At 40.8% G+C, this 144,179-nt stretch overlaps 4 protein-coding genes across 4 annotated transcripts; 3 read left to right on the forward strand and 1 right to left on the reverse strand.

Annotated features, from left to right (window-relative positions):
* Positions 1-517: 517 nt before the first annotated feature.
* On the forward strand, positions 518-45,840 carry SYTL2 (synaptotagmin like 2). The gene is made up of 19 exons (XM_059835790.1): positions 518-618; positions 13,183-13,331; positions 16,073-16,211; positions 22,489-22,561; positions 23,112-23,211; positions 24,259-25,137; positions 25,896-27,606; positions 28,068-28,069; positions 31,645-31,746; positions 32,709-32,762; positions 35,222-35,316; positions 38,950-39,069; positions 40,062-40,231; positions 40,833-40,935; positions 41,349-41,519; positions 42,618-42,696; positions 43,613-43,712; positions 44,473-44,678; positions 45,695-45,840. Exons 1-19 carry the CDS (start codon positions 518-520, stop codon positions 45,838-45,840), a joined length of 4,500 nt encoding a protein of 1,499 aa, XP_059691773.1.
* A 4,029-nt stretch (positions 45,841-49,869) lies between these two features.
* On the forward strand, positions 49,870-52,149 carry CCDC89 (coiled-coil domain containing 89). The gene is given in 5 exon segments (XM_059824425.1): positions 49,870-49,968; positions 50,039-50,099; positions 51,075-51,180; positions 51,182-51,625; positions 51,627-52,149. Coding segments are annotated over 5 exon segments (1,233 nt in total).
* A 2,550-nt stretch (positions 52,150-54,699) lies between these two features.
* Positions 54,700-58,763, forward strand: CREBZF (CREB/ATF bZIP transcription factor). Its single transcript, XM_059821896.1, has 3 exons — positions 54,700-55,625; positions 56,289-56,366; positions 57,730-58,763. Exons 1-2 carry the CDS (start codon positions 54,700-54,702, stop codon positions 56,335-56,337), a joined length of 975 nt encoding a protein of 324 aa, XP_059677879.1. The 3' UTR covers positions 56,338-56,366; positions 57,730-58,763.
* Positions 58,764-64,055: 5,292 nt separating this feature from the next.
* Positions 64,056-71,445, reverse strand: TMEM126A (transmembrane protein 126A). Its single transcript, XM_059823501.1, has 6 exons — positions 71,412-71,445; positions 70,918-71,115; positions 68,953-69,077; positions 65,629-65,822; positions 64,950-65,064; positions 64,056-64,310 (listed from the first exon to the last, which is right to left on the reverse strand). The coding sequence occupies exons 3-6, from the start codon at positions 69,066-69,068 to the stop codon at positions 64,112-64,114; spliced, it is 624 nt and encodes a 207-aa protein (XP_059679484.1). The 5' UTR covers positions 69,069-69,077; positions 70,918-71,115; positions 71,412-71,445; the 3' UTR covers positions 64,056-64,111.
* Between the last annotated feature and the right edge of the window lie 72,734 nt (positions 71,446-144,179).

Here is a 144,179-nt window from a genome sequence, read left to right on the forward strand (position 1 = left end):
GGCCACCTTGTTCAAGAGGCCTGTAAAACAGGTTTGACTTGAAGTGACCATTTGAACTTCACAAAGTAGTTTAATCACACTGAAAAACTTGTTTCTTTAATTAAAAATGCATACATAATCTACTTCCCTGATCCCTGATATTACAGATTGTTCTTCCTTGTCTCTTTTTTAGGGGATGTTTTGTTTGTTCTTAAACACTGGATATGCTGGGTCAATGAACTGTTACTCCAGGAAGCAGAGCTGAGAGGGCAAGCTGAGAAGACATCATTCCGATGGCAAGCAGGAATGCAACACTTTCCCAAAAGTATCTCTAGGGGAAGCATACACATATTCTACTGCAAGAAAGCAACATTTGGGGCTCTTTAAACCACTGACTGTAACCTGGTCCAGCTTTCCCAGCGCCTGCTGAAAAAGTCTTCTCTTCTTCTATAACTTTAAAGTGGACTACAAGACTATCCTCCTCAGCAGGATTTAAGATCCTCCTGGACACTTTACCAGCCCCTACACACACAACAAGATGATTGACCTAAGCTTCCTAACAGAGGAGGAACAAGAGGCAATAATGAAGGTGCTGCAACGGGATGCAGAGCTTAAAAGAGCTGAAGAAGAGAGAGTCAGGTAAGGGATCTAGCACCCTGGGTTGTCCTGGGAAGACCTACACAGTTCATATACTGAGTTACTCAGAGAATCGGAGTAGATAAAACCAGTTGTTGCTTAGGGCCCCGTATTCCACAGTGTATGTGGTTTGGAGATTTCTACTCTGGACTAGATTTAGCATAGTCTCTGGATGAAATGCCTCTACCACACAAATGATTCATTACTGGCCAAAAGACTAACTGTTAATTTGGACCCTTAACAATTCCCTAAGGGGTGAATCACACATGGCATGCATCTGGCTTGATATGCATCTGGCTTGGTTTCCTCAGAAAAGGATTCAGTTTGCTAGTATCGAAACCTCTGCAAACTGAACTAATGCATAAGTGAGGGGATTTGATTCAAAAAGAGCACTAGCAACCCAAACAAACAAAAAAGTCATATGGATACAGTCAGCGATATATCTGAGTGATGAAGTTATACCTCAAATATGTGGAGCATTGGAGCTGCAGTCCAGTACCAACACTATGCTCCGTTGTCAAGAGAAGTCCTTGCAATCTGTGGCTAAAGCAGAAAATTGCTCCCTGTTTTCTTTCTGGTATCACAGACAGAGCAATGTGTTGTTATTCTGGAGTGTTCTGTGTGCTGGGAGGTTTTCCTAGAGCTACTATTAGGGTAACTGCCACGAATAGAGATGTATGCATGGAAAGCAGCATTGCCCAGATGACTTGACTTTGAGAAAGCCATCCGCACAGGTACAAATAGCAGTCAAATAGTGGTTTCAGCTAATACAGATAGCTACCTGCTCAAGAATGAGGATTTTAGCAGTCAGGCTTTTTTTCAGTGTCAAGGAAAGTATCCATTACAGGTACACAAAATGACAGGTGGCCAAATAAGGAAAAACAGAGCCTCAGATGTGGAAAGGTCAAAGTGCTGGAAACATCTATTTGTGTTACAGGTCTCTGCTGAGGCAGGGTTTTCTCTCATTGATTCAGTAATCTTCTCTAGGACTCTTTCTCATTGTGATCTTCCCCATGAAGACATATATTTCTTATTTAAATGCCTTTAAATTATTCCAACCATGATGAATTTAGGATGCTTTTCTTCTGCTGAGAAATATTTTTTTTTTCACAAATGCCCTCTGTGTAGGCATACTCTACACTCCAAATGAAACAGCAGCCTGCCACTTGCCCCAAGAGCAGTGTTCATTTTGCTGAGCATGCTTGTGCAGCCTTGAGGTCGTTTGGTCAGCATGTTGTTGAGTAATTCCTCTTGCGCCTTTCGAAGTAAGAGCAATAAAGGGAAAACTAGTAGCTTCTCCTGGTTAAAAAGGCTTCTCCTCTCAAGGCATTTGCATCACTGAAGACTGAATGCAACCTGAGGAGGAGATGTTTTCACCACATAGTTTTGTTTCCTGCTTCAAAAAGCAGAAAATTGACTTTGCTGTATCAGAATGGGCATTTTCTTTTCTTTACTGTAGGTAGAAAAATACTGGTTTTAGTTTTGGAATGGTACAACAGTGCCAGGTCTGAAAGTGCTCAGGGAAAGTAATTGTAGATGTGAGTTTGAAAACAGTATCTGGGGAAAGGAACCCTTCCTGGAACAGAAAATCAAAAAAAAAAGCCACTCTCAGTAGTGGTCTGAAAGGGCTGTCGACAAGTATTTTTGTCTGTATAACTTTGCTTTTGCCATTTGTAATTCTAGTTCGAGAGGGTGTGGTGGAAAACACAAGGGACTGTAGGTTGTAGCAGCCTGTAATCAGCATGTCTGTTTCTACAATAAAATGTCTCTTTTGGTTTCTGAGTATTATAACTTCTGAGAAACTGGAAGCTTACATCTGAAACTGATTTTTCTGCATAGATGTGGCACATGGGGCTTGCTTTTTATATATTATATATGAAAACACTACCTGAATTATTATACCTCCTTGGCTGGAGATACAATATTATTAGTTTGAATTCTAAAGCCTTGCACACCTGGAAGATTCTGAGAGCTGCGATCGAATGTCATCATACAAACATCACACCCTGACAAAGTGTTGTTTGTATGTGTATATAATGAAAGTCTTTTAATGTGACCTTTTTCCCTTTATAAGAAATTCTGAGGTTTGAAGGGTGTTCTAATAATCCATGCCATGTTCCTGGAGCGTGGACAAACTGGTAGCATGACAGAATCCTCTTTGAGCAACTTGCTAGTGGAATTTTACAAATCACCTGATGAAGTACCTTCGCTGCTAATAGCTCCTAATAATGCTTATCTGTAGTACAACTGTGCTGATTAGACTGGCCCATACAGCCTCCTTAGGCAGTCTGCTTTAATTCTTGGTTTGTTGGGTGCTATAATAAGTGTTTGCCCCATCCTGCAGCTCCTCTTGCATTGGTCTGAATTGGCTGATAGTTTTAGGAACAGCATCATTTTGGGAACAGCATGCCGGCTTTCTCTTTGACCTCTGCTGAGGTCTGTCCCAAAGGAAAGGGGATATCAATATTTTCTCAAAGGCAAAAGGATGATGAAGAAATCTCTGACAAGAGCGTGTGATGTAAGGAAATCAAAAGACATTGCATCCTTTTTTTATTCCTAGGGCAAGAAGATGCCTTTGCTTCATTACCCCAGGAGCTGCTGCCAGCCCCTGAATGGCAGTGTTGCTGAGGAGGGGAAAAATAGCATAAAATGGAAGAGCTGAATGACAGCTTGTCAAGACTAGAAGCTGTTTTTCATCATATTGCTGACTTATTTATTTTTTGTTGTTGTCCTTATTCCTGTCCAGGAAACTCTCATAACCTGGTCCAGCTGGGTTTCAGGTATTGAACAAACAAGTGGGCTAAGCACATAACTGAATTTCCTTGCAGTAGCTTCAGCATAGCCCCAATCTTTACAGTTGTATAGTTCAGAATTAACACATTTTTGGGCCCTTTCTGGAGACAGTAATGTGGAACAGAACTATATCTGAAGTCCTGCACTGCGGCTGGGGTGACTCTTCTGTGGTGGAGTGGCTAGCCCCCGGCACCAGCATGTCTGAGGCAGAAAGCTGTTGCGGTTGCCTTTGGGACAAGGTTCCCTGCTGTGGCTATCAGCCCTTCCCAGCGGAACCTCCTGGCAATGCGGTTGTGGGCTGTGCTTGGGATTGTTTGCTCGCTGTGTAAGCTGAAGGAGGCTAGTGATAGGGGAATTCTGATGTGGAGTTGTTTGTGTGGCGGGTGGTAACCGCTGGGTGCCTAGCCCCTTCAATACATATATTGGTGTGGCATTGCAAAAAAAAGTGTCAGGGTCTGATTCTGCTGCGTGCTACGTACGTTCAACCTTCCTCATAGTGTTCAGCGGGCGTGCATGGCTATTGAAACCCTAGTGTAAATGGTGTTTTGATTCTGGTCAGCTCTAACAAATATGCTCTTCGGTCACTTTTCAAGGCAGTTTTCCTTGTATTGCAGACTGTCAGAAGGAAGGCTTTTTTGTGTAGTTTTTTTGTTTCTTAGCATGGGATATTTTTAAGGTATTGGGGTGAGCTGAATATTGGCATTGGGGGAACCGGACTTACCAGTGTGAAAATGACATTCAATGTCTGTCACCAGAATGCATTCTTAAAATCTAACAGAAAAGTATTTTATGAAGATGTAACAGTTTTGAGGGTGCACTTAACAGAGGCAAGGTTCTTAGTGGAAATGGTTTTGAACATGGGTGCCAGTTCAAGTTTAAAGGGCTGATGGAAGATAGAAGAGTTTAGAGATGCTGTCTCAGAGGTGCTGTGAAAGCTAACCTTCTTGCTTCTGAAAAGAATTATCCATTTTTCCTACTCTGCCTTAAGGGTATTTCTTCCAGAAATATCTCAGTGTCCACTGAAATGATCATGGCAGCTTGGTAGTGTCTGCATAGTTAGGTAACTAAGCACCAATTATAGCTTCATAATCACTCTTTCTCATTGCCATACAATACCTAGGGACTCGTTTTAAAACTAAATCTCTACAAAAATGTTCATTTTACTAGTTATCCACCCCTTTTTTTTAGAAACCCCTTTAATATATATTATTTGCACTACTTCATGGTAAAAGTTTGGGCATCTGTAAATGAATGGAAAAATAATACATAGAAGGGGTGTGGCTTACAGTCGAGGCAAGAGCACAGTATGTTTTTATGTGCTCTGCATTCTGTCCTGACTAGTAAACAGAATGGCACCTTATGTGTCTAATGAGGTCTCTTAGGCTGGCCATCATCCCTTCTGATCCACACTGAATTTTTTTGAAAGCTTGCTTGGGCTGTGGATTGGGGCTGCCACAAATAATAATAACTTTCTCTAGATTCAGAGCTAAGGTTATGTTAAGATCCTGTCAGAGCATCTCCTCTAGCAACATGATCCTCAGGATCTTCTCAGGGTACTGATGTTATCCTTAAGCCTCGTTGGATTCAAATTAGTCCAGTAATAAGCAAGTGCAACTAATAAGAAAATAAAGCCTACAGTTCTTGTGGAGCTGACTTTAAAAATGCATTAAAAAAACCAAACTCACTTTGCAGCATATTTAATTCTTGTATTTTTAGGTCATACATTTGTGTCAACAAGGAGCTTGCTTACAATGTGAGCAAAGCTCTTTAATCTGCAATTAATTCTACCCTTAGTGATAAAAAACTCTGTGTAGGTTGATTTATTGTAAGAGACTAAATTAGGTAGCTTGAACTCTTTTGCTGAAAATTCAAACTGAGAGATCATGGTATCTCCTCTTGACAAACAGAGAATCTGCTTTCACACACTGCTCAGACATATTATAGGAGAAATAGAAATTCATTATTATTGAAACTCATGTTATCTTTATAACTAGTCTAGTGGCTGTACCGAGGGCTTCTGATTAACTTTTAATGGGTTTACTTGTTAGTAAGTATAATGTGCTGATGGTCAAAGTGTATACATGAGTGTGTGCTTGGAGATTGCCTTCAGACAAATCAGGGACATCCTGTAAGCTCTTTCCTCATGCCCTTAATTGACTGATTTCTTTCTAGCTGGGCAGATCTGCTGAAGGAGAAAGAGCTCCATCACAATGTGAACAACCTGGAGTACTCCCCAAAAGGAGCTTGAGGCCAGGACAATGCTTGCCTGCTGCCCATGCCTGCCTTCCTGGGCTTGGCTTTGTGTAGTGGTTGCATGAGATGAAAGCAGCTCAGAGGCATTTCCCGTTGCCAAGACAGAGGGGATCCAGCATGTCAATTCAGCAACAACCTTTTTTCAAATAAATGAAACTTGGTCTATATTTTTTCCCTTTTTTAGGTTTAGCAGTTTAAAAATGGCTTTTTTTAAAATGCTTGATTCAATGTGGTAATGGGGCAGGTTTTCTGAGACATTTTGCAATAATGAAAGTATCAAGTGGCACTCAGTTCTCTGGTATTTAAGTACCTAAATACACCCAGATGAGAACGTTCCTTTTTGGGCTGTAACGTGCACCTGTCCAGGCAGAAAAGTGTAGGCTCGTGTCTTCTGGATTAATTTGCCCTTATGGACATTGCTTAGCACAAAATGTAACTTTCCAAATACCGTGACTATTCAGAAAATAGAGCAATTCTATTCCTTAGCAAAATGTGCATGCCATTATTTATCCTTTTTAAACAAAGCCAACTGACCTAAGAATGACCGTGGGTTTGGTGGGGAGGTTGGTTGTTGCTCTCCAGAGATATATTTAAAAAAAAAACCCATAAAACAAACCCAGCCTATTCTGAGCGAGTTTTTTTTTTTTTGCCTAAGTGTCCATTTGTCACTGGACAGACAAAAAATTAAGGGGGTATATATCCTCCAGAAAGCTTTTCTGCATCTTCTATGATTTCTGCCAAGTTCATCAGATCAAAGTAACAGTGAACTACCTTGGTCTCAGCCCACCTTGTGAAGAGTCAGTAAGAAAAGCAGGACTGTTTTAATCTTAATCTGGTGAGACAACTGGGGTTAAGGAAGAGACTCTGCTTAACTGGTCATGGTAACAGACACGGCATTGGACTATACTGGGTACTGGGCTGATACCTTTTCTTCCCAGTATCAATCACTACCTTGTCTACTAGTAGCAGATGGATTATTTGACTGGATGATGCTTGTTTGGAACAGCTAGTGAAGCAGGGTGGATGGAGCTTATTTTGTATGGTAGAAGAGTGTGTTTAAGTGAAAAAGTGGATGCTAATAAGGCTTTTTAACCTCTAAACTGAGTACTCCCTCAATAAGTATGGTTTTCCCTATGGTACAGAAACTGTCTTGGTAAGATCTCTCTATCACATGTTTGTGCCCAGGATGGTGTTGCATTGAGTGCCAAACTGAAGCCTTTGTCTTCAGAGTAGATTAGTCTTGACTTGTAGCTCACCCGAAATTCTAAAATGCAACCTATTCCTTAGCACAACATCAATTTCTTGGAGGTGCCCTTGCTGGTAGTGTGAAAAAAGCTACGATCCAGGCTCTTTTGCTCACTTACAGTTGCTTGTATGTGTGCTGTGGGTGGTCATTTGATCAGGGCTGTTTTTATGCTTTATACGCCTACTTTTAAAGCCTGTAAAGTACTGGGAACGCTGCATTTGAGCAGAACCTGTAAGCAAATACACATACTTTCTAGCAACCTCTCCTCCCCAAATTCAAGTTGTCTTGTGCTGCTGTCTAGGCCGACTCTAATACCAAAGGTGTATTGTCAGAGGATAGCTGTTCCTTTGTTATGAAGGATTTGTTGTTTGTTTGTTTTTTTCCATGGCATGTTTACTTGGGTTGTGTATGAAGAGGGAGGGGAGGCCATTGGGAAGCCTCTATGCAAATCCTTTAAAACAAGCAGACAAACTAAACAGTAGAAGGCTGTTACAGAAATGAAACAAGTGGAAGCTAATAGAAACTGTGAAGGCTGACAGACCTTGAAAGACTCCTGCCTCCTGTACTCTGTAACCTCAACAGTCTCGCTACAGATTTTCTGAATCGAATAAAGTTAAGCTGCCATATAGTAAGAAATGCCCAAACAAATTTACATATTCTGTGTGTCTGCCTAGGGAGTATCTAATTACATGATTCATAACATTTTACTTGTAAAATGAAGCTTACTTCAAACTTGACAGTGCAACTACTAATAGGAGAGTAAGTCTGAGTGCTAACTGCAGGTGACATAGTAGAAAAGTGTATAAAAATGAAGGACTCCATCTTCAGTGCAGAATGTATATGTGGTTTAAATGAAATATGGGGACAACATGCCAGTCTGATGCCCCACATGTGGCCATCTTCTCGGAGAGAAATGATGTATAGCAGGGTTAATCTGGTTTTTCACAGACTCTTGCTCAGCACAGAAATTGGGATCATAGTTTTTGGTTCTACATTCTGGTGGAGACCATATTTCAATGGGCAACAGAGCTGCCTGTTTTCACTTCTTCCTCTCCAAAATAAATTGACTTGTCTCATGCCTACAAGCATGCAACTCATTCATTCTAATGCTCCAGGCCTGGATATGTCTGTCTTCCCTTCTGACTTCGGGGTGAATGTCAGTTTGTCGTCTTAGTCATCAAGACTTGTGCTGACTACGACCTAGTTAGTTCTCCAAGGATCCAAAAGCAAGATGCTAGCTGAGATTAATTCATCAGCATATTGTTAGTAGGCCTAACATATCCAGACTTCTGAATAGGCATAAAATGGAAGAAAATGCATGACTACAAATAGAACTAGACTGCCTTTTTCTCATGTCTCCACCTACTTCTACCTACCCAAAACCTCACTCTCCAAAGAGACCCCAAAGGCAAGAATTAAAGAGGTGTTGCTGATGACAAGGATGGGGGAAGGTTGCATAACCCCACTGGTTTGCTTTATTCTTCCTAGTATAGCCCTCAATTAGTTTAAAATTCTTTTGTTTAATGCTTAAACCAATCAAATGGTAACTGATTTTTTTCTGAAAGTCATGTGTGCAGCTACCATGCAAAAATCAATAATCACAGAATCACTACGGTTGGAAAAGACCTGTAAGATCATCAAGTCCAACCATTTTTTGAACTCAGGACTGCCCATTATAAATGTTTTGGGTGTTGTTCTCTAACAAATGCCAGACAGACTTTTTTCCTACACCTTATCTAGATATGTGCAGACTAAAGAGGCACGCTCATGTGAAGTGAAATGTTTAAACAGTTACTCCTTTTGCCTTGTAAACCTTTTATGGCTGTTTCCCACTCTCAAAGAAGAAGAAAAAAATCTAATCAGCAAGTCTGACACTTAATGCTTGGTCTAATATCCTTTTAGTCCTGTTCTTGCATGAGTGATACTACAAGAAGTTTATCTTGTCTGTGTTTGGAAGGTGACCCAGAACCTAAATCCTTTGTTGTCTTTCGGTTGTTTTGGGGATTGTTGTTATGCTTGCAGCAAATAGAAGTGAGGATAAATTCCTCAAAAGTCTTTCTCCTTCCACCTTCTCCACTCATTTGGTATTTCATTTGCAGGAGGGAGGTTTTGGAAGTGAATTTGTAGATAAGGTGGTGGTATCGGGCTTTAAAAAGCCTTTATTTTGCCACCAGTCACTGGGGTGTTTTTTTATGTTCAGAATAGGGGCTGTGAGATGCTAATGACTCTGTCTGTTTGAGCCAACCATAGATACTGATTTAAAAGCTTCTTAATTTGTCACAAGAAGTCCCAGAACGTGCTGGCACCACCCAGACTCTCCTATCTGAAAAACTCAACTTAAGCTGTCGATTGAGGAATAAGGCAATAAAAGAGGTTATTAAGATGTCAGTTGTCACATCTTGCACATTCTGTGGTGGTTTGTAATATGGACTGTGAATAAGGGGAGTACAGGGGAAGGAATTAAGAGACACTGAGGAGGTATAGCTGAACAGTTTTAGATATAGGTATGTATTGCTAGATACTGTTGTTTCAAAAAAAAATCAAACCAGAAGTCATTATCACTTCACCCTAACATGCGATGAGCTATTACACTAGCCTACAAAGCATAAGATAAACCATTTTGGATTTGCTGGTAGGAAGGTTGACAGGGACTGATTATATCAGAGCAGATTTCCTGCCTTACAGTGGCACCATGTGATTTAGCCTACTATCAGATGTTCCGGAGATGGGCAGAAACAGGCCAATTAATACATGTGTGGATTTTCTGTTTGCCTGTGGAGTGCCTGACAGTTGCTTTGTATGCCCATTTAATGTAATTCTGCATGTACTTAATGCCCTAGTGGGTTGAAAAATTTGTGACCTTGCCATCAAAAATGTTTCACCTAGGCATAGTGGAAAAGTCGTATTAAGCAATGGGGGAACTCAGTCTTATTTTTAAAAGCAGATTTTAAGGTGAATTCCTTTTAACTATATACCTTCATTTTGTTGAGTTTAATCTTCCTGTAGAAGAAACAGGCACCAGCTTTATTATAACTTGAGGCTGTTTCACTCTGAAAACTGCAACATAGGCTAACTGGCATTTTAACAGACCACTGAGGGACTCAAGAATACATGCTTACATCATACGTAAAGCTGTTATTGCGTTTTCTCCTAATTGCAAACTTAGCAACTGAGCCTGCAATCTGAATCTTAATCTGGATACCTACTAGTTCTTTGGTCACTAAGTGCAAAATAACATAATGACAACTTGGTTAGCCTTTCTGTTGACTGGGGAGCGGGTATAGAATTAACTGTTGGCTTCTAATCCTGTTGTGGTGTGCTGGGAGGCATATGTAGCATTGGAAAACCATGGCTGCATTCTGATTTCTCTACAATTCCTTTCAAGGTAAACCACAATCTAAATCTAATGCCTAGCAGTCAAACAGGCCCACACAGTGCAAGCAGTTTGATATTTACTGTTAAGGCCTGCACATAGCAGAGCTTGAGAATTCAAGTAGCAATGTAAAAATTCCCATTTGTAACCTCAGCAGCTGTTTTTGCAACAAGTCTGTGATGTGTTGGTGAACGCAGGCTTCTAAAAGCTTTTTTTCCCTGCCTAGACTTAGAACTAATTGTCTTTCTGATAATGGAAATCTGCTTCTTCATTTGTGGCTGGGGAATGCCTGGGAATAGCTCTAATATTTATGTTGCTCATAGTTCCTCAAAAGGTGGGACAGAGAGGCTGAATACTTCCCTTGAAGAGACGAGTAAGCCAAGCTAACAATGGTCAAGTGCTGAGGTTCTGTCACTTCTTACCATACAAGCCCTATCAGCCAGACGAGTCATTAGTAAATGTAGTACTGGGTAAATTGAGAGCACATTTATACCTTTGTTAGCAAGCATAATTATCTCCCAAAGTCTGGAAGGCCTGTTGAGCTGGTGGAGTTAAGGTACACTAACTTCCACAGGTAGCAAGCCAGGGGTGGGAGCAAGGTACCTGACATTAGCTTCCAGCCAAAATGACAGCTGCATTGGCCATAGGTGACATTTAATGAGAGTCTAAAGCCATGACAGATCCATGCCTCTGTCTGTCCTGCTTATGTTATGTTAATCGTCTGCAGCTCTGAGAGTCCAACAAGCAGGTGAGTAGGCTGACATAGCTGAGAGGCCTGGGGTCCTGTCCACTTCTACAGTGATGTATCTGTCTGAGCTGACTGGTAAAGGTCTCCTACCACACCCTAGTTTCAGTGTTTGAATACAAAGGCGAAAGGAGTGAGCAGTGTCTGGGGTAAACGGGTTGAATCAAACAGGGTGAGCGCATTGAATACTTGTCCTGTGACTCAGTATCTTCCCCCTAGAGAACCTCCCTTGGCATGTGTTGTCATACTGCCCTGAAGCACTAGCTGGGGTCAGAGCTCTGCTGCCCTGCAGGCTGTACAAATAGCTGAAAAGCCAGTCCCTAGCCCTAAGGAGCATCCGTTCTGAGAAGACAAATAACACATGGGAAAGAAGGTGAAAGGGAGAAGCAATCATCTGTGTAAAGAAGTTCTTGCATGCCATATTTCCACTATTCATAAACTGGCTGAGCAATGAGGAGTTGGCTCATACCTGAGCAATATATTTGCTTGAGGACAGAGGCAAGCTACTGCTGTGTTCCTGCTCCAACTTGGAAGACCTGCAGCATATGAGAAGTGTATATTTTGGCTCTTAGAGAAGCACAGAGTTAAAGCAAGAGGGAGAGCCAAATTTTAAATGGCCCAGTAATGCTATGGACCGTTGAATCTTGACATTAAAAATGCCAGTGGTGACCTCAACTCCTGGCAGCCTCCACAGCTGATTCGAGACAGAGAAGTTGTTTACACACCTAGGAGGGACTGACTGTTGACAGTACTTTCAAAAATAAGTTTAGGTATTCAAACTGTAATATTAGCTGATGCATTCAAATAAGCCTTTTCATTTCTGGCCACACAAGGATGAAGGAGAGGTTGAGTGATAGGTGAGAATGGCCTATCTTAGTGTGAGGGTTGGGACTGGTTCAGTGTCCTTTCTCTGCTGTGAATGGTTGTCTGTACTTGACAGTCAAATCTGCAACCTATAATAAAAAGACTGTCATCATAGCTGGTTGATTGCACTAGAAGATGACCTTTAAAGGTCCCTTCCAACCCAAACCATTGTATACTGACTGTCAGGCCTGTGGAAGATAGCACCATCCCACTGCAATGTGGACTGTGTTTAGCCATAAAGCCTTTGAGTAACTTCATTTGTTTTGATTTCTCCCTTGGGCTCTGTTATTATTTTGTTTGCTGAAGGAAAGGACATAAATGGAGAAGGCAAATGAAGCCTGACTTAACTTTTTTTTTTTTTAATTAAGTACTCTCTAAATCTGTGTAGTAAATTTCCTGGTCTGCAGGTTAGTCTTCAGGCCATGTGTAAGTGTATGTTTAATGTGTTATATGCCTAACAAGGAAAGAAAACAACCTCTCAAATTGCATGCAGCAACTCTTTATTCTGTTAAAGTATGCTTCATAAAAGCACGGTGACCCTGAAGCCTGAAATAAATTTATTAAAAATTTGCTTCACAGTATTTAAAATGGCTGCAGCTCATGTGAGAGATACATGTAGATTAATAAACTGCACAAACTTATTTTGTTGTTTCTTCCATGTGACGATGTGTTTCTTCCTTTGTAACTCATTGTATTCATATAAGTATTTTTGTGTAACCTATGGAAAAAATGGCACCATCTTTCCAGTGAGCTTTTGGAATGTGTGTGTAAAAGTAGTGCCACATGAACAGCTTGAAAAGGCATATTCTGAGCCCCAAAACAGCCATGGACTTAATTTTGTCACAGATTTCTTATGTTGCCCTGCTAGATTTTTTCAGTTTTAACTTCAGAAAAATAGCCTTTGGAGGCAAGAAGTCAAGATCTGCAGGTACTGGAGACTTCTCCAGGGCTGATTCTGCTTGAGAGTTTATCATAGCAAAGCGTATTTCTTCTGAAGAGTTATTTCAACTGATGCTCTGAGGGTGGCAGGGCTGAGGCTCTTCCCTCTCCAGCTCATTGTCATCCTTCATAATTAAGTAAGGAGAGTGACAGGTCAGAAGGTGGAAATAGCATTCTGAGACAGTGTTAAAAAAAAAAAAAACAAAAACCCACACACAATCTACTTACCTGCATGAACAGAATAAAAGTCAATTTTTTTTGTTTTGGGAGGGGTGTTGTGTTTTGAGGTGGGGGGCGGGGTGTTGTGTTTTGTAGTGTATCTCATTTATTCAATTTTTTTTTCCCCCTCCACAGGCATTTACCAGAAAAAGTCAAAGATGATGTTCAGCTAAAGAATATGAGTGGGCAGTGGTTTTATGAAGCAAAGTCGAAGAGGCACAGAGATAAGATACATGGAGCAGATATTATTAGAGCTTCCATGCGACGGAAGCCTTCCACTCTTGGTAAGCATTTTGTTTATATTTTATTTTGGAAGGGCTGACTCCTACTTAGCAAACCTCAAACACTGTTGTCTGTGAAATACAAGAATAATATTGGTGTTTCTACAAGCAGAAAATTATGCAAAAGAGAGATCCCCCATGTAGTTTACAGTGTAAGCTTTCCTCTCCCCAAATGCTATGTATTAAAGACAGAATTCTGTGTGATGACTGCTAACAGGAAGGCCTGGCTTGTGTTTATATATAGGACTAAAAGCCCTCTGCACTCCTGGACTGCATTCTCATTTCCATTTTTGAGGTCCTGTGAGCTACCCTGGAATGCGCAAAGAATCGGAGTGAAGAAATTGCTTTTTAGTATGGATTTCCAAGCTTTCGGGTACTCAGTTTGAGACCTCTGAGGCTTAATTTATTTTTTTATTTTTAAGGGGACCAAAGGTACTGTAAGTTGATTTGAGATGGTAGGCACCATGAGCTAGAGCTGGTGGTTATAACTACTGAAATATATGTGCCGGGAGCTCTGGCAGCTAGAACTGGCATCCTGTGTCCACACTACCTTTAAATGCACCCACCGTTCCCCACATCATGGTGGGTGCCCTCAAATGATCTATTAGAAATGTTTGTTAAAGCCAACTGTGTTCATGTGCCAGATAACAGTTGCAGACATTAATTTAGTAGTACAGATATGTAGTAGTATATTGTGTGTAAATTAAGTAATGTTGACAAGCTTGGTGCTCACTTGATAATAAATATTATATTCTGAAACCTTATTTAAAAAAAAACCATATCAGAATGTGGGAAGATAATGCATCGTATTTAACATCAGAAGTAAATACGGTGTTTTGTTTGGAGAGAAACAAAAGCGAACATAAGAGCTGCTCTGCTGGACTAGACCAAAAGCTCGCCTCCCCAGCACCCTACCTCTGAGAGTGCCCGGCAGCATGTGTAGGCTCCACGGCCAGGACCAGCCTGCAGCCAATTGCACCTCAGACTTTTTTTTGAAATAGAGTTGGTATTTCTGGATTATTTTTTCCCCATTAATTTGTTCCAGAAGTTCTTTAAAGCCATGCCTCTTCATTCACCATGTCCTGTCTCAAGGCATTTTAAAATGAAGGTTTTCCACATAAGAAGTAACCATTTCTTTTCTGGTTTTGAATTGATCACCATTAACATTATCCCTGGGAGAGGAAGTGAACAATTGATCTATATTCACAAAAACATACATAATGTAGTATACATGATTTTATAGTCTTCTATGATAAATCTCTTAGCATCTGACTTTCTAATCTGAAGAGTCCTGGTCTATTTTGCCATTCTTTGTACAGAAAGTGATTTTTTTTTTTTTTTTCTTAGAGAAACTGACCCCCATCCCCTCTTAACCTCCTCTATTTCTACTAAATCCTTTTTACTTAAAGGGCAAGACTCTTATTATTCTCACCAGATTGCACCGAAATTTGCAATATTTTTTTTTAAAAATTCTATTAAGGGATTTTGCTGTGTGCTAGTGAAGCAAGTAAGGTACTTCTGTCAATACTGTGGATGTACTACAGCTTGCTACTTTCTATAGGTTTTGTAACTACAACTTAGCCTTGTTTTCCTGTGTCTAATCCTCCAATGTTACACCTTCTCAATTCCTATATTCCTAGAGATTAGTTTGTACAATGGCAGTTTAGTCAGTTTGAGATTACTGTGTGATGGTTTGGGGTTTTTAAGTTAACAACAAAAGGCCTGAAACAGAAAAGAATGCAAAAAAATCACAGGTGGTTAGTGCAGCGTGTTTGTGGTTTTGGCTGGTTTTGGACTTGAAGGTTATGAAAATCAGCTGTAAAATTCTAGCTAAATTTTACAGCAATTTATAGCTTAAAGGAAGGTACTTAAAGCCATATTATGTTAAAGGAAAGTTAATTACTCCCAATCTTATTAATTGAACAAAGGTGCATACTGGTACATTCAGAACTATGTGCAATTGTGTGGTTTCAGTGACTCATTAGATGTCAAGATATTTTTGCTTGCAGTTATGGATAGCAAAAGTGAGAATAAAAATCTTGCTTATTTTTGCACACTAAGAAATTCTTCATTTCTAAACTGTTGGAGAAGTGCAAAAAGCAGTAAATGAAATAACATAAACTAAGGTTTTGACTCTGAAAGGGTTTATCAGAATAGGATTCTTTCCCACCCCAAAAGGAAATGCAAATGTATTTGCATTTGCTGAATGTGGTGGGGCTTTTTGTTTGGTTGGGATTTTATACTTAACGTTCTTAACTTCTTGTGGTAATTTTATCCATAAAGGATTAGCCACCTGCTTAAACTTCCAGTTTACTGCTGTAGGAAGGGAATAATTGACTTGATTAACTGAACTGGAACATATTTTCAGTTTCCTATGGTTTAATTGTTTTTGTTTCCTCAGGACAATGAGGTTGAATTTTCAATGTTTATCTAGCTGCAAGAACTACAGGATCAATCTTTACCAGGGTTGTTGTGGAAAACTTCTCCTTTTAGGATCACTTCATGGTCTAAAGCAGATGTACCTGGAGTAGTAGAGTGAAATATTCAGAGCAGTATGTGACATTTCTAGTAGCATTAAAAAAAAAAAAATTCTTTAGAAGGCACCAGATCTGCTTCTGTACACAATTCAAGTGCAGTAGACTTTTGAAATAGCTGTAGGACTGAATGCAAATACTTGCATTTGCTTCTTAAGAAATCCTGTAAGAACATATGGGAGACAACAATATTGTTGTTTCATGTTTTAGCTGAAGTGAGTCAGAGCAAATCAAACAAAGTAAAGAACAGCTGGGTGAGCAATGTTAATAAAGAAGTCTTTGTGCCACCAGAACTACATGGCATTGTGGAGCATCAAGAAGAACAACAACAACTGAAATCTAGTTCAAGGTAAGCTGTTTAATGACACTTAATATTTATATATCGGGACTGGTGAAACTTTTGAGCTGTAAGTTCCATCCAAAATATTGTACTTTCCTCTTATTTCAAAGATCATCAAATGTTTCCTCAGAATCGCCCAAGGAATCCGTGCATGTGAAAGGTTGACAAATCATAGTCATGCAGTGTTAATTGTTCTGCATTCAAATGCAGAACAATCTTTGGCTTACCTCTTCAAGGAAAAAGTTGTCAATGGTGTATAGAATGGTCCCACACACATTCTTAGTCACAATTTAGTCTAGCTCCCAGAATCAAGACCAGGATTCTCTGGTTAGAATGGCTGGCCATGATCAGGCCTCTCCAGTTAGTAACAGGGGGACAATAACCTCTGCATCCCTTCATTCAGTCACTTAATGAGACCAGACTATTGATTCAGCCTGAATTTTAAGCTTGGATCACACAAAGAATCAGAGACTGACAAACAGCTCTTTAGAATTTAACAGATTTTTGGGTGCACAGTTTAAGACCTCTGAGACTTTTTAAGATGACCAAATGTATTTCAGGTGGAAAGACCCAGAATCTTTGGATACTTGTGGAAAATAAGTTAGATTCTACAAAGAAAAATAAATGTCTTTCTGGAAGGGAGAGGCTTCCATTCAGAGTAAGGCAAGACGGTCTGCTTGGATATGCCTGAATGGCTATAGTTGTTGCAGGAAAGCTGGATGATAAGTAGTTTCTGAACTACAGAGTGATTTAATACAAAATCTATCTCAAGTCTGTAAACATCTGAAACAGCTCCATTTTCCTTTGAAATATCCTGAGTTGATTTCTGAGAGACATGTTTTCTCTTTAAAATACCTACGTGTAGTGATTCATTGGCTATGTGAAAAGCTTTCAGAAAGCCTACATCTGGAAAGCAGAGTGCTGATCTCTTAGCTAGGGTGACAGCAGGTGGAAATGAAATGTCTTTTAAACGGCCAGATTTCTCAACACTGTTGAGGAAACAAGAACCAGGGTGTAACACGTATAGCTATTGTTTGTGCTTTCAGTGAACAGAGTGAGGTAAGTGCCAGAGTTACTTCTTAGGATGACTGTTTTACTTCTGGTTGTGCCATTGATCAGCTTTATAACCTTTCACTTTCTTGTCTGTCTTCTAAGTCCTTCTCTGTACGTCATCTGTTTTTTCTTTGCAGCAAGGCTTGTCTCCTACTATGCATTTGTACAGTATCTAGTAGCAGTTGAATCTTTCACTTTCGTGGTCTGCAAACTGGGCGTGCACGTTCACCATGAATGGCACCAAAGGTTGGTGTAAGTCTTAACAACTCCAGCTTGCGTTACTGGTCTTTCTTATCCTAAATGTATCGTTATCAGTGAACTCAAAGGGGTATTAGTCTTACCCACACCTGAAATTGTGCTCAAAAAGGTCAAATAAGCCGCTTTGTTATAGACTTCCCAAAAAATGAAATTGTACCATAAGGTTGCTTATCACAAGAAAGAGCTTAGCTTCCCCCCCACTCCACGCTGGCTGATAATGCTGACGGGTAGTTGTTGCTGAATGTAGTTTTTTTACAGGTGGCTTTTACCTACAGGAGATTGCTATGGAGTTATTTCTTTATGGACAACACAAGACATGTTGCTGTTTAATATATATCTTTTAGAATATTTTGCATGTCACCTGGCACATCAGGAAAAAATGATGATACTTTAAAAGAAGTACAGCCTTATAGTATTACTCTTACCATTACAACTCTACAAATTGTTTGTGACTGATAAAGAGTAATACATTTCATAAACTGCCAGGGCAGCCTCTTCAAAAATATGACGTATAATGAGGTCTAAGAACATGTAGACAATTGTTTGGAGTGTGACCAAGTTGACAGTGGTCTTTAACTTGAGGTGGTTTGGTGACTTATTTCAGGCTACAGCCATGTGAAGCTCGATAATTTTTGCCCAGGACCCTCTCCTGCACTTTGCTCCAAATTGTGCCAGAAATTAATCAGCCTGTATGCCTTGTTCATGTATGCTCATATTCTCACCAATAGCTCAAGATCTTCCCTCTAAAGCAAGCTTACACACAGTCCAGGATTTATGAGACAGTTGGAAGTGGACCTTAGGAAGTGATCTATAATATATAGGCTGGATGCTTACTTGCATTTGCTTTGCATAAATACTTGATTAAATGTCTCAGATTATTTGGTTCTAAAATGTCAAAAGCTGAAGCAAGCAAACGTGGCAGGGCTATGTGCAATTCATTGCTTATGACTTCAGTATGGGCATATTTCACTCTGACTGAGATTAGTCTGCACAACATTGCATGCAGGAAATTGCAGGAGGCACCGTATGTTTTTAAAATACTCCTCCTTTCTGTTCTCTTGATACTGGACTTTGAAAGAAACTGGGCTGACATAGCTGTATGCCTGTCTCTAATGGCAGCAGCTGACCAGGAATTCAGGGGAAACACAATGCTGGGAAAGAAATAACACCACCAGTTGGGGTGGGAAGGGAAAGCCTAGACACTACAAACACTTAATTTGGCTGTTAGGATAGCAGAGCTGCAAGGAATTAATTCACTCTTCCTCTTGCAATGCTATAGTCTCAACATGGCTACAACTAAGAGAGTGAAACAGAGTATCATTCTGGAGCTTGGGATTGCGTAAAGTGAGTTCACAGCTTCTAGCGTCCAAATGCTACACGTGGTTCAAGTGCTTGGACTTCTAAAACATTTTAAAGTGCTGCTTTAAGGGTAGGTTTGTGGGTTTTAGGGTTTGGGGTTTTTTTTTCCCCTTCTTCCTCTAAGAGCAGGCTTCAGGGCAGCCCTGGCTTGCAGGCTTTGCATAAACTGAACAACTGCTAACTGGAGGATTGGGACCAGAAGATACATGATAACAAATTACCCAGACTTTTTTTTGTTCTGCATCCTATTCTTAAACCAAAACAATTCTTACTCAATGTGAAGAAAGTTCAGGTCTGGTAGATCTGTTTGTAAACCGCTGAGGATCAAATCCAGCCCTGGGGCCAGTTCAACTGCTGTTGAGTCAGGGTGCTGCTATATTAGGTGAAACAGAAATTAGCCCACAACTATATTCTTAAAACTAGCATAGTGATCTTCATCCCCAAACCCAAATATCTAAATTCAGTAATGAAACTAGGAATTATTTTGTTTTGGTCATTCTAACACTGTGATACTTTCTTGCATACTGGAGCTTTTGGAGACCAGGAGTGTGAAGTGTCTTTGAAGTTGTAGCCTTGCGCAGAACGAGTTATTATAGGGTGACTCAGACTGTCAACATTACCTCTGTTCAGTGATACCATCTGTCTATATGCTGAATCTCAAAACTGGGCAGTGTTAAAAGGGTTTTATCTTTCAAATCATGATTTGTAGGTTGTTTTCTTCCCTAGCCTAGAAAATATTCTTAGCCTACACTGAACAGGTGACAAGCGTGTGTCCTAGAGTTCTGTAAGGTGAAAATTTGCACAAAAGCCCTAATTCTTAAAATCCACGTAACTTTTCTGGAATAATAGGGGTGCTGGGATACCTAGATAAGGACACTTTTATGGACTACCATTAAATTGCACTAGCTTTACTCACACCAGATTCTCTACCCTTCAGGATGAGCCCAGGAAAGCTTATTTGTTTGAATAGGAGGCTATTTCTGAGTAGACTGTATGGACAACGTCTGCAAATTTATAACCCCTTTCTCCAGCTTTGCTCCTGCCTTGGCCTTGTTGCCTCTTGGTTCCTGTCCAGTCTGTGTGGAGTTTGGGCCTTCAGTGTGGTTCTCAGCACTTTGTTTTGCTGAATTGAAGTGCAGGAATTTTTTAATCTGGGTGTATTTATCAGCTTGGCTTCATACACTCTCTTAGATTAGCCTTGTGAATGCAGCATATCTGGGAACTGTTTGTTCACTTTTCCCATCTGTAGGCATTTAGGGTAAACTCATATTTTCAGACCCTTTGTTGTGAAACTTAGTTACAGGATCCTGAGTGTGTGGGTTTTTTGTCTACCTTACGTTTTCTTTAGAGCAGGATTTTCAGTATGTAATGCCAAATTAACAACTCTTTAATTATTCTATGGTAAGTCTGAAGTAGCATTGCATTAAAATATTGTGGGATTGTGGGTGTTCAATGAGATTTAGTTACCTCCTCTCCTGTAAAAACTGCAGATTGAAGAATGTCTTATCAGTTTCTTGCAGCCCAGGGTACATAACAGTATTTTCCTTGTTTAAAATGAGGGAAGGGTTGAAGCATTCATGACCTAGACCTTTAAAAAAAAAAAAAGGTTGTCCTGTTGGGTAGTAGATGTTGTAGATAAGACACAAAGTGCAGGAGCACACAGGTGCTCATAAAAACAAAACCACAGATTCAAGTGCTTATAAAAGCAAGAACACAAACTCCAGTTCAGCAGAATAAAGTTTCTTTAAATATAGGTATCTTCAGACTTTTTTAAAAAAAAAAAAGTATTAGAACTAAGCTTAAAAGCTGTAATGTGGAATGATATTTTTTGAAAAGAAATTAAAAGTCGCAATATTTAGCTCTTTGAGAACTAGATTTTTTTTTCTTATTTAGGATCAGAGAAGAACAAAAAGAACAATAATATTCTGTTATACCTGGTGTGTGCATGCAAGAGGCTGTTGCAGTTAGTGTTGAAATATAAGAACAGTTTACTTTTTCACCCATGAGACAGTTTTCGTTACAAGATCAGCTCATACCTTAAGTTTGTATCACTATGCATAATGGCATATTTCTTAAAGGTAGTGTTGAACCAAAAGAGCAAGGAAGGGATATAGAAGTTTATAGCTCGGATTACAACTGTTTTAGTTTTTTTCCTAGCCTTATGTTGAGGCTGCTCATTACTGTGTCATCTTTTCTTCTCCATAATGATGATGTTCCATTTGTAAAATGGGAGTGATGTCACTTCTCAAACACACTTAGCAGTCCAGAGGCCAGTAGCCTTTCAAGGGTGGCCACCAGACTTTTTCCTAAACTTTGACGTTAACTGTACTGCAGCCTGGAGAAGATGGGAAAGATGTTCTCCCCTCAGCAGGGCAGACTGTTGCCAGTTACCTGACTGGAGAGATCTTTGTCCAGGTGAGGAGGCAGCTCCTGTTTGAACCCGGAACTTGATGAGAGCTGGGAGCTGTTTTCTTGTCCTGAGATACTGCATCTGCCCTCCAAAGCATTGTTTCGTGGCTCTGCTACTTACCACTCAATATCTGAAAGTCTTTTCACCCATGCCAAAAATCGTTGACCAAAGAAATACTCGGTATTGGAATCTCCTTTTACATCTATATTGGAAAAAACTGTAGGAGTTGCTTTCCTTCCTAGCCTGAGGTCATTTCCTACCTGGAGAATGTTCTTTTTTCCTGCCTTGTACTGTTTCCCCCATCCCCAAAATCATAAGCATGTAAGTTGGTTAATGCCAGAATTTTCTATATAAAGTTAAGATACTGAATGTTGTTGTTATATGAAGACCATATTTAAATCCACATCTAACTTCCATCTTCAGAAACAAATGTTTTTTCATATCGGAGATGTTGAGATTAACTCAGACTATAAATATCTGATTGGTTTGGAAAAAAACCCCTTGCATCATTCTGCAAGTAGATGAAATATTTCTTGATACAACATAGGTGCTGTCTCTTCTAGCTGTTTTAATTTCTCCTTATTTGGGCTATACTTAGTCAGGATCACAAGTAGTAACTTAATTCACTTATGGTATCAAACCACAGGTTTTATAGATCTTAATTCAAAGAATAGCTTATAAGCTGTACCTCTGAGGGAATGTGGTGTCATCTGTGGCATGTCACATCTTTGCTATAGGGGTGATGGGGTCCCTCTGATTTTTCTGACTTGGACATTTTATAGAACTCTATTTTTATCAGATTTTGGTACTTTCCTCCACTTTGATTTCTGTCCTAGAAGTATAAATGTAGGACAAGGATGGAGACAGCAACACTGATATTGTTTGGAGAGTGGCTATATTTACATAAAGCTTGCTAAAAAATATAAAAGACATCACAAATATGGTTTCTGTCATGCCAAATAGAAGTTGTATTGAATTCTTCAACAAGCAAAGAAATTTTTGCAAAAACAAAGCAGCAAGAATATCCCCTTGCTATGGAAGGAGAAGGTTTGCTTCTAAATCTGATAAGAACAGGCTAAATAATAGAAAACTTTAGGTGCTGAGAGGTTATATTCGAGTATGTATAAATGCATCTGTTTTGCTTTTTGAAAAAGGCTTAAAGTAATGTCCTGTTTGCTGAAGCTGTTATATGCTTTTTCTTTGCAGTTCTAAACCAATAACCTCTGTGTTAGAAAAAACAGAGGAAAGACCTATGAAGGCAGCAGTCTCACCAGTAAAGGTATGATTGGTAATGAATATAGCAAAAGTTAGTTATCTTTTACATTTTGTGTGTTTCTTTGTTTCTGTAGTAAAGATAATTAAGGATTTGAGGCAGAAAGATGATAAGTTGAAAAAAAAATGAGTATTTTTTGGTTTGGAGGGAGACCATGGAAACCACTAAAAGTTCAGTGCTAAAGTGCTGTTACAGCTATAATCAGAGGCGGTCTGTGCTTGACATTGTTTCCAATCTCTTCAGCCTCTGAAAAGAATGGTCTTGCTGTGTTCCAATACCTCTGAAGTCACAGAAGTGACTGGTTTAAGTGGTGGCTTATCTCTGCAGTTGGTGACTTCAAAAAGAACAGGATGAGGCTATCACTAGCACTTCTGATAGTTCCCTGGTTTGTATTTTTTAGGTTTTTTGTCATGTATCCAATTTAAGAGGCATGCTTTCAGATTCTTTGCTGACAGGGTAGTGAGGCAGAGGAAATCGCTGCACTTTCATGTATTTTGTCAAGACTGTACTGATATAACAGTTTGACTGCAATTATAATGTTCATTCCTTTTTTTAGCAAAGGAGAAATCCATTTAATTCCACTGCATCAGGTGATAACTTGAACAGTGGGGGATCAGAAAACAGACCAGCCATTCTACCTCAGCTATCAAATAAGGGTAAGTATATTTATTTAGCATATGACTGTGAATTTCTTGGTGGTCTATGTGGAAATTATTTTTACTTTCATTGCTTCTTTTTGGAAGATATCAAACCTGTTTTATCTCAACTACTTGGAGTTACCAACAAGTTTGTTTCAAACCCCATGTAAAACATGTGAATATACTCAGGAAATGGCTGTTTATGTGAGTAAATGGATTTTGCTTCCTTTCTTTTACTCACAGTTCTAGTCAGTATTAACCACTCCATCTGAGAGGGATGCTTGTCCTGAATTGCTGTTAAGAGAACAGAGACATTTCCTTGAATTTGGCATAGCTGTCTTTATGACCTTCCAGTCCTTGCTGCTATTGGCTCAACAGAAGCAGCCTAACTCCCTTTGATCTTTATTTTTTCCTTTGTTTTCTCAGTCCTGTTTATTTTCAAATACTCCCTTTCCTGTAGTGTTCTCTGGAAGCAAGCAGCTGAGTGATGATATATCACAATACAGGTATTTGAAGTTGTAATTTACAGGCTTATATGTGGAAATTACTCTCCTGTCTCTGTTACTAAGCTTGCCAAAAGGAAAAGGGAAGACTTGCACATTAGGAATAAAAAACAATGTCATCTCCCTACTGGGAGATCACTTCTGTATTTTACCTTGTTCCACATGAATGTGGAAATCGCCTGTTTCCATTTCTGTAGGTTGCTGCTTATATTCTGAATCTGAAGAGGTGTATGCATATTCAATAGCTACCCTTCCTTGCAAAGTTCGTCCCTTGCAGGAATGACACTGATCAAAAATTTGATGTGCTTCTTATTTTTGGAATGATCTAATAGTTAATATTTCTAGAATAAGAAATAACTGCAGGATTGAATCTGTTAAAATTCCCTGTTACATACAAATGAAATCAACACCTATGTTGAATTTCCTCCTGTGTTTTACTGCAGGTGTTTTTATTAAACCAATATAATCACTGCATTCTAGATCTGCAGGGTGTCATACCCCTCTGTTTATGCAGATGAATGTCATGTAAACTCATGATTTCTTCTCTATATATGTCTTACAGAAATGTTGTCACTCTCAGAAGAGAGCCAACCTAAACCAAACTTGCAAAATGATGAAACAGAGAAACGTAAGAAGCCTTCTGTAGAACCTACTGATGAATCACAGAAAGGACTAGTTAAGCGCCCTGTCCCAAAAGCTAGGAAATTAATTCAGAAAGCAACAGATCCTGTGTCACAAAGAGAAGACTTTGTTCCAAAACCAGCCAAACGGACCGAGAGGATTAATGGCATTGGTACACAGCCCAGGGGCATTCTGAAGCGCAGTTCAAGTTCAAGTTCCACTGACTCAGAAGTTCGTGTTAGTCAGATGTTAGATGTTCAGAAAAAGAACGCTCTTCCTGCTGCAACTATTTTTGAAGGAGAAATTGAGAAGAACTCTCTTACAGAAGAAATGGAAGACTCCACGCAAATTTCACTGGAAAAACTAAAACAAGTGAGGTTCTCATCTAGCACAGGTAAAGGAGAACCTCTGCAAAGCCCACAGCTACACCATGGTAGAGAAAAAGGAGAGTTTGATTTGTTAGAAACGGACGAAATGAAGAGTAGTGGAAATGATGCGATTAGATCAGATTCATTTGGGAATAAGCAAATTCCTACTGTAAAGCCTTTGGGAACCTATTCAGCTTTACAAGTAAAAACAACAGATGACTTACAAGATGATACATCGGCATCCGGTCCTTGTGACCCTAATAGGTCAGTCTTCCTGGTTAATGAAGCCTTGCAGACAAAGACAGTTACTCCTAAGACGCCTGAAACTCCACAGAAGACCTCCAGCAATATGCTGCCAAATAGCAATAATGAAGTGAGTGTTGATGAAACACGTGAAAATAAAGCCAACCAGTTCTTGAGCCATGAATCAAAGTCACACAAAAACTTTACTGGTAAGAGACTAATAGGAGTGAAGAACAGAATGCAATAGCATAAAGCACATATTCAATAATGTTTTAAATTGCTTGTATCTAAGAATTAACAACTAGGAAACAGAAATAGTAGGAAAGTGCTACATACTGCAGAATTAAATTCTAAATCACTTTTTTGTATTTTAACGCTGTAACATAGTCAGTCGTTTTTAGACGTTATTCTATTGGTATTCTTAAGAATTAACAATCAGATCAGAGCCTGGATAGGCACCTTTATTGTGGATGATGAAGGTGAAGTGATGGCATTTGGATAAAATTCCTGTCATAAGACCTGGTAGATCTGTCTGCACGGGAACTGAAGAATTGTTGGTGTACTGCTGTCAGCTGTCCTTGGTAGCAATCCAGTTGTGACTTGGGGATTTGCTCATGGGACTAAACACAGATATGCTGGGTTGTGTGTCCGTCCCCCCCCCCCCGCCCCATCCAGCCCCCCTTCAATGTAGCCGTTTCCTTTAGAAAGGGCATAACCAATCTTATCTGCTCGCACCCTCAAAAGTAATATGATTAATCTTCCAGTAGGATATCTCTGCAGGAATTTATTTTTCACTCTATTACCTGCAGTATGGTTCTTTCAAAAACCACAAGGACAGAGAACTCTTTTTAAACTGTTAGCAGAGAAGAAAAAAAAAAAGAAATCTGAGAGATTTTTCAAGATAGGTTGAACATTTGTAGTGTCGTGTGTCTGTTTCCTAACTCTGATAAGTTTGTTTACATTGTAGATGAACATCAGCTTTCTGCTAAGACAGAAGTACATGAGGTGTCAAATACCAATTCTACAAGTCTTCCACAAGGTAAGCCTGATCTTGTTGAGGAGCAAGATGCTAAAACCACTTTCAAGCCTGACAAACATGCTGATGAACTCATGAAAGTGGCCGATGAATCTGTATCAAAAGTTTTAGATTGGTTTAAAAGAAGTTCTGGTATTGAAGATACGAAGCATGTATCAGCTAGATCCCAAGGCAGGGAACCCAAAGAGGAAGTGGACTTCTCAACCAGAGCAGCAGTTCTTCCTACAGAACACAGTGGGCCTAGCATGGATGGGAAAACAGAAGCTACAGAAGAGTTACCATTTAGAAAGATTAAACTACAGAACAGTATTTCACCTACATCATTTATTTCAGAAGATATACAGCTGATAAAAGAGAGTATGAAACCTAAGAAAGGGGAAAAGAATGAGAAGCAAAATGACAGATCACTAACTGAATTTGACTGTACAAGAGTTGAAGAAAAAGAACATGGTCAAGATATCAAGCAACAAAATCAAAAATCAAATCTCTTGGAACATCAAGAACACAAGATACCAGCTCAGAAATGTGAATCGGAGAAGGCAATAGAAGAAAAAAGAAGAGAGATCAGAGCATTCTGGGAAAGGGATAAAACTATCCCCAGTCACAGAGAGCAAGAATTTAGTATCAATACTAATGCATCTGGTGGCGGTGCATTGAAAGGTCTCCGAGAAAGTGATAAAATAAAACCAGCTGCAGTATACCTACCTAATGGATTGGACGATCAAAGCAAGAATATGTTAAGAAGTGCTGCACTCAGTTGTGCAAGCCAGGCTTCAAGGAATGAACATCAAAACTCTGAGTTTGGACCAGGCCATGCAGTTGAAAAGCCAGAAAGAACACTTCCGTCTGATGGTGAAGTTCATGAATATACAGAATTACCAAAAGCCAGTAACTTGCAACGAAGTGTTGATACCGCTTCAGCTTCCCCAGAAAGCAAAGACAAAGATGAGAAAGAAACACTTAAAGGAAAAGTTGCTGCTTGTTCCCAACAGAAGCCCAGCTTCCAGGTTTTGTCTTTAAAAGAAAAAATGAATCAAAAGTCCGAGAATCAAATTTCAGATCCTTCACGGTTCCAGAGTTTGAGAAACTTCTGGGATACCGGAGTTAAATTACAGAGTAGCATTGATAGGGGAGATGTTTCTTTGCCAAATAATAGTAGTCCAATAACCTATGAAAGAAAATCAGGGGAATATAAAGGCAGAAATAATGTGAGCAAGCATGAGTTAATTCAACAACAAACCCAAACATCTGAGAGAGGAAAAACACAGAAACTAGATTCTGTGTTATGTGAACTGCCTTTAGGATTTCCTACCCTGAAAGGTCTGAATGTGACACACACAAAAAATACAGACTCTGCCCAGCTGGACAGAAAACCAGTTATCTCAAAACCCCAGGAAAAGATGGGACTTCCAGAGCAAGAAGTTAAAGAACGTGTAGAAAAAAGTGTTGTTTCATCAAAAGAACATCATGTTTCCTTACAGTTGCTCCAATCACCTGGTGATAAAGATGCTTTAAAGGAGACAGCAGTAGATGACTGGCTATGTTTACCTATAGAAAAAGTGGAGAATAAGACTACTCCATCAGATATCAGTCTTCCTAAAGAGGAAGCTAAGCTTGATGTATTTAAACTAGGCCTAAAGAAGTTAGAAAAGGAAGACTCTGAGATGTCATCTAGTTGGAACCTACAAGAAAACATTTTTAATGGGACAACTTTTCACTTGAGTCGCTGCAAGGTCTTTGAAAGAACAGTAGAACAGAGCCACGATATTTTTCCTGCTGATCAAAAAGAAGAAATAGGCAAAAGCACAGGAAAAGTGAATGTGCCATCAACAGATGAGCATGAAAACAAAAAAAGCCTTAGGAAATTGTTTAGGGAATTTGAACCTTTCTGTCTACGACATCAGGCAGCAGACAAGGATGATACCCTTGAGGGCTCTCAGAGGCCTCAAGCTGGTTTGAAGAACCTGCTCAGAGAAACCTTTGCATTTCAACCTTCTGAATATAGAAAGGTGGGAATGAAAACATCCGATAATGCAAATAGTATATCACAAAATAACTGTAGTGTAGATTCAACATGCCAAGAAAATGCTGGTCAGCCTGAAGAGGTCAATGAGACCACAGAAAAGTCTGTTGCCCCATCCAAGGTCAGTGGCTTGAGTTCTGCCTTAGAGAAGCTGCTGAAGGAGGCCTCCGAAATGCCGCCTCCTAAACCAAAACGAGCCGAGAGCACAATACGGAGCACTGCTGAGGTAGAAGCTAAAAGCACGACCCACGAGCACGATGGAGCGTTGCTGCAGGAAATTGGTGAGACCATAGAAAAGTCTGTCGCCCCATCCAAGGTCAGTGGCTTGAGTTCTGCCTTAGAGAAGCTGCTGAAGGAGGCCTCTGAAATGCCACCTCCTAAACCAAAACGTGCCGACAGCACAATACGGAGCACTGTTGAGGTGGAAGTTAAAAGCTCGACCCGTGAGCACGATGGAGCGTTGCTGCAGGAAATTGGTGAGACCATAGAAAAGTCTGTTGCCCCATCCAAGGTCAGTGGCTTGAGTTCTGCTTTAGAGAAGCTGCTGAAGGAGGCCTCCGAAATGCCACCTCCTAAACCAAAACGTGCCGACAGCACAATACGGAGCACTGTTGAGGTGGAAGTTAAAAGCTCGACCCGTGAGCATGATGGAGCGTTGCTGCAGGAAATTGGTGAGACCATAGAAAAGTCTGTTGCCCCATCCAAGGTCAGTGGCTTGAGTTCTGCCTTAGAGAAGCTGCTGAAGGAGGCCTCCGAAACGCCACCTCCTAAACCAAAACGTGCCGACAGCACAGTACGGAGCACTGCTGAGGTAGAAGTTAAAAGCACGACCCGTGAGCACGATGGAGCGTTGCTGCAGGAAATTGGTGAGACCATAGAAAAGTCTGTTGCCCCATCCAAGGTCAGTGGCTTGAGTTCTGCCTTAGAGAAGCTGCTGAAGGAGGCCTCCGAAACGCCGCCTCCTAAACCAAAACGTGCCGACAGCACAGTACGGAGCACTGCTGAGGTAGAAGTTAAAAGCACGACCCGTGAGCACGATGGAGCGTTGCTGCAGGAAATTGGTGAGACCATAGAAAAGTCTGTTGCCCCATCCAAGGTCAGTGGCTTGAGTTCTGCTTTAGAGAAGCTGCTGAAGGAGGCCTCCAAAACGCCACCTCCTAAACCAAAACGTGCCGACAGCACAGTACGGAGCACTGCTGAGGTAGAAGTTAAAAGCACGACCCGTGAGCACGATGGAGCGTTGCTGCAGGAAATTGGTGAGACCATAGGAAGACCTGCACTGTCCAAGGCTGAATATGGAGTATCTGATGTTAATTTGCAGAAGCTACCAAAAGAAGTTTCTGAAACACCAACTTCTTCACAGGAATATCTGGGTAAGAAAATGCAAAGTAAAACACAATCTAGTCTAAGTGTGCATGCTCCATGTCAACGAGAGAGGGATCATTCTCAAGAAATACAAGAAACAATAGAAAAAACTTCTGCTTCAAATATTGCAAAATTCAGTGAATTCAGTTGCTCTTTAGAAAAACTTCTTCAAGAAGCATCTGAAGTTTCATGTCCAATATCCAAAGAGTTACATAACCAAGAAAAGTTTGGGGATCATATGTTTCCATCACAAAAAGAGACTCTATTCATGACAATGTCACAGCCAAATAATGCTTTAAGTAGCTATCATACACAGATGAAGATAGCTATCAAAGGGGGAGCTCCAGAACAAAACACCAAAGCTTCAGAAAATGATCTTGCAGTAAGTGAAATTGAAGCTTCTGATTTTCCTAAAAGAAATGGAGCTATTAATAAAATAGAAAAGAGAAACAAGGCTCCAGCTGATCTTCCTCCCTTGGAAGGAGAAACCAATATGACTGCAATCAAGCCATTCAAAATAAACAAAAAAGGAAGGACAGATGAAAGCACATCGTTGGTTTCCTCTGAAAAGAATTCAGAATTTAAAGCACTGTTGAAATTCAGAAGAGCAAGCACACCACTTAAAGATGAGAGCAACTCCACCCAGCCAGAAGGAGCTCAACTCTGCCTAATGTCTCAGCATGAGGATGATGATGAAGAGGAAGGGGACGGCTCAAATTTGGGATCCCAGTTTTCAGATGAAAATTCTGATTCCCCCTCTGGAACTGGAAGTTCAGCTCGTGAGCCATTTGATTTCTAAAATTCATAGTGCTGGGTTGTTAAACGTGGCTACAATTTTTTTTGGTGGCCAACTTGAAATATGTTAACTGAAAGTATGTGTGATTCTTATTTCTTAATTGAATGCTTTGGATATTTTTTGGGAAGGATGGGAAGAGCTAATTAAGTCCTTTAATTGGAAAGCATTTGACAAATGGGTACTACATTCGGGTAAGACTTTTTGTTAAGGGGAGTTTAGCAGCATGAATCAATTGCATCAGTCTTCATGATTTACCCTCTTCTTCCTCCCCTGTGACATCGCCTTCAAATTAATAACATTGTAACACTCAATCTGGTATTTCTTTTAAATATACTAGATTAAAAGAGGAAAAAAACCATCAGTGGCTGACTGAGTTCATTCCTTAGTTTGACCAGTTAGTCTTCAAATGTAAATACTTAGCAGTGGAATGGCTGGATATAAAGATGATAACAATACTCTGGGCTATTTCGTTTAGCATTGCTGCTGTTGCACTAGAAAATGGCCTTATAAATGAAGTGGTCTGTTTACTAGGATTCTCATTATTTGATTGAATGGCAGCTCTAGTTGATGTATGGTGTGTGATAGTTTTCAAAGAGCTTAAAGTAGAGGAAGTAATTTAACCTTTTTAATCTGCTGCTGAGAGACTGGGAATGTTTTCTTCATCTGGAGAATCTGAGAAATATGTGAAGTTTCCAGGGCCTGCCAACTTACTCTTGAGCCCGTTTTGAAAGTGAGATTCCAATGGACGTCAGTGAAAACTCAAATCAGGAAAACAGGAAAACAAATCAGGAAAAATGAAACATAATTTGTTTTTACCCATAATTAGACAGCAACACTGTAAGGTCTGATTGGTTGGCTGATGTGGGGAGGGAAGTAAGGTAGGGAGGACAGAGGGTCTGTCTAAAAGGTTTCTGAAGGAGCTAGGTCTGTCTTGGTTCTGCCCTTGGAGACAATTGCATAATTTCAGGGATCAAAATACCTCCACAGCTGTGGGGTTTTTTTTTTTTTTGTGGTTGTTACTCAAGTATTGAAACAAAATTACTTTCACCAGGGAGAAAATATAACAGACAAACTTACACGGAGGGAAAAACTAAAGCTATTAACTTTTTTGTGCTGTTTCATAACAAGATGTTTACAAGATGGTTACAAAATGGCTAATGTCTGAGTTTATCCTATATTGTTATTAGACAATTAAGTGCCATAATTGTCTGAAACCCCCTTATTAGTCAGTACAGACAGAGATACTTACACAGGGCAAATCAGCTGACCTCCCGCTCTCTACTGATGACTGAGAGAATTTAGAGACCAAATGGACACTTAAAATTAGACATTTATTTTGTTTATTTTGTATTTATTTTGTATTTTCACTGAACGTTCACTGTCTTTGCTAACAGTCAAAATAGATTCTCAGGAGAAAATCATGGTTGTTTTTTTAGTGACTTGCTTAAAATGGCATGTCTATGTGTGCAGTGTTCATGTGTTTTGTCTCGTAACAGGTTCAGAAGAAGAATTAAACCCTGTTTTGATGGCTTTGAAAAGGAGTGCAGATAGGAAAATGCCTTCCAAAAGTCTAGAGGACATTCCATCAGCCACCTCAAGTGAGCACAAAGCTTGTGTGTGTCTCCCATGACCCCCACTTTGGCTTAAACATGTTCATGCTGGTTTTCCATACAGCTTTGCCAAGTAGTGGTTTTGTCTTTGTTTCTCAATAAGCCATATGGAGCTTGTACTGGAGAACTGAATTCTTTTCTCATACAGTTTAGTTTTCAGTTCTTTGTGTTAATTTGGAAACAACACTGGTCAATGAAGCAGACATCTTCCAAAAATGCACTGTGTTAATCAGTGATGAACTGTTTCTTGGATAGTTTTTCAATAGTGAAAATATTGGCAACTACCCAAATCAGTAATGAGCAACAACTGCCATTGTCTCCTGGCTGCTTGCTTGGGTCAAATAGGTAGACAGCGGAAGCATGAAAAAAATCATCTTAGTTTAGTAGTGTTTCACCTGTGTATTCTAGCAGTTAATATACCAAACTCACTTTAAGAGAATACAGTGAGATAAGATTGTACTTAAATTTTATTCCTGACTTCCCTCTGTAGCCTCCTAGGATTTTTTTTAAATTATTATTCCTGTCTCCGTTCACCCTGCCCCGAGTGTTTTCTCATGTCTAGTGGAAAAGACATAAACTGAACTCACATTTGTGAACTGAAATGTGGAGGTGTAGATTTTGAAAGATGTTGGCTATTGTTGGCACATTACTCTTCTAATACTACTTATGCTATTGCTTGCTTCTAACTAGTTTCTAGGTTTTAGGTATGCACTAACATTGTTGAACAGCACACTGACAGAAACTGTGTCAACATGAGACTGCTGCTTGGATGTAGGCTTGAACTAGTGTATGAAGTAGAAAGCGCCTCTTGAATTTAACCATTCCCATGACTCTGCTGGTTTGTTTGGTTTTTTTGTCCTCATTACTCTTAATTCTGCAATTACCACTGCCATCCATTTTATCATACTGAGCAGCAAAATTTCTAACTGTGTTACTTTTTTCCTGCACAGATAAAGGAAAAATAAATAATCCAAAGGAAGAACTAGCTCTTAGTGCTGAAGATGGTAAATATCTTTTGTGTCTGCATGGAAGTTTGTTTTTTTTTCAATGGCCTCTGTTTGCTAGTGAAGTATTTTTTTTTTTTTTTAAACCTGTAATAGTATTGTGCTTTTAGATTTGATTAACTTCAGCATGACTGAAATGCTTTTGTAGAATTTTGTTGTGTTGTTACATCCTGCTAAATCTGTGGAAACTCTGTGCCACCTATCAGTGTAATATTTTGGCCGTTGGTCATTCAGCCTATGAAACAGTTACTCAAATCATTGAGAGCTTTGAATATTAGCTCAGTTGAAAGACTTGGCCTAAGTAAATATTGCATTTGCCTGTTCATCTGTTGCATTATAAGATGCAAGATTACTTTTCCTAGTGCAAAACACTCTTCAGAATACATCAGTTGAAAAAGGAACCTCTCTTACAATCCCTGTCTCAGTCCAGCAAAGTAGAATTACTCTAAGCAATGGATGAACTACTAGACCAGTTTCTGTTGATATCATCAGTCCATTAGTGCATTACAGATGCCTTACTGTTAAATTTTTCTATATACCTTTAGGAATTCTAAATCTAAGCGAAATAAAAGCAAACCTGTTCCAAGAACGTTTCAAGATGAACACAATAGAAAACCACCAAATAACATTGAATATGGTGGAATATAACACACAATTCTTTTATTTACTGCATTCAAACACTACAGTCTTAAAAACTAGTTGTGCACAGTTGCATTTGCTGTCATGTTTTAGATCCTTTAAAGCATTTTGTATGTTAGTGACCTGTAGTGTAAACAGGATGATCGTAGTGTAACAGGGTGCATGCAATGTCCAGTAAATTAACAAGACTTAAGTACCGTACTGCACTTTGCTTTCAAATGGAGACCCCTACTGAAAGCATGTTTTACATTCAATATGGAATATGTAGACACCTACCTGAAAAGGGTGGGGGTTTTCTGAGTTAAATTTATTAAGAGTGAAGTTTTGAAAAAATGACAAACACAGCCAAACTAATAGCTGTACAGACAGAATAAAGCAAGTTCTATCCATAGGCAAAATACCATTCATCTTTTTGCTTTGCTTAGCTTGTACACTCATGTTACCTTTGTTATGATCCAGCTCCTCAAAGGAGGACAGTGATGCAAAACGCAGAAACATATGGGGTCTGGGGAAGTCAAAAACTTCCCACGTGTAAAATATATTGATGCTATTTATAACGTTGCAAAGCTGTTTGTGCTACTGAATGACTGTTGTCAATACTGCACTGAGCAGGTCCGAAACCTGATCAGCATCAAGAGAGGAATGAAAATGCAGCAGGAAGTGAGTAATAGGATTCTTCCAGCAGACCATGGAGAGACTTATCCACTGATATTTAAACTAATACATTATAAATCCTTTTTTATTTAACAACTAACAAGTTATACATCTGGACTAGATACTTGCTCAATGGGGAAACTGCATCTAACTGCATACTGACAATAACTGATACGTTGAGCACTATTTGAGCTTCAACAGCAAAAGCTTTGCAAAAGCTTAACTCACGCCTTGCAAACAATCCTGTCATGTGTGCAGTGTTTCATTTTATGCAATAGATACATACCCCTGTAGCTGGCTGTTTGTGGCCAAATAATTCTCTGTCATACGATATTCAGTATTGCTGCATTTCACAATGTGTATCCAGTCCAAAGATGTAAATGTTTAGTGCATTATTAAATATAAGTGGAGTTAGAGCATGGAAAATTCTGAGTATCGTGGGCTTACTACAAACTGGATTTTTGCAAAGCTAGCTTGTACAATTAAGCTTTGTACAGTGAAAGAGCATAGTAGTGAACTTCAGTAGAGGTATACAAAAGTTGAAGAGATGGGCTGCAAAAAAGTGCATCATTAATGAGATATGCATCTTATAATTAACGAGGAATACTTGAAACTTCCTTGTTCAGGTCTAAAAATTGCTTGACTTACACAAATGTTCCTATTGCAATTAATTAGACTGAGTAAGTAAAAGAAGAGTTTGGCTTGTACACTAACTTCTTACCAAGAACCTTCTGATGACTCCAATGTCAATCAATGATGGTATGGTTAGTTATCCTTGTTCTAGGAAGAAAATCTAGAAGGTAAACTGAAAATGTTTTCTTTATCACATTTGATCAGAATTTGCTTGCAGCACCCAGGCTTGTACATCATGTCAAGCAATGTAAACATCTCTGCTCCTGCCAGACAAAGTTCTTTGGTCAGTGTTACAGGAGATGTCAAAGTAGATTGTCCTTTCTAATAATAGTTTCTCTGAGTCATGGGGGCCGGGGTGGGGCGGGGTGGGGTGGGGGTGGGGGAGTGGAATCTTGCATCTAATTTGTAACCTGATTGTGCACATGCATGTATTTCATCTGAAGTTGTTTGTTTCTAACCGTGTCCTGTTATGGAATCTCACTGTTTTGATGTACAAATGTATTTTTGAAGCCTTTTGAATTGCTGCTCTTCAGTTTCCACAGTGCCTTCACAGCCTGAGAAGCTGTTTTCCAATCCTGAAAAACTCAAAGGACTGAGCAAGTCAGTACCATCATTCCTACAGGAAGAGGTAAGTTCCATCTCTGAAATATTGTAACAAACTTTTGATTACTGTGGCATTTTGCTTTTGTTAAGTAGTGCTTTCCAGGGTCTGCCAAGTCAGTTTACTATTGGACCATGGCATAGAGTTGAGCTTGCAGTGTAACAGTCAGGTGATGATCCCAAACAACCTGTGGCTAATTAACCTTTCAGAAGCTCTAGTCCAGTAACTAGAGGTTTATTCTTACTGTACGGCTCCACACACAGAGCATGTTTTATGTAGGAGACTGAAGCATAGTGAATGCTTGTCGTTATTCCCAAAGGCAATATCTGTACTTAAACTAACAGGTCTTTTTTCTCTTCAGAACATACATGTGTGCCTACATTTATTTTCTTCAGAGCCTAAAATCTAAAATAAGCGTGTAAGACCATAAGAAAGTCATCATCTGGTAACCCTTCTCAGAGGGGTATTACCTTGGTGTTCTGCTTAGGGATGTAGGCTCAAGTACCAGGCTGTTAACCAGTGTAAGTGAAATCTCAGAATTTCCAAGAACATACTGTGCCTGCAATAATAATAGACTGTAAGTCTATTGTTATTATTGTTATTATTATCATCATCATGATATGGGCCTCGGAATAAGCTCTGAGGCCACAGTCAAATCTCTTAAAATGACACTGAAGTTTGAAAGTGATAAGCAATTTGAACTGTCTGGTCTATGACTCCCCAAGCAGTCAGTAAAGAGGGGAGTGGAGACTGTGTTTAGACCAAGCACGAACCTCCTACCATAAATGCCTAAAAGAGGTAGCTGCATTGGTCACAGGGAACAGGAAGCTCTGGAGAATAGGAAATAGCTCATCATTGTTGAACTTGGATAACACCATAGATTCTTTTTTTTCCTTTTTTTTTTTCCTTGAGTGCCATAGTACAAATGTGAATTTGTATGGCAAACATGCATGCAAGACTCCTCCTCCCCTAAGCTGTTAGCAAATGGTTATACAACCACCTGAGTCCTGTCAATGAGGGATGTGTATTAGTGGACACAGGCTTAAATGGGACACAGGAATTTGGGGCGTAGATATCACAAATACCTGTGTCTGTGCTAAAAAATGAGGAATTGCTGCTTACCCCAGCCCTTAGCATTGTAACTGCAGCATAAGCATCAATATTTTGGATTATTTTTCTAAAAACCTGTGTCTAAAAGGACTGAAGGGTCAGAATCAGAAATATACTGTGCCCTGTCTTTCTCTACTCCCTCCTAAAGTCTGAAATAACCAAAATGTGGTGATACAGGTTTGATTAATCTTACCTTAAGTGCAGAACTTAAAACCATTCAGTGTCTATGAATTACACCTTTTCAGTTAAAGATTCTCTAAAATTATACCATCCTAATGCCCCTTCTGCTGAGAAGAACACACAGGAAACTTTTCTAAGGCTGTTAACATTGCACCATGGATGGATCAAAAGATTAGCATTTCGAAGCATTAGAGGTGAGATAGCAAACAAGTCTGAAATGAGTATCTGGGCATCTAAAACCAACCAGTTAGAGCCTCTGTAAGAAGGCAATTAAAAAGCTTACTCATGTGGGTTTTGAATGAAACAGTCTGACAAATACTTGAAAGCCAAAGGACTATATGTAATCAATCTGGTCACAGTAGAAAGGGTTTGGGGATGGTTCATACTGATATTCTAAAAAATTGTCAGCACCCAAATCTGTTTATTCGGCCCCCCAAATTTATTTTTAAAGTTGTGATTAGTCCCAAGACTGTCTTCAGTTGTCAAGCTCACAGCACAGGATGTATTACAAGACGTACTCATGCATGCACACACGCACATATATATGTGTGTGTATGTATCTATTAAAAAAAAAACAGAGTGTATATCTATAAAAATAGCATGTATGTATACCATGTGCTGGTTCTACCTTGGAATTTATCTTCACTGAAGTTCCATCTGGCCAATATGAAGTACGAAACTAATGAATGGATAACATAAATCTGATAGAAATAACAGCTTAGAAATAGGCGTTGTAGACACCATGTAGTCAGATAGTATTAATACTCATTTCTATGTGCTAATTCAGTTCTGGAATTATTTTAAAAATAATGAATTCTGATAATAACATACTTTCTAATTAAAGAAGAAATACAAAGAAATCTATCTCTTAGAGGATCAGTGTCTTTTCCTTCTGCTTAAAAGAGATAACAGCCTAAAAAATTAAGGGTTCTCTACTTGTGAATAGCCAATATCCTTATTTAACATTTGGAATTAGCTTTAAAAAAAAAAAAACCACGTGTAGTGCATTCTGGAGGCATGCAGTCACCCCAGTGCTTAATAATTCCTTGTCTCTGAAGTTCTAGACATTCCACAAACCTCCACAAGAAGAGCTTTCACTGCTCTATCCAGAGAGCAGGCTTTGAGTAAGTTAAGGACAGGGTTGAAAGTAAGCAGAACTAGGTTCAGTCCTAGATTTCTTCTGCTGACCTGCTGTGTGGACAGCAGCTAAAATGGCCTTAGGGAAGCTGTATATCCTTCCTCTGTAAGAGGGCTTAGGATTTTCCTGCCTTTCAACAAGTCCATGTAACAGGACTGATTATCCACACTGCTTAACTGTTACTTCACTCCCTGGGTTTATTTTGGACAGTTCTTCTCTCAAGGACCCTTGCCCTAGGTAGGAGGGACATTAGTCAGTCCTTACCTTTGGCCTCTGAACTGGGGAACAATCCTGGTCTGCTTTTACTAAGCAGTATAGATATAGCCAGAGAAGCTACAATCAAAAGATCTTTATAAAATTATCTTTAAAAAATGCTTATATGCTAGATATTTATTTCTATAAATATTCGTTTTCTTAACATGTGTAGAAATTGTTGTTTACTAATCTTGCATCTGTTAGATCTATGACAGAAGTTCAAAGCTGTATAAAGGAGGGGGGAAGCTTTGTAAATTGTTCATGGGTGGAATACAACAGGGAGATGATCGTTTCTGTAACAGCTTGCATAGGAAGATGCCAAAGCACACGTGTGAAGTAAAGCATTGATTCTTTAGTACAGTGATAGCATGGAGACAGAATGGGATTGCAGGCACAACCTGATAATGACCAAGTAACCCAAAACTGCAGTTCCCTGATGCCAAAGCAAGGCCCTGCTTGCTCTCTTGCAAGAAAGGCTTTTTGCAAAAGCCAGCTGTATCCAGTGCTGTTCTACTGTGCATGTTACCTTCCAGCTAACTGCCTTAGAGGGTACAGAATTGATGGTATTTGCTGTATAACAGAAAGTGACGGGTAAAAGACCTGAGCGTTATCACTTGCATAAGTTTATGCATGAGATAGTGAAGTACAGAAGTTGAGTTTAATTGTTCCAATAAAGTTAACTTTGTACTTTTCCATTGCTATTTGAGATTTAAAACCAAAAACAAGCAGTAATACAACCAGGTTGTAAAAAATTTTCAGTGTAGGCTTTCCATCAGAAAAATTCCCTTTCAAACTTCTTTTTTAAATGCATGACCTAACTTAAGAAATATTAATTATTTGTGTTGGCACTACAAGGGAATTTAAATTCACGTTTTCACTGAGTCCCAATCTGTGTTTAAATTCTGTTTGGTTTTTTTTAATGTTCCTTGTGACTATGAAGAACCTACACAGACTTTCTTCCTGTGATGTTTTTGTAGAGTGATGACAGAGAGACAGATACAGCATCAGAAAGCAGTTATTCCCTTGGCAGAATCAAGAAGAGTCCCAGCTCTCTAACCAATCTTAGCGGCTCTTCTGGCATGGCCTCCTTGTCCTCTGTATGTAAACCAAAGCCTTGTTTTAATGGCACTTTGCTTTTGCTAATCTCTTCAGTATTGTTTCAGCTCCCTTTTTATTCCTCTTATCTATCTTCCCTTGGCATCTCTGTCTCCTTCCTTTCCTCTCTGTTATGTGAACCCTTGCATGGAATTGCATAAAAAAAATAAAATAAAACTGGTCTTACTTTTCTAGTAATATACTGGAGCCTGTTCAGGCCTCCATTGTGCAGCATACTGTATAAACACTGAACAAAGAGATGGCTTTTACCCTAAGAGCTTATATTTGTAGCTGAAAGTAGGGATCAATTTATATAGAACATACATGTAGAAAAGGAAAATGGGAGGTGGGGGAGAAATAAGTGAAAGAAAGAGACAGTATCGGTATGTGGAATGCATAATTAAGTCGGTGAACTGGCTAACCAAAAGTCATTAATTTATGTGGACTTCATTGAGAAAAGGAGAATTTTGGGGAAGGATATTGAGAAAAAAAAATTATACATCCTTTTCCTTCTACCTGTGTAGGGTTTAATTTTCAAGTGTGTTTTGTTTAGGCATGTAATTCAGCCACAGGCTTTATCACTAAGCTTTTTGACAGTATTTTCAGAAGGCCTGTTCTCCTAAACTCTTAGGCTCTGCTTTCTGCAAAGATCAGCTGAAAAGAAATATAAGTAATATTTCAAGGATCTGATCACAGGCAATCTCCAGATCTACAGCAACTTATCATTTTATTGTTTTATCTCAATGCAATAAATGCATCCAAATTTTTTTGTAGAAAAGTTGCCCTAACACCTTTCACTTACCAATAACTTTCTTTTGTTAATCTGCTTGCTGAGAAGCTTGTATAATAGTGTCCATTACATTTTATTATCACATCTAAAGGGACACAGTTGATTTCTTTACTGTCTGAATTCTGAGCATAACTTCTACCCTGACCTTGAAGTGTCTGGTGAAATGCAATGCCTGGAAAATTTTTCTCTTCTTGTATGACATAGGTGAGCGGAAGCCTAATGAGCATCTATAGTGCAGACTTCGGCAATGTTGACGTGAAGGGGAACATTCAGTTTGCTATTGATTATGTAGAACAGCTGAACGAGCTCCACATTTTTATTTGCCAATGTAAGGACTTGGCTGTGGCAGATGTTAAGCGACAGCGTTCAGACCCGTAAGTATAAACAGAGAGTAATTTTTTTCCTAATGGAATTTTTTCTTTTAATGTGTAAATGAAAACTGATTTTTTTTTTTTCCCCCATCACTATAACCTGTTGGAGTAAACAACCAAATAAATAAATGAAGAAGCCATAACGTGCTTTACATGGTTTTCCACTCTGAACTGAATATAGAATTGCCCCTATAAAATGGTACATATATTAACATGGGAAGATCAAACTTTTAAGAATATGAAACTCTTTTTTTAAAATTCAACTTTCCAGATGGTAAATCCTTCTTTGATAGGTTTTCAATAGGGTTAGAGCCAATAAATACGATATCTAGGCATACTATAGTTAAATATTCTGTATTTGTATGTGTTGAGGAGATATTTCAACAGATTTCCCGCTGGTAGAAGGTGGTTAATGTCCCACTTTGGAAACTACTGTTATACTTCACCACTGCTGTTCCATTTCTTAACATGTAACAAGCTGAATGACATAATGGCTAGTGAAGTGGATTTCTTTTACTTTATAAGCAAATACTTGTGTATTTTGGAAAAGGAAGTTGGAAAGGGTGGGGTTTTTGCTCTTCTAACCAGCCTGTCTAAATTTTAGGTATGTAAAGACCTACCTGCTTCCAGAGAAATACAAGCTGGGCAAACGGAAGACCTCTGTGAAAAAGAAAACTTTTAATCCAGTCTATAATGAAATACTGCGGGTATTTATCAAACTATTACCAGACATGAAGTACTGCATGCATGAAGTATGAGGAACCTTATCCTTTAGGCACAGGTCCAGATGCTCTCAAAAGAGATGTCTGTGTTAGGAGGAGATAGATTGCTCCGTAGAAGTACCTATGTCCTTCTATTGATAGGTTAACTCTACAGTGTACTCTGGATACAGCATTGAGAACACTGATTGTTGTATGCTTCTTGCAAACAAACACAAGTTCATGAGCTTAAGATGCATAAAAAAAAGTAAAACATGAAAATAGTTTTAATCTGAAATGAAGTGAGCAGTTACGGATGTATAAACCCGGACATGTTTTTCTCTAACCTTGTCACTTTCAGACACAGCATTGATGAAAATCCAGCTTGTTTTAACTTTTTTCTCACTTCTTCCTCCTGGCAGTACAAAATTGAGAAGGGTTTCCTAAAGAACCAAAGCCTTAATATCTCTGTCTGGCACAATGATACCTTTGGGAGGAATAGCTTCCTTGGTGAAGTGGAGCTGGATTTAGGAACCTGGGACTGGAATGATAAATCCAACAAGCAGATCACCTGGTTTCCACTCAAGCCAAGGGTAAGTTACTAAGGGTGGGTTAGCTGTTTCGTATTTTCCGCTGTGTAAATGCAAAGTCAAGTCATTCATTTAGGTCTGGTCTTGCATGTTCTCTGTTTTTTTGTGTTGGTTATAATCATAAATACCTCTTTACTGGTAAATGGAACATACTGTTCTGAGGTTTCTATTAGTCTAGTAAGTAGCTAGCTATTATAGTAGAAAAAACTTTCTCATAGTCTAAGGACTAGGAATTTCAAGGTATTTTTCATTTACATCACGTTGCTGCAACAGATACCTGAAGACGTTCATTCCCTGAATATAAAGTAAACCTACTGAGAATATGGAGTAAGTGCAGCAACATTTTAATATCAGATGTAATGACGACTTCCATGTCTGCATGCCTCTTGTTTGTTAATGGGTTTCAGCCAAAATGAAAACTCTTAGTTAAGCCACTGCCTACGGTTCTGACTTCTTTTGTTGTTTTTTTCTTTTTTCCTTGAATTTACTTCATTAGTTCATTCCAAAATTAGCTCAATCCAAAGTTTTATAATTTGTAGAACAAAACAGGAATGTTGTGGTGGTCTTTAGCACTAGTTTAATTTGACTGATTTTAAAACTGCGGTGGGTAGATAAAGGTAACCAAATGTTAACAGGTGCCATGTTCCATCTATGGATGGTCCATGACTATGAAGAAGTGACATATTCTTGTGCCTTTTTGCAAGATAACTCTTGTTGAGGCTGATTTTTAGATCAAAACTTTCCTATAGAAATGAGTTTATTAAAGTACACTTTCTGTTGCATAAAGAGTAAGTTTCCTGATTGAAAGAGCATATGTTCTAAATAAGTGCACAACAGTGGAAAAGATGCACCCTCCCCTGGGTCTTGTCCGCTTTAGTGGAAGAGCTATCTATCTGAGGTGCTGTCAAGAGGTTAAACTTGCCCTGAAATCTCTCATGTCCTGTAAACTGAGGGAAGACCAATGGATAAGGAACCAAGAAAAAAAAAAACTTGCCTCACGTAGAAATCAAGCCTGTTGCAGTGGAAGACTTTGCATGGTAAACTCTGTGTGAACTGCAAGGTTTGAGATTTGTGGGGGTGTTTTTTTTCCTTAAATTTCAGACTTCAACAATGGCTCTTGAACTAGAAAACAGAGGGGAGATGAAACTAGCCCTCCAGTATGTCCCACATCCTGTTGGAGGTATGTATAGCTGCTTTGTTTGGGCTTGTCAGGCCTTTGGGGTTTTTGTTCTCCTGTCTTTAAAAAACCCCCCAAAACTGTTTTATGTTCTTCAGGCAATTCAGACATCTTGTTTTAACATAAAAGTAAATTTATTTTTTTTTCTAGGGGATTAAGTCACCCTGGTCATGAATTCAGTTTAGGACCCAAGATCACTTTAGGATCTTTTGTTGTTTTCAATGTTACTACAGAAGAAATTACCTCATTGTTATGATCTTAGATTTGTAATGCAGTCTGTATGGGTAACAAAATTCTGTTTTCTCACTAATAATTTTAGGGATTATAAATCATCAGGCAGGTGCTGTGATTTGCTAAATAAACAATGACAACACAATAAATAAAAGCAATACTAGAAGTAGAAAATAGCAGTAAGTATTTAAAACGCAGCAATTCATAGTAGTATGATCTGTTTGGTTTAATCTTGTCTGGCAACTGATAACTGGCTGATCTGACAGTGATGCCAGGTCAGGTCTTTAATCCAGTCAGTCAGTTGATAAGAATCAATTATATTAAGAGCACAAAGGAGCTTATTTGAAAGTACAAGGGGCAACAAATGCTAACATCACATAGACTGAGGACAAGCTGATCTCTTCATCTAGGAGGCTTGGAAAGAGAAGACCAGTAGCATGTATTTGTTTAGTTGTAACAGAAGAAATGTCATTGTAGGAATACAGACATGATGTGATCTTGTAGTACTTTGATGGGATGAAGATTGAAGCTTGAAGGATGCAGAGAGGAATGTTGAATTAAGATGTGAGATAATGAGAGTCTAGGCTGAATATCACCTCTACAAATGGGCAGGAACTGCTGCATCATAGAAACTACCTTTAAAAGGGATCTACAAGGCTTAATCAAATGTTTTGTTTTATTTTTACAGGAAAGAAGACTCTGCCTACTGGTGAGGTCCACATCTGGGTGAAGGAATGCCATGACCTTCCTCTTCTGAGAGGCAACAGGCTCAACTCTTTTATTAAGTGGTAAGAACTGTGGTTGAAGTTATCAAACGTGGTGGCCTAATAATGCTACTGTTGTGCTTTCTAATCTTATCTTCATTTTTCTACATTCAAGTTAAACACCTAATTACTTTCTGATTCTCCTTTATTGTAATGCAAATTGTCCTGCAGTGCTTACAACTTCAAGATGCGAAGTATATACTACCAAGTAAAACATACTGGGAGAACTTCCTGTGTAATCACTACCCTTTCATTTTGTCTGCTCAGTTACATGGTGGAAGGGCTAGTCAAAATTGTGCCTGCTTTTATTTGCATTTAAACAAAGTATGTTTGTGCAAGAGTATGGTTTAGCTTAGCAAATTGTGGGAGGAGATAGAAGTGAGAAGCATAGTTGTATTTCTTCCTCCTTCCTTTCCACATACAGCCTAAAAATGCAAAGAGGCAAGAATAACAAGATGGTTGGGAAATCTCTGGCAGCAACAAAAAGGTTTCAGCGTCATTAGTGATAAGACAGCAAATAAATTCACTTGTGCCTTTTCCCCACCTGACTTCCCCTTCCCTTCCATCCTCTGAAGCCCAACGGTGGACACATGCTGCCAGTATTTCTTGGAAGGGGATGAGAATATGACCTTTGACTTCATCTTCATGATGCTAAAGCATCTTATCTTCAGTCACATTCTAACACGCAAAGGACAGTGTTAATCAGTAGGTTTTGTCTATGCAGTATGTTTAATGCAGGCTATACTGTGCAAGTGCAAACTGACAATGCTTTTTCTTTCTGAAGTACCATTCTTCCAGATACTAGCAGAAAAAGTCGCCAGAAAACAAGAACAGTGGCAAAAACTACAAACCCAGTATTCAACCACACCATGGTCTACGATGGCTTTAGACCAGAAGATTTGAAAGAAGCCTGCATAGAACTCACAGTCTGGGATCACAACAAACTAGCCAACCACTTTCTGGGAGGTCTCAGGATAGGCCTTGGAACAGGTACTGGACAATTAACACATTAATCCTTAATGTACAAAATACAGTCTTTCCTTTTTTTCCTCTTCTTTTCCATTTCTTCTCTTTTTGCAAAGATCACTTCCAGTTATTTACTGAAGAGTTTCATTCAGTAACTTACCTATTCTTCAGCACAGATCCTGAAATGTAAATGATAGTAGTGTTATGAGGGTTAGGATGACTGACAAGTAAGGAGAAATATCAGAAATAAACCTTTGTCTGCCCATACATTGTATCTGCTACTGTTTGAAGTACAAGAATATGCTATCCCTGCACCCAAAATCTTGATAATGACTTACCCAGTTTTTGCATGTGTAAGTTTGTATGTGGTGTAAAGGCAGCATTGGGTGGAGATAAAAGGATAGATCAGGAATGCATGATAAAATTTGAAGACATTGGACAGGAAAACTTATAAATGCAAACAAGGTTTTAGCATAAGGGCAATATAAGATGTGCAGATAGAAGAATTGTATGTTTTCCCTATCATTACATTTGTCCCTTTCATTGTCCTCTCTGGTCTGAGGGGAGGATGTGTTTGGAGTCTTTCCAAGCAAATGCAAGAAAAAATTGCTTTTCCCAAATTAACTTCTTGCATGGTTCACCAGAGTGACCTAAAATACAAATTAGGATAGTAAATCTCAATTTGAATTTTAGAGTACCCAAGGTTGTATTTCAGTACAAAATCAGTGTCCTGTTTTATTCTTAAACCCTCTTTGGATGTTAATCGCCCATGCATCTTTCTCCTTGGGATTGTGACAAAAAGACTAAGGGTAACAAGGAAAGAAAGTCTGGAGAAAGATGACAAAGCTTCCGTGAGAAACTGTCGTTAATTGTACTTGACAGAATTGCTCGAGTGTAAAAATGTAGAACTGGCTCTTCAAAGTACTAGGTCAGCTACCTGAGGAGGTGAAACCATTTTAGAAGACAGGCAAATTTGATTGTCTGCTCTCAACTCTGCAGCATATTGAGTAATGTTTCTCTTAAAACTGACATTTTTCTAGGCAAAAGCTATGGAACTACAGTAGACTGGATGGATTCTTCTTCAGATGAAACTGCCCTTTGGGAGAAGATGATGAACTCGCCAAACACATGGATAGAAGATACACTGCCTCTCAGGATGCTAATGGTTGCAAAATTGACAAAATAAGGTGGCCTTTTAATTGCTAGTGTCAAAAAGAAACCTTGGGAATGAAATTAAAGGTGTGGGGGGGAAACTTGGAAGAGGAACATAGTAGCTCTTTTGACAGTCTCTGCTCCATTGCTGGTCTGGTTTTGTGCTGTCAAATGCCACTTTGTATTTCAGATTAAACTTCTGCCTGCAGATTATGATGTAAATTTAAGGGATTCTTTTATTTCTTATTCACTGAAAATGACTTCAAGAAAGAAGGCATTTACAGAATTCAGTGGCAGAGGTAGCTGTGATACCTGGGTGCTTCTGTTGCCTACCTGAAGCATTGCTGATCCTTTAAATAATCTAAATTACCAGCAAAAAAATAAGAGCAAGTCAACTCTTTCTGTACACTTCTCGGATTGCTCATGAAGTGTTATTGGTAAGATGGCAACAGGTTGCATTTTGTTCATGCTCATTAATATGTGTCTATATCCTCATTATGCCATGCCAGATCTCTCCAGCGAGGAATATGAGCATGAATAATTTTTTTTTTGAAAGTTCCTTTATCTGTAGTTGTACATTTCTAGGATATGAAAGTCGCTTCTATAATGAAAGAAGCATTACGTGAAGTGGTACTGTCAATGTCCTGTTCTGCAAGGTGCAGAGGACTGTTAGTTCCAATGTGCTATCAAAAATCAGGGTTATAAAAAACAAGTTTGCTTATGTATGCATCAATTGTCCTCCTAGTATACAAACCTTACTCTTAAATGCTGAAGGCATAGAGGTCAAACTTTTTTTTATTCAATGCTACTCTAAAGGATCTAAACCTGCCAATTTTAGTGATGACAAATATGTTGGGTATTTATTCTGTAAAGCGTACTCGTCTGTACCTGGATCTATTAGCTTGGGTTTTTGCAAAAAGCTTGGGTTTTTGCAAAATGCAATTTACCTGTGCTCCAGCGCCATCGTTAGGAGAACGCTGGGATTGCGGTGGTCTTGGCTTGGGTTGCTTTGCAGCGTAGGAAATAGGACTGGAATTTGTGACTTGTAGAAATGCACGCTACTAAAAAGAGAGAAATGCATAAAATACAAAATGTATTACTACTTGTTTTTTAATAAAAGCAGCCTATTAAAGCTAAATAGGAATTCAATGTTTATTAAAACATGGTGTTTCATGTTAGCAATTCAGCATGCAATATAACAAAATGCAGACAGAAAACACTTCTGGAAATAAATGCACATTTATTTGCTCCAACTGCGTACGTCTAAAAGTTGGTGAAATCTTGCACCTCAGAGTAGAGAGGAGAAGGAGGCTCTTCACAGCTCCAACTCAATTGCTTAATTTAATCATAGAAATTTAAATGCTGCTTGGTATTTGGGACACGCTATGAATGGAAAAAAGGAAAGGTGCTATTCAACCTGCCAGGAAACCTACTTTCTCTCTCATCAACCAGGCAGTCTGTGGAGTTTACAGATGCCAAAAGTAGTTGTCAGTCTTGGTATCTTATTGCTTCAGGTGTTTTGGATGAGATTGGTGGCTGCTACAGATTCCACTTTGCCAGAGACATACAAAACATTATCCTTGTATGACTAGGGAACAAGGTGAGTACGACACTTCGAACGTCTTTGTACTTAAATGGTACAGCAGCTACTTTGCTTCTGTGTTCTTAAACAGCCACTCCTGAAAGGGTGGTGATTCTGGAAAAGCAGAGAGGCACCTAGTTTATTTGTATACACTGCCTACATGAATTAATTTTCACCTGAAAAAGTAGGTTGCTGTGAACATGACCTACACTTTCACAGCAGTAAAGTTCTTGTTGTGTTTCCTGTGAAACTTAAATGCATTGCTGTGTCAAAATAGTCTTTGGACTTAAGCTGTAGAGATGGGGTCTTGAGGCTCTAGATTTGCAGGCAAGTGTCACGTAATCTGCTGCGTTCTATACTGTACAAAATTTTGGTAGCTAAACTTGACCGCCATCAAAATAAAATGTTTGGTTTGTGACAGTGTCAATCTCCTTGTCTTTTGGTCAAGTAGAACATCTTCTGTCTCGCTATTCTTGAACCATCCTAGAGACAGACACAGCATTTTGTCATTAGCTCAAAAGACTCTGCTTACTACTACACTAAATAGGTCAAAACTCAGTTTAAATTTTGAAAAGCTACCTGAACATGAACATAAGATTTACTTGTGCACTGCACTTGTAATTAATCAGTGTGATTAACTAATGACACAGCAGTATTATGTACTCATCTAGATTAATCAAGAAACTGAGCCAAGTAACAAAAATGGGCCCTTTTGTACAAAAATTCAGTGTTCCTCCCCCGTTTTTAATACCTTTTTTCAGCATGTGCAGAAAATAGAGACTATTATAGGTAAACCTATAAGGATAGTTGTCCCCACACACAAAAGCGAGCCTTCCTCATGCTTCCAAATTTGCAGGAGGTCAGCAGAGGCAGTCACAGCAGCGTCTTTGAAAAGTATAGTAGCGCTTAACAATGCTAGGTATTTTAAAGTTATTGTTATCATTTTTAGTCTGCCATGGACTCTGCATCAAGCTATAGATCTTTTAAGTTAAAGATTTTCAGCAGAGCTTTAGCACCTGTGCTTATCTTTTTACCGTTTTACTGTTGTCATGCACAAGAAAAGTCAGAGCTGTCCTGGTGAGATGAACTTCAGTAGAAGGGAAGATTACAAACCAAGCTGTTTTCTCAGTGGAAAAAGTACTTTGATTACCCTATGCATGCTGTAGGACTTAATTACAGAGTAGAAACATTACAATTTCACCCCCTGCTAAAGTATATTATGTTGATTTACTAAAAGGTGCTTGAAGGTAATGGCTACATCTAATCATGTAAACCAGCAGGAATTCTGTATTGAAAATACCTAACTGAAGTCATGCACAATTTACTTTCTAAAAAAGATTATTGCTATTTTTGACATTCCTCTGAATGTTGGTCACACAATAAATACAGCTTTCCACCAAATGCATAGTCTTTCCTAACTACAGTAGTATGTTCCAGATCAATACTATGCTGATCAAGAAATGCAAGTTTATGAAGTGGATTAGGACAAGAAGTTTCAAGAAACTAGTTTCTTTGCTCTACAGTCAAGAGGAAAGGTTTTGGTCATCCATAACCGAAACTTTTAAAGGTGTGTAGTTAGTTACTCACTACAGGGCAGTTTGATAAATTAATAGCTATGCTTTGATTCTTTAATTCCAGTTCACCTTTATGACAAAGCAGCAATACACCTAGAACGTCTTTGCATATATCCATCCTTGCCCAGAGAAACGAATGGGAGAAACACAACACTTTTTTCCCTTGTTTTTTCCTTTTTTCCTTCCCTTCACTTTACAAGCTCATCTTTGCTTTGGCCCAGATGGGGTGGTTTTTTGGTATATGTATATATGCATATACCTATGTGTTCTAAATTATACCATCTTTACTTCCTGTAAACCAGGCTTCAAAGCCCCAGCTCTCCTTTCATGCTCTGTGTTCAGAAACGTCTTTATTCTTTTTTCTACCTCCCATTATTTCTGCAAGTAAGCCTGCGAACCTGAGTTGGCACAGCAACCCACATCACTCCAATTTTACCCATTTTGAAAGATCTGGTACTGTGCCCTCCTTGTCTTGTTTGCTTCCTATCCTTTACCCACATCACTGGCTCCTCTTTGCTTCGTATCCTTTTCCAGCGGAGTCAGCAAAACCTGCACCTGACTCTTTCCTTCCAGCTGTATTTGTTTTTCCCTTCCCTATCTTATCTGCCAGATTTTCCATTAACTGCTGAATACAGTTGCAAGTTGTTTAGGACAAGGGCTGCGTCTTTCCTTACCGTGGACCTTTAGCACCTTCTGAGAAGGTCGGAGCCTGGCATTGTGACCTCGTATGGCACGCGCAGGGTGCAAGCCGAGAGAGAGGAGTTCTTCAGAGTTGTGGAAATCCTCTTCCCTTTACCAAATCTGGGCGCTTTTGAGAGCATCAACAGTTTGTTTGCTAAGAAACACTCCCAGCTCTTTCAGCCACTCTGGTGGGGCTGGCCCTGTTCCACCCAGCCTGGACGAAGGCATGAGCTCTGGGGTGACTGGATTCAGCCTCTTATCTCCACAGAGACAGAAACCCCACAGCAGCAGCGGCAACAAATGGTCAGGGGAAAGAAAACACCTGGTAAGAAAACTTTCTCCTTTTACACCCTGCTCTTCATTGTGTTTCCACCAGATTGGCCTAAACCTTTTAGTCCTTCCCCCTCTCCTCCATTATTTCCAAATGTTTTGGCAGGATCCAAGGTAGCAACAGCAGTAAGGGAGTGCAGGACAGAGGTAGCGTCCCTACTGACCATCACCACTGTGCAGCTCTGAAACTGTCCATGCTTCACAGGTGTTAATTTGTTTTTGCTGTACGTTATTTTTTAGCTTTCCTTTAAGCTGGCTCCTTCCCACATCCTACCTTTACCTCCAGGCAAAGCCCAGGAATTCACAAAACCTGATTATCAGCATGCTGTTTCGTGTGCTGTGTAGTTCCAGGTCTGAATGTGAGGGAAAAACTCGTAGATCAGTTTTAGTCTGACTTTCCATATGCCTGGGTAGAATGCCGTATGATTAGGCACCAATAATGATTTTGGTGTGAAGGTAATATAAATATTTCCCTTATTTTCACATAAGAAACCAGACTTTTAAAATTACATGCCTAAAATAATCCAGCAAATCAGTGTCGAAACTCAAATGATGAACCATTTGTCCAGGCACAAAGTCTTTGTTTCACAGGGCATTCAGTAATTATTAGCATTGTATAGATATTTTATTTTATACATAAATCTCTAAGCACAGGATAAGGCTATTCAGTTATTTTTAACGAACAATATACTATTAAAATCTTATAAATCAATTAGAAGTTTGATGTAACCCTCCATGTTTCATTTGCATTTGTAATACCAGATCTGTAGGAGAAAATAAAGGCAGGGGAAAATTATTGCTTAAGGAATTATTTACAGCTTTATCACTTACAAGCTTTTTACCTAAATACAATAGTACGTCTTGCAGCTACAATAACAGCTTTGAGAAGGAATAATTAGCAAAGCTAGTAATCAGCAAATGAATAGGCTTGCATAAATACTAAGCCTACATTCTTTGCTTTTGCATTCTCTGGACTTCCAGAGGAACTCCACCAGCTTATTGCAGTGGTGTTGGCCATGTAACCATTGGGTAAAGCTTAATTACGCTGAATGTCACTAAGGGAAGCGATCACTATAAAATTTTGTCTCATGTTTGTGTGAGACAGGGGCTCTGTGGCTCAGGATGAGAGAGAGGCAGGGATGACCAACCCCACAAGTGATCCAGAGACAGGCAGAGACATGGAAGATCTGACAAAAGGCCTGGAGGAACTGTGACACCCCTGAAGAGGAGAAGAGGGAAAAGGCTCTGCTGCATTCACACCTAGAACAGCAGCATCACCTTATCCGTACACTGAAGAAAAAAGCAGACGATGTACGCAAACGCTGCAGAGGCCTGGAGCAGCTCCACACGGAGCCAGAGAAACTGAGGACAGAGGATGCTGTGAAAAAGAAAACCCAGACCCAACAGATTCAGTGTTTGGAGGGGCACTTCATGGATCTGGCCAACAACCATGAAAAAATAATCCAGTTCAAGGATGAACACGGGAAACGGCATATAGCAGCTGTGGGAGGAGAACAAGGCCTGTGGCAGGAGAATGAAGTGCTCTTCAGCCAAAGTGTGAGGGAGAAAGAAGCTGAAGTGCTCCAGCTTGCTGCCCAGGTCAGAAAGCTCTTGCAGCAGTTGGACTCCTTACAGGACAAATGTGCTTATGAGTCACAGAGCCCAGGAGCGAGAAAAGGAGCTGCTAGAAGCTCAGAGCCAGCAAGCCAGTGCCTATGCCTGGGAAGTCGAGTCACTAAAAAACCAGCTGCAACACCTGCAGGAGAAGCACCAACAGACTGTTGCACAGGCAGAGCAGGCAGAAAGTCAGCAGAGGGCTCAGGGCAGCGAGCTGCAGGCCAAGCTGGAGAAGGCAAATGAGGAGAAAGAACGGCTACCAAAGCTGGCCATGGAGAGGGGCAAAGCTCTGCAAGATAAGCAACGGGAAACTGAGCAGCTGGGGAAGAAGCTGGAGAGTGCAGAAAAAGCCAGGCAGAGAGGAGGAAAGCGCCTTGTGAGAGAGGCAGCGGCAGTGGACAATGATCTGAAGGTCCAAGAGCTCCAACAGCAGCTCAAAAGCAGCGAGCAGGCATACAGCGAACTCTCGCTGCAGTTTGATGCTTACAGAAAGCACAGTACGGATTTACTCGCTAAAGAAAAAGCGCTGAATGTCAAACTCCGCCACTTTATTGCATAACTGCAGCTTTCTCCTCTGTTCTCGTCTCGGCAGGTGCCTTTACTGTAACACACCACTGCATTTTGTTCCTTTCTGTGAGACCACCTTCTGACAGAAACCATCTTTTGATCTCTCTGCAACGTACTGACCAGCTTAAATCCTCCTACAAGGACTGTTCTGTAGGCTTTTTATTTGTTATGCTTTTACAGAAGCAAGAGCTCTACACCGTCAAATCTGAATGGGGATTGTTGAACTAGTCAAACCTGTGACATGAAAGATTAGGGTGGAAAATGTAAAATATGAATTTGATTTATTTTGTCCTAACCTCTGCTGTATCATAGATTTTCATTTTTTACAGTTAAAAGCACATTATTTTCCAAGATGGACCAAAGCTCCAACCCTTAGCCTTTTGCGTTTGATTGTCCCTTGAGGGAGAGGTTGGGCACGTAAGAGGTAACACTGAGGCTCCAAGAACGAAACCCTACCGTGCAATGTCTACATCATGAACAGTCATGGTTCAGCAACTTAACAGGTCAGAACAGTAACATCAGAACAGAACTATACCTGATGCTCAACCAGACAGTTATGTGTAGTTGTCTAGTAGTCTTGTGGGTTTCTACAGTTTTTAGTCTTACTTAATGTCATAGCAGTATTTATATCCCTGTTCAGCTCAAAATAAATTGACAGGTCTTTGGGTAATTTCAATAGTCTTTGAAATAGGTTGAAGTTCTAGATGTTCTGCCAGTTTGAGTGTTTTCTGGTTTTTAGGTGTTTTCTGTAGAGAAAATAGTGATGCACAAAATGGAAGGGTGTATGTCTGGATATTTCTGACAAAAAGATCTTTCCCTTTCCCGTCAGCATTATGGGATACAGAGGCATCCCACTCCTCCTTGCTTCTCTCCCAGCCAAGGAGAAGGTATTTGGCTACTGAGTTTCAGCTCCTGCTGTTTAACTCTCCAACAAAAACCCCAGGACGGGCCAAATGGCATCCCCCACCCGAGCTGTAGGCAGCTGCCTGAAGAGCTCTCTAAGTTCTTTCCCATGTGTGTATATCATGGGGTAAGTCAACGTTTTAGCTAGTTGTTTGGGTACCTCTTGGTCCTGAGTGTCTACAGAGCAGCGGCAGCGCGTCAGACTCGGTACCTGTTGAGCCACATGTTCAGAAGCATTCAGAAGTGGCCAGAAGATCCTCCAGCTTGAGACCAGCTCATCTCAAGGACTTACTGAACCAGATGTGGTTTCTACATAAGTAGTAGCTGTCACCAGACTTCTGAAGGTCTCTGAACTCCGCCTGAACCCCCACGCAGCCAGGTGAGAAGCACTGCTGCACTACCTGCTGCAGGACAAACCACCACCCTTCCCTTCGCCCCTGGCTCCCACAGGCGCCATTCCACCCCTGTTCCATGGCCCGCATCCCCCCTTCTCAACCACCTTTTACCCCCTGACGTGCCCACCCCGCACGCACATGTAATGAACCTAAATGCAGGCAGCTGCAGTGTAAACGCCAACTGACCCAGGCTACAAACTGGGCCTGTGGGCCGAGAGGAAGGATCGCACCTCGAATCCTGTGTTCAGTTTTGGGCCCCTCCCTACAAGAAGGACACTGAGGTGCTGGAGGGTGTCCAGAGAAGGGCGACGGAGCTGGTGAGGGGTCTGGAGCACAAGTCTGATGAGGAGCGGCTGAGGGAGCTGGGGTTGTTCAGTCTGGAGAAGAGGAGGCTGAGGGGAGACCTCATCGCTCTCTACAACTACCTGAAAGGGGGTTGTGGTGAGGTGGGTGTTGGTCTCTTCTCCCAAGTGACGAGTGACAGGACAAGAGGAAATGGCCTCAAGTTGCACCAGGGGAGGTTTAGACTCGATATTAGGAAAAATGTCTTTACTGAGAGAGTGGTGAGACACTGGAACAGGCTGCCCAGGGAGGTGGTGGAGTCACCATCACTGGAGGTGTTCAAGGAGCGTGTGGATGTGGCATTGTGGGATGTGGCTTGATGGGCATGGTGCTGTGTGGTGTTGGGTGGGTTGGTTTTTGGTTTGTTTTTTGTGGGTTTTTTTTTTTTTTTTTTTTTTTTTTTTTAGGCTGGACTTGATGATCTTACAGGTCTTTTCCAACCTTAGTGATTCTGTGATCGCAGCAGGACCTGAGTCCGCTGCTCTGCTTTCATCAGTCGGCATGCAGCGAGGAGTGCCCCCTTCCCTCCGGTGCCTGCAAGGGGGCCCAAAACCGGGTACCTACACCGTCCCAATCTGGCGGGGGACACCCGCTCCCTGCGCGACGGCGCAGCCCCACACGCCTCCGGCCCGGCCCCTGCCGCGGTGCGGCGGGAAAGCCCCCGACAGACGTCCTCCCTCCCTCCCCTCGGCGGCCTCTGTGGGTGAGAGACCCCCCCCATACCTCACAGCGGCCGCCGTTTTCCCGCGCGCGGGCGCAGCCGCGAGGCGCCCCCTCCTCTCCCGCCCCCCCGCCCCGCGCCGCTTCCCGACAGGCACCGCGGCGGGAGCGCCGGGCCGCAGCCTCGCGCCGCTCTCCTCAGGCTCCGTCCCGTCCCGCCGGGCCCCGCGCCCGCCGCCGCCATGCGCCACAGCCTCACCCAGCTGCTGGCGGCCTCCTCCGGCGGAGCGAGCCCCTCGGGCGCCGTCTGGCCGCTGGCCGGCGCGGGGCAGGCCCCGAGAGGGCGGGATGGCGGCGGGGAAGGGGATCCGGGCCCCGCGCGGCCCAAACAACAGCAGCCGCCGCGGCGGGAGGCGGGCGCCCTGGAGCCGCGGCGGCAGGAGAAGGAAGCGGAGGCGCCCGGTGGCCCGCTGGAGGTGTGGGAGCAAGAGGACTGGTTCCCGGGGCTGGAGCTGGGAGACCTGCTGGAGGCGGCCCGGCCGGACTGGGACCTGGACGCGGAGCTGAGCGGCTGCTTCTGTGGGGAACCGGAGGCGCTGCCCCCGCCGGGCCAGGGCCAGAGGCCGGCGGCGCCCGGGCGGAGGAACGGCGGGGCTGGGAGCCGGCTGAAGGCGGCGGCGGCGGCGCGGCTGAACCGGCTGAAGAAGAAGCAGTACGTGCTGGGGCTGGAGAGCCGCCTGCAGGGCCTGGCTGCTGAGAACCGGCAGCTGCGGGACCGCAACCGCGGCCTGAGCCGCCGCCTGCGAGAGCTGGAGCGGGAGAGCAGCTACCTGCGGGCCGTGCTGGCTAACCAGAGCGCGCTGGGGCAGCTCCTGAGCCGCTTGGCCGGGATCCGCGCCGGCGGGCTGCAGCTCAGCACCAGCCTCTTCAGGGACACGGGCAGCCCCCGCCGCCATCACCACCACCTCCAGCCTGCCGGCGAGAGCAGCGACCACGACTACGCCCTGCCCAGCTCCCGGCCTCCCAGCCTGGAGGAGACGGCGGTGGTGACGGAGACGGAGGAGCAGTGGGCGGCCCCCGGCGGGATCTGCCTCCACGTGGACCGGGATCAGGTGTCGGTGGAGTTCTGCTCCATCTGTGCTCGGCGAGCAGCGGCCTCCTTCAAAATGTAGGGTCAAGTACCTGCTGCAAGTACTCGTGGGGTTCTCGCCCCTAGGGGCCTCGCGTCGTGGCGGAGGAAGCAGGCGATGGTGCGGAGGAAAAGAATAAATACAGTGGTGATGGGGTGGTATTGGGGGAGATGCAGAGGAGGGGAACCTGGCACTTAAGTGGCCAGGGTAACACAAAAAAAATCTCTTGAACGGCACGTTGGGAGCCAGATGGTGGCCTTGGTTAGAGGTCACGTAAATCTGGCGTGTGGACGGTAGTGGTCTGAGCCTGTTTGGCGTAAGAGTCGTGCAGAGCTGTGTACAGCAGTGCGATAATTATCGTGCAAACTGACACGCGCATATACACGCAGAGGTGCCGCCAGAGCCCGTTTACAGCACTTGGGTGAAAAGATCATGCCGACCTGACGCGTGAAGGTGTGCTCGGTTCCACTTCGCAGTTGCCAGTAAAGATAACACTGACTACCTGGTCTTGAGTCAGATAATGTCTAGCCTGCTTATCCTGAGGAGCCGAAAATGCTTGCTTAGAAAACCAAACCAAAAACTTCATTAAGACATCGTCACTGGACAGACTTAAGAAAATAGTAATGATTGGCAAAAGAAAGCATGCATATAAAATTGTACTGCATCTCAGTTATACATTACTATTAAAACCTCTCTGACAGTTTCTCTTTTAGGTGCTTGCCCTGCCAGGCTCCGTTGTGTAGGGGTTAAAGAACAGTCGTTTTCCACCTCGCAACCTGGTAAGGATCAATATATTCCCATAATGCGGTATCAGACAGCTTGCTTTGCTTATGCCAGTCTCTTGCAATGACTGGTTCAGGAAATGATTTCTCTGGTCCTTGGCCTACTCTGCCAAAATGTTTCTAGCTCTGGATGATAACTAGTAGTGAGAATCACAATCACGTCATCCTAATTAGCTGTTTTCCTCTTTTCCTTTTTTAAATGAATATGCACATAGTAGCCAATACGTGAGCTACGTTTTAAATTTAAAAAATAAATGCTTATGCCATTTGGAATAGGAATTTTTTTATTAAACTAAGTATCAGATGAGCTGAAAAGGGAAAATGTGCTAATAAGGGGGATGTGACATTTACAGCCTTTTATCATAGGGGACTGTCCCAAAAGCGTAAGTAAATTGCTTTTTAAATGAGAAAAAAAAAAAAAAGAATTTGTGACCTGTTGGTTTAAAAATACTGTCTAGTGTTAGGGATGCACGGTACCTTTAAAAAGTCCTTCTCTGTCTTGCTCTAATTCATGATGCGGAGTTCTGCCTGATTAAACAGAACCTGAACGCTGGTTATATCTGTACAGTGGAATCCTAATGTAGAGGAGTCACTTTTTTGCATGGACCTCTAACAAGAATTGCGGTTTGAAGAATGCAGTGCATCGAAGTAACTCATTACTTTAGCTTCCCATAAGTAAATCTCTGTCCCCATGCACACTGAAATTCCTATGTTACTTCAAAATAGCTTTAAATTTTAAAGATATTGCATGTATATGCATGTGCTTAATTTTACTGTAGAGTTCTTCATTTAGCCTCTTACAGTATCCAGAAATCTATAACTTTATATAATTAAGCACAGTTTGGAGATGAGCAAATACGTGTCTTGAGGCTAATGATTTGAAAAATGCTCCATAATTAACTGAGATAGGAGGAAAAATAGTTTGACAAAAAATAGCGTGTGTTTTCTTGTACTAGTCAGTGTTTCTCCCTATCAGAAAAGACGAGTGGGTTGTTTTTTCAGTTGTGTTAAAATGTTTAGGTTGTTTATATGTATGTCAGTTGGGGGAAGAAGGACTGTGAAAATGATAATATGTAAAGTGAGGTTTCACAAAGAATAGACTGTCCTGAAACAGTTTCATTGATTAACTTCTTTGAAAAAAAGATTCTATTTAGTGCTTCTGAAGTCTTGTTTCTTAAAGCCTTAAATTTTGTTTAAGGCTATGTAGGAGGTGAAAGCGTTTTCTCCCAGTCATTTGCTTTATTGGTGCTAGACCCTGTCAAGCATTCATCCATATAGGAGTTTGATTTTTCTTTGTGAAACATCACTGTGTGATAAAGTATATGTGTATTTAGCATCCTTGTTTTTCTTTATGCTAAAGTGGATTCAGCTGTGTTGGGGCAGAAGAGACGGGACCAGCTGCTGGCCACATTTCCTGCTTTATTTTAAAAGGTAGTATAAGAAATGAGAATAAAGAGGTAACAGGGCTTTTGCTGTCTTTGGTTAAAAAAAAAAGATTGAATGCTGGGATCATTTACTGTCATCCAAGATGTTTCTTTTAAAAGACAATGTCCTATCAAACAGGTTTTACTCCACTATATGCAGAATTCCATCTGTTCAGGGTATATTGCCAGCACAAAAGAGACTGAGTGGGTATGTGTTACCTTACACCTCTGTGGTGGCACGAACAGGACTGTTCAGAGTTTCAGTCTTAAATCGTGTAACCCTGCTGTAACTGATGGGTTATACCAGTGCTGCAGGAATCAGAGCTAAGCATCAAAACCTGTACTGACTGATACGCAAAATGGAAATAGTTGAGTTACTCAACCTAGGCTCAATCTGCCTAGCTCAGACTAGGTGAACGTGCTTTATTTTGAAGTTAACGTGCTTGGTGAAAAGAGAAACAGTAATGTAGCAAGTATGGGATGTTACAATGGCATTTTTACAGTTACTTCAGCGTAGAAGTGTTTTTTAAGTTAACTTAAATATGCATTCTTTCTTTTTGCATCACTGCTAAACGGTAGGGGTCAGGGACGTAGTTCTGGTCTCTGGTGTGAACCTGCACATCACTCTAGTCACAAAACTACCTGTGAGCTGTGTCTGAGAGTAGCTGATTTTCTGACATGCAAAATGATGTATACCGGTACAAGAACAAGGTCAAGTCCCAAGTGAGTAAGTGGCTGCAGGCATTTCTAGTGCCTACTGAAACATATTTAAACCAAATAGAGGGGAGGAAGTTATTTGAAATTCTAACCGACTGTACTATCTGTATGGTGTATTATTAATGTAGCTTTTTGAAGTGGAAGCCTTGAAATGACATAACTTAATACTTGAAAATATATTGTAAATGTTTCTTTGTAATTATGTGCCATCCAGATAAGAATACAATATCATAATAAAATCAGACTTGTCGATCTTTCAGTTTATGGGCTCAAATGTTTTTTTCATCTTTTTCTTCTCATTAATGCCTTGATTTAATTGAGTGGTTCATGACACAAAATGGGAGAACAGAAATTGGAAAATGCTGTTGCTTCTATCTGTGTGGGTCATCTGGTGGAAAACAAGATAAAATGGATCAGGGTACGCAAGAGAAATGTTCTTACTCATCTGTCTTTCAAGTTGAGTTTGTGGTGAGGACAAAACACAGGCATTATTCCTTGAACTAAAGATAAGAGTTGTACTTCTGAGAATCACCACTCCTTGTATTTTACAGTTGGTTTTCTTAATATTTTATTCATGTGGGTATGTTTGATCAATAAACCATGGAGGAGTAGAATACTTACATAAACGCTTCCGTGATCTATTGGTATGTTCCTCCTTTCTGTCCCATTTTTAGGTTCTCAAGTTTGATGACTAGTTAATAATATTCTGTTAAACCATAATCTTTCATCAGATTATTTCCACTTTAAACACTGTACACAGTGAGTGTAACAAAAGGTATGAGGGTGCTGAAAGGACCGAACATTTTGAAAGCTCCAGAGCGAGCCATGCACTGTACTCTTCGATTTCTCTTAAATGCTTTATTTGTAGAGAGCAGTTTAAAATAGCGTGCTGGCTTTCTAGCATCCAGGCATTCTAGTGGAAGTCGTCTGCAGCTTGATAAGAAGGAACATTTCACAAAAAATACTGCTTAAAAATTTTAAAGCATACTGGCATGCTCTGCCTTTTTGGTCTCCAGTTGTAGAAAATATCCTGTTCAGCGTTGAAATTTGCATTTGTTAAACTGTACATACCACAGAACCAAGTGCCATCGGTGTTAGACTGCATGGCTACGCTACCTTCATTTTCCAGTATTTCGCCACCCCACAGTCGCCTAAAGTCTATTTAGCATTTAAATAAGAAACAATTTCATGCTCGGTTCTCCGTTAGTCCTTTACAGTTTGGTTCCAGTATTGTGACTCTGAGTAGCGTTCTAAATTAACTGCTCTCTCTTTCCTTTGAAGAGCTTAGCAGTATCTGCGAGGGAAAAACAAATCGGTGTTTCTGCAATCTCTAGCTGCCTGCAGAGGTGATATTGAAGTAAATGCAGGGAACCGTACTCGAACACTTGGTGTCTCTTGGTATTTACAGATTATCAGATTTCTCATGCCACTTGTCAAAACCATAATCAGTTTTCTCCGTGAAACACAGAGATCTTTGCAAAACACAAAGGCCTTTTGTAAATTTACCGAGTTTTAAAAACTTAGGTTCTCTAGAGCTTGTCGTTAAAAGAGGTTTTCTCCTAGAACCACCAATGCTCTGTTTGTATTTGCTATTAGACTGTAAATGTCTGCAGTATGTGTTAGGTATGGGAGATGTTCAAACGGGCTCTGCCTTTAAAGAACACCCTGTGTAAAATTGCACGTTGACAGTAGCTGATGCTACAGTTTTTCACCCAGTTTGAGTGGGGTATGCAGATGTGGAGAAATAATTCTGCTGCGCATTAGCAGGAGGATGTTGGGAGCTGGACTAGGGCGGGTGCAGGGGAGAGGAGGGTGCAGAATAAATAGTAATGTTGAGATTCAGCATCAAAAATAGTACACATAGAAGATAAAATCAGTGCTTTTTTAGTATTTCTGTTGATTCTTATCTATAGCCAGTCTCTCGGCATTCTTTTGGCAGTAGTTCAGACTTGGAGCCATCAAAAGTCCATCAGTACAGGTTACAGATTAGACACGTGTGTTCTAAGGATGCAATACAAGCTATTGCTGTGCTATGTAGTCTGCGACTGGCTTGTTTCTACTAAAACAGTAGAAGAAAGGATACAGCTAAAAGCTGTTCTAAGGCAGGTTTTCGAACAGGGAGGCAGCGTTCACGAGGAGTTCGTTACAGAATCACAGAATCATTAAGGTTGGAAAAGACCGGTAAGATCATCAAGTCCAACCATCAACCCAACACCACCATGTCCATTAAACCATGTCCCACAATGCCACATCCACACGTTCCTTGAACACCTCCAGTGATGGTGACTCCACCACCTCCCTGGGCAGCCTCTGCCAGTGTCTCACCACTCTCTCAGTAAAAGCATTTTTCCTAATATCCAGCCTGAACCTCCCCTGGCGAGGGGGTAGGAGTCAGTAGGAGGCCAAGAACTGGTGAAAGCTCATCCTTTGACTTCTCGAATGTCGTACAAGGTATGTTGTACCCCGCGTGTGAAATGGAGAATGGAAGGAGTGTTTCCAGATTTCCGTGAGGGCACTCCTTCACGCACATGCGTGCTGGAACCTACAGACAGCATCGTGGTCTCCTGCTGAATTTTGAAACCGTTTCAGCCTTTATTCTTCAACTTAACATTTGAGAAGTTTTTTTTCCCCTCCAGTTGTTTAAGGAGAAGCACACAGAGTACAACTGAAAAGTTTCCTTTTTTATAAACGCAACACCTGTTTTGCCTAAGGAGTATATAGCTGACCTTTGACATGACCTATGCTGAACACTTAAAATACATACTTGCAATTTGTGTATTCATCAGTTACCCTGGAAACAAATATTGGTCTTTGCAACTTCGTAACAAAACATCGAAGAATGTGATTTTTTTTCTTGTTACCTACTATCGTCACCTTTCACCCTAAGAAGTTCATAGCTAAAAAAATGGGGTTTGTCCAAGTCTAAATATCAGAGCATGCATTTTGATTATCCCGAGAAAAATTATCACTTGACTTGATATCAAAATTAAAATAGTACATGAAATGGAAGATGGTTTTGAATCTCACGCTTTAAAAAGCACAAGGATCTGTTTACAGTATCTTAACGATACCTTGTTAAACGCTCACAATAATCACTGAGCCATTTATTTTCATTTTTAAAGATACTATTGCAAAGTAATAGCTTTATGTTATGTTTTTATTACTACTGGTAAGTGGTTCTGTTGGTTGAAGTCTGATGATTTAACCACACACACACAAGACACGTGCAGGACAACCAAGGGATCAGGCCCAGCCAGCACGGGTTCATGAAGGGCAGGTCCTGCTTGACCAACCTGATCTCCTTCCCTGACCAGGTGACCCGCCTAGTGGGTGAGGGAAAGGCTGTGGCTGTTGTCTACCTGGACTTTAGTAAAGCCTTCGACACTGTCTCCCACAGCATTCTCCTGGAGAAGCTGGCGACTCGTGGCTCAGACAGGTGCACTCTTTGCTGGGTAAAAAACTGGCTGGATGGCCGAGCCCGGAGAGTTGTGCTGAATGGAGTGAAATCCAGCTGGCGGCCGGTCACAAGCGGAGTCCCCCAGGGCTCAGTTTTGGGACCGGTCTTGTTTAATGTCTTCATTGATGATCTGGATGAGGGGATAGAGTGCTCCCTCAGCAAGTTTGCAGGTGACACCAAGTTGGGTGGGAGTGTTGATCTGCTGGAGGGTGGGAAGGCTCTGCAGAGGGATCTGGACAGGCTGGATCGATGGGCTGAGGCCAATTGGATGAGGTTCAACATGGCCAAGTGCCGGGTCCTGCACTTGGGTCACAACAACCCCATGCAATGCTACAGGCTTGGGGACGAGTGGCTGGAAAGCTGCCCTGCAGAAAAGGACCTGGGGGTGCTGGTCGACAGCCGGCTGAAGATGAGCCAGCAGTGTGCCCAGGTGGCCAAGAAGGCCAACGGCATCCTGGCCTGTATCAGAAACAGTGTGGCCAGCAGGAGCAGGAAGGGGATCATGCCCCTGTACTCAGCGCTGGTGAGGCCGCACCTCGAATGCTGTGTTCAGTTTTGGGCCCCTCCCTACAAGAAGGACACTGAGGTGCTGGAGCGTGTCCAGAGAAGGGCGACGAAGCTGGTGAGGGGTCTGGAGCACAAGTCTGATGAGGAGCGGCTGAGGGAGCTGGGGTTATTCAGCCTGGAGAGGAGGAGGCTGAGGGGAGACCTCATCGCTCTCTACAACTACCTGAAAGGGGGTTGCAGAGAGGTGGGTGTTGGTCTCTTCTCCCAAGTGACCAGCGACAGGACAAGAGGAAATGGCCTCAAGTTGTGCCAGGGGAGGTTTAGGCTGGATATGAAGAAAAATTTCTCTATGGAGAGAGTGGTGAAGCATTGGAACAGGCTGCCCAGGGACGTGGTGGAGTCACCATCACTGGAGATGTTCAGAAAACATGCAAATGTGGCACTGTGGGACACGGTTTAGTGGGCATGGTGGTGTTGGGTTGATGGTTGGACTTGATAATCTTACAGGTCTTTTCCAACCTTAACAATTCTGTGACTTCTGGAGGTACTATAATTTACTGTCTTGTAAAACACTTGCTCCGTGGGCATCTCTATAGCAGGGGTGATGAGGGTAAGGCCAAGACAGCTGTTAGATGCAGGCCAGTATCGGAACGCCACACAATAGAGCAATACTTTGAATTAAGGAAAACTAAGCTAACTTTACATAACAACCCTTGCAGAGGTAGCCCGTCTTTCCTGCTTCCCTGTACAAATCAGGCCACTACTCCTGGTTATAGGAAAATAGAGCGCATGATTTTCCTGCTGTAACAACAAATCCATTAGGAAAAAGTAGATAAACATGATGAAACTCCTTTAATGCATTTTTCAGCAGTGCTACAGCATAAATTTTAAACCAGTTCAATAAATTCAGAATTCTGAATTCTCATTAACAAATATTTCCATGTGCATCTGTGGGGATACTAGAGTTTTATCGAAGGGTAGGTGGTTGCTGACCAGTAATTGTACAGGTTTTACAGTTAAGACCATACATGAGATTGAGACGATTGCTTCTGTAGAAAAAAATCCTGATTTGATTCTCAAACTGCAGAAGGCATGAAAGACACCTTGTGCAGTAGGAAAATTGGCAATTTATTTTGCTCTAGAACATACAGTCACCAACGCAAAGAGAAGCCTGACGCGTAAGTGAATGACTCTGGACTACTAATCTTAAAACTAGAGGTAGCTGAGATAGATAGATACCACAGTAACAGCACCAGCCATTTGAGGCCTCTCAACACAGCTCCTTGCTTCAGGGAAAGACAAATTTCAAGGCAAACTGGTTGCAAGGACAAAGTTTGTTCTGACTAGGGTTTTTTTTGGTCACTTGATATATATTCTGGGAAGTCTGACATGAGTATCACTCCTGATGGCTCTGTGATAGTAGTGTTCTCTGCAGTGTATAGCTGTTATTCAGGTGTATACACTAAGCCTGGCACAATGAAAAACTGAACTTGCATTCTTTTCAGTTCTGAACTTCAATGCCAGTGCAGAGTCTTAACTTTATTTTTCTATTAAAAAAAGACATCAAGCAACAACTTCTTTCTTTGTTTATTGCGGTTACTTATCCAAGGCAATTGAAAAGTTTCTTAACTTCATGCTTATAACTCTTCAGGATCCCTGCTAGTGTTCATCTGCTGCACTATTTTGATGTATATTCCGTGATGTTTAGTGGCAAGATATAATCCAGTTAGAACCTGTGTAAGTACACCCCAACTCATCTTTCTAAAGACAGGCTGAGCAACTGTGAGCCAGTAGCGTAATAGATTTTCCTTCCCTGGCAAGGGAGATGAAGAATACCTAAACAACATAAAGAGTGGTAGAAACTTACTTTTTTTTTTCCCATCCAATTTAAGCATCAAGATTTAACATTAAAGTAATTAAAAATATTTAGGTAGCTATTCATTCTCTCCTTTCTCTCCTAAGTTAAATTCACCTGGTGTACCAGGTTCTCTGGATAAATGCTACAAATCACCCTGACCACGTACCAACGTCTTGCCAAGTCTCGCCATCCCCTCCCTGGGCTCTGACCCAATCCACAGAATAACACCTGCCCGGGAGTTTGGCTGCCAGGCGCTGCCCAGGATCGGCAATGTCTCCCGGCCATCCAGCCAAACAGCACCGAGCAGCAATCTTCACTGCCTGGCAGGACGGCAGCCACAATCTAATGTACCCAGGCACCTCATGGGTAGCTTGTCAGGTTCCACCTAAAGACAAGTGCTTTACAGTGTATCAGTTTGCAGATCCTGTTTCACTTTGGAGGCTTGGTGTAGCTCTTATGAACTTTGCCTTGTAATTAGATGACCTTAATGTAAATCCCCTTCCATGTACTAAAAGCCTACAAGAAGATAGGTCTGCATAGACCCACAGAATTTAAACTGAGAACTGAAAATTTGACCAACAAACACATTTCACTCATTGCAGATTAGTGAGACGTACCTGGCTGCAAGGCTTGCGTTCATGGGGAGAGCCAGGAAAATAGGATAGAGCCCACCCACAACAGCCCCTATCAGTCCTCCTCTGACCACAGCGCAGACCTCGCAGTTTAGCTCACCTGCATGACAAACAATATTTCACTGTCAATATCCACATAGCTCCACCACATCTATTTATAAGCTGTGTGCGACAACACGGAAACAGGCGCTTGGCGGGAACGGCCAAGCTGTGCAGGTATGCGAGAAATTTTGAAAGAAGGACTCTTCCTTTTGCAAAAAAAAAAAAAAAAAAGAAACCACTCTCGTTCCGACCCATGAAGAATTTATCGCTCTGAAGTTGGCCTTCAAATGAAATCATACAGATGGGGGAAACTGAACTGCTTTGTTGCAGCCACTTCTACATGACTTTGAGTGAAAAATGCTAAAAATCAGCGATGCGTAACAAATTTCTTTATAAACCTCTAAATACACACATGTATCTCCTCTCCCACTCAACTTCAAGAACTCACTGCTGCCCAATGCATTAGATAATCTGTTCTTCAAACCCCGCTTTACGAACTGAGGTTTTTCAAGACCACAACAGGTAAAGACCACTGTACTGCAAAGAGGAAAAGCTCCTCTAGTGTCATATTGTGTACAGAAAGCAAAGCCCTTTTGAAAACAAGGAATAATTAGGTTTTTACCTGAAAATAAAGGCTCACGCACAAAAACTTCATAAACCGCTGCTGTTGAAAGAAACGGAATAACAGCCATTGGCAGAGCAGACACTAAGTAAGCCCTTCTGACGTGTAGGATGTTCCTGAAGAAGTTATTTGCTGCTAAGCCGCATAAGCTTGAATTTGCTGCAAGGAAGTACGATCCATGATTACAAAGGTACCTGTGAAAGAAGGAAAGTTGCGTCAGCAATTAAGAACTGTAAAAAAGATTGGTTTACTCAGTGCTATGATTCACTTCTGAATATCCTACAGTAAGAGGTAAGAGATGTAAATCTCTTGCTGGTGCAAAATGGAGAGTAACTACTTTCAAAAGCAACCATTACAGCATCCTTTGCTATACGCCTGAGTTTACAGACACCTCCAGAATGAAGCAACAGAAAGGTTGAGAAGCCTTTTCTACAATTTTTTTTTATTATTTATTATGGTTAATGGAAACAACATGAAATTTGCTCTCCTAATCAGCATGTTTCTAAGGAGAATGTTTTCTGAAAAGAAATTAAAAATATATTTAATCACAGCTAGCTCCTATAACCAGCCTTGTTTCTAGCCTGCTTACCCAAAAGTCTAGATTTAGTTTCAACATAAGAGCTTACAGAACAGATCAGGTGGGACAACTACAGCAACTGAGATCTCGCAATAACCATCTCAGCAGCTGGCAGATCATTTGTAGTGACCCTGCAGGCTGAAGGGCTGTAAGCCTTCCTTGTGTGCACGGAACACCTGAACTTAAGGTCCTACCTTGCTAGGAGGTTACGCTAGTTAAAGGTTACATACTGGTTTACAGAACTGGAGCTTCTATTTTTTCCTTGATAACACAGGGGCTGGATTCTGTTAGCTACTGCGTTTTTAACACAGGGTTTAGAGCAGCTACCCCTGTGGCAATCTGTAACGTGGTGAAGGCAGAATAGAACAAAGTCTGGTCAGAGACATAGTCAGCATTTAATATCTTGACAAACAGTTCCCAACTGAGTACATCCTATCACAGCAGGTAACGCAAGAGAGGGAATGGGAAAGCGTGCCAATTTTACAAGCCTGATGAGCAGTTTGTGATTTATTTTGTTTGACTCGCAGACGGAAGTTGTCCATTACCTATATAGCATTATACCTGGCACAGTCAGTTGATTAGTGGAATCAACTCTTCGCTTTAGGTTTCTACAAATCTAAAATTCCCGGAATGACGACTATTGCCAGGCAAAGCAATTAACTGGAAGGCACTCTGATCCTGAGGCTGTGCCAGTATTATTACGTTAAAAGTGTATTTTTAAAATGCGTCATAAGTTGGATTTATTGCTAAAGCCCCAAAGAAAATAAAATGCTTAACTGGTCACAAAATTTATGCTAGGCCAAATGTCATATTTATTTGCAAAATTATCAAATGTGACAATCTCTAAACCATTTAGCAATTAAAAGAAATGAATTTTTAAAATCCACCTATTTAAAACTCTTCCACATTTTAATGCTTAGAGTAACATTAAGCACTGACAAAAAAGGCTTCAGAGATGTAGGTGCTAATTCTGCAAAACCTAAAACATTAAAAACATCTGACATCAATGACACCAACTGTTTCTCATTTTGAATAGGAAAATACTTTCATTCTTGGTACATATCAACTTTTCAAACATGAAAACAAGCTCCTAACAATTCAATTCTGATGCTATATAGCAAAAGAGCTTGACTGGTCAGATCTCTTTTGCCCTTCTTTAGAAGCCACATTTCTTTTTTGGGGTTTTAAAACAGAAAGGGGCCTATTTGCTTTTCAAATCACCATTCTCCCAATACTGGATGTCATTCACAGAAATGTCCCCAGACTATAGATTCTGCAAATCAGCTGCTTCATTCTATTGGTATGTTTAAAATCACAGGCAGTGAAATGCATGTGTGCATATACATACATGTAGAGGACCAAAATTAAAATTTAGTAGTGTATCTGTGAATCTAAAATAGAGCACATTTATGTACTAAGACCAGAATCTACTCAGGCTTACTGAGGTACAGAACAGCTACACTGCATGAAAGGAAAGAAAGGGAGGATGGAAGGGCTGGGGTTTGGTTTTTTGTTTGGTTTGAGGTGCACGTTGTTTGGTTTTGCTTTTTTAATTTTTTTTTTCTTAAATACTAGCTCCCTAGCGTTAAAAACAAGAACCTTGGTGAGCAGGAACTCTTTCAATCTGACTGTAGGATGATTCCGCTTCCCTTCCAGCCATTACTGACCTCCCTTCTGGATGTACAAACTTTAAGTCCTGCCAGGGCAGTTTCAAATAAAGGCACACACCCCAGCAGCTATTTCCTTCCAGGGCCTAGCAGTCCCTAAGTACCGCAGTTTCTATCAAGACCTTATCACATCACCTCTGAAGCATCTGCCTCCCCCTTAGCTCCCCAGCTCTTCTGGGAAAGGAGAAGTGTTGTAAGTTGAATGTGAGCGCAGCAGATCCTACACAATGCCGCACCACTGACTGTAATGGGAGGGATAAAGCTTTGGTGGTGTTCTTTCTCACCTGTGTGGGGAGGCCCTGTGTTACCACCAGCAGTTTGTTTAGCCAGCAATTTAGCTCTATTAAAAAAAAAAAAAAAAAAAAAAGAAGCCTCCCATTACTCTTATTTATACAGAATTTATCCAAGATGATACACACATGCAAACGGCTCCTTACAGAACCAGCTCAGGTTCAATAAGGTTTTGCAGTGAAATGCAATACCACAAAACACAAAAAGGTTGTTTGTGAGGCCCAGAAGGCATTTAGCTGGTTTTGTGTTGCACAGAACCCTGCTGGTGAGTCTGCATGACTCTGGCTGTCTCGTCCACCACCACCTGGATACCTCAGTCTCGCCTTCCTGAAACAGGGAGCAGTGCAGAATGAAATGCAGGAACTAGCAGGTTGATGCTCACTCCGTTCTGGCCCCAGGCCAGCCCTGCGGGACACAAGATGACTCCTACAGAACCACAAAGGTGGCCTTATGCTCACCAACATTTCAGTTTCCTAGAAAATTTATTAGCTCTATCACAGGACTGTATGAATGCTCAGAGCCAGTCAGGCCTGATCAGCCATCCCAGAACCTTAAGCATTGGGGAGCACATGTCAGAAACCAGCTGAGCAGGACCAGAGATACCAGTGAACTAATGTTTAAAAATCACAAAACAAGCTTTCCGTTCTGGACAATAATAAGCATCTTCACAATTAAATATTTTTATAACTGCAAGGAAGATTTGCAATACAAGAATAAGGGAAAAGAAAAGCCTCCAAAAGACTTAAAATGGTTGATGCACTCATCTTCATTTATTTTACCAGCACTTACTGATCTGCTTTAGGAAGCTCATTGAACATCTTTTGTATGACTTCCATCCGCTTAAATCTTTCCAAATATAGTCTTTGCTGCGGAGAATCTAGTTCAAGAAACTCTCTTCCTGTCATCTTGAAGTCCTGGATCGTAAGGAACGAACAAGTGTAATCAAAGTTACACAGCCCCAGAATGTATCAAACAAATATTCAGACTCATTTGGCACTATGCAAGCACAAATGCATTTCCTATTTTTCATGGCAGTTTTCAGATGCAAAGGGCACAATCCAGCTACAGAAGTCTATGATATTTATGACTACATGAACTCTACCAAACTGCTTTCTTTAGTGATGTTGCAGCTGCGGTTTGACAATTGCTCTAAGCCAACTTAAGTACTCGCTGTGATGAATATGGACCGTCTCACCCTCCAGATGCTCCTGCCTGAGCACCTTCAACCCTGGGGCCATACAGCAGCTGGGATCAGGAAACATATAGATGAAAACTGCTCAGAGGAACAACAGGCAGTGTACTTGTTTTTTCCAGCTGGATCACCGTCTAACACAATGATCCCTAATGCCTGCAGCACAAGGGAGGACACTAACTGGACAATGGCTTTTGGCAAAAATCCAGGTTTAAATTGACTTAACTGTCAAATAGAACTGTAAGAAAAAAACCAAATAAATCCACATGTTCTAAAGATGTAAAGAAATCATGAAGATATATACTTTGCTTTTATATTCCACAAATAAGGACTTTTTCTTATTAATACTCTTAGCCAGAGACATATATCAAGTCAGAAAGCATACAGTTGTATTGGGTTTGTGTGGCAAGGTTTTGGTAGCCCGGGGACTACAGGGGTGGCTTCTGTGAGAAGCTGCTAGAAGCCTCCCCCACATCTGATAGAGCCAATGCCCGCCGGCTCCAAGACGGACCCGCTGCTGACCAAGGCCGAGCCAATCAGCGACGGTGGTAGCACCTCTGGGATAACATATTTAAGAAGGGGAAAAAAGTTACTGTGCCATTGCAGCTGGAGAAAGGAGTGAGAATATGTGAGAGAAACAACTCTGCAGACCCCAAGGTCAGTGAAGAAGGAGGGGAGGAGGTGCTCCAGGCGCCGGAGCAGAGATTCCCCTGCAGCCCCTGGTGAAGACCATGGTGAGGCAGGCTGTGCCCCTGCACCCATGGAGGTCCACGGTGGAGCAGATATCCACCGGCAGCCCATGGAGGACCCCACGCTGGAGCAGGTGGATGCCCAAAGGAGGCTGTGACCCCATGGGAAGCCCGTGCTGGGGCAGGCTCCTGGCAGGACGTGGGACCCCACGGAGAGAGGAGCCCACGCTGGAGCAGGTTTGCTGGCAGGACTTATGACCTCGTGGGGGATCCACGCTGGTGCTGTTTGTGAAGAACTGCAGCCCGTGGGAAGGACTCACAGTGGAGAAGTTTATGGAGGACTGTCTCCCATGGGAGGGACCCCACAATGGAGCAGGGGAAGAGTGTGAGGAGGAAGGAGCAGCACAGACAATGTGTGATGAATTGACTGCAACCCCCGTTCCCCATCCCCCTGTACCTCTTGGGGGGAAGAGGTAGAGAAAATCAAGAGTGAAGTTGAGCCTGGGAAGAAGGGAGGGGTAGGGGGGAAGGTGTTTTAAGATTCGGTTTTATTTCTCATTACCCTACTCTGATTTGATTGGCAATAAATTAAATTAATTTCCCCAAATCGAGTCTGTTTTGCCCATGATGGTAATTGGTGAGTGATGTCTCCCTGTCCTTATCTCAACCCATGAGCCTTTTGTTGTACATTTTCTCCCCTATCCTGTTGACGGAGGGGGAGTGAGAGAGCAGCTTGGTGGGCACCTGGCAGCTAGCCGAGGTCAACCCACCACAAAACCTTTTGATTAAACCTCGTATTTAGTGATTCACATGCTTTTTCTAGATGTTTCTCCCCAGAGGAAAGTTTCCCAGACTTACTTTAGTCATACTTACCTCAGGTTTCTTTTATAATCCAAAGCTGTGTCCTACAGCCTATCTACAGGACTGTGCTTGCTGCGATTCAGGCTTGGCGGGATGCAGGAGGGGAGGAAGCAGGGAGAAGGCAGAGGAGCTCACCCGGGATCAGCAGGGCCGGTGCCAGCCCTGAGGTCTCCTGCCTCTGCCCCGTCCAGGAGGGTCTCCAAACCCGCTCTTTGGGTAAATCGGACACCACGTCATGGAGCTGTAAGTACCCGTGACGTACATACAACCCTCCCTGTCCCCCTGCACGCCGCTGTAAGGCAGCCAGAGGCCCCCAAGCCCCCCGGCGCCCGGTTCAGGGCAGAAGCCCCCACACCGGGAAGGCTGCGGCTCATCCCCGGGCTTTAAACCCCACCGAAAGCCGTCAGCAGCCGTTAGCGACCGTTACCAACCGCCGTTAACCCCCTCGGCACCGCCCCTGCACCGCGTTCCCCCTCACGGCCTTCCCGCCGGGGCCAGGCTCCGACCTGCACGACCTTGAGCTGTCCCCGCCAGACGCCGCCCCGCCGGCGGCCCTCCCGCCGCCGCTCCCGCCGCTGCCGAAGGCCCCACCGCCTACAACATGGCTCCTCCCGCTCACGCCCCCCTTGTGGGCGCCGCCATCTTGCCCGCTCACATGACCCAGGCCTTCAGAGGACACCTTTGATTGGGCGTTCCCCGCCGGCCCAGCATGGCGGCTTCCGATTGGCTGCAAGCCGGCGGGCAGGCGGGGGGGTCAGCGCCCGGCCCGGTGCTCGTTGCTAGGGGCGGCGGATGGCGGCGGCGGCGGCGGCTCCTCCATGGAGACGGGGCTGAGCGGGGATCCTGCAGCCGGCGGCCGGGACGCGGGGACTCCCCCTAGCGGAGCGAGGAGCCTTCGATGGGGGGAGGCCCAGTCCTCGGGGTAACCCGCTGACCCCCTCCCCTCACCCAGGCCTCAGCCCCCCGCACTGGGCGCTGCCTGCGGCCCCCTCCCCTCAGCCCTGCGCCCCGTTCCCGCTTGCCCCCCTCAGCCCCTGCATCGCTCGCTCCCCTCCCGCCTTGCCGCCCTCTTCCCTCCGCACCGGCTCCTTTGTACTCCCCGTCCTGCCCCCATCTAGCCCCCCTCGCCCCGACTGCGTCTCGCTTCGTCCCACCTCCATTCCCTCCCTCAGCTCCTGCCTCTTGCCTGTCCCTCAGCAACCCTGTCCTCTTCCTTAAACCCTGCGCGGCTCCTCCCGTGCACCTGCACCCCATGCCGGTCCTCCACCCACCAAGCCAGCCCTCTCTGCCTTGTCCCGCCTCAGAAAGCAACAGACGGTCCCTTTTGCACCGGGAGCAGCGAGGGGGGAGGGGAGAGTCCCTGCTTGGAGGGAAGCGGGGACAAACAGATCCCAACTGTGAACATTAAAGAGCAAAACAGAGCCGCCCCCTTCACAAGTACAGTTTCCATCTCCTACAGAAGACGATGCAAAGCAAAGCCCTGTCATGTGCATCGCAGCTCCTCATGCGGGGAAGGGAAGCGTTTGGAGCTTGTCCACCTTTTTCATACTTTTTCCTAACGAACTAGGTGAGGAAAATCTATCCCGTTTCTGTTTCTGTCTTTTTGTTTTTCCAGAAAAAGGGGGAGAGAGAGAGGCTCATTTTGAAGCCAACCAGCTGCACTTCTGAGTGGGAAACTCTGGACTGATCTCATGGCTTGCTTTTTATTTCATTAATACTTCATTATCTCTGAAAATGAACCTTTTTTGAAGCTCTTCTCCTCACTCTTCTTATTCCTCTTTCACGAGGTGGCTGCTGTGCAAGGGAAGAAATGGCATGAAGCAAATGACTCCAGTATAAAGCAATCTGCTTTGCCAAAGTGCCCAGTGAGCAGCACTGTCACTTTAATAATTCCAGGTCAAGGGACTGCTTTCCTCATTTTCAATCCTCTCTTTTAATACATAGGAGGATCAGAGAGACATTAAAGACCGTAAGGCTGGGTGGCTTGCAGATAATAAAAATGAAAGTGACTGGCCAGTGACTTCTGTTGGGTAAGAGGGTCATATTTGAAGGCTGTTGTCTGGTGAGGAAAAAGGGACCTTTTCAGTCTGCTGTGTAGTCACCTAATACATAGCTAGCAAAATTCATTCAAGAAGTGAAAGAAGTTAAAGAGTCACTTTGGATTGTTTTTGTCTTCCTCCTTATTTGGATTATTTGGGCGTTTTTGTCCTGCAAATAATATGTTTTTGAGCATGTACAGGTGGAGTATTAAGACAGCTGCCTAAAGATGGACTGTGCCTTAATTGTATAACATAAAATCTTTTAATTTTCAAACTTTGCTGCCAGAAGAGGAGTTATAATAAGGTTTTATATTGCCAAGGAACATTTTCTCTTGTATTTTTATAGATTCAAATATATTTTAAAGAAATTGAAAACATCTCTTAAAAAAAAATCAAAAAGCTGCTTTTTTTCCCTTTTGTTTTTTCCTCATTTGTGGGAAGCATCGGAAGTCCAATACAGGGAAACAGCAAGTATTGATAGAAATGAAGACTGAAGCTGCATTTCTGAACTGAACTGTAAAAGTGTTTTGCAATAGATAGCCAGTTCCCGACCTTGCAAAGTGTTCCAGTAGTACATCGTTAGTACCTGTAAATAAGTGCTTGCAACCAGATTCAGAAGTAGGAAGAAGAATGCCAGTCAAGAAGAAAGGTGGGCTATGAAGCTTCATATCTCATACTGTGTTTTCATTTTGTTAGATTGATGACTTCTAGTACTTGCAATTTCAAATTAAAAGTGTTTTAATGGGGGATTGAAATTGTTTTTCTTTTGCGCTGAAAATGGGAGAAAAGTCTGTTGACTTACAATAATAATTTTTAAAAGTATTTTTGTGCCATGTTTTAAGACTTGTCATGTCAAATTTGGCCTTAAATAGTTATTTTGTAAAGATCAACCGTCAGAGATCTTGAACAGACACCAAGAGAAAAGCTTGGCATTTAATTTTGTGAGAAGCCGCTCTTACAAACGCCTAAGAATTTTAAAATCATAGGTTTAGTCTATTATCTATTCTTTACGTGTTTGAAAGATAAACATCAGCTGTCAGTAGCAGCATAAATAACCAAGTTTCAAGGCTAATTTTAAATAAAAGTTATGAGAGTTGTGTTTTGAAGGTGATTTGAACGTGTTTTTTTAAATGTGATTTTAACTAACTTTAATTTCCATGCTTTAGTACAACGTAAAAGTACTATCTTTATGACTGTAGTATGGCAGCATTTAAGAAAAGATAACCAGCCTTACGTTTTGCCCCTTCTCTCCTAAAGTTTGTGATTACAGCAAGTATAGAAGCAGCTTTGGAAAACATGGTTTCCAGTGTTCAAACAAGAACTGGGGAATATATGAGGGCAAATTCTTGCTCTGAAAACACTTGTAGACCTTCGGTTATTTCTGTTTCCTGGCAAATATGACACTGATTTAAAATTTCAGAATATGCTAATAGAATAAATGGCATGTGAACCTTTTCTATTTGGCTCATCTGTCCAGATGTCCCTGGATCTGACATATCCCTGGATTTGATGATACCAAAACCCAGGGGAAGGAGCAAAATGTGAATGTTACACAACAGAAATGGGGATATAGTCGATGTGACTATGGAGTCTTTTCCTTGTAAGAATAGCTCTTCAGTACTAGTTATGAGTTAACATTTACTATGTGAATAATGATAAAACCACACAGATTGCTAGAATTATTTTCATACAGAAAACAAAAATGGAATTTTGTGATTGTATTTTAACACCATAGTGGAGAAATGAATTTTCAAAACTGAAATATTTTAACGAATTGTATTGTCATTCACGTAATTATTTACGATTCTGTGTAGTAAAGATGGGAATGTGTATGGGGGAGTACCATCCCTTAATAATTCATCCTGCTGTGCTGTAAACATATGTACTGGTGAGGCTTGTTTATTCTACCTGTTTACAGAAGGAAAATTAAGACTGTCTTTTCATATTTTAAGTCTTAATCCTGAATTAGGTGGTTTACACTAAAGATGTTTCTGTGCCGAATGTTTAGCTGCGATTCAGTTTCAAAATACTTGCTGCAGGATTTTTTGGGTGAAACCTTATGGGCTCCTTTGTGCAGGATGCTAGATTGGCAATCATAGCAGTCCCTTCTGGCCTTAAAAATCTGTGGATTTCCTGTTTCTTTCAAGATGGTCTGAGTCAGCCTTAATGTACATAAAGGCTTTAATTTCTTCTTCTCTCTTATGAGGATATGTATTTTGACAATTTTAAAATACAAACTCAAGAGACCCAAATATCCTCCTTGAAATACTTTAAACTGTCACATCAGTCAGTGTAGTGAAGTTGCCAGTGTGAATGTATTTGAGTATTAAAAGGATATTGTTGAAAATGTATTTAAGCATGTAAATTGCAGGACTAAAAATGTTAGTGAATCAGCAACTTTATTATTATTTTGAATGACTTAACTTGTCTAGTCCATACAATAGACTTTAACTTTCTAAATGTAATTAAAAGCATACTGGCAACTTGCAACACACTACCATTTTAAATAAAATCTGCTATTGTTACAAGTAATCCCTAATACTCATATGAATTTTAAGGAGATTAAGGGGATTTTTCCCTGTTTTTGTTTTTTTTTTTTCCCCCCATTTATTTGCTTTATGCTTTTGACAGCACTTTGTGTCTAACTAGTTTCATATTTCTGTTGATTTATTTTCCCTTTCTGGTCTTATGTATTTGGGAGTTCATGTATACTATCTTTCCCACCCATGCCATCTGTAGAAATCTCAGTGGGATACTCTCTTCTAGGCTGTGCAAAAGTATGTATTTCAATAGCAGCATTAAGGACAGGATTATCCCTCTCCCTTTCAGCACTTCTTTAGTGTTGCTGTTTTGGATTTGATGAAAATATTCTCCTAAAATCAGTATTGAGACAGAGAAACCTGTAAAAACAAGTTTTAAAATATCCTGATATTTATCACTGGAAGTTGTTACCAAACACTGCTTTCTTTGGCATTGACCGGTTCTGGGTCTTTCTAAAGAACAGTGAATGCATTTTGAGAATTTGCCTTTGAAAAAGCTCTCACATCCAGTACTGGTCTTCAGATTTCACATAGCTTTGGACCTAATTTACACTTTACCTTACTGCTTGATATGATGTCTGCCATCTTGCTTTTAAAGGTCTAGGCCTGTTTAGTCAGGAAAAAAATAGCTTACTTAATAGTAAAAAACATATACCTTAGAGAAAGCATTGATTTCTTATGGACGTGGAAAAAAAGGCTTGCTGCTGGTTCTGATCGTGTTTGTGTCAGTATGTGATTGCCCTTGCCTGGTGCGCTAGAGTGAAAGGATTTTGTTTTCTCACTTCATTCTGGGGGGAAATAAGGCTCCACATTCCCAAGAATATTCACTGAGTTGGCATGCTTGCTGTCGGTCTCGGCAAAAAAAACCCAAAACAAGGCTGGAAAGGGACAACGGGAGTACCCTGCAGGCGTTGAATGTGCTCCCTTTAGATAAGGGACGAGGCATTGTATCGATTGTTGCACTATTGCTGCATGATTAAACAAATGGCTATTCTCTTTGGCTTTTGATTGCTCATCTTTCACTTAAGTACACCTGAATTTTTAAGTCAAAGGAGGCATTTGATTTTAATTACAAAATTATTTGTTGGACAGTGCCATTTAGAGATGATAGGGGGTGAACAAATTTGAGAAATAAATTCATTATTTTCACTCAATTTTTACTTTACTTTCCCAAACAAACTAGGATGTGTTTGAATACAACTCTTCATAACAAATTGATGGAACTTCTCGAGGAATGCTTCGCTTCAAAGTAAAATAGTACTACCATACAGAAGAAATGAAGTCAGGTTACGAAGTGAAGTCAGGTTTTTGTGTGTTTTTAGATGTCTTCTTTCCCTCCCTCCCCGAGTTACTTAGCCGAGTTGATTTCTGTTAACTGTAAGGGACTATATTTAGATCTGTAATTGCACATATTTTTAGATTCATCTATGGAGTAGTTAAGAGCATAAAACATTACTGTAATTCATTCATGTCTTTCACAGTGACGGAAATAACTAATTAGATCCATGCTCCTCTGTGATGGAGACCAGATTCCAGTTTTGGAGCCCTGCTTGTGATGCACACAGAGGTGGCAGGAACCCCCGCATCTAGATGCCTGGTTGCACATGTGCTTCTAGACTAACCCTGTCATTGTCTTTACACATCTAGCTATGTCTAGGCAGTAAGAGATACTTGAATGTTAGGATTTATACTGCCCTCATCCCACTTTCTGTCTCTGAGAGTGAGAGGAATTGTATCTTCAGCCAGATGAAACCTGTGGGCTGCTATTAATATAATCTTGACTCACTCCACCTTGTAGCCAGTTTATAAAGGCATGCTGATTCTGTTTGTCATGGAGTAACTTTTTTCATCATACCTCTTATATAAAGAAGTGCTTTCTAGGACATGTTTTATTAAGCACATCAATGTCAAGAATTAAAAAGTCTCAATCTGATCCCATGTGGACTACTTCTGGGCCACTTAGAAGAATCTGACAGATGTGCTTTATGAAATGCTAGATTTTGTAGTGGTAGTGCTAACTTTATGTGGCTGGTCTGCTGAAAGGAAGGGGTCTAAAAACAACTCAGCAGGAACTTTTAAATTTAGGACCATAACTTTTTGTGCTCAAAAATCTTAGTGAATGTACTTGCAGGCTCCTTACAGCTTACAGCAGCAAATCCAGCATGTATTAGAGATTTTTGTTTCCCTTTTACTTCTGATAAGTCATTGGTATTACAGGCTTTTTGTCCTTTCAGTTGCTGAATAAGTATTCTCAAATAAGTACATGGCTAAAAGGCCACATTTTTCACTCCCACGTTCTGTTCAGCTACCTCTTAGTTTTTACAGTGAATTGACTGGGAGCAGTGCAAAGTTGTAGGTTATGTTTACAGACTGTGGAAAGAACAATTTCAGTTTTCCAAGAGTTAAACGAACAAGTGGCAGAAAATAACTATCTAAACTTTGCCAACTTTCACCATAAAGCTTTGATTTAAACATGTAGCTGCTTTTATGGCAGTAATCTTTTTACAGACTGACATTGTTTTCTTGGTGAGAAACAGCGAGATATTTTGCACGCAGAAAGACTATAGGAGCAGGCATAATACAGAACAAGTCTTTGTGTATAAATGCAGGCTGCAAAGCTAAGTGGACTCTGGGCTGTGAATAGTGAAATTTATATTTTTTTTCCAGCTGTACCGTTGTTCTGGTATTTGTCAGATGTTTAATGCAGGCCCATCCCATTTTAGTTGCCTCACCTACATAGGGTGCCCAGCTTGTTGTCCTGGAGGGCTTCTTTGGTCAGCAGAGAGAGATCCACCTTCATAGGGCATTTTAACCCACCTAAGATCTGAATTGTCTTCTTGACGATTGTCATCTTCTCTCTCTACATAGACCGTAGAGGAAACACAGGGTAGCCACGCTAACTCACTTGCCTCGGTTAGACAATGTCTCTGTCTCTCACATAAGTTTTAGTGGAAAAACCATCTCCTTGGTGGGATATTTATGAGAACTGATCTTGTGTGTTCTATGAGTGCTATAAATTAACACTATTCATTATTTTTGTGGGGAAAAAAGTGTTATAAATGATTGTACTCTAGTCACTAGAACTGGAGGCAACCAAAGTGTTGATACAGACACAAGAGGCAGCTGTGCATTCTCTCCTCCATTCCTATTACGTGCACTCAGTAGAAGTAATGGTGTCTTGCATTATAAGCATATTTTTTTCCTTCTCATCCTCTCTTCTTTCCTTCTGAATTTGTTCCAGATGGCCAAGTTAGATGTCAGAGGGTGACCATGGGGAAAAAGCTGAATTTGTAACTCATGGCCAAATGTGATAAAAGATGATTTTGCAGTCCCTGCTTCAGCAAAATGAGAAAAATCTGCCTTACTCAGATTTGCTTTTTTTGGTCAGGTCATACCAGGTTCTTGCTTCTTAGAAGTGTTTAAGGTCTGTTTCACTATGGTATCTTCGTGTATTTACTGTAGATTAAAACAGTGCCAAACAACATCTTTACAAGACAAAGATCATGTTTTCTTGTGCCATATTCATCCCAGAAATAGCCAGCGAACCTACCTTGACCTGATGGGTGATGACAGTTGTAACCAACATACAAAATATGTGAAGAATACCATTTGCTTTTTAATGGCTGTGGCCTAAAGGAGCTTCTGGTGGCATTAAACTCTCTTTGTCAGGACAAGTTAGTGCAAATGTCCTTAAGTCTGTCTTCACTTTTGGGATGAAGAGGTCAATGCTTCCTTCAAAACACATTTATCAAGGAACTGCATGATGTAGAGCTTCCTGGAAAGAGGGAATCTGGACAATTCATGGTTTTACAAACAGAAACCAACACTTTATGTTTTACAATGCTCTTCTCTCCCCTGGCTGTATGGCATATATCACATTATGCTGTAGTGGAATAATTCAAGTCACCTCCCAATTCAGTCCTAGGCGTTGTGCACTACAGTAATACTGCCTTGCAGAGGGATGCCTGCTAAGCTGTGCTTTTAACAAAAAAAAAATTCAAAAACACCACAAACAAAGCCCAAACCAAACTTTGCAGATCTACAGATTCAATTGTTTAATGTCCAAAATGTAGAATTCATTTTCTGTTGTTGCCTGGAGACATGTGTTTTGTTTGTCAACTCAGAGACTCTAGTACAAAGGTTCTTAAATGAAAAGTTCCAAAGTGAATTTGAGAAAATGTAAGTCCATGATGCCTATTTGGAGAATAAATAAAGGTGGTTTAATCTCATTTCATTTTATTTTTTTACATCTCTAGAAGCATGTCAGTGTTACTGAATTAGATCTGAATTTTCTTAATTCCACGTTTTTTTCTTTCATGTGAAGTAATACTTCTTTTGTATGAGTTTGGAACTTATTTATTCCAGAACAGATATCTTTTTGTTAGCTTTCTGTCTCATTCCATTTTTCACATTTAGGATGATTTTGATGTTGAATGTTCTTAAAGAAAAAAACAAAAACCTAATTACACAGCAGCTGTAATAAGTGTATAACTTCTGGCTTTTACTCTTGTAACCGTACATCAAGTTCCACTAGTTTTGTGTAATAAATACAATTAGATTGTAAGCTCTTCAAAGCAGGGCTCTTTAATAATTTTACACTGTTAAGATGTCAATTTACATTTATTCTGCTGTATAAATAAGAGTTTTTCATTTGGTGCTACATAATTTTGGAGGTTTGTGGCTTCATTTTTCATTCTGTCTTCATATTTGCATTGTTGATTTAATATTAGCATTTGTACACCTAAATTTTAACATTGTGACACTTGAAAGGCAGAAACAAGAAATTCAGGTGAAGCTACTTGTATTTGCAGGGTTTCTCTAGTTTTAGGAGTCTCAGGGCCCCAGAACCTGCTCGCTCTAGTGTCTGAGACACGAACAGTCTGTGTAGCCAGGTCAAGAAATTTGAGGAAGGATCACTAATGAGCAAGCCCCACGTTACTTTTAACGTGGCTGGGAAAAAAGAGCTCAGTGGAACAAAAGGGAACGGCCCTGCGGGGATGAGCAGCTGATATCAGCAGTTGCTAAAGCCTTTCTGTGGTCCCTGAAGAGAAGTGATGTGGTCGGAAGAATCCAGATCCCAGAGTGAGCCACTGATAATGAAGAAGTAAGTGGACTCTTCCTTATGGTAAAGCGTGACACATAAGATAAACAGATTATACACTAAATACTAAGTATTTTTTCAAGGTTTAATTGTAGTTTACAGGAAGGGGTGAGTAGAGGAGGCATATCTATGGGATTGCAGGGTCAGATAGTCCCAGCTGGGAGCACTAAAGCAGGTATGCAGCTTGGTTTTCAGGATGCTTTCTGATAAGCAGAAATGCTGGAGAAAAGTTTGTGATGTTATACTGAGCCAGTCACTAACTGATCTTTATATAGTTATTGTATTCCTTGGGTAAGTACAGTTAGTCATGTTGAAAGGAATATATTTAAAACTAAAAAATATGTAAAAGTAGCAGTTTAACAGAATGGATGTATGGTCACATGTTGTAAAATCAAGCGTGAAGATACTTAGACAATAGACTTAGATTGCAGCTAATCACCATTGATAACTGAAATTTTTCTTAAGGACCAGTTTCCCTTATAGTAAATTAGACAAAAATTCTGATTCTTAACAAACAAGCAAAAAAAAGAACCCAAGCGCTCTTTTATTACCTTCGCTTCCCTGGTCACTTGTGTGTGCGTGTCACATTTCATAAAGCTGACACTACTTCTGTCCAGCTTCATCCGCCAGTCTGTGTTCTGCGGCGTGACTGGGTCTTCACCCAGAGTTTAGAGATTGTGCTTTAAGATAAATTGAATTCCAGAAAAGAAAATAAGAGGCTTTGGAAATGTAAACCATATACAAAAGTTGCAAGGGCTGGAACTGTTTAGCTCGGAGAAAAGGAGACCAAGCAGGGGAGGGACATGGCAAGTCACACAATATATAAGAGGCTGCAGAGGGGATAATGACGGTTTGGTTTCCATGTCAACATCTGGAGGACAAGAAGTAGTTGTCCTGTTTTATAACAAAAAAGATGGAAATTATGTAGTAGAAAAAACCACTAGAACCTTCAAGCACTGAAATCAGATGGTGAGGGATGTTGTGGACTTCGTAGGAGGTTACCAGTGCAGTCAGACAGGCATGCATGGGATGGATGTCCTTCTGCACAGCAGGGAGGTAAGCTGAAAAGCTAATAGGACTCCTCCAGGCTCTATGTGTCTGTAATTTCTGTTTCTCAGAGAATTCAGCTGACAAATCATAGCATAACTCATGACCTTCAGAGCAATCTGACTTGCAGAGCATTTAGTCCTGTTTGTTGCATCATCTGCACAAATCAATATTCTGTAACAAGCGACTGCTGTGCAACCTCTGCCGTTTGATTGCTGCCTTTTGCACTGGCTAGTTGTGTGACTGCATGTGAACACCATTCAGTGCAGAGCTGCCCGTCCTCCTTAATCTGGTCCAGTTTCCCTTCGGCATTTGGATGCCTCGTTTCCCCGTAATAGACCTGACTATATACTACTGCCTTGTTCTGTGAAATTTGCGGTGGTACTTGCATTGCAGTTCTTCTCCACAGACTATCTGGCCCATTTCTTGTCTGCTAACAGCATCAAGGTCTAGAATAACATTGCTTCACAACTAAACTGTTCCTAAATTTGTGTTTTGCAGGAGAACAGTCTGTGCAGAGAATTCACCAAGGCTATGGTTAATTTGGGGAGGTTGCACTTCTTTTTACAGTTAACGGAAAGGGAGGGCAACTCAGAATGCAACGTTAACTTTAAATATCATTCCTTGAAAGAGTCTCTCCACTGGCCCAAGATAAATCTTCACAGACAATGTGTCAGTCTCCTCTGTATGCTGATCTGGTTCCTAAAAGCTGAAACCCTAGAAATAAGCCTGCCTGGTAATCCCTTAAATGATTAAACCCCCTTTTTCCATCCACTTGCTTTCCCTAGCAGGACAGAAGATGGGTTTACGTGTCACGCATACTCTCAGGAGCTGTTATTTTTAACCCTTTTGCTTGTTTGTTGTGAGTGCTCATCGCACTGGGTGATAGTATTTGTCACATACGTAATGCCTTATGTTTCCTCAAGGTTGCGTAACCCACGTTTCCTTTTCTCGGTAGTTCGTTAAAGTCCTATTGCGGATATGAAGGGCCCTCGATTCTCAGAGCTTTCTGGTTTGTACAGGGCCACATATTCCCTGTCTGCTTTCCCTCTGTGCAACCTGCTAGATTAATTTGCATCTCGTATTTATATGTATATATTTTATGATCGTCATTTGTCTAATAGTTCTCAAGCCTTTTGAAGCATTGGAGCCTACAGCTTGTGTTTTTCTCAGCCATCTTCTTGTACTGTTTCTTGTGTTTATTTCTAAAATTTAACTGGCTTACAGCTCCAGTTTAGAAACTTCAGATTTTAAAATATAGTCTCATATAGGAGTTTTAAAGCCCAGGTGTGTGTACAGAGCATTGCGTACTAACAGGATCTATTCCTTTGTGTTTGCTGTTGTATGTGAAGATTAAGAAAGGTAAATGAGTTACTGATGGCTTTGGCTTGGATCAGTCCCAGGGCAGGTTGCCTGGAAATTTCTTATAAAATATTGCATCCTCTCCCGTTGAACTGTAACAACTCGTTTTAATTTTTTGAGCTTTCCAGAGTAGAGAATCAAATCAAGAGATCTTAAAATTACTGAGGCAGGGAACAGTGTTTGCTCAGACCTCTGGCTTTTTTGTCAGTTGTCATCTAAACAAAGGTGTGCACTCTCCAAAAGTAAAAGTAGTTTTTGAGATCCTTTTCTTCTAAAGTTATCAAAGTTCACTGGCAAAACTTTCTTGCTCTCTTTCCAAGTGCTCTGATTACATTTCTCACTTCTATTTTGGCTGCTGTGTTTTTCCTCCCCCGTTCTTCATGCCTTTTCCAGCTTCAGTGCCCTACATTTTCCCAATTCTGGTTGTCCAAAAGCTGGAAAGGGTCTCCTGAAATGTGTTGGTGTGTTTTTCTTTAAAAAATCACCTATGCCACAGGCTTCGCAAGTCAGAAAATAATCAAAAGCCCTCTTAGGAAAGGGAACAGATACAATTAGGGGAAAAAAAAAAGAGAAATGGCGATTAAAAAACCCTTAGTCTTATCAGCTCAGGGTTAGAGCTCAACTAATGTTAAACACTTGTCACTGATGAAGCAATAATATTTTTTGTTTATTTTAAGTCAACATTCTTCCATCCTGTTGCACCCCAAAAGTCTTTTCATTCACAAACTCTGATGCCAATGGGAGGAAAGAAATGCAAATATGATCCTGAACTTACCAACAAGCTGTTGTAGGCTTCTGAGCAGATCTGGGGTTCCCTGAGAGGCAGTGGCTGCCTGATACTGCCTCGTGCTGGTGCAGGGCACTGTTAACCAGTCGACTGTGATTTCTTGCATGTGCAAGGCAGAAGTTTCCAGCTCCTGATGAGTTTGGAATCATATTTGCTTTTTTACTCTCCATCTTCTGAGCTACCTTGCCTCATAGCAGGAGCTGGGTGACAGGATCATCCCCCTGTGGAAGCCAGCAGCAGCTCTCAGCAGACTTGCGGGTGTTCAAAGCATAGCAATTTGTCCACAAAACCAGTGTTTGGTCCTGGCCAGTATTGTATATGTGTCCATATAGAGTACTGCCTATATGGCTTTATTGTGGCCAGAAGGAGCTCTAAGGGCTTGAAAATATGTACGTAACGGCATCTGCCTGAATTATGTGATGCTTCCATCATCTGTTTCTTTGTTTTGAGTCATCATCAATCAACATACCCTGGTTTGAGGAGTTTCAAAAATGGAGTTTCTTGGAGACTGGTTTTGAATCAGTTTTATCTTTCTCGTATAGTTTCAGTTAATCCTGTTAGTCAAATCTTTTCCAATTTAATTATTGAAATTCATTGATATTCCTAAATTATCTTCAGACCTAATATGTTTAGTTAATCTAAAGGATAAATGGTTTGAATAACATCTGGGAGATATTTAGGAAAACTTTCCTGTATCCTATAGCTGTTCCCATAGACGTTGTGTTGTGTGAACAGCTATGTGCAGGCATGGCTGCATCATCCTCTGTCCCATATGAAGGCACAGTACATATTGAAGACTTTTTAATCAACACAACTCTCTCCATACCAGCAGAGCTGCAGTGCCTCAACTCTACCGATACTATACTTCAAGTGCCGCACCAAATATAGTTAGATGAACTCAAATGGCGTGTAAGTGAAGTCCAATCCTGCTGCCTTCAAGCAAGCGCAACTCCCAGGGGTGTTTATATTTTGCTTAAGTAAATAGTTGAGCATTGGGTCTACAGGGTCAAACTAATGTACAGGTATTTCAAAGGACACCATGGAGCTTGTTCCACTGTAGTGCTGCAGCTGCGTAGTTGTTTAGACCAGTGTAAAGTGTACTTAAAATAATGACATTTTCATTTCGCAGCATATACTTGCTTTTCTTTACTCATTCGGCAGTTGTACGGGTGTCCTCACAACCACTGTGCACCTGCACCATGTAAGCACGTAACTCAGTTTTTGTGTACATAACTCCCATAAGATTTCCAGTCAGCTAAACACATTCATGTAATCAAAAGCAGAGAGTCCACCTTTTACACTCTCACTGAAAAAACTGAAGCACATTTTTCTGTGTCTCTTTGCCTATATGGAGTTTCAGTGACTAAAATGTGCTTGCAAAAAATGAGAGCATGGCAAAGACCAGAATAAAAAAACAGAAGAGGAAGGGAATCCTTCTGCTTTAGGGTACTGGTTGGTATTGCAAGTGGCATCCAGATCTCGGATGTGGACCCTGAGAAGTAGCTAAGGTAGAATTGATTTTGACATCATTTTATCAAAGTAGATGGTAAAACAAATGAATTGCAGAATTTCCTTTCTTGCTTTTAAATATGTGTAATTATGACGTCTAGTCTTTCATTGTTTAGCTTACATTTTGAAGGACAATGCTTATAGGAAACAGTTGTTTATTGGTGAGAAGTTTATGTCTCCTGATAGAAGTACACATTACTCTGTACCTGCTTGCATGTATGGCTTCATTTCTTGTTGACAGTATCCCTGGAAAACTTTTTCTCTGTAAGTTATACCGAAGATATGTTTTGTTAAAATATAACTTGGGTTGTATTAACAATGCATTTTCTATATAATTTTCTTATTTTTTTCATCAGATGTATAAGCATTGCCCCAACAGATTTTTTGACTCTATAGTATAACCGTCTATTTATGGAGGTTTAAAAATCTACATTACATAACAGTGTGTCTATAAAGTGTGGGGACTATAAAGTGTGGGTTATTCTCTAATGATCCCATGTAGAATAATAACTCCAAGAAAAGGATTTGCCTTTTTTGAATCTTATATAGATCAATACATTACATTAAGCAGAGACTCATTCTGTAGAAGAAAAATTGTGTGGCAAAACTTCAGATTTTTTGAGGGACGAAAAAGTTTTCCAAAGAAATTCAATAAGCAAAGTTACTGATCTACATTTTTCTTTCAGTATGACATATTTCTGATTTGCTGTATTGTAGCAATTGCCCTTTCCCTGGTCAGTAGGATAAAACACAAACATTTATGAACTGGTTAAAAATTACAGAGTGGTAAAGCGATAAAATCAGGTTAGTCAGGCAGGTCCTGCCTGAGTAACCTCATCTCCTTCTATGACAAGGTGACCTGCTTAGTGAATGAGGAAATGATTGTGGATATAATCTACTGAGACTTCAGTAAAGCCTTTGACACTGTCTCCCACAGCATTCTCCTGGAGAAACTGGCTGCTTGTGCCTTGGACGGGCGCGCTCTCTGCTGGGTAAAAAACTGGCTGGATGGCCGAGCCCAGAGGGTTGTGGTGAATGGAGTTAAATCCAGTTGGTGACCAGTCACAAGTGGTGTTCCCCAGGGCTTAGTACTGGGGCCGGTCTTGTTTAACATCTTTATGAATGATCTGGACGAGGGGATCGAGTGCTCCCTCAGCAAGTCTGCAGATGACACCAAGTTGGGTGGGAGTGTTGATCTGCTGGAGGGTGGGAAGGCTCTGCAGAGGGATCTGGACAGGCTGGATCGATGGGCCCAGGCCAATTGGATGAGGTTCAACAAGGCCAAGTGCCGGGTCCTGCACTTGGGTCACAACAACCCCATGCAACGCTACAGGCTTGGGGAGGAGTGGCTGGAAAGCTGCCCCGCAGAAAAGGACCTGGGGGTGTTGGTTGACAGCCGGCTGAAGATGAGCCAGCAGTGTGCCCAGGTGGCCAAGAAGGCCACCGGCATCCTGGCCTGTATCAGAAACAGTGTGGGCAGCAGGAGCAGGGAGGTGATCATGCCTCTGTACTCGGCACTGGTGAGGCCGCACCTCGAATGCTGTGTTCAGTTTTGGGCCCCTCCCTACAAGAAGGACATTGAGGTGCTGGAGCGTGTCCAGAGAAGGGCGACGAAGCTGGTGAGGGGTCTGGAGCACAAGTCTGATGAGGAGCGGCTGAGGGAGCTGGGGTTGTTCAGTCTGGAGAAGAGGAGGCTGAGGGGAGACCTCATCGCTCTCTACAACTACCTGAAAGGGGGTTGCAGAGAGGTGGGTGTTGGTCTCTTCTCCCAAGTGACAAGTGATAGGAGAAGAGGAAATGGCCTCAAGTTGCACCAGGGGTGGTTTAGATTGGATATTAGGAGAAATTTCTTCACTGAAAGGGTTGTCAGGCACTGGAACAGGCTGCCCAGGGAGGTGGTTGAGTCACCATCCTTGGCACTTTCTAAAAGACATGTGGATGAGATGCTTAGGGACATGGTTTAGTGGTGGACTTACTTAGCAGTGTTGGATTTATGGTTGGACTTGATGATCTTAAAGGTCTTTTCCAACCTAAACAATTCTATGATTCTATGATTTAATTCTACAGAATTGTTAGTTAGCTTGGGTTAATTCATAATCTCTAGGACCATAAACTCTGTTTTATTATCCTTAAAGAAATTTATCTTATTATTGTATTAAGATATTTGGAGTATGATTTGTTTAAACAAAACAGTAATATATATACTGTCTAGAATATATGTGAGTTTTTGTAGGACTGTATCTTCTGAACGGTTCTTGTCAAAGTCATCGTTCAAAGCCAATAGGAACAATTAAAAACTAGTGTCCTAGTATGCAAAGAAACGTTAAGAAAATCTAGAACTACATCCAGTAGACCTCAGGGGGCACAGGTGATACTGACTTTTCAGTGGCCTTTTTGTTAGTCCTACTCAGGATCAACATGGAGGCCCACAGCTTGAAATATTAAATTGTCCGTTCAGTAGTTTGTGGTCTTGCTTCAGTTTGGTTTTGATGTAAGCACTGAAGAATAGTGGTACCCTAGAACAAAGATTTCTTGGTTGCATTTATTGTGCACTCTGACTGTAAGGTACAGGACTTATTTTGACTGCTAAAAATTAATTGTGTGCTCCGGTGGATATTGTCATCCTATACATACAGTGATCCAGTCCTTCATGAAAACCGCCGGTCTGCCATTCTTTTCGATGAGAAGAATGTGTGGGAATTCAGCTTCCAAAACTTTGGTTTTATTTGGGTGGCAGGGAATATGGTCCTTATTTGACTGTTGTGCTGCAGTCCAGGCAGTCAGTTCTTGCAGCCGAATATTATTTAAAGATTATAGCTGTCAGACAGCACCCAAAGGCAAAGTACTGGATGTCCTCATCTGCTTTGGGTATAACTGGGAGTTGAAGACGGTTATCATCTTGGAGGGAGTATACTTAGTATTCTTCAGACATGCCATATTATTGTCTTAGTTCATATATCTGTTTGGTTGTTGTGCAGAGGTATGAATGTCGTGTGGCAGTGCTGAACAGGATTATGCTCCATCATGCCGAGTACTGTACAAATCCATATGAAGATCTGGTCCCAAGTAATTTATAATCAGTAAAGTTTGACAAAAAGGCTGAAAGTTGCTTTTGGAAAGCCTAATCTAGTGCCAAAATGACTGGATATTTGATTAGTCTCCATAAACCCCTTGGTTTTTCAGGAGTGCTCCAGTAGCAGTGGTGACACAGCCCTCTCCCTGACATGCTGAAATACTCTTGGTCAAGATATGTTTCCAGTTGATACCAGCACGTCAGTGGTGGCTTCCAGCAAAAGCAGGGCAGCCTGGGGGTGACTGGGTCTCCCAGCACGTGGAGACCATCCCAGGTTATTTGGAAAACTAGGTGTACCGCTACTGCGTGCGATTGTGCGGGAAAAAGCTGCAACTCCATGCAGGAGCTTAGGGAGGGGGTAAAAGTTAACGGATCCTATTAAAGCTAGAGAGGAAAATTAGGCAGGAAGATAATTACTTGATCTGGGATTTAGCCAGGATTTAGAGTTAACACTGGAACTGTGCTCTGTTGCTGGTTGTTCAGTTTGTAGATTTTAGGACATGGTTTGGGGTCAAACAAGAGTAGGCTTTATTCATCTTGATGAATTGAAAAATAATAATTTAAGTGAAAATAAAACTCTGCTTATACCCCCAAAGGATGCTAAATCTTTGTAGCTGTTTTTTAAAATAAGAACCGTACACTTCAGGGAAGGAATGATTAATGAAGGAGGGGATGTCAGCATGCGTCACCCAGTGAGTAAGAAAGAAGGAGTGCTAGGGCATCTTTTGTGTGGAGCCCAAAGGGAGGCAGGCGTTCAAATCCCATTTTCCTGGTTTCTCAGATAGTCCATTTCTGAAAAGTGTCCTCAGTACTGGATACTTTGCAGTGGTTTTCCACCACTCTCTGCTGCTTCAGTTTAATATAAATAATCATGTATTTATTGCTTATGCCTGTCTGTATTGGGGGGAAGGTGAATGCCTGATTCCATCCCATGCTTTAAGCTGTTAACGAATTATTTTGTAGAGGGGAGCCAGAACTCTCAGTATATAGATGAAAGCACAGGCATCACAGGCGGGTCAGACAGAGTCATGAGGTCAGTGAAAGGTATGATGCGATTCGTGTTTTCAAGGCAAAAGAAGCTGAGCTCACATGTAGAATTAGTCCTTTATTCCCAACCGTTTATTGGGAATATCCCAACCATACCCCACTTGGAGCCAGAACTTTGTTTCGAGGCTGCACTTTTGGTTTGGGTGATCTGTGGTGGGAGCCCAGCCCAGGTGTTGTGAACAGGCCTTTAAAAGAGCTGATCTCCCTCTGTAGGTTATATATATTGAGCTCCTTAATTCTATAAATGTCTACACTGCTACAAAATACTCCCTAATCTTCATATGTATCTATACATACATATCTTTTTTTATATCTGTGTGTATATATATACATTTAATTCCCATTCCTTTTTATTCATGATATTTTTCATTTCTCTGATAAAATGTTAGTGACCAGCCAGAATTTCTGTGAGGAGAAAGAAAAGAAATTGCGTCTTCTTAAACATTAATAATTGATTAAATATTTCCCCTTTTTAACTGGAGAATGTTATCAACTTACAGAATACAAGTCATGTCTCTGCCCCTGCTATGAACCACGCTACAGGGATCACGTTCAAGATCCTTGGATGAGCAAAGATGATCAATTTTTATTTAGTGAAAAAAAATTTGCTTTCAGTTATTTAGAAAAAGAATGATAAAAGCAGTCTGTTTTGCCTTTCTAAGCCTTTTTACAGTACTTTATTGAGTTTAATCTAATTAAAGAGTGTCCTGGTAATGAAGCTTGCATTGAACTTTGAGAGATTTAGATTGAGGCACTTCTTTCACTATAATTATTAATTTGTATTTATTTTTGTTACTGCTTGGTAATCTTCTTGCAAACTTGGTGGCAATATAATTAAAAAAGGGCATGCAAGTATCTCAGTGTCATATTTATGTATCTGTGTGGACATTTCTGTGAGCTAGTTAGGATGGGGAGAAAGAAAGGTGAAGTCTGATTCTCCATTTTCCTCTATTTTCCTATATATATGATGGTGATGTTTGGATTTCATACAATTTTATATGTATGTCACTCATGCTCTTGGCAAATGACTACGCAAAGATAATAGCAGTAGGAGAAACAGAGAGCTCTCTTTCTCTGGACTCTTACAGAAAGGCTGGATTGCTACATTTGAGCCAACACATGAATGGAAATCTGCTCTTGAAGTCTCATTTTTACCAAAGAGGTAGATAGCAATTTTGTGTAGTGAGGGAACAGAAAAACACCAACCACCCTCTTGGACACCTGCCTTTCAGATGCACATTTGCTATTCAGAGAACAGAGAATTGAGTCCTGCAGATGCCAAGCAAACAATTTCATGTCTTCTCTGAATAGGTTTTAAGGCCAGTTTTCCTGCATGGGTATCCATAATGGTTATTGTCTATAATTTTGTAGCTTCTGCAAACTGTAAGTTGGTCCAAAACCCGTAGCTTCCAGCTGGTTTTGGATAAATGAAAGTTAAACACTTGTTGTAGATGCTGTTCAAAAGATCTTTGCAGGGAGATCTCAGATATGCAGTAATCTTTCTGTTTTGGTGTTGGGTTAATCTCGCCGTTTTGCCTATGTTGCTCATGGCGTACAGCTAATGACAGAATGCAACAGCATTGGGTGTAAATGTTCCTTTCATATGTGAACAATGCCTTTGGAAATGTGGAGTTAATATTTGAGCGTTTAAATACTTTGAAGAGCCAATAAAAGACTTTTTTTTTTTTTTTTAACTTGTTCATTTTTAGATACTGACCGAGCTTTAGTGCTGCTGGAAGAATATTGTAAAAAACTAAGGAAGCCAGAAGAGCAACAACTGAAAAAAGCCATCAGAAAGGTGATGGGCATCTTTAAGAGCAGCTTGTTTCAGGCACTTCTGGGTAGGTACTAATATTTAATACTAGATGTATGTGCTTGAAGGCCAGAGCTAGGTCAGACCTAGTAACTTTCTTACTGGTCACTACTGAATTTGTGTTTACAACGGAACAGTTGAGATGATCCTTCCAGGTTGTCTGTGGGGAAACTCATTGTCCTGATATTCCAAAGGTATTTGCTTATTTATAGTGAAGGAAAGACTAACAAAAAACTTATACAAGATAAGGGGTTATTCCTAAACCTTGCTGCTTTCCTTTGTTTAAAGGAAGTTACTGAACCAGAGTAGGATATAACTGTTTTTGCAGAGTTGAAGATGAAGCCATCTCCACACAGGTAAATGGCCAAAGTTTCATTGATTTCACTGGCACCAAATAGCATCTAAAAATCTTTGTGTCTTGTGCATAATGTTTTTGTGAAAAGTGTCAGCCAAAGAAACTCAGAAATTAGTCAAGAAAAATGCTCAAGGACACAGTGAAACTTTGGCAGAATGTTCCCATGATGCGATGCCGCAGTTTTCGAATATGTGTGCTGGTGGATCACTCAGTCTTTCTTCCATTTCCTTGATGGTCCCCATTTCACCTTGTAAATGATGGTTTTTGTCAAAATTGAGCACCTGGTCTTTTGGAGCTTTATATAAAATAACCTCCGTAAGTTATTCAATATAATGTTTTCAAGGTCATGAACGTACCTGTGTGCTGTAGCATCCCTGTTGTCCCTTGTGCCGTGTGCTGCTGGTCATGGGAAGTGGTGATAGTAACCGTGCATCACCTTTGCTCTACCTCCTTCTGCTCTCTTGCTCACATTGCATTGGCCCCTCGGTGTTTTATTCCTTCACAAACATCTGTAAATTTTGTGCAGAACTAGTCTGAAGGACGCATTTCTTAACACAAATGATGTTTGTGGAAGCGCACGTACCTTCATGTTATGGTTTTTCAAAGCCAGAGTACCAATTGTGCTCGTTGCAGAACTACAATCACTAGCAGTTAGGGAAACATTTTGATTATACATCATAAAAGGAGAAGCACATCAATACTGCACTATTACTGTGAAGATGATGGAGGTCCGGGAAGAGATTCAGTGATTTCTGTAGCATTTATGAAAAACGTATGTATGTTACCAGTCTCTAACATTTCCTGCAAATGGAAGTAATTAATGTCAATGCTATTTTACTTGTAATTTCTCTCAGCTTCTTTAAAGTGATTAACTTTATTTTATAAACCCTACATAATTTTTCATTGCTGTGTATTCTTTAAAAAGATGAAATAGATTCATAATTGAATGGTATTTACCAAATAGTTATGAGTAGATTTGAACTAAAGAATGAAAAGAAGATGGGATGTTTCTATATTACTTTTGTGAGGATAGCTATGGGTATAAAAGTATGTGCTGAAGAAATACACAAGTCACAGAAGCGACATTAGCTGCACATTTACCTCTGAAGTACTTTGAAGTAATCCTTCAAAGTGTTCTAACAACATGTGCGAATTGTGTGTGGCTACACTGCAGTATTTGTTGATGTATTACTTATGCCAGAAATGAAAAAATGATTAGAGCTGCATTAAGGTTGAATCCAAAGAATAAATGAAATCTTTTCATTGCCACAATAAAAGATTGTGGAGTGTGGTGTTACAGAAGTTAGATAGCATTTTAATTTGTAGGCCTTTGGATGTCTTTCCCTTGTTCTTAAATGCTTCTTTTTATAAGAGAGATTTGGGAATCGCAAGACATGTTCGAAGTCTCTCATTATTACATTTGGTTTGCTATTTGGTTGGTCTAACTTCTGGAATAATATGAAAGAGTGACCTCTCATCAGTATTTTAAGTGTGGTAGATGATGTTGTTACACAATCAATAATGAGGTTCTTGCATAATCGGTATTTCAAAAAAACCCATTTCCATAACATCTGGTTTAGCTTCCCATCATAGTTTCTTCCATTTACCTATAAATCAGACGACCATCCAAAGAAATATCTAAGGCAGAGCTTCTGGTCTCTTTTTAAGTTCTGTACTGCTAAAGTTACTTTGTCTTTTATATTTATGAAATGTCTAATGGTCTTGAAACTGTACATTTTTGAGTGCCTAATCTTAATTAGACTTAATTTTCAGAGTCTGAGTGTTCATAACTTCCCAAAACTCAATCTCATTTACAACTGTCAAACATTGGTTTTATCCAGGATTGATTGACTTTTTGAGTATTTAGGCTGTAACTACTAATGAAAAATGTGATTTTTGTACAGAATCATTAACCTGGATGCAGAAGTGCACATTCCTACCAGGCGTAACGTTAACATGATTTTATGTGCCAAATTCAGTTTTTGTAGGTCCTACAGCTTTAGTAGAATTTGATTCCTTTACAAATAAATTCAGCTGTTGTAACCATCCCTGTCCTTTAAGTGTGTGTTCAATTCTCTTTAACTTCCAAAATGCTTTAAAAATTTGGAGGATTTCTTTAAATTGAGTATAACTTGAACCAATGAAGAAGAATAAATACGGTTAGAAGCACTTTTCAAATCTGAGCACCTAAGTTTAAGTGTTGTCTAGTTCCTTTGGTTTTCAAATTTATGCTTGTGTGATTGTGGTTCAACCAGCCATGATTGAACTTGGGCTCTCAATGTGCGCGTGATTGTTTTTATCTTCAATGTGTTTCATAAATGTTAACTGTTGACTACTGAATGGGGGAGTAACTTGAGAAAAATGAGGATTCAATATTTTTCATAAACCTATTCTACACATGCAAGAAGTGACTACAAATATGAAAGTAAAAGTTCTGTAAGTGATTTACAGAAGGATTGGTTGTCCTTTTACATTTTAATTTGGGTTCAAAAGCATCTCCTTCTCCCTTCGGGCTGTTCTTGTTGCTGGACTTCTTGGTAGAGTCGCTGTGTTCAGTTACAGCTGAGTTAGTTGCGAAGAGGCACATTTTCAAAGCGGCATGTGGAGCTGCTGTCTCTGGAGTCCCGTTTACACTCAAGTGGCCCAAACACAATGCTTGGAAAATCCAGCCCTTAGAGGAGGGAGGAGGAGAAACTCTTCGGAAGGAGCGTGCAAGGGGAAGAAAGCATATTTAGCTATTGATGTTACTCCTAAGTTAATTCCAAATTATTTTCACCAGAAAGGATTGTACCAATCCTTCTATGTGTGGTGAGGAGTTATGGTACTGTTGTTATTAGGAGCTCGTAAGGATTTTTGCTTTTTGTAGGGTCATCCATAACTAGACGATATTAAAATCACAGGATGCTCTCAAATTGTAGCACATGTTGTTCTGACGTGAACGTTTATTTTTTTAAAACCCTGCAAGGAAGAGGAAAAGAAACCTGTGGAAATCCAAATGCCTCATTTGTTGGGATTTTCTCATAATGGGGCATCTTGGAGGCATTGTGGAGAGATAAAAAAGGAAAACCACAAAAGAGAGTAATAATAGTCATATAGACATGTCAAAACTACCAAACACTTTTTTTTGCAGTTCTGTTCTTTATGAAACTTCATCAGTTTTTATAATGCCATACATAGTTTAGTACAATTTATTTCTAAAATCCTTGGCTATATATTTGTCTAGCCTTCATTTCATTAAGAAAAGTGCATGATTTTACAGCTTAAAAGGCTGTTCTGCAGAATGAGAATGGATGAAAGAGGTTTATGTCAGGGTTGGGGTTTTTTTTTGTAGATACATCTCTATAAAACGTCATTTTGTTTCTAGCAGGAATTAAAGTGCCACAAATAGCTGTAATCATCTTATGCAGTATTAGGTAAAAACTAATCTTAATAGGTTTTTCTAAACTTTGGATAAACCCAATCTGTAGTAGATGACATATTTCCTGAGGTCTTTGAAGCCATGTCTTATGGTTTTTTCTCATGCTTGCGTAACTTTGCCTAAATTTAAAAAGGGCATATTTTCAACTAAAATCTGCATTATTTTCCTTTTTTTCTTTTTTTTTTATGGTATTGTACCATTTCTGCAAAATAATGTGGATGCTGTAAAACCACCTGTCTTAAAAATTGCTGTAGTAAACATTCCTGTAAGGATTACAGAATTTACTGGTCATCAGCGCCACAGCCTGTATTTAGCGACTTTTAGGTTTTAGTAAGAGGGGTTTTTTAGATTCTTTACCTCATTCAACTCACTTTTAAATAAGTCCTGTTATAACAATCCATTTTGAAAGAGTGATAATGTCTTTTAAACCAAGTCAAAAAGGAAGTCAGATTATCCTTCTGCAATCACATATTCTTTTTATATTAAAAATTTGTATAAATTAAGTGGCAGTATAACTCACTAGCGTTATATTTGTATCCAAACTTCCAGGAATCTACTTATATCTTGCGATCCTCCATGTTACTGGAGAGTGCTATAGGACAGATAGGGTATATAAGGAGGACATAAAATATAGCCATAAAAGAGAGCCAAAGCAAGTCCCTCTTTGTGTTAAGTATTTTAGGATATACATATCTATTAAAAAATAGCATAGCCATTGACATATGCAAACATTTAGTATAGCAGGCATGAAGCAAGTCAAGAGCTTGGTTTCCTATGGATTTATCTTAGTTTGATTGACTTTGGTGTCTACGAAGCTGGGAGCTGGGATTGAAACTCCCCTTGCATTTAGGGCAATGGTTAAATTTCAGGAAAGTTTAGATATGAAAGAAACTGGAGAGGAATCTATCATAGGAGTGATGATGGGACGTTGTAACATGTCCCTGCCACAAAAGGAAAATGCTAAGAATGAAAAATGGGCAAAATTTTGATAGTCATAGCCATGCATATCAACTAAGAATAATGATAAGAAGCCTCCCCATTTGTAGGTTTTAATGCTGAGAAGAATAATTATGCTGTTGACCATATAGAAAGAAGAAGAAAGTAGAGGCAATTAATGGAAAGATGAGGAATTTTTTTAGGCATGTTGTGTTTAAGGAGAAACCCTTTAAATAATGTCAGAAGGAAATTTGAGACTAGAGGGAAGGAGGTGGGTCAGGACTGGGGGATAGATGTGTGAACAGCAGGATAAACGGTGAGAAAAGCAGGAGACCTGCAACACAGTCCTGGGCTGGAGATGGAGCCTGCACCAAAGTAGGTGTTGAAGAATGATTACTGATGTCAGAGAAAAAGACAGGATCATGCAACACCTCAAAAATCCGGTGATAGTCATACATGGTAGTGCCGGCCTTTGGTCTTAAAAAGCTTATGATGTTTGCACAAAAGGCATCGAAATAATCTATAAAATACTTCAGGCTCTTATTGTCTGCTTCTATGATCTGTCTTTAAGAAACACTGCCGTCATATTTTCAGGCTTTTCTCCACAACCACCAAGATGTCTTTTCTACTTCTTCCTTCATGTGAATGTGAGATTTGACATTCATGGGACCACAGAAAACAAGGCGATGCCAGATTTTGCAAGGCTCCTGATACAGCTGCTAGAGTTGAGGACATCAAAATGGGGAACGTGATTGACAATCGCCTTTCTAAGGCGATGGTGGCCCTCGCTAGTACCAATCTTTCTCAATCCACAGGAGGAAGCATGTTGCAGCACTTAGTGCTGTGTCAGTGTTCCAGGGACCGAAAGGATATTAAATGAATTCCTGTACTGGGAAACTTTTCAATAGGAGAGCACAACCGGGTGTTATCTATTCATACTTGCCAAGCTCACTCTCGGTAGATAGATGTTTTTAGCCCACTTACGTGTTCGGCGTGCTTAGCTACTTACAGTGCTCCTGAATGCAAGGTCACCGATCTCGTATGTCATTGTCCTCTAGACTTAACCTCAGTGAGCTGGTTTCTGGTCATGTCAGGCTATTTCACCTCCTGTAATGACACTGAATTCCTCAGGAGTTAACCCCATGCAGCCAAGCCTGCGTCTGGCCCAGGGACATTACGCCGTCCTCTCGCCGAGGGCCTGAGTCCAGCATTCACAAAGTCAATAGAAAAAACTCCCATTGACTTTGCTTGCCTTGGATCATGTGTTGGAGTGATTCTTCCAGAGATTTATATTCAGACCTTTCCTGACTGGGAAATAAAGATTCTTCTATAGCCATATCTAAAAATATTGAAACCCTCCCTGACTATTACAAACGTCGAGGAGCAAAAGAAATGTGCAAAAACCCTTCAGTGCTCTGTCACGTTTGAGAAGCGCTCAAATGACATTTCTGACAATGGGGAAGCCTGTTATTACTCCACACAGAGTCCTACTTTCCCAAACTGGCATCTTTCTTTGTTGCGGCATAAATTACAGCAGAACTGAAATTTAAATTCAAGGGCAGCTTTTGTTTTGCCTGAAGACAGCTGCAGCTGCTTTTATTCTTGAAGTCCAATTCTCTTAGTAAGCAAATTTGCGCTTTCTCTCAAAAGAGCTAAAGGTAGCAGTGCTAGATCTTCCGGATGGTTTGAAGCCATGTGATCTTTGTTTTTCACGAGCTGGGGGCTGGACTGCAGCCAGCTCGAGGAACCAACCCTCGCTGTTCTCCAGCAAAAGTCTGGTTGCGCAGAGTGAACCATTTGTTCCAAAAAATGGCAACTCTAACGTGACTGGTTTCCTGTGGATTTTGACTCACCGCTATTTTTGCTTCCATGGCAGTACAATTTCCCCTGCAGCATCGTCATTTCTCTCCAGCTCTTCTAACTCTCCCCACCCCGTGGTACCTGCAGATCCTTTGGAGGAGCTGAGGCTTCTTCACTTCTATCAAGTTGCATTGACATTGGGCAGGGGGTTCAAAGTTAGTTGGTGAGAGCCTGCAGACAGATGCACATGCAGGAAAAGGACAGACAGACAGACATCATGTTACTATAGGGAAATCAGGCTGAAGATCTCCAGAGAGGGGAGTTTCACTGAGGTCTGAAATGTTGCCCTGTCTTGGTTGTGTCTGTGACAGAGGAGCTGAAATATTTCTGTATCTCCAAAAATCTCAGAATTGCTTGTTGGGACTTACCGGGTGTTACGGTGATGCCGTACTGGTTAGAGATGAGGAGCAAATAGAGCCAGGGCATGGCGCTCCCTGTTCTTGCTGGCCACCCTGGAGATGTGAGTAGCCCTCCCACAACAACTTCTTCATATTAAAGGGATTTGGTTATTCTCCACCTTGAGAGAAGTTGTGTGTGCGAAGATGTGGGAATCTCGAGTGGGTACCCCAAATCAGTTTTTGTTTGAAAGAATTTCAATATGAAAAGCTTGTGAGTTACTAGAAAAGACCTCAACCCAAAAGCAAAGCTCTGATACCTCTTACCTTTGTGGGAATTTTGATTGGGATCTCATCCTTGCTGTTGACCTTTTCCTTAAAGAATTGCACAAAACCGCTGGATATGAATGCTGATGGACTCTGAGAAATTCAGAACCCCATCCCAGGTCTGTATTTGGAATCTCAGCCTATCTGTGTCCAAGAAGAAACCGATTACAGCACTGATACAACCTAGGTAATACATAATCACTTGTAATCCCAATGCAACCCTCTGCTCGTGTTTTGCTGCCTTTTAACCGGTGAATGATAGCATTTACATCTCAGACGAGGAATTCAGAAGCTTTGTGGACTTTTCTCATTCAAAATGCAAAAGCTGTGCATTGGAAATAAACCATTTTTAAGATGAGTTTTTAATATGCGCAATGTGATAATTGTTGAGCTTGTTAGTTTTCAGTATCCAGCAAGGAATAAAAGCCGTTTTTTGTTCCTGTAGTGTTTTTTTTAAAGTGTGTCTTGGCCATATGGATTCCATGTATAATTAGAATTAATAAAATGCAGTTGCAACAGCTGTTGCTGTGTGGCTGCTGTCCCAGTGTGAAGCTTTTCTTTCTCTTTGCATTAAATAGGGATAGCCCTTTATTATTGGTTTGTGATGAGAAATAGAGACAAATTATTAAGAGATTCATTTAGATAATCTGGCTTTATTTTGAATAGTGTATTCTCCTTTTTCAAGCTGAGGAAATATAAAAGGACAACGAGATAGGTGGTTTTTTTGGTGTTAAATTAAGAAAGACTGGATTTATATCTTGCTAATGTAGTCTGTACATTTACTAATAAAATGGAGGAAAATAATCTGGAGCAAGCTGTTCCATCAGTAATCCCAATGTTTATTTTTGTCTCTAAAATAGCAGAGCTGTTCTCCCTCTCTTATGTTTTGGTCTGCAGAGTCATTTTAGGCTAGACTGTGATGTGATTTTTGTTTAGTGAATATAACTTTTTAAGAAGCCGCATGGTAATTCTGAAATCACAGAAACATTTTAGCTTTGAAGAGTGTTATACCTTACGGTTTTCAAAGCTGCTGTAAATTAGCCAAATCTGTTGCCTTGTACCACCCCTGTGGCTCTTCTGGAATCCCAGGACTCTTTTTCTTAACCCTGTGCTTCCAGTGTTGTGGCAGTCAGTGAAAAACACTGATTTAAGAGACTTAAGTGCAATTGGGATTGAGCACTGAATGTGTGTATGTATTTGTATATATACACATATATAATACGTATATATAAATGAATATATATATATGGTAACAGGTAACTGTGGATATCATATTTATCTTCTACTGAAGTTTGCTCAGGTATGATTCTGTACTTTGGAGCTCTGTTGGGTATTAAAATGTGTCTTGACAAGAAATGCTGCAGACTGTGTTGTTCATTCCCATTGTGTGTTTATTCTGTCGTGTGGTCCATTTTCTGCGACCGTGTTTGGGCTCTGTCATCCTGATCTGCCACTGAGATAACTGTGAGCTCTTTTCAAAGATGACTGAATTTATGTCTTTCATTTGTTCTTTCCTGTCTCCATTTTGTCATCATAGTTGTGTGGTTTGGAATTTCTTCTGATGAAGTTGACTATTGCATAAAATCCCAGGCATTAGAAATAGAAAATAGCTTTTATAACAATTATCATTATGTTATATTGCATAGAAATGCTGTGGTATTTCAAAACGATGTGAAAAGAAGAGAATTAGGTCTGTGGTCAGAGGTAGGGCAGTGCTATAACTAAGGCAGCTTCTGTGAACTGAGTTCAATTCCTGTCCATACATACAGTGTGATACTTCTTATTTATTTGCTCTCATATTGTTTTCATTCAAAAATCCTGCATCATTCAGTGTGCAGAAGTGGCAGGACTCAGCTCATGAGCAAGTATTTAATCCATTGCCTTCCCATTGTTACTTACTGTGTGATGGGGTGATTGTAGTTCTGTGCTACAGAGGTGGTAGTGAAGCCCTGAGAAATAGAAGTTAAAATATCTACTTATTTTAGAGGCCTGATTGGAGACAATTCTGACCTGATCCATCACTACATACACCACTTTTTACGTCTGACCACAGCTCCACCTGCAACAGGGCGTATCGCTATTCCAGCAACACTGTCCCAATGTCTTATTTTGGGCACTTAAAACATGAGGATCGTCTGATGGGTGATCGTTTTGGAAAAATACAGCATACGTGACTTCCTGACCATCACTGAGACTCTCTGTAGGAGTCAGAGGTAGGATCTAATTCCCAGGGTGGCATTTAATGCTCTTAAGCTAAAGAACCTTCAAGAAATCTTCTTATCACTCTGAGCCTTTCAGCTCTTGAGAGAAATGTTGGAAAGGTTGCTCAGACAGCTTCCCCCGAGCAGGCCCCTTCGGTGTGCTGAATAAAGTGTCAGAGGAGAGAGAAAAATGGTATGGGACCATATACTTAAATTGTGACGCTTTCTAACTTTGGGAAACCTTAACAGTGTTTCGAAGTTAATTTTACATGGTTATTTCCTACACTTTAAGGATAGTAAAAAGAGCTTCTCATTGCAAATTCCATTGTGTGATGATATTGATAACACACGTGTTTTAAAGCGAGGTCAAAACTGTCGGACACTTCACACCAGCCTTCGCTGCTTGAGCTGATGGAGGTGCTGACACTATCAAAGGTACTGTTTCCTTTCTCTTAGATCTGATTTTTCTCCCAGTGTCCCAATAGTTAGATGGTTTAGATGAATTACATGGTTTTCTTCTGCAAAATGAGTGTTTTGAAGGCATATTTCTTGGAGGTACTGGGATTGGAACCACGGTCATTTTTGATGTGCTGCTGATAATGGAAATGTCAGGGCGGATGGTGATGGAGCGGCTTTGCTCGTAGGGCTCACTTCCAGATTCTGGCTCTGCCACTGCCTTGCTGCATGGCCTGGGCTGGTCCCCTGCCTCCACCCCACATAGGCGAGGATGTGGCTCAAGAGTGGCCTTGTTGCCTTCTCCCACCAAAATTCTGGTGTTATATGTATATATTTAGTGGGCATGGTGGTGTTGCGTTGATGTTTGGGCTTGATGATCTTAAAGGTCTTTTCCAACCTTAGTGATTCTGTGATTCTGTGATATTTACATACAGATTACATATATTCACAATATTATGTATATATACACACACATACCTAAATATACACATACGTGATATAATTGTATATTTTTACACACACACACATATATATATTCCTACATATGAACGCTAATTTTCATCAGGGAGTTTCTTAGGAGATTCACTGTCTTGCCAGAATCCAGGTACCTGCAGGTAGTAGGAGGAATTGTTGTGGGGGAGTATCTTTGAAAACAGATAGTAATTAGATAGCAGGAGAAATCTGACCTAATTACAGTGAGACAGAGGGATAGATACAGAGTTGCATTCTGTACTGGATATTTTCTCCCAAGTCTTGCTTTTTCCTGAATGATTTTTAATCTCCGGTGTTGAAGTGCAATATAGAACTGTAACTTCATTCTTTTTCTTCTTTAACCTCTAAACCCAAAAGACTGCTCTGTTTTTATTCTCATCATCATTTCATACCCAGCCTGCCTTCTGAGGATTTACCAGGGAGTTTTGGTGTGGTAGACTCTATTTCTTATGTTTATTCAGTTGTTTTTTCCTTATAAGCCAATTAACTTATGTCTTAAGTTTTGCAAATACAATTTGGAAGAAAATAAATGTGCTTGGGAAAAAGTAACTTTGATCTCCTTAAAGTTGAAGTAGTCAAACCCTTTCTCTAAATAAAGTTTAGAGTGACATCTTGTGGTAACAGTGATTTCAAATACACATATCTGTTAGTAGTGTTTTATTTTGTCCACAGTAAGCGTAGTGTTTTCTGTTTCAAAATGTTATGGATTGCTTAGCAGAAGCGTATAACGACTTCTGAGTATCACCAGGGCTTTTGTGAGATCAGAGAAAACATTACTATGTGGTGTAAGGGTCCTACTGGTATGCTTTACCTTTTACTGCATGAGGTTTATCCCATGAGTACCTGTGAGTTCCCAGTGTTTCGAACTCCAATTCAAGATGTTTTAATGCTCTTCCAGCTGTTGACTATCTTTTGGAATTGCTCAAAAAGTTTCAACTAGCCATGATGCCACAGCAAGCAGGAGCACAACATCTCTCAGCAAACTCTGTTTGTGCTAATTCATTAGCTGTCCAAAGATATGCTTAGTTTTAGGTACAGAGAAATATCTCCAGGAAGCTAGCATGGAGGATTTGTCAATGTAGAAATGAGTAAGCCCATTTAAGATCCGATTGCGGTAGTGTGTACGCTGTCTACCTGTGGATCAGCCTCCAAGGTACTAGGCGGTGTAAATGCACCAACAAACCTCATCCAAATGTCTAGCACCTGCTCAGACTACAGTTCTGTGCAGTATATCTAAATGAAATACAAATCCCTTCAATGCAAGGTGGGGATGTAGAACGGTTTTGTGCTCAGAAGCTTAAAGGATTTGGGAAAGCATGTACTTTTGGGAAGCTCTCTGCAGAAGTGCAGGAGTAGTGGCCCTACAGAGAGTTATTGTCAGGTCAAGCAAAGTACTGCCTGGTACGGTCTCTCTCAAGTCAGCCATACGAAGGTCTGTTCCCGTTCCCCAACACTGAAGAGGAGAGAGATGCTAATATTCTGCTAGGTCAAGTTTTCACTGTATAAAATGGTGATTAACGTTACCATAGTACCCATCTGGCAGGTTGAATACCTGGCTACAAAATTAACTGTTCAGTAAAAGACACTTGACCTTTCTAAGAAATAAATTCTTTTTAGGGGAACGGATTCATTAATGCATGTCCAATGGAAAGTCCCTCTACCACCGCTCCATGGCGCATCACTCATAACGTGTGGTCCCAGGTCTGCTGTCACGTGTTGTGACTATGAGAGACCTGATTCAGGAAAGGATTCTGTGTTTGGGGAATTCAGGTTTTTGTTGGAGGTATTTTGGTCATGTGAGAGTGCCAGTGTTGGGCAAATGATTCATGTGATGTGCTGGCAATGTTAAGGATTTTTAGCTTTGTGGTTAAAGAACACAAGGAACATAAGACCCAAGAAGCCCAACTCAATGATCCTAAAAGGGCCATCTGGTGACCTCATTTATTAATTTGATGGAAAAATAAAGATGTGACGTTTTCAATTAAGATGAACGTTTAGCTCGCCTGCCAGAATTGTTTCTGGTTAATAAATAAGTACAAGTTAAGCTGTTAATATAATCCTAATACTGAAACTGGAAGCGCTGATGTAGATTTGGTGTAAAACTAAGCAAATAATTTGGATAGCCTATCAGAATGGGCTAGCTGGTTAAATTTCTCAAATATAGTTTAGGAAAAGCCTGGGAAAATTGTATTTGAAGTACACAACTTGTGTTTAAATGACATATTTACAGGGATAACTCTGGAGGTTTCCTTAGCAAAATGCCTCCACCCGTTCCAGAAGAGACTATTGAAATAATAAAGAAATTTGTAGGTACAGTCAAGTACCAGACTAATGCCGATCTTGTTTAAATGCCCTCTCTTTTTGTCACAGCAATAAATGACTGGTCATGATGTTTCACGGTAAAGAAAAGCTGTCTGCTCTTCCTCTTCGGTTTCTGCTGCACAGGCAGCATCGTCCTTGTTGCAGTTTTTGAATGGTTGCTTGGTGAATGTTGTCCTGTTACGAATCTGAATCTTCTCTAATAGTTTTCATCTGCCTGAGCAAGGAGTTAGTCTTCGTGCTGAGACAGCTAGATATTAAGTAGATGATGCACTGTGAGACTGTAAAGAGGTTTCCCCATAATGTGGGACATGAGGCTGAGATCCCATTGTGCAAACCACAGTTTTCCCCAAAACTGTGACTTCCAGGTGGTGAAGCCTCTGCACTGGCAGGAGACGTACCCACGTACAACCCATTGATGCAACCACCAAGAGAAATGGGGCAGAAACCCTGAGCCAGCCGATGAGCATTGCTCCCGAGTACGGTGCTCCGTACTGGATGGGATGTGTTGAAAAGAAGGTCTCATCAGTTAGGCAGTGTTTGGGTGGGAGGAATAGCTGTTTGAGGGCTTAATTATTGAATCCTCTGAACCAATTATTCATATCCTCTTTCAGCAGTATAAAGCCAAAATCTTACTGTGCTCTGATCGCTTAAGTCCCCTGGCTCATTTTGTCAGAATAAAAGCAAGAGTCTACCAATTCTGGCCCAGATTTTGTGCCAGTGTTCCCCTCTCTGCAGCTCAGAGGTGACGGGCTGCCTGCGAGATCCAATATTATTAATAGCCACAGCAAATTTAAATTTACAACGGAGGTGGCTGAAGAAGAACAAAATCACCCACGGAGTTTGGGGGCCGTTGCTTTAAGTAATTGCTTTCTACCCATGTAAATCCCTCTGGGGTTTCTTTTGGATTAAGTATTCCTTACTTCTTCTCTAAAACTCTTGTTTAATATTCATGTGTGTTGTTAAACAGCTGCCGCATCCTGCTCAAGTGCGGAAAGGGAGAATGCGTTTCAGTAGCAAACGAAGTGATACTTAAATATATCCCTTGCCTACTTCAAAGCAGCAGTATGGGAGTTAATTAATATTTATCAAATGCACTAAAGTCCTTGGATGAGAGGCACTATGGTTGTTTGTTTATTTAAAGCTCTTTTACCTGGCCATTTTGACCATTTGCTAAATGTACTTGAGGGCGGTCACACAAAACTTGCTATAATGCTGACTTGATTTCTCTTCCCATCTTTGAATGGGAACAGAATCAGGACAGACTTTCCAAAAGTATAATAATTGCAGAAAGGTAGCTGCTCTACTTAACCCGAGAAAAACGCTCTTCACTTAATTAGTTGCATGCATGGTGTTTTGCAATAGATGCTAATATAAAAAGGTCGTATTAACACAATGCAATATAGAGAGACCTTGTTAGATTTTATTACATTTTCTGCTTGGCAATTTATTATGATTGGAAAGCCTAATTCTTTTCCTTATCTTGTAATTATAGCAAGGTGTTTATTAGCAAAAGCTCCAGCTGCTTTTCTGTATAGAGTCGCATTAGATGAGGAATTAGAAAACCCTTTTAGACTGTTAATTTTTCCTCATGACGCAGGGCGTATAAAGCATTCTAAAATGGATGTGTTACGTGAGGTCAACATTATATTTCGTGAGTTGATACCTGAGTTTGCAACAAGGACAACCAATCTGAGAGATTTAGATGGTCTTCAGAGGAGTGGCTCTTTATTTTGAAGACCACACCTTCACAGCCCTCTTCTGGAATAGGGAGATAACTAATATTCCCCATTTCATCAAAAAGAAGTTTAAGGCGTTGGTGTGTACAGTGCTCCCTATCCCTGCATCTGGCTACAGTTCACTGTCTGCATTTGACACCTAAGCAGCACCCCAGTACGTGTGTTTGGTGAGAATGAGACATCTAATGTCCATGTCTAAATAACACAGAACCCCCCTCGAGGAGTCCCATCCTTGTGGCGTGGTGCCCAGCTGACCGTGGCACTGCCGGGACTCTGTTTACAGATTGCAAAACCCAGCTGATCTGAACAAAGGCTTTAGTGACTGACCCAAGACCTTGTAGGACACTTGTGACTGAACACGGAGCTTAACTGAGGAATCCAAAGCTTGCAACATACCATGAGATCACCCGGATTTAGGCTGCCAGGCTCAAGTTATAATGGAAAGCATTGTCTGACTTCATTCTCTTGGAGAGAATTTAGACCCAGTCAAGGCCCTATTCTTGTTCAGTTTTGTTATCTTCGCTGTGGAAGATGGGATAGGATATCCACCTGGAGCAAGACTGGGTCAGAGAATGGCAGGCAGTAATTAGAAATGGGAACGTATGAAAATAGGAGGGGACAATGAGCTATTATTGGTGTACAAATTATTAATAAATATGTGGCTTGTATTTTTGCATTATTCATGATAAATTGTTATTTTTACAAGTCTGTTAATTACTGGAAATTATTTGTCTTACAGTTTGGACAAAGGTACATCTATCTGTGGATGGAGCTGCCATCTATGAGACTTTTTACTACCAATACATGCTCATAACATGAAATCTGAGTGACTATGATTGAATAAACCAGCTTCATAGACTCTAATGCAATAAGGATCAATATTTTAATGGGAATACAAAGTTAAAATCAGATATTTTATCAATATTCTACTAAACTTGCTAATAACCCAACCACCTGCGAGTGAGCGTCGCTGATTTTGCTTAGTTCCCAGTCTTCTGTGAGCTGAGCTAGGAGCAGAGGTCAGCCTAGATGACTGTAACCTACGGTTGTGCATTATCCACAGGCCAAAAGAAATTGCAGGGTGAGATTCAGTCCACATAATTTGCACCTTAATTGGGTTGGCCTTTGGAATGAGGGTTATATCCCTAAACATAAGGGTATAACTCTGTAGGCAATGGAAAGAGGTGGCGCCTTTGAAAGCAGGAGATCCTGTTTGCCTGAGCTGAGATGACCTGGTTAGATTGGCTGAATTATGTACTAAGAATTCAGGCAAAGCAGAACGATAACAACAGCCAACACAGAAGAACAGTGAAAACAACTACTGCTTTAAAACATGCTTTAAAAAAATATCTTTTTCTGGGTGGAGCTGGCATTGTTTCTGAAATAGCCTTATTTTTCTGAGGAGATACTCCTGAAGGAGAAGGAATCATCTTTAGTTGGAAGGTTATATCTAGTTGTGCAATGGATTTTTTGCACAAATTTCAATATTCTTTACTTAAAGAGTCTGAGCTGGAGACATAAGAAGCACCAAGCCAAGAAAATCTGTCCTGTGTGTGGTGCAAAGGTTGCGTGTGAGTGAGAAGGACAAGATCTTGCAAAAGCTTTGTTGGTGATTCCTGGGGATTAAGTGAGGTGTCTTGGTTGCAACATAAGAATTGCAGTTGATACTCGACACAAATTAAAATATATGCATCTTTCATTGACTACTTGTCTGGGTCTCTAACAATTGTTAGAGTAACCTAAAAAGAGGACTGTAAATATTGGATAAGAACGTCCAGTAGTTTAATGAGATAAAGGCACTGCCAGAGCTCTGGGGAAGGTGAGGGACCAGCACTATTTGTTTAGCTTTGCTACATGTTTTGTTTATCATGTAAGACTTTTTGGCTTGGGACTTACTGCCAAGCACCAGTTTCCCATTGGAGTGCCTTTCTATTATCTCTTATGGCACTCATGACCTTTTCTTTCAAGATCATTTCTTCCTTTTAAAATTTCAGTTAAAGGAGAAAATCAATAGAACCAGTTAGTAAATTTAAAAAGGAGACTGGGAATTAAGTATCTTCTTCACTTCACTATATTTTCACCTTTGGCCTCTACAGTTGAGGTGGAAGAGTGAGATTTGTGCCTTTTTGGGGGAATCGCCTCTTCTTTGACATATTGCTCCTCAGCCCCAGGTTGTCAACTGTCTCCTGAAGTACCAGAGTGCTGTGGGGTTTCCTTCACCATTTGCCTACAGAATTTGGGCTTTCTTGATGTAGCATTAGGATATATTGTGAAGGTTCCTGTAATAAGGCCATGCAGCCAGAGAACTGCTGGATTTCTCTCTTTGTACCCTGTTTTCTTGCAGGTTGGCTTTACTTTCACTAAAGAGAGGTCCAAGAAGTGAACTTCAATGGCCTTCTGTCAAACACCATTTTCGTATTTGTGCTTGTAGCTTTGTGTATTGAGTTTCAGGTAGTGAGGAGACGGATCTCTGGAGAAATAGGAATGGGGTTGTGAGGCACGATACAGTAATAGTGCTGTAATGATGAAGTATGTTAAGCAAGGTATATTTTGCATTTAAATGGGGAGTTGGCATTAAATCAAGAAAACCCTAAGGTAGTGGAGGATACCTGGGTAAACAAAAGGGCCGCTCCTGAACTTTCACTAAACAGTGTGGGTGGTAAGTAAAGGATTAGAGATGAAGACAGAGGAATGATAGGACATGTATGCTCAGTTCTCAGTGGGATAAACACATTTTCAAAGTGGATTAGAAATTTGAATAGACTTAGAAATAACTTGTAATAAGAATTGTTTCATATGGTTACACCAGGTTTGTGAGATAACCTGTGCTGGCAAAGTGCTCTTATCCAGCACCAGTTTTAAGGATAAATAAAAGAACTGCAAGATTTTTCAGTCAGAATTCGTATTCTGCAAGCTTTGAACTCGAATAAATTTGATGTGAAAGTTTCTGGGAGAACCTTCCTTTGAAACAGGACTTGTATCATCGTGGAAGCCAAACACATGCTAAGCCCTGCCAAAGGACAGGAGATATGGATGTTCCTGCATAGAAATCTTCTCTTCACAATTCTCAAACGCATTTTTTAGGATTGTCATGCATTCAGATTGTCATTTCCTCCAGCTTCTTCAGTGCCAGTCCCCATTGTCTGTTTGAAAACCAGTAGTACGAAAATAGTCATGATGAAAAGGAAAATGATATAGCTTGAGGTAGTTGCTCTGCCAGACCTCTTCTTTTTGCTGCAAAAGAGCCTCAGAGAATATCACAATTCCTCTTCATTCCCTTCCCTGAAAATCACTGGACGTGAGAGACATGGTAGTCATCTATCTCAGGCCCATTGCTCATCGCATATTGCTGTCTACTAGAACTGTGTCACAAATTGCAGTCCTTTTTCCCAAACCAGAAGCTATTTGACAAGTGTTGGGCAAAGAACAAGGTTTTGGGGAGGCCTTCACTGAACAATAGATTTACAATAATTCTTGGCTAAACCACAGCATTTTGCTTTGAAGTACAATTTCCATAGTGCAGTGAAAAGACTTCAAGAGTTTGCTGTATGTAGGTTATGTACTTAAAGGCTCTCAATGGCACCAGGAGTGAATTCGAAACCTTTGGTGGGTGACTGCACAGCTGAGGATGATGGGGAATCTCTGCTCCTTCTGAACCGGATAATGTTCTCGTAAGACAGCATCCGGTAAAGTGGTGCAGATCTCATGTGCAAGCAATACACCAAACAGATGGCTCGCAAATGCAGAAGAGGCTGCAGTCAGCAAATTCTCAGTAGTTTGCTTCAAATATGGTTACATGACAAAGTCACTGCAAGGCAAGCAGGAGTATGGATTTCCAGCACGTTAACTAACTGCCTGTGTGCACGCTCTCACCGTCCAATAAATCACTCTCTGAGAACATACTGACAGCTGAAATCTATTTGGAAATGTCTTTATTAGTGAATTAACCTGGGAACAGGCATGTTTCCACACAGGGCGACTCAATCATCTATACTATAAAATTGCTTGAATGGTTTCTGACAAGGTTTTGGCCCATCCAACCGGCATTCTCCCAAACAATTCACAGCCCAGGGATCATCCCCATAAATTGGTGTATGTGGCTGCTCTGTTCTGGAGGCTAAGAGAGTTTTAAAGTATGAATCCAAGCTCAGTGCTAGAAGATGGTCCCAAGCATGTGTAATTTACATGGCATAGCTTGTGTATTGAGGATCTTGGGAGAGATCTCACAAGCATTATCAGAATATACCTTCAGACACTTCTTCAGATGTTGCAGGTTGTCCCCATTGATCTTATTTAAGTGTATCATCTTTTGTCTAGCCTGAATAATACACCTGATAGCAGTCACCCAAAACCTTGTTCTTGTGGCTGAATTTGATTTTAGTGCATCCAAGTAGATCCACTGGTCTGGTAGCCTCTGTGGACAAATATCACGTTGCCTGTGAAGAATCCTGGTTAACTGCTAGTCAATGCATACAAAATAAGGCTCTCATATTCTTAGCAACTACATGAAACCCAGAATCTTTGGAAAGTTGTTATTAATCTTTTAAAAAGAATGATGGCTCATAGTCTAAGTAGAGCAAAGCCTTGACGCAGCCCAGAAGGCCAACCGTATCCTGGGCTGCATCAAAAGAAGCGTGGCCAGAACGTCGAGGGAGGGGATTCTGCCCCTCTACTCCACTCTGGTGAGACCCCCCTGCAAGTACTGCATCCAGCTCTGGGGTCCTCAGCACAGGAAAGACATGGACCTGTTGGAGCGGGTCCAGAGGAGGGCCACAGAAATGATCAGAGGGCTGGAACACCTCTCCTACGGGGAAAGGCTGAGAGAGTTGGGGTTGTTCAGCCTGGAGAAGAGAAGGCTCCAGGGAGACCTTATTGCGGCCTTTCAATACTTAAAGGGGTCTCATAAGAGAGATGGGAACAGACTTTTTAGTAAAGGCCTGTTGCGATAGGACAAGGGGTAATGGTTTTAAACTAAAACAGGGTAGATTCAGACTAGATATAAAGAAAAAACTTTTTTTTACGATGAGGGTGGTGAAACACTGGCACAGGTTGCCCAGAGAGGTGGCAGATGCCCCATCCCTGGAACCATTCAAGGTCAGGTTGGACGGGGCTCTGAGCAACCTGATCTAGTTCAGGGTGTCCCTGCCCATGGCAGGGGGGTTGGAGTAGATGGCCTTTAAAGGTCCCTTCCAACCCAAATCATTCTATGATTCTATGATGTGAAAATTGGCCATATTCACCATGAGAAAGCTCCCTGGATTGCTCTGGTTTCATTCCCTGGGCTTGTGCAAACCTCTCCTTTGCTGTCCATCCAGTGGGTGAATAACTGCTTTTTTCTGATCAAAGAATGTAGTCAATGGCATATCTTTAGAAATGGAACCTCATTGTGACTAAAGCTCCTTCTTCACCACCTTTTCACTATTGTAAATATCTTCATTTGACCTAACAGTCAAATCTTTCCCAACTGTATTATCTCCAGGTCATTGATCCAAGAAACATCAGTTATTTCTATTAAACACAAATACTTTTAATGGGGATTTTCTACATACCATGCAAAAGTTCAGCATTTAAATATGCAGCATTTTACAGACAATTTTAGTGTTCTATAACATTTTCATGATCTTTCCTCTGCTTATTTGCTGTGTTGAGGGCAAACATGAAAGTGGCTTTTTCACAGCATCTGCACCACTAGAGAACTTGAATTATTTTAAGGAAGTAAAATCTTCCTGTCCCAAACGGCAGTAAAAGTCCACTTTGTCACAGCAATATCACAATGATGAATGTTCAAGGGCAAAGCTTTGATTAATGACAGCTGCAGTTTGGATTTCACTGATGGTGATTTTGTACCTCCTTCCAGACAGCTGCACACTTACTCCAAGTATCTAACTAGACGTATTTATTATGCCAGTTTGGTTAAATAGTTGTATAAATTAAGCATATGGATACTTGTATAATTTGCATATGCAGCACGTGACTGTATTATGTGAAGCAGGCTTCTAAGAGAAGAATGTCCATAATTCAGCTGAGATATTCCTAGTTTGTTAAATTAAGGAGGTCCGTGATTAGGTTCCATAGAAGGAAAATCCCAGTCTGTAAAGGGTCCTGGGGGTGAAGGGATGCAGTTTTCCTCTATTCAAGAGCACAGAATATCATTAATACACTTAAAGTTGTCCAGTATTTTCATGTGCCCTTCCAAGATGCTGAGTTTAACAAAAAAATTAGCAAATTTTGTGTGAGCATGACGAACCATAAAGCAAGTGTACTGTCTTTAAATAAGCTTTTTGCTATTAAACGTCCTCTTTTTTATGAATGTGAAGGACTAGTCAGCATTTGTGCTGCTGAAGTTGTGCAGGTTTGCAACCATAAGTGTTAAATAGGCTACTGTGGCAGCTGGTGATACGATCCATAACCCAAATCCTGGGTATTTTATTGTACAACTGTTATAACAACTGTAAGTTGGATGACATGATGTGAAGTTTGTCTTTCTCCAGTTCATGCCCAGGCATCTCCTACAAAATACAAGCTCCCATCTCCATTTCTATTTCTCTCCTCTACCCATCTCTTTAAATATTAGCATTTTAAAGCTATCCATATGTAAAATGTTTGCTGTTTTATACGTATGATAGAAAGTAATATAATAATAAGGTTGGTTATACACCTCGGCAGATACCAAACAGGCTCCAGGTCTTTGCTGTGCTCCATCCCCTGACCTTGCCTCTGTCTGAGCAAGGATTCCAGCCCTGCTTGGCATGACCATGCCTGCCCCCTCCTTGCCCAGGTGCTTCCCCCTCCACGTACTGTTATCTGCAGTGTAAATCCCAATATACCTTGAGAAAACAGGGTAAGAGTCTAACCCCACAAAGGGAGCCTCCTCTTCAATTTTTTGTGATCATATTCAGCAGTGTTGCAACATTGAGAGAGATCCACGGAGCATCTTATGGCTTCAGAAATAATTTCTCATGTGAGTTATCACTGACAGGTAAGGTGCAAAGAGCTCATGGCTCAACCACTCGTTTTTCATTTAGGGACTGCAGTCATGGGGGTAGTAAAATCCTACCAGGTGGGGCTGGAGTCTCACACACCGCCGCAGCGAACGAGAGGGTTTTGAGCTAGACAAAATGCCCTGCTCCCCCATCATCAGCAGATTCAGATAAGTCACTGTCATTTCTCCCTTTTTCCTTCGTCTGCTGTTAAGCGCATTCTCTTCACAAGCTAATAAAGTGTGTGGTAGTGTCTAAATTGAAAGTCTGTTAAGAAATATTTTCTTTCCTATTGTGTGTTGTTCTTTCTGTGTGTACAATATACTGCGCTCCTTAGGACAAGTAATTATTGCAGGTGATGCAGTTTTGGGGGGATTTGGTCTCGAGGGGAAGATTTATAGCAGATAAACTTCTTTTTTTTGCTTGACAAGGTAGGGGAACAGCGAGTAAGACTTGTCACCAGGTGGCACCAGTAGCCTAAGTTATGTTGTAGCTAAGTGAATGCAATGAAGTTTATGTTCAAAAGGAATTTAGTAGAAAGATTGCTCTTTTCACCTTTCTTCAGAGCCCAAGTAAATACACGGCACAGAGAATAGGCCAAATTCTTCTTCTGTTCACTGGCACATTTCAAATTATTTCATGCATTTGCTGTCTTCTAATCTGGTGAAGAATATTCCACACTTTGTCTATGGTAAGTAAAATGAGTGCCTCTATTTCTCCATCAAACACCTTCCCGCTTATGTATTTTGCAATATACTGCACATCTGGTGCATCAAAAAGCTGCATTTTCCCTAGGGAAATCCCAGAACAGGACCAGAGAATTCTCATATGGAAATGTTTGTGTCTAAATATTGTTTGAACATTTTTAGACTATATTCTATGAACCCAAACAATAGAAAAATCGATTTTCCTTGCTAACTCGTGAGTGGCACCACACACGTTACTGAGCAGATGATGAGTCCCATCGCTGCTTGCTGTTCAGAAGCGGTGGTGGTGGCCCCTGTCCGCGTCGGAACTGCTGCAGCTTGTATCTGCTTGTGTTGCTTCTCGGCGCTTGCAGGATGGTGTAGCTGTCCTCTGAAGCAAAGAACAAAACTTTTCCTGCATTTAAATAGCTTGAATCAAAAAGTTAGTTTCTTTTGATAGAATTGGATTCCTTTCTAAATGGCTTTTGGTGAATTTTATCAGCTTTATCCTAAGATGGTAAACATTATTGTGATTTTTTTCTCTAAACAATGATATTAACCTAATGATAGGAGACTAGTGTGACTCTTGGGAAACAGCAAATTCTTGTTCTTCTTTTGATCAGGTACTGAAGAGACATAAACCATCAGCTAGTTCTTTCTGAATATGCTGGAATATTTGAAGTGAGCAGTGTTTTAGCTAGCAACCTTTGGGATTCTTTAAAGCGTGGTTGTAGGATGCATCTTGTAGTTCCTACTTAGCTCGTAAAAGTAAGCAGGAAAACAGAGATTTATACTGAAAAAGATTATTTCATTAAATTTTTATTAGAGTGAAGCCATGAAATGGATATTGTTCGTGTGAACTGTGAATCATAAGATCACATTAAAACAATAGGTTGATTATACTAGAACATATGCTCTGGTCTCAGTGATTTCTGGGGCATTACTAGGTAGGATTGTATTGCACTAAATTGCAAGTCATGCTGTAATTTAAGTCATACATATTTTATGTGTTTTCTTGCCTTTGCTTGCTTCTCTGGTCAGCTGTGAAAGTCAATGATTATGCAGTCTTTGTGTCAGCGTCCAGTCCTTGTGTGCGTGGTTGAACAGAGACGGTGGAGTCTCTGTCCTCGGAGATATTACAAACCCGAGTGGACGAAGCTCTGAGGAACATGCTGTAGTTAACCCTGCTTGAGCAGAGTAGGTGGTGTCCAGAGGTGCCTTCCAACCTCAACCACCCCCCCAATTCTGTGTCTATCAGAAGAAAGGTCTTGGCAAACAGAACTTCTGACTTTCTCTAATTAAGCCTGCAAAACGCCCCATGTGGGAACTGCAGAATCGTTCTCAGGTAGACTCCTTGCTCATAAAGATAAGGGCAATATTCAGAGCATTTGGAAAGAAGGATTCTCTTGAGATTTGCATTACCATGCAGTTTTTTACTGATGTTTACCCATTACAACACAGTAGGTAATGTAAATGCCTATTTATCTTCATCCCCTAACAAAGCAGAAAATGTGCATGGTTACATAGTGAATCGAAAGGAGGAGGATTCAGCAATACAATACCTTAAAGAAAGAAGTGCCGTTAAGCATCTTGCAAAAATATTGTCAGTTATAAAAAATCCTCTATGTACACACATACCTTTCCAAGTTTCAGTGTGCTGACTCGGTGGACATTTTAAATAGCAGCAATAATAGTGTTATTGCAGTGATGGTCTAAGGGAGAAAGTGAGGCAGGGTGCGTAGCGAGAACAAGATCAAGCAAGTAGGGCTTTTCTTGACTGAAGAGGGAATTGCCTGGAGGAGTGCCTCTTTAATTCTGATTATATCGGTTTATGTAACAAAGGCAATCTGAAACAGTGACATTATCAAATGCTTCTGTGCTCCAAAAAATGGTGTATCAAGTAACAGGAGTATCACTCCTGAGTCATGATATTGTACTTGTCTATGTTTTTCCAGTTTCTCTCCCTTATAAATGGAGACCTGGACATGGTGGCAAAAGGGAACTGAATCTGATGTGTAGATAAAACTCTTTATCTAGGATGCTGCCTTCAGTAGAATCCTCAGCACCATAAAACCTAAATTCCATAATAACATAAATCCTAAATTCCTTGGCATCATAAAACACTCATAATACTTTAACCCATTTTGTTTCACTATTTTCCTGGTTTTTTTTTTATTTTTAGATTTCCTCTTTATTTATCTATCTCTATTTTTTCACATCTCTCTGTGTGTTTTTTAGGTTTAATTTGGTTTGCCTTTTTTTTTTTAATTTCCTCTGGTCAGTAACAGGTCATTGACTTTGTACAGGGTCATTGTCTGGATTTCCAACAAGTACCACAAGGACCCAAATGTTTTCTTGGGTGTGATACTGCAGGCAGTTGCCTGTACTTATAACTGATTCTGAGCCTGACAGCTTTAAATTATTGCTGTTTGCTTGCCTGCAAGCCTCCACTGAAACTGAAATTCTTGCACAAGCCCTGATATGTCAGGAAAACTGTGGGCAAAGCATATGAAGAAAGCAATTTATCCATCACTGACAGTCTAGCAGTGCATGACAATCTTTCAATGGCTGGTCAGTGGTGAACTGTGGCAGTGGCAGTTTCATTAGGCGCGATTTCAGGTCAAAGTGTCTATATGACCTGTAGACCTCCTATATGCTGTCCACAAGTATACCTGCACATGTATAGATGACCCATGAATGGTTTATACCTCTTCTTCTGTTAGGGGTTTGCATATAGGTGGTTGTTTATATGTTACTCATCTAAAATGTAGCAGAACGGACAGGTGATTGCTTTAACTGAAATGGAGTAGATCTGATTTAAACTAACCATAAATTTAAATAGGGGGTTTTCAGGAATCCTGATCTGGATGAAATATTTTGTGAGTGATTTTTTTTTTTTTTTTTAATAAATCTGAAATAACCAAAATTATTTATAAATGAAATTCATATTTGGCAAGGACTGCTGGCTGAAAAAGAGTCATAGAATCATAGAATATATCAAGTTGGAAGGGACCCATGAGGATCATCGAGTCCAACTCCCTGCTCCTCACAGGACTACCTAAAACTAAATCATATGACTAAGAGCATCATCCAGATGTTCCTTGAAGTCTGACAGGCTTGGTGTCGTGACCACTAGAAGAAGGAAACATTACAAAGATTTTTAAAGTCACTGTTTTCTAAATCTGGCATTTTGCTTCCCGATAGAATGTAGCTAAATATGTTTTTAAAAATTGACGCCCCACCAGCCCTGAAATAATAGAAACATCAATTCTGAAAGCAGAAGTGTTTTTCCATTTTAAGGTCAGATGAAGGAGTGAATTAAGCAGAAAATAAATAAATTTTAGCCTACTTTCCTAAGAAACCAGAGCTTCTGAACCTATACGGGTAGGATATGTGCTGATGTATTTCCCCTCCTCTCCTTCCCATGCCGTTCTTAACATTTGATCAATTTTAACCAATTTAGACTAAAAAATAGCACCCCGAGAGCTCTCCTGAAAGGGTGCCACCATTGGCTGGGTTTTATAGATGAAGAACTCAAGTTCAGGAGAAGCAGACGCCAAATTTGTTCAGGTATTCAGACATCTGCACACATACCGAGGTCATCCAACAGGATATTTAAAGGCTTCCACCACTTCTACCTGTATTTTGAAGTCTGGCCTGAGAGGACTAGACCCAATATTATTAATGGTGTCTAAAGAAAGAAAATCATAGCCATTGGATTATCCTTCCTTTTAAATTTTCTAACTAGCTCTTCTTTGGTCATACCTCTGTGCTGGACCTGCTCCCTGCCATGCTGGTGGGAAATGGGAGAAGCACTGGGCCATGCTGGTTCACCTTGTCAGGTTTTTCTCCTCTCCCTGATGCGTCCTCCCAGAGTCGTTCCCACCCCAGATATCAACGCCAGTGTGTCCATCCAACTTTGGACATCAACTCCCCCAGCAGTACCCACTGGGTATTTCAGTACCCAGTACCCACTGGGTATTTCAGTCCTACTTCTGGCAAATCCCGTGGGAATTTATGTCTCCTCCTTCCCAAGAAGTATCCCTGTGCTAACCAGGGGAGCTTTTTATGTGCACTTTTATTTTGTATTGTACACTAGAGAGCAGCATTTTAGAGGGTTGTTTTAATGCTGAAGGAAAGCGGGCCCTGAAAAGATTTTGGTTTCTTTTCCAAATTCCTCTGGGAAAATATAGAGGCATTTTACGTATCACTGAATTAGGCAGTAGCTGACAAACAATTTCCTGTTTGGGGGAATGGATATATATGTACCCACTTGCTTTTAATACCTGTTATTGACTGAGCTACCAAGTGAATAACACAGGTTTTCCATTCTGCCTATGTTCTGAAATTTGAATTTTCAATCATGTCCTTCACTTTAGGTTAATTAATCCAATTTAACTGAATTCAGTCAACTGCTCTACACTTTCTCCAAGCAAGATAAAATGCAACAATGTCTGACTGACTTAAAAAATTTTTCATATAGGTCTATTTTATAAATTTGCACATTTCTCTGCTTTGTTTTACCGGCTACACATCAGAGATATCCAGGAACTTTCTGGAAGAGCAAACTCCTTAAATTTTCACAGGCTCTGCGACTCTAGAGCCCTTGTATCATTGGCTTGCTCTGATTATTAGTCGATTAAGAGCCTAAATCAAAGTTGAAAAGGATACTGGTCCAAATGACTGTGAAAGTGTTTTTCCATGGCTATAGCTCAAAGAGCTTGCAGTATGGTGTAAGGAAAGATAGACAGTCCAGCAGAGGCAGGCTCTAAAGAAGATGCACAGAAAGGTGGGCATAGTGGTGTTTGGCCACGTTTTCACAAAATCCAAATAAATCTAGGCTTATAAATGTGCCAAAGAGCTGTATCTTCCTCATGGAAGTTAATCACTGGTTTTGAGTGTTGAGAAATGAAATTCCAACTCAGATACAGTTGTACACAGCTATTTTCGGTGTGGTTACAGAGCACTGACTGTGCACTGAGATAAAAGGGACAATGCAAAGCCAGTCACAGTTCTGCTGGTGGTGTTCCTTGCACCCCTGAAAACTGTGTCCTGCCGTCCAACCCACATTGGGCAACCCCTGGAGCTCGTTCTTCAGAAAGCTCCTCTGAATTTGATTCCTTCCTGTGCCAGCAGATAGCCTTTCAACCAAGAAAAATGTTCTGCCATCCTTAAACTATTAACTTTTGAGATGGAAAAGCCACATCAGTGTGTTTGTATAAGTCCGCTTCTTTACAGCCAGAGGCTGTTTGCTTACCTCCCAGTCAGGATGACTGCTTCTCATCTGGTCTCTACCCTTTTTGTTTTCTTTTATTGTAGCTCTGCTACAAATTAAAATTTCCATAAGGTTAGCTCTGAATCACTTGAATACACGAACCTTTCCAGGTGTAGTTCACAGGGAAGGTCAACACTATAACTGAAAATATATTAGTTGGGCAGAGGTGCCTGTGTCTCTTTCTCTGCACGGGTGCGGGCATCGTGCTGGGGAGGGTGGCTGACGTGCTGCTTGGGTAGGAGCCAGGGGCAGGTAAGCATGTTCAATGGAACAAGTTCCTCTCTATATTGGATTTGTTAGTCTAACCCTAACTATGATGCTCTGCTTGCCATATAGGTAGCAAGTGGATAATTCTATAGAAACTTGGTAACAATGATCAGATCTGTACAGCTATGGATGCTTTCTGTGCATAATGTTTATTTGATTGCTATTTTTTCTGACTTCTCTTCCCCCAGTACATCTGTACTCAAGACATTTTATTTCATCAACACAGAGCTATGAAATGAGAGGGGAAAAATTTTTCTATGTATGTGGTTAGATGGTTCTAACATTCGAACACAACCTATTCAAAGGAAATATGTCAGTTAAGCATCTCTGTTTTTAAACCACCTGTCTTTAGCTGAAACTCTGGTCATTCTTCATGAAGAAACCTAAAGGATGAACACAAATAAGCAGAATATAAAAATCCTGGGAAATAAAAGTATTGCTCTTTTTCTCATTCCTATTGTCTACTTCTGGAAATTGGTTGGATTAGGATTTAAGTAAGCCTAGAAGACAGGAGATCAGAAAGAAAATAAAACACATCCCAAATTCACTCGTACGTTGACAGAACAATAGCCTGAAAGGGGAATCCTGCCAATAGTTGCATCTGTGCTTTTTGCAAGATGGTGATAAAAAGCAAAAGAAAACTCTTCATTTTCAAGATAGCTTCACAAAGAAAGCAACCAGACATGGAACCATCTCCAACCCTTCACTGCCAGCGGCTGTTGCGTATGATGTCCTTGGATGCCCAAAAGATTAGGCAGTCTGATCCATCTGGCCCATTTAACAGGGATCAAAGACATTTCTCCATCTACAAACTTAAGCTCACGGTAAGTGCATCCTTTTACTAAGTCGCACAATATTTTCGTAATAAGCAGTGTTAGAACCTTTTTTTTTGTGTGTGTGTAATTACACTGAAGCACAAAGTTGTTTGCATCTTCCAGTTATGAATTTGGTAAATGAAGGAAAGGCTGTAACACAGCATAAGAAAGATAAGTTCGTGAAGACTATGTATCATGAACTGCAAGAGTTGATATTCCTTTTTTATCTTTTTCAGCTCTCTGCAAATGAAGAGGACAAATTGAAAGTTATAGCCTGAAAAAATTAATAGGGGCATCTGGCTCTTGAGGGGGCAAAATTGTGGACCAGTCCTCTCATGTGGCAATGCATTATCGGCAACAAAAAAGGTATCATTTAAAATTACTTCATATTTTCAGTATGAACAGATAGAACATGTGCCAGTGGGAACTTTACATCCAGTTTTTATTTTCATAAATTAGAACTCAGTTAAAAAAAAACACCAAAAGCAAAAAACCAGATTTATGTCTTGGTGGTCTCAATATATTCACCAGTAAGGAAGTTTCTTCTGCAGTATTTTTATTCATTTAATCAAATTCTAGTCTTTGTATGGCAAGCACATTTTCCTTCTCTCTTGAGGTAAAAACACCTCTACTCCCAATTACTAAATCTCAGTTACAGTTCATTTACAGCAGGAAGTCAGAAATTAGAAGAAGTTTCAGCATCTCAGTGGTCGTTCGGTCAGGACCAGATTGGGCAGAGGATAAGGTCACATTTTACAGCTGGAAAGGCATCTGTCAGCTGCAATGTGTGAAAGATCAACTCAAAGACGTGAAACCAAACAAGTATTTTGCACTTGATTGGTGTGAAATTTGTGTTCATGTTTTGGTCTGGTTCCACAGACATTAAACGAGAGTCTACATTTGTGGTGGCACATCGTCAAAATCGCTCTGGGCCAGCTGGATACCACATGCCTTTCTTGAATTCAGAGGATTATTACACCGGATCATTAAACTTCTAATTTAACACTCATTATACCTGAAGAAAGTATTTTCCTCTCTTGGTGCTATGTCTTTTTTGTCTTTTTCTTAATGCATGCTTAATAACTACCAAGCCTTATCTTCCCCTTAAGAAGAAATGACTGCTTTTAATCTAATGGAAAACATGTATTCTTGAGAAATCAATAATTCCGTCATCCTAAACACATTGTCATCAACACTGAAGGTTAAGTTTGATCACATTTGGATTCTGAATTACTGAAGGTATTCGACACCAAAATGTTTTCTCTAGAGACCAAAGAAGGTGGAACAGTCTTCACTGGGCTTTTTTTGCTGACCTCTCACAAGATGTCTAGTCTTTATGGCCAGGAAACAGTGGTCCATGAGATGTCTGTGCTGGCACTTATCCACAGGCTGTTAGCGGGGTACAGCAGCTGTTTCTTAAGTTCTTCTATATCCTTTCTGAAGTGTAAGGCTGGCATTTTCTGGATGCATTTCTGTGTAGGCACATTTATCTCTCTGCTAGTTTCCTAGCTGAATTTCTGTTCAAACTAGGTTGATATAGGTGGGCATGAAACACGCACCCTTCAGAGCACTCCTCACACTCTTCTTTACCTCTAGATGTAGCAGTCTGTCATTGTGAAGGGACTTCATTACTCTTGGCAGAAGAATTAGCCAGTGCAAGAAAAGGGTCAAATTCTCAGTAATGAAAAAGATGCATCTGTGTGCAGTGGGAAGAGTGACATGAGGATTTCGGGGGCTCATGTAGGCATTGCTAGAAAGTCATGGGAGCTTGGGAAGAGTCTGAAAATATGATCGGGGTGCATGGAGATGGAGATTTGCCATGCAACAAAACTCATGTTAAGACTCTCTTGGTTTAGCTGTGCTCTGTATTGTCTTTTTACACGTCAAAGAGCCTTCCTGCTTACCATGTCATTTTAAGATCCTTGTTTCTTTCCTACAGCACTTAAGATCACAGAATCACTAAGGTTGGAAAAGACCTTTAAGATCATCAAGTCCAACCATCAATCAAAAAAACCGCCACCACCATGCCCATTAAGCCATGTCCCACAATGCCACAAAGATGTCCCAGTGCCTCAGGTTACATCCCTGGGAGAAGAATGCCCTCAGATAAAGTGAAAATAAAACTGGTTGCTTAAGACTGAATGGACTATACAGAAGTGAATATTTCTGCAAACATAAGTGAAGAAATAAAAAATGGACTTACTCTTCTTACACCCAGATTAAATCAGAAAGGTCGTTGTCTCCCTTTATCTTGCAGACTTGCTCTAAATGCTTTCCTGATGCACACCTTCTAAGGAATTCTTTTATCTGTGCATGTCTTACATTTCAGGTTTACTGCATCAAAGGCAGCCTATTCCTGGCAGAAAGCATTAGCTTATCAGAGCTGATCTTTAGCAAGTCCCTCAAAGGATCTGAATGGGTTTAATCTTTACCCTCAACATATGTACTTCTTTTCCCCTCTTACTTATTCAATATATTTTCAGTCAGTTAGCTAAATGAGGAGTCTTAATATCTTAGACCAAGTATCATCTCCTGCAGTATACTGGCTATTCAATAGCTCTTTGACTTAATGAAGATCACCTTGTCTCTGATTCTTTTTCTCCACCTATGGTAGTTTATATTTTATATTTGATTATGTTGTATTTTATAGCTGTGCATCATGATATAAAAGATGCTTAGTCTAAACATCTAAATGGTGCAGAGGTATGCAAGTCACTGAGACAAGTTAAGATAGTAATTAACTAGTTTAGATAGAATCATAGACTTGGGATAACTAAGCCTTACTTCCTTCTACGTATGGTAACAGGCAGGAATAAGACTGGGAGAGCTTCCGGGGGAAATACTGTCAGAGTCTTGATGAAGGGTACCAGGAAATCAGAGAAAAAAGGGCAGAGGAAGAACTTGAAGAAGAAGGCAGGGCAAAAAAGTAAAGGAAATGGCCTGAGGAAACTGAATTCAAAATCAGCCCGCTGAGGAGGAGAGGAAAACATGGCCAAAAAAAAAAGAAGGTGAAAAGGAGAAAAGCATAGAAAGTAAAGGAGAGAAAAGTCCTAAGATTAAAGCTTTGAAGAGGAGTGTCCAAGAAAAGAGAAGGAAATGCATAAGTGAAAGGAGGGCTTGAGAATGATTGTACATAGCATCTCAATTTAGATGATTTCTCTTTTTCAGATTTTTCTTATTTTTATCTGAAAGGAAGCCTAACTTTGCAAAGTAAAGATTGAGAGTGAAGAGAGACTCCGTGGATATATGTATCTGTGTATGTGTAAATGGTCTAGCTGCCTCTGGATGAAGTGGAATAATGATGGATAGTGAAGGAAAAGAGTATCGTCCTGCCACAATACAAGTGTTACTGGTGACTGATGGATTTTGAAGTCATAATGGCAGGGTGAGCTTCACTGTTCCAGATTTTGGAGGTCCACAGAGACCTTCTCTGAGATGGTTGTCTAAGGGTCCTTTTATTATCAGTGGAAAGAAATAACCTCTTTTAAGGTGTGAATCATCCAATCTCCTCCATCCTCTCAGGATGAGATGAATCCTGTCACAGAAGAGTCTATTTCTCTCCATTGGGTAAAAATCTTATCTAGACCACTAACTCAAATATAGACCACTACACTACAAAAATCTTTCCTTGCAGTGAGATCAGTCCCATTTGAAAGCTGTACCATTAATACATACTCTGTTTTACCAGGTGTACACAAATACTCAGATTTTTCACTATAATTGCTCCACATTGACCATGTAAAAAGGAAATGCTGTATTACCCTCCCCTGAGCCACTCTTCTCGACTTCCCTCCTGCCTTTCTTTTAGCATGGGAGACACATTAGGGATTCCATTCTTGCAGCTCAGCTCAATGTAAAGGAGAACTAGTACAGGAAAACTATTGAAGACACTTCGGATAGTACTATATGACTCCCCTGGCACTTAATAGCATTCCAGGAGATTGTAGACATGCCCATTTGTCTGACTGGAGTTGGTGCCAAAACCAGTGATGCAAGACCCATAAGCTCCTGGGTTCAGGAGGACTGCTTCGTTCTCAGTGAAAACATTTATTAAAAAATATGCAAAACCTATGATGGCTGAAGTGATCTTGGGGATCTCTATAGCTTGGTATGTTTGAGTGATAACCTGCTTCGGATATTGCCAGAAATGGGCTGAGCTTCAGAAATGCCAGTTTCCTTCCCCAAAGAGGCTGAGTGGGAACTGTCTCCTGGGAACACCATCTGACCGCCTGAGAAGGTCTTTGGAGCCTCCATTGCAGCTCCTATGTGACTGGGCTGCTGGATGTCTAGGAGCTTTGAACAAATAATGAAGGTCAGTGACAAAATAAAAAAGGAGTAGGTTGCCCCCTGCCCAAATGGTAGGATAGACCAGGATGTGAACAAGACTGTGTTTTATACCTTATTATTTCTGATACAAATCCTTACATCCAGCCCTTCAGAGACAAATGCATCTTAGTTAGGCACAAGATGAGTGAAAGCCAAAGCTCCGCATTTGCTTGTGACAGAGGTCTGTCTGTAAATCATTCTGGCTTCCACTGCTGCCTGCTTTTAATGCATCGCTTCAGCTGCATTGTGGTGGGTAAAATGCATTTGAAAGATACACTGGATTTTCCTCAGCATAACATAGGTTATTTGCAACTGCAGAAAGAAATTGAATGTTGTTTCTTCACAAGACTTCTTGAAGTCAGCATTATCATTTGTCATATTGTCATTGTCCATATTGAGTAGCCGGAACATTCACAGTCATGAGAATGAACCAAGCTGTCCCCCTCCTACGTTAATATTAATTCATATCATACAGAATTGGATGGCTGCAGTAAGTTTGTAGATTCTTGCTTATACCTGTCCTTGTGGACTCTGCCACAAACCTTCAGACTGGCAAAACATTGAAATGCATGCCTCAGTTTCCCCAATTGCAAAACAGAGACCACGATACCTGCCTACCACAGGCAGCGTTGTGGCGGTTGACTGTAAGTAAGGAACTTTTTATCCCTAGACACATTTTTGGAGGTGTTTTTGCAGCTTCAAGAAGGTTACTTTTTGGACAAACCCCTGTCTGAGGAGAGTCAGTGATAGCCTATGCAGCAGGAACGGTGAGGAGGGGGTATGGGGACAGACACTAATAATAAGTGGAGCGCTGAACTAGGAATTCAGAATTGTATCTCAGCCTGAGGTGATATAAAAAAACCATGAACAGTCAAAGCCATCTAATTTCAGAAGTGCTAACGTGAAATTTTTTCATATTCATAAGCTCAAAATAAAATGCTTTGTGTAAAAATTGTGAAAACATTCTATTTTATTTGAGACGGTTTATGTAAAAGCATGGAAAGGATCAAACTGTTTCATTTGTAGTGTTCAGTACATCATTCTGAACGCTATGTCATTCTGAAATGGCCTCAAGTTGCATCAGGGGAGGTTAGATTGGATATTAGGAAAAATTTCTTCACGGAAAGGGTTGTCAGACACTGGAACAGGCTGCCCAGGGAGATGGTGGAGTCACCATCCCTGGAGGTATTTAAAAGACGTGTGGATGAGGCGCTTAGGGACATGGTTTAGTGGTGGACTTAGCAGGGTTAGGCTTATGGTTGGACTTGATGATCTTAAAGGTCTTTTCCAACCTAAATGATTCTATGATTCTACAATTTTATGATTCAGGGCAGGTAAGGGAAGAGGAGGCAGTCATGAATCTTGATAAGTTTGTGTGGTTTAATATAACTGGAAATTAAAGAGATAACTAAACAACTTGAAAAATCAGAGAACAAAATCTAAATGATATCCAGGTCTGGTTTCAATCATATGGCAAAATTTCAATGACTTTTTCAGTAAAATAGACACATTTTCACACCTGTTTTCTTTTCTGGTTGGAATTTTGCCTTTTTGATTGTTCCCAGTAAAAACTGCACTTCCTCACAGTTTTCAAACTAGTTATTAGCATTGATAGCCAGGTTTTGGGGGTTTGGGTTTGACTCTGCTCGTTCTCTGAGATAGGTCACAGTTAAACATGCTGTTTGGGCTTATGGAGAGGATGCCATGTGTGGAAGAAGAATTGCAGAGGCATTCCTCAGTACTGCGAGTGAACCAAGCAGTACTTCTTGGCCTGACTGCCCCTATCCCAGATCCCTTTTTCCCAGGCTTTTGTGACTATACTGATAATGTGGTTTGACCATGAGCACCCGCTGAACTTACACTTTGGATCTCTGCTGACTTTCCATGGACAAGACTGTGTTCAAACCTTTTCACCTCTTTGCCTTTCAGTCCTTGAGATATGTGATGTACTTAACAGTCGTGAAGAATCAGCCAGCTGCAGTCCCCCAGCTGCCTGTCCCTGCTTTCTGTAAGGGGCCACCCTGGACTTTGGTTAAGTGTAACCTTGATGGTTTTCGACTCACTACTTGATATGGGTGGGATGGCTCATCTGTCTTGGGATTGGTAAGAGTAACCTCAAAGTCAACCCTACATGTCGAAATAAATATAGCTGTCAGTTTTTACCTCCGTGCGTATGCTTTTCTGTGCATATGTAGGCTCTGGATAATTTTATTCCAATGCGAGTGTCTTTGAGCTGATATTTTCACTCTCTGTTGTAGCTGGAAATAGTGGAACAAATTCTTTTCTCCTCTTATGGCGGTATAAATGTGGAGCAACTTCCCTGACTACAGAATTACCGATCATAGAAAACGCTGCAGCCTGTATTTGTATCAGTTTGTACTGATGTGACCCGATCCTGTGGCATGCACCACAAAGAGTCAACTTCTCGCAGCATCAGGGCTTCACTAACTTCTTTTTATTTTTTGTGTGTGTGTGTTGCTGAATGCTCCAAATGGGTGCGACCTTGACATTTTTGGTCATTTAGAGGACATTGAAAATCTGAAAATGCTTTCATTAGCTTAAAACACTTTCTGATTCGAGATACTCCATTTACATATGCATGCCCACAGAGATGCAAAACTCCTTTCAAACCAATTACTATACTTTTGCTCTGCTATTGAATTTTGCTTTCTGTGATTTCTTTTTCTTCCCTTCAGCCGTCCCCTATCTTCAGTGAGCCTATCAGCCTTATACTTACAATTCTGAGTGTATCCCTCTGTACATTGTAAGTCAAAGCTGTACGAGCAGCGAAGTGGCTACGCGCTCACTCTTCAAATGTCCTTCAGCAATATATTGTGCTTGCGTTCTCCCTGTGCCGCTCAGCGCATTCACAACAGACTGAAACAAAACTCAGTGAAGCCCGTGCCAGCATCTTCCTTGAGAGATCTTGAAACACAGTGATAAAATTTGTACGTGGGGAGATTTACTTTATCTGTTCAGTTTCTCCTAAAAGCAATTGAGAACACTATTAGCCACTATTTAATATGTCAGCATTTCCCATAACTACCATGCAATAGTGCCTTGCATTGCCACGGTTTTCCTTTGTATTCAATAATTAAAGCATGTTAGTTGAAGAAAGATGGTGCTATTTGGCATATGTTGACTTTTGAACACTTCCTACCTTATCTGTCCTGAGAGATAGCTCTTTGCCAGCTGATCATCACTGCCTACCAGCACATGTCTTCAGATGCATCAGATTTGTGCTTCTGTACCATGTCGCGGGGAGTGGTTTTCATATCACACCCTTGTCAGAGCATATGGCTTTGACCCTGAACCTGTTAAACTGGAGATGCTGTGTTGAGTCAACAGTTTTCAAAGTTGTAATCGGGTTAACCAAACACAAGTTTAGTGGCAAAGATTCCTAGCAGTGTCATTTACATCTGGGATAACGCTTTATTCTTTCTGAATCAGTCTTTCCTGAATGCTAATGATTCTCTAACTGGTAGTAGGCACATTCCCAGCAGTAGGCACACCCCATTGCTTCTTGAAGTTCTCTGTAGTCAGACATTATTTCTGTGTCTACTGAAAGGCCCTGCTTTTACATCAGATTTACATTAGAAGTAATCTGTCCTTTCATAGCCCCAGCATGTTGAGTGCCCCTACAAAGGTTCAGCAAAGACGGTTGCACTACAGGGAAGACTGTCTGCTTATCAAACTCTGCTTTGAAAGGAGCTAACAGCAATGATGAGGCTTAATCAAGTTCAGAAATTGGCATAAGACCACTAGTTTGCCCTTCTGGAAGACCTTAGAAAGCAGAGGGTAAAAATCTCTGCTTAAATATTCTGGAAGAACTTCAGTTACTTGGGTGAGGCACAGAGCTGAATCCTTGATGAAGTTCACTCTGGGCCAAACAAATGGATCAGCTTTTCCATTCCACGTCTCATCTGAAAAGTGTCATCTCTGATTGCAACGTGCTCCTTCCAGCAGCTGTTTGCTACTTATTCGTATAGAAATCATCTCACCGCTCCAAGAGCATTTGGAAGCAATGATGGTGCGACTTTGCTCAACCTAGTTCAGACTGGATTCCAGAAAGGATCCCTAAACAAGACAGAGCATCTACAAACTTGGTCAGTTATTAACTAACCTACCTCATACTTCACACACATCTGAGAAACAAACTCGGGACAGTTCTGTGTATTTGCTGATGCTTTGTTCTTCCATTTTTTGTTGTGATGAAGAACTTTGGCATGAAATAGGAGTTTTAGGCCAGATGCACAAAAATACATAGGTCCCTACGTGCCACTAATTTCAACTTAACTCAAGTGGATTTGTGGACCAAAGACTTGACATCTTACATATTTACAGCTTCCAGATGTTTTTGCCTTACAAAAACTCATGGTGTTGTACATGTTGTCTCATAGCAACCTCATGGGCCCTTAGTGCAGAATGACAAAGGTGTTTAAGCACTTGTATCTGCAGGAGAGCACCTACTAGGATCTATAAAATATCTTCGCACACACTGACTTTTGGTGGAAGTTGAATTCTTAAGGTTCACATATGCTTTGGTAAATGCCACTAGCCATATCGCTTCCTTATTTATGTGCCTCCAAAAATCTGGCCCGAGGATTGCTGGTGTAGCAAGGGTCGTAAATCTCTACATACAGATATGTCCACACATGTATATATAATAGTAAATACCACTGAGTCCTCCACTTTGTTCCAAGCAGATATCAGATCCCATTCAGCCTCGTGACTTGGGTCATCATTTACATCAGTACAAAGCAGGCCAGCTTTTATTCATTCACAGCTATGATTTGGCTACTTAAAGATACTCACAAAGAAAATCAGCAATAAATTAAATTTAATCAGCCAGTCAAGATACCTTTATGGCTGCTTTAAATTTTTCGAAGTGCAAAAGAGCTGGAGCGTTACCTGCTCTAATCATGTGAGTACAAAATAGGTAAAAAATGCTACTTCTGGGACAAGTAGATGAGAATTTTGATATAATCGTGTCTGTCCCTCGCTGCACAGGTACTGTAGCACTGGACAACAGCGGTCCAGGTGGGGGAGCAGATAATGAGGGCATAATACTTCTCTCTGACTAGAAGTGATGCCACCGGCCAAAAGAGTTTCCTAAGTGAAGGAAGAACTTCTTTAAAGCCTTCTAGTGGAGCTGTTGGAACAATGGTCCTGGGCAAGCTTATCCCATGGTTTCATCCTCTGTACCCTTTTTCTAAGTGTCCTGGCTGTGGGGGATCAATTTTGTGAAGGAAACGTCCAGCCAGGCTCTGTTTAATCCTTTCCTTTGTAACTGCAATGCTGTTAGCAACTATGGCAAACATTTCCTCTCCTGGATTTTCATTGTTGTCAAATACTTGCGGAATTGCCATTTTGTATGTATTAAATTACTTTCGCTAGTGTTTATGCAGCATTACATATCATTATGTAAAGTCTCATTCCCATATTCTTGATCAGTCTTGTACTTTATTCTGTGAGTGTTGTTATTACATGAGTATCGTTGCCTGTTTTTTCCATTTTTCCACTTGACTATGTTTTATCCTAAGTTTCAAAGGCATGTTGAGCCTGTCCTGTCCACAACTCAGTAACGCAATACAACTGTTCCCATTGCTCTGAGACTTGCACCACACTGCACTTTTAGAGTTATTATTTCAGCAGTATGGAGGACTCTTATGCATGTGTGCGTGTGTGTGTGTGCTCCGTGTTTCTGTGTCACCCAGTAGTCCTGTCCCATTGCTAGGTAGTGTTGGGCTTAAAATGAAATGAATACTGTTAGGCTTTATTTTTTCTGGATCTCTTTTATTTTTTAAAACATGAAAATAAACTTGTTTAAATGTTGTCTCATTTAAGATTCAGCTTCTGCCATCAGATGCTCAAGCAGAATACCCAATAAGACTAAGCAGAGCTGTGTGCATGTACTTAGAGAGCGGAAGCCCCATTTTCTCCTTTTGTTCTCTCTTGCTGTCTGGCAGCCGCTCTTCATTTGGTAACTTCTAAAAATTTAATTAAGGTACAGGTGACTTATCTTTCAGATCATCCATGAAAAAATAGTATGCCATAGGAACATCCAAGTTCATTCATCTGGCCATACTATTTTTATATTCTTTTGTGGTGAGGTTCTGAATCTAGTGTTAAATCAGCCAGTGATGCTTTGGTCAAAATCTATGGGTAAATTTTACATGCTTGTTGCAAGTCTTCCCAATTATTCTATACATTTTTCTCTGCTGAAATGTCAAGTTTAAAATAAGCCCACTGCCTTCCTTTCCTTCCCTCTGCTTGGAAATTTGGCTCAGAAAAGCACCATCCGTCAATAGATTGAGCTAGAGGTGAAGTGCTAAGAACTTGCAACGTCTGCTCTTGGCATAGCCAAGCGCTCGTGCTGTGCAGTCATGAGCAGGGCCCTTCTTCTCCACGCTGAACTTTGAAGGAGCCTCAGGCTGGACTGGAAATTTGTAGATATGGTTTTGTCCTTTTACTTAATTGCATCCATGTTTTGAAGCCTGTAGTGAATATTGGCTTGACTGGCAGCAATAATCAAAGAGCTGAAAACCTCTCGTTTGTGTCTGCATCTACAAAGCTGCACCTGCAAAGGCATCATACAGTATTTTTGCAGTTTCCAGCACCACATGAAAGAAACAAAACCACTCTTTTTTAAAAATAAGCTTTAAAAGATGTTTCTCTTATGTAAATTGGGGCTACAAAGAAACGTGTATTTAATAGAGATATTGTGAAGATTAAGTAGTTAAATATTTAAAGATCTTTGAAAGCATCTGTAATTACGTTCAGTGAGTGCAGCTTAAATATTTTTCTTAATACAAACAGGAAGCAGAAAATCAAAAAGTTGTGTGTTACCTTCTTACAACGCCACCTTCACTGCTCCCACTGTATTTTAGAGATAATGCATTACTAGTTTTCCCCAGGAAGAATCCCTGTTTTCCTTCTACTATTTATAACCTATGGAGAATAACTGATGTTAAATATCTCTGTTAGCTCCTGTTTATTGCAGTTTTCCTTCTACTATTTATAACCTATGGAGAATAACTGATGTTAAATATCTCTGTTAGCTCCTGTTTATTGCAGTTGCCAATAATAAAAGATACTTTAGTGAATAATATATTGCTATAAATTAATTTTTTTCACTCCCTTCAGCTCTGCATTATTCTTTGCTATTACTTCTTGATTAATATAAATTGTTTACCTGGACTGTCTAGAGCAATGATTGCCAATACATGCATGGGTCAGACAGTGTTGGCGTGCTATCCTTTGCAGTTGTAGTCCCTTCACAAGCCAGAAATCTCAAGCCTTACATTTTTTACTTTTCTGTCTCACTCTTGCAACTTTTAATCTTTTTTCCTGTCTCAAAGCAGACTGGCAACACGCATTTTTTGCCTTGGTCCCTCAGACCAACTTACTAATGTGTACCCTGCAGTGTCCCTTTTTCTTGTCCCTTCTGAACAAGTTGCATTAACAGTTCAGTATGAACAGTTCAACTACGAGATTATCTTGTGATTGTTTGTACCACATATCTAAGCATAACTCTCAATGTTTCTCATCATCCAGGCAATGCACACATCATAAAGCCTCGTGGTAATTTCCTTCCTATAGTGTCATTTGCTTTTTCTTTCTTTTTATGTTCGGTGATAGAAATTGCACACTATACTCTTCCCTTAGGTCTTTGTTTTAAAATCCACCTTCTAGGTGTTTGTCTTCTACATTTGTTCAATAAAAGCTGTTAACTCTGGGTCTTCTTTCCCTCTCTCTCCATACAAAATCAGAAAATTAATTTTTTCAGGAATTTGAATGAAACTCTATAAGAGGCAGTGGTACTCATCTCACTTAGATGACATCCTATTCATTTCTTAGAAAAGACTACATTTGAAATTTTAATCTTCGTATAATTAGAAGAACCTGCTCCAGGAAACACTGTTCTTTCATTTTGTCACTTATTATTTGCTTACTGGTCTGACATCTTGCTACAGGTCTTGAAGACTTAGCGGAACTGTAATAGGGTTTACAAGTCTGCCAAATTTAAATCTTCCTATTGCACTGAAGAGAAGAGAAAAGGTGAGATATCCTCCTTCAGGGATCTTCAGCAAAACTTTCATGGGCACCTTTAAAAAAGTCATGATCTCATGACCACTAATCAAAGACACTGCTGTATGGTGGCTTTCCAGTGACTGATTTGTAATTTTCAATGGTTTGATGTCCACAGCACTGAATCAAAACTGGCAATAATGGGGCAAATGTAGGCAGAGAAACCAAAGATGAAATTGTCTTATAAAGTGATCTACTGTTCCAAATCTTTTTCTCTTAATCAATGCTAACAGACATCAGTAAGGCAGGATATGGGAACTTAGTCCACTTACTGTCTGATCTATTCCGTGGCAAAACAAGATTCATAGTACAGTTTCTCCTGGATTCTTAGAGTACTGACAAAGTACATTTGTATCACGGGATGAGAACAGCAGGGTGATGAGAAACACAGAGATGGGAGCAAAGGCGGTGGAGTGTTTTAGGCACCCTACTACCATGGGAACGAGCAGTAGAAAAGGATTCTTGAAGAAAACCCCACCCTTCTATTACTTGCCGGTGCTTGATTTTAGGTGGAGCTGTTGCTCAGGGAAGACTTGTTATTCAGTAGAATGTGAAAGCATCTTGCTTTGTCTCACTGGTTTGATTAGCTTTTAAATCTGGAATTCAGTTCTTAGCATTCTTAGTAGAATGATAAGCTCTTAGGGGGAAAAAGCTTCCTTTTAACACACAGTCTTATAATTGTTACACTTCCCTTTGTAATGCACTGTGGCGTTAATTTGGCACTTCAGGCGTTTTACTTCTGGAGCTATCTTAGGTTATTTGGCTGGAGTATGTCAATATAGTATCTGAGCACATTCAATGCTAATTAATTTGTCAGTAACAGTGTGTTAATAATGTTATTGTAAAACTCCTTTTGATGTTAATTTGGCCAAGGTTTCTTCACAAATCCCACAGGAATGGCAGAGGTCTCTGGCTGTTCTTATGGTATTGTGGGAAGCTCTGCTCAGAAGAGCTGTTCTGGAGGAAGATGGGCTGTGTGTGTTGTGGGTATGACTGTAGTCCTAGAAAGAGAGTGTTATCAAACAGGTTGGTTTGACAGTGTTTCCAAAAGGCAGCCATGCTGCGGTCACCCAATGTTCTCCTCCTTTCTAAGATTTATCAGGTTCTCAAAGCGGGTGTTGAGTTTGCAAGGTGGGATGGCTACAGGCGTGTGAAACAACATTGCACAGGAGCTTTCATTTGTCTTGGGTCAAATACACTTACTCTCAGAGCAGGCTGCTTAAACTCTTATAAGGTCAGAGAGACAGAACATGTTCCCTCCTCCATCAGCGGGCTTGCCTTCCTTAGAGCAGAAGCACCCCTTTTCCACGGCACGCCTGGGTGCTGTGCAGATACCTCTATCCCATGACTTGTAAAACCAAACTCCACTTTACAGAATCACAGAATCACTAAGGTTGGAAAAGACCTGTAAGATCATCAAGTCCAACCATTAACAAAAACAAACAAAAACCCCAAACAAACAAAAAAACCCCCACAAACAAAAAACCACAGCACCATGCCCATCAAGCCACATCCCACAATGCCACGTCCACATGTTCCTTGAACACCTCCAGGGAGGGTGACTCCACCACCACCCTGGGCAGTCTATTCCACTGTGTTACCACTCTCTCAGTAAAGAACTTTTTCCTAATATCCAGCCTGAACCTCCCCCCGTGCAACTTGAGGCCATTTCCTCTTGTTCTGTCACTCGTCACTTGGGAGAAGAGACCAACACCCACCTCTCTGCAACCCCCTTTCAGGTAGTTGTAGAGAGCGATGAGGTCTCCCCTCAGCCTCCTCTTCTCCAGGCTGAACAACCCCAGCTCCCTCAGCCGCTCCTCATCAGACTTGTGCTCCAGACCCCTCACCAGCTTCGTTGCCCTTCTCTGGACACACTCCAGCACCTCAATGTCCTTCTTGTAGGGAGGGGCCCAAAACTGAACACAGCATTCGAGGTGCGGCCTCACCAGCACCGAGTACAGGGGCACGACCACTTCCCTTTAGGGGGCAGAGAAAAGATAAGGTTGTAATCCCTCTCCACCATTAGAGGCAGTGCAGGTAGGATGGGAAAAGGCAATGCCTGCAGTCCTTTTCTCTCACAGCCTTGCAGGAGCTTCCCAGCACTCAGCCCCATTCCTGAGGTTGCAGGCTTGCCAAATGATCTGGTGGTTTAGCATGGCAATGGGCTTAGCAGTTACTGTCTGAACTTTACTCTTTACTTGAGGATGAGAAATGAATAATCTAAACTGGAAGAACTTTAACTAGCAACAACAAAAAATAAGGGTGTTGTCTCTGGGCTGCTGGTGCCATTGATATCAAGGTCCACTGGTTAGAGGAGAATTTGCAGAAGAATGTATATTGCTTTCCAAATGTTTGCTGAAGGTCTAAGAAGGAGGGAGAAAGGTCTGCTTCTCATTAGAGCTGTCTTAAAATGACAAAAGTCTTCCTTTACTAGCTTATGAGCATTAGTCATCTATTTAAATATGAAAGTGTTTCCCTCAGTCTATTTGAATTGAGTAGCTTTGGGTGTGGAGGGATGGACAACCGGTTCAATAGCCTCTAAAGTAATCTTTGAAGCAAACTCAGACTTTATCCAGTCAGTTTTCAAAAATAATTATTATTTTACCAATCCTCTTTCTTATTCTCATGTGCTGCACTGCCATAGTTTTGTTCCAAATAAGCAGGTGTCACAGTATCACTTGAATTTATTTATTTCTCTCCCCCACCCCGATATTGTCTTCCCAAGTTCATGTAGAGGAAAACTTCACCTAGTGTGAATTCTTGGGGATGTGGGATGATTAAATCTGGCTGTGGTGTTTCCAACCCAGCGCAAAAAAAGTAGCAGAGGGAGTTTAATTAGGAAGCAAATATTCTTTGGCTGCATAAGCCAAGGCAACTGTTTAAAGAGGGAATGATTGCTCCTGGGACTCTTAAGCACTCTGAAATCCTGTTGAACTAGTAGGATATAGAGGGTCACAATAGCACTGGGCAAGATCATCTCAGTACCTTGTGAGGTTTAGTTGCCACTAGTAAGCACACAGTGTGCATAGGTTTGACAAGGTCTCCTATTTAGCAGTTTTTATATGTTGAATTCCTAATGAATGGCTTTTATTTACATAAAGGAATAAAATATTATGCTTAATTTTGAATGTACTTATCATATTCATTTTTTGACAGGTTCTTCTACTCTGGTATTTTTCACAATTCAGCTTCAGTCATCAGCCTGCACTTTAGGACCGTTATTGACCACTCCAGTTTGCTGCATCACTTGCACCATGGCACTTTTTCAACATCCAGGAGAACTCAATACTTCTGCTATAAAGAATGTGGACATAAAGACCAGCCTGCGTATTTGTGTCCCTGAATTACTTCCACTTGAGGAAAAAGCTGGGTACTATTGGATAAGGTCCTGAAACATTATTTAAAAGCATCAGCAGCAGAAAAAAACATCCTGAAGTGGGGGAAGGACATGCTTCTTGAACATTATTCGTTTGAATCATGGAGCTATATAGAAGCAGATATTGATATGATGCAGTTGACATGTGACAAAGTACCAAAGGGACATTCTTCAAGAAGTCAGCTCCATCTTCCCTAAGTCATCACTATTCTCTTAGTAGGCCAGATTTTTAGGGAGTCACTCAGCATGTGTATGAGCTTTCCCAGTCCTAAATTCTTTTAAGCTGCATATTTCTTCTGGAATGAAAATTGGAGACAGTGTAGCCAGTGAGTTGCTGTGAAGGCATTGAAGCAACATTCCTCACTTTTAGGGGACTGGTGTGGTGGCATGCAGGAATCTAATGTCCCATGCAATTTATGATTTTCCAGGTTATTGAAGAAATAATTGTTTGTTTGTAGGTTTATGAACTTGCAGTCTTGAATGGACGGTGCTGCAAGTCACAAATCATTTTATCTATTGGCTGTTCTGTCTTAAATGAAGAAATATTATATGTTCTGAATACCCTGCTCTCCAAGAGTGTGTGAAAAAATTTATGATTTTTAAGTTAAAATGTAAGTTTAAAATGTTGAACATTTATTATTAAAATTTATTTGTTTAAAAAAGAAGAGTGTCAGTTTTGTGAATTAATTGTTTTCCGACAGACACCAGAGAGGGAACTGCTACGGTGTTTCTTTTGAAAGAGGAGTACCTTTAATCACAAGCCTGAGGAAGTGACTTGCACTGTAGATGGATGGATGCTTTGAGCTTGTTGGTGCATATCTAACTTCTTCCAAGTGAAAAGTCCTGTCTGAAGTGTCCGGGATTCTGTATATAACTATTACACACGTGCCTACGTGCTCACACTAGCAGGAAAACTGGCCTGCTGTTATCTTTGTGGCCAGAGGATAACTCTGAAACTTTCATCCTTCGTTGGTCCTGGCGTTGCGGTGGCTGGAGCAGGAGCCTGTAAGCCCTAGGTTCGGTTCTCAGAGCTCCTGCTGACTTATTTTGAGACCTCAGCAGGGCGCGTAACTTCTGTGTGCTACTTTCCGGTCTGCCGTAAGAGGTGGATAGCATCTACCTTATCAGCACACTGTGGGATTTCATCCAGTCATGTTTGTGCACTGCTTTGAGATTTTTCTGCTGAAGGTGGTAGTACTATTTCTTCCAATTCCCAATTCCCCTGTGCTGCAAAGTAAGTAGGAGCTTCTTGAGAGCACAATTACTTCTCTAAAATGGCTATTTATCTCCCGGTCGAGATTCAGTGATTCATTTACCGATTGCCAGAGGTTTTTGCGAGAGGGTTGTCTTAATAACCTACAGGCCTAGAAGAATCGTTTTTGTGTCCTTGCCAGCCAGCGGTAGACTATATGTATTCCATGTATTGCTATTCCAGTTTTCATAGGGGAATTCAAAGCTTAGAAATGAAACTTGCTTTATTTTCACCCAGATCTGAGAGAAAGACCTGTCACAAGCTGCTATGCTTGGTGAGGTAGGCTGTTTTCCTTTCCCTAGAGAAAGGGAGCTGTTTGGTTTTACTTTGTGCCATAGCAACTGTTTTCTTTATCGCAAGGAAGGAGGGACAGAATTTAGAAACTACCCAACGTAAAAAGCATTGGGAAAATAGGAGTGCTATTATTTCTATCCATTTTAGCAACAGGAGGGTCAGTGCTGTAACTTCTGTATTAGAGCTAGACTTCGCGGCTGGTTCATTAGAGGAAGAAGAGACTGTTTTTAAAAAAATGTATATTTTAAACCTTCCTCTGTGCTCCCCAAAGTGAAGGTATACATAATGACAATGTACAGAAGTTAATTACTTATATTTTAACTTATGTAATAGCTTTCCTATAGACCCTAAAATGGGCTATTTTGAATTTGTAGCAAGTCAATTAGTCGAAGACAGTCAGCACCCCTAATCATAAAGATGTTTTCCATTTGGAGTTTCTAGCTCCATGCTGAATATATGGAAATCCTGATAGCTTTAGAGTAGAAGCAATGACGTGAGACTTCTCTCTCCCTGTAGCTGTGGTACTTGGAGCTGGTGAGCAGGTTTGAATCCTTGTGGACTCTTGGCAAAACAGCAAGTATCAGAGATGGGAACATGAGATGATAAATTGCTTTGCTTCTTAGAGGGATGTTCCATTAGTCCTTCCCGGTCAAGATCCTATGTGCAAAGGGACCTTGCCTTTAGGTACAAAATCCCTAAGATGATAAATCATAATCTATAGTCAAAAGCCATTTGTTACTGAGTATTAATGTTGAAATAATTAATGTGACTAATCTAGCCAGTCTTAAATCTACTCCTGAGAACAGCAGGATACCTCAGACAACCCTGTCCACCTACTAGGTAGGCTCAATCCTTTAGCCTCAATGGGCCTGTGCAATAGGGGATGCAGATTCCTAATATCTGTTTTCTCCCAAAGGAGGGGCTGGAGGGAAGCAATAACTGATGTTTGGGTTATTATACTCAAAATCTTGTTTATGGACAAGAAGAAAGCACATGTTATATGTTAGTAAAGCCAAGAATTTATTGCTAGCATAACTGAAATCTTAAGAGTCTAGTCATTATTAGCCTAGATTTAACTGTTTCAGTAAAAAAAAAATCAAGTTACAATAGCTATTCTCACCTTTTTTAGTTTCTAACACTTTTCCTGGTGTTATGTTTGCTCTTCCACTGCTTCTCGGGGTCCTAGGGTTGGTGGTTCAGCCTGGTGGTGGTGTTGAGGGCTGTGGGATCTTATGCCAAATCATCAGCATCTGGAATTGTTTGTTGGGAGGAATATGATGTTTGTGTTGATGGTTTCTTCTTCCTCCCTCTAGGATCCGCTTGGGGCTGTTTTTATGTTTTCTAGCATACTTTCATGCTTTTGTTCTTTCTTCATGGGTCTGCAGCTCCAGGTTACATCAAAATATTCTATATTTGGTGCCGTTTTTGTATGTTAGATATTATTTCTCTGTTCTCTTTGTCACCTCTAAAACCAAGTTTGTTCAGCTTCAGGTCTGCATTTCCTTTAATTGACCATGGGTGAGTTATTTATAGTGATGAGGTTTCCAGTGCCAGCCTGTGCCCCATCTCTTATCGTCCCCTGCCAGTACTCCTCTATGCTGTCTCCTGCGTCTCCATTTCTCAAAGCCTCTGCTGTTGTGCCAGGCTTGTATTTCTTTATCCCACTCATTGCATTAGAGTCATAAATGTCTTATGCTACATGGACTATATGCTTGTTATTTCTGTCTATATAAAACTATAGCTGTGCCATATGAAGATGAACACAAGTAAAACAAATTAGCTGTAGACACCTGGCCAATTAAAGAAATTGCTGTGTCAGCTAAGCCAAATTAGAGTAAAACTGCAGGCAAGTCAAGAAAAGTTCAGTGTGAGCAAGTAACAAGGCTCAGTCTTGAGGCCTTGAAAACTCAATGCAAAGCTAAAGGCCTGTTGCTAACAACAGTAATACCGTATTACTGCAGGGCTAGATTGTTACAGGTGGATTAAAACTGTGAGAGCTTGGGACAAATCTGTCCTATTCTTTCTTTAGAGAGCAGGAGCCGGGAGGTTTGTAGCAAAGGCCATGCCACAGAGAGGTATTTTCAGGAAGAATGTCTTGTTGGGTTGTCTTGTTGGGCTGAAGGACACATCTATTTGTCAGTCACTCCCTTCCCTTTATCCCCCACCCATGCTTCCCTCCCATTGACCAATTTTTCCCAGATCTGCCATAAGCGTTGACCTGTCAGAGATGCCTACAAACTCTGTGAGATTTGGTGGCTCGGTAGAGGGAAAAGACTGAGATCAATTCCCTTCCACCCTACCACCTCCCCTTCCCAGAAGAGTGGGAGCTCTATGCTTCTCCGTATTGTTCCTCCTACTGCTGTCCCGTTACCGCGGCCAGCCAGCACATTCATAGCTACAGCTTCTTTCCCTGCCAGCAGTTCAGGGGTGTGAGGGAGAGCAAGCATTGCTGGAGGGGAAAAAGTGGTAAAGATAAGGATGGCAGGTGGAGCTGTTGATTGCTGGACACCTTTGTAGGAAACCAGGTCTTGATAGCTCTGTGCCCACAGCACTGGGAGCTCATGGGTTGTAACACTGGGAACCCCTGAGGGAGCAGCTCTCTTCAGCTCTTGCAATGAGAAGTATCCCTCAGTATTAACGCCCATCTTTGAACCACGCTGAGGGTGCTTTTCGTTCATCCCTAGATGCTCTCCCACCTCTGCGTGCTGGTTTTCTTGCCCATGTTCCCCATCCATCTTTATTCTTTTTATTTCCAGGCTGGACCAATTGTCCGCCCTGCTGAAACCTGTCATCCACTTTTCTTAGCCCTTTAGAAGAGGGATATACACCTATTTTCAAAGTGTCCGGGGCACAACGCAGACTTTGGAAACATAACAGGAGATCTGTGGTAGTGCTGCCGTTATTCTTGGCTCTGTTAGATGTGGGTGAGCGTGGAGAACACACAGTCAGCATTCTGAAGCCTGTTAAACGGTAATATTACATGACACACATATGATGATAGTCACATGAGAGCTCTAAATATCTAGGACCTGGACTTTGCTTTCAGTTTCCTAATGTCTCTGTCTATATTAAAGCCCATTTTTGGTCAGGGTTTTTCACAGGCGCCCAGACCTGTGGGCTGTTTCTGCTGCATTTTAAGCACTACAGGAAAACTGAAGTTTAAAGGTAAATTCATTCTGAGAGTTGGCATTAAAGGAAATGTTAGGACATTTTAAAAATGCATATTTTACAGTGAGGGTAATTGACGGGTCAGGAATACAGTTCCTCTACCAGAAAGTGATTTCCCTTTGATGAGGTTAAGCTTTCCAAATAAAATGTTCTGTAAGATAACAGGAGACATGTCAAATTTCATGTTTTTTCTTTTTGGTAGAAATGGAACAGAAAATGGAAAGTGAGTTTAAATTTGTCAAAGTTCAAGCTTATGCTGTGATTAGCATATTTCTGTTTCCATCAGGGCAACTGCCATTGAGTCTAAATTCTCTGCATGCTAACAAAGAAACAAGTTCCTAAATATTTATGGATTTAACAACTAACAAATGTTGTTTCTCCCCTCTCAGCCTCCTCACCCTCATTTATAAAAGCCTTTTCCTTTTGTGATTTGTGGCAAGTTCTGCCTGTATGATGGGATTTTTGCCAACAGTTCCAAAAGGAACATGATAGAGTCCTTGGGAACTAATTGTACACCCACAATCACAGTTGGTCCTTCTGGCCCACTACTCTATAAATCCCAAATTCTAGTTAATAGATTTATAAAGCAGAGGGCCACAAGGGACCATTAGCTCATCTGGCCTGATGGCCTATATATCACAAGCAATTGCACTTTATACAGTACCCTTTACCAAGCCCAGCAGTGTTCATGTTTGGATAAAGCATGTTTGCCAAAAAGGCATTCAGTCTTGGCTTCAGTACATCAAGGTAGGAGGAATCAGCAACTTCCACGGTAGTCTGTATCATTAATTTCTTGGTTAATTATTTTCCCGGTTAAAAGGTATGGCTTATTTCTGATTTGAAGTTGCCCCGTTCCACCTTCCAGACATTGCTTCTTGTTATGCCTTTGGTAAATGAGAATTTGTTAATACCTAGCTTATTGTCACCATATACCTTGCCAAAGAAAAGGCAGGGGTTAGAGAAATTGCTATTTAAATAGAACAAACTCTTCAAGTGCGTCTCTGTGAGACATTTCTGTGACTCAAGTTTTTCTACCGTCAGTGGTTGCTCTAGCAAACCTGGGTAATCTACCCCAGCTGTGAGAGTTAGGTTAATCCACCCATGGTTGCTCCTTTGCCAGTGGAATACCCAACATGATGTAAGACTTTCAGGTACTTTCAGTTGCACAGCTAGAAGTTCACATGTAGAAGAAAAAGTCCAAATCTTCTACTATCTGTCTTACTCATGGGACTGGAATTATCTCAGAGAAGATCATCTCCGTTTTCCTCTGCTGAGATCCCTGAAATCTGCACAGTTTAGTTTTAGACAGGTTCCTGTTTTACTCCTCTGACGACAAGGTAATGGACTCGCTGAGAATTAGATAATGATTTAGCATGCCCATGCAGACTGAGTTGCCTTCTGCTTCTCTTTGCCATCCTGCTTAAACGTCACCATTCCAATCCTGTGATTTTTGCTCTCTTTAGTTCTCTTGAGTCTATGACACTGGCCTCTGGGTATGCTTGTTCAGGAAATCTTAACATGTATGGGATGTAGCACGAAATTATCACATAATTTTCTTCCCAGGTGGAGATACATTAAAATCAGTGCAACTCAATGTGGGATTGGGCAATCCAGGTATTTTGAGCAGGATCATTTTAGCCTTTTTAGTCCTTGGTCCTGCTGTTCATAAAATACATGGCTTTCACATATAAAGTAACTTAGACTTTCCTCAGAAGAACTGAATTACTAATCATAAGTTATTACAAATAAAGAAAAATTATCTCCTGAACAAGAGAAATCACAGATGGGAGGAATCATAATGGTTAACATAACAATTCTTGAAATAAGTGGAGTGAGCAAAAATAAATGTGGAAAATAAAACCATTTGCACAGATTTAAAAGAATAATGAGACAAAACTGCAGAAAAAAGCAAAGCAAATAGGAAATCAGGAATAATGGGAAGCATTACTTACTATCTATGAGAGATTAACTGAACTATTTAGATGTATTGCTTTCAGCATCAAATGAATGAATAAGTACTTTTAAAAAAAATTGCCTATTTGTAATTTCCTATTTAATTTAAAGTAAATTTTATATGATTTTGCTTTATTCTGTATTAATGACTTGGATGCAAGAATGATGTCATTTACGAGATACCGGGATGATTATGTATTCTTCAATATGAACACAGATTGCTGAGTAAACTTATTCTTGGAAACTAAAATTTATCCTGCTGATCTAACGACGAGGTACGTCTGTACAAGAATTGTATATGTCTTATTGGCAATGTTGTCTCATACACGAATACTGGAGCTGCCATGCTGAATCACTGTGATGTCCTATGCAGTTCAGTCCTGTACTTAAAAATCAAACAAATAACATTCCAGAAGGATTTGTTTTAAACAAAAGTCTTCTGCTTCGTTTTACGGAGCCAAGATCTAGATCTCAGCGGTGCCTTGTAGCAACGAGTTTCACAGTCCAATTTTGCTCTATTTAGATTTTTTTTCCCCTCCATCGTGGAAGGACCCACTTCCAGTTGCATTGACCACATCTGTGATAGGTTCATGTGAGTCACGAGCATCTGCCAATGGCTTTGTCCACAGCCAAGAGGATATAGTTTTAATTTCTGTTAAGTTTCCAGAGGAACTTGGAAAGTTGCAAAGACATGAGCCAACAACACTGGTATGACTACTGGAGTTTTCTGCCCTCAGTGCTTACAGCTCTGCCTTGCAGAACTGCATTAGTGGTAGAGGGTTCTTATACTGTGAAGTTGGAGTATTGGCTCCTCTCTGGGATATTCCCTTTTTGGAGTCAAACAGAGGGTTCTGGCTATTCACAGTCTGCTAGCAGAAAGACGTAGATGTTCTCATGTCTGATTCTTTTCTTAAGAACCAACCAGTTTAGGGATTTTATAATGGCTAAAAATATCGGCTCTGTTCTGGAGAAGCTGGGATGGGATGTCATGACTGACTCAGCCAACCTTAACGTATGCTATTTCTGGGCTGGTGGGCGCTGCACAAGCCCAATCCACATTGCTGTCCCCTCTCTTCTGTTGGCAGTTGAGCCTGGATAGCTGTGCAGGCAGGTGATCTGATCCCCAGTGCGGCAGAAAGCTTACCAAGGCAGGGAGGAAGGAAAGGGCAAGGGAAAGGGGAAGAGGGAAGGGATATTCATGAGATCCACTTCTGTAGCCCTCAATTCCACATGTTGGCTTACCAACAATCATCTCAACCTTATTATATGAACTCCACTAAAGTGGATAGAGTGATCTTCTCCATCTCAGTTATTGTCTTATGCATTTCTTCATGTCTCTACTTGTTTCTTTCCCCCCAGGGATGCACAATCCAAATATTTTCATCCTCACCAGCCTTGCTGTCCTTCTCTGAAACTTCCCTTCTCTAGTTCTGCTATCTTCCTCTTGACACCAAGACATCAGAATTGCACACTGCATTCCAGAGGAGAGGGTAACAGTGATTTATATAAAGGCACTGTAATACCTTTGGTAGTATTCAGGGTGTATATTATCTGCACCCAAAGGACTGTCCCTTCTATTTTAGAGTCCCTGCGAAGTTCTCAGAATTTAATGACGAGGTTGATACATTGCCTGCTTAAATGTGCTGTAGCGCACAGCGGAAAGGCAGAATTTGTATGAGTATTCCCTGTTCTCTTCCTTCTACTTTCTTGTGGCTATCATAGGTACGGGGTTGGAAAAAGTCTCCTGCTTGGTTCTCAGTTCCCACCACTGCCAGCTCCCAGCCTCATGCCTGTGCTCCCTTAGCCCTGCCCCATAACTGGCTGCTAATCAGGAGATGGTACATCCCTGACCAGGGGACCCATGGTCCAGGGGCAAATTCCCTGCTCTGCTGATGGCTCCATGTGCCATCATTGAATTATATGGGGTCTATATTAATTTTGAGTAACTTTAGATATCTGCAGTATAGACAAACATACTCAATGGGAACCCTTTTAATTTTCAGTATGGAGAAAGAGGCTTTTTCAAGGTGAGACC

This window comes from Gavia stellata, chromosome 1 (genome assembly GCF_030936135.1).
Source record: "Gavia stellata isolate bGavSte3 chromosome 1, bGavSte3.hap2, whole genome shotgun sequence".
Taxonomy (NCBI): domain Eukaryota; kingdom Metazoa; phylum Chordata; class Aves; order Gaviiformes; family Gaviidae; genus Gavia; species Gavia stellata.

What these genes read in the sequence shown, in the direction of transcription:
- TMEM126A (XM_059823501.1), bottom strand. Translation starts at nt 69,068, where the DNA reads ATGACAGGAAGAGAGTTTCTTGAACTAGATTCTCCGCAGCAAAGACTA. An exon ending in GAGCTTCCTAAAGCAGATCA is followed by an intron (nt 65,823 to 68,952) that starts GTAAGTGCTGGT and finishes CTTCTTTCACAG; the next exon opens with GTACCTTTGTAATCATGGAT. An exon ending in AACGCAAGCCTTGCAGCCAG is followed by an intron (nt 64,311 to 64,949) that starts GTACGTCTCACT and finishes TATGTTGTTTAG; the next exon opens with GTATTCTTCATCTCCCTTGC.
- SYTL2 (XM_059835790.1), top strand. Translation starts at nt 518, where the DNA reads ATGATTGACCTAAGCTTCCTAACAGAGGAGGAACAAGAGGCAATAATG. An exon ending in CAACTGAAATCTAGTTCAAG is followed by an intron (nt 16,212 to 22,488) that starts GTAAGCTGTTTA and finishes TTTTCTTTGCAG; the next exon opens with TTCTAAACCAATAACCTCTG. An exon ending in CATTCCATCAGCCACCTCAA is followed by an intron (nt 31,747 to 32,708) that starts GTGAGCACAAAG and finishes TTTCCTGCACAG; the next exon opens with ATAAAGGAAAAATAAATAAT.
- CREBZF (XM_059821896.1), top strand. Translation starts at nt 54,700, where the DNA reads ATGCGCCACAGCCTCACCCAGCTGCTGGCGGCCTCCTCCGGCGGAGCG. An exon ending in GCAGCGGCCTCCTTCAAAAT is followed by an intron (nt 55,626 to 56,288) that starts GTAGGGTCAAGT and finishes CCTCTCTGACAG; the next exon opens with TTTCTCTTTTAGGTGCTTGC.